The 144,179-nt window shown below is 39.1% G+C and overlaps 2 protein-coding genes across 4 annotated transcripts; one reads left to right on the top strand and one right to left on the bottom strand.

The window, feature by feature from the left end:
• Window positions 1-33,297: 33,297 nt before the first annotated feature.
• Window positions 33,298-108,218, top strand: SPHKAP (SPHK1 interactor, AKAP domain containing). 2 transcript variants are annotated; one of them, XM_075158232.1, is made up of 12 exons: window positions 33,298-33,481; window positions 52,954-53,056; window positions 59,542-59,652; window positions 84,875-84,934; window positions 88,128-88,262; window positions 91,216-91,471; window positions 91,753-95,497; window positions 98,923-99,102; window positions 101,013-101,099; window positions 103,089-103,141; window positions 103,226-103,410; window positions 106,013-108,218. In XM_075158232.1, exons 2-12 carry the CDS (start codon window positions 52,973-52,975, stop codon window positions 106,154-106,156), a joined length of 5,040 nt encoding a protein of 1,679 aa, XP_075014333.1. In that variant the 5' UTR covers window positions 33,298-33,481; window positions 52,954-52,972; the 3' UTR covers window positions 106,157-108,218. The 2 variants fall into 2 exon arrangements, with proteins under 2 accessions (XP_075014333.1, XP_075014334.1); XM_075158233.1 differs by lacking the exon at window positions 101,013-101,099.
• Window positions 108,219-112,463: 4,245 nt separating this feature from the next.
• Window positions 112,464-136,288, bottom strand: DAW1 (dynein assembly factor with WD repeats 1). Of its 2 annotated transcripts, none has more exons than XM_075157630.1 (13): window positions 136,199-136,288; window positions 134,837-134,909; window positions 131,988-132,132; window positions 128,904-128,962; window positions 128,115-128,237; window positions 126,350-126,449; window positions 123,656-123,763; window positions 122,508-122,614; window positions 119,144-119,246; window positions 118,629-118,743; window positions 117,470-117,546; window positions 113,842-114,004; window positions 112,464-113,191 (listed from the first exon to the last, which is right to left on the bottom strand). In XM_075157630.1, exons 1-13 carry the CDS (start codon window positions 136,236-136,238, stop codon window positions 113,157-113,159), a joined length of 1,248 nt encoding a protein of 415 aa, XP_075013731.1. In that variant the 5' UTR covers window positions 136,239-136,288; the 3' UTR covers window positions 112,464-113,156. The 2 variants fall into 2 exon arrangements, with proteins under 2 accessions (XP_075013731.1, XP_075013733.1); XM_075157632.1 differs by having other exon boundaries at window positions 113,080-113,191; window positions 123,656-123,739; window positions 136,199-136,256.
• Window positions 136,289-144,179: the final 7,891 nt, after the last annotated feature.

The following is a 144,179-nucleotide window of genomic DNA, read 5'->3' as shown; positions in this document are numbered from 1 at the left end:
TAACACAGGAAACCCATAAGTTTCTCTCTAAGATTGGCTCTACAACCAGCTTTCTGCATGAATTGGAGTACATTTTTCAAACTGGATGCTTAAAATCAGGTAGGTACATATCTAGAACTAGTATTAGCTGCATATGCTTAACAACTTTAAGAGGGGACTTCAGTACCTAAAAACTGTTTAGTCCTGCCTTCCAAGGATATCCACAGGAAACTGGATACTTTATAAAAATAAAACTGATGAACCACAGTCTAAATTTGAGAGTGTGTTTAGGTTTAAGCATGCGTGTTTGAACCACTTAGCCTTAATTCTTTTTTTCTGCAAGCTTTTTTTGGACTAGTCAAAGTAAAAAAGCATAAATCTTTGTCATGCAAGCTATGATGGATGGTACCCCTTTGAATTCTCTCTTTCTCCATGACAGAGGAAAATTTAGAGACGTATCACTCTGCTGCAGAAATTCATCACAAAAACTCAGATGCCTCCATGGAAAAGGTGGGCTTTCTTAACATTCTTATGAATTAAAAATTGTGCTTAAATAAAAGACATTTTTTAAAATCTCACTCAAACTGCCAGAACAAGTTCTTAGGTTATCCTACAAAGCATGCTGTAGTCCTTCTTGAGCTGGGAATCACAGACAAAATACTGCAGGATATCTAACCTGTCACTGTCTGTCCTAATGCCAAAGATGTAATCACTCTTGTCAGAAATGTTATTGTATCATACAGTAAAAGTTGAGAATATTAAAATAGCAGAGCAGAGATTTGATATTAAAGACATTGCTCATGAAATTACTTGCTGCATATTGACAACATCTGGAAACCCTGTGGGCTTATTCCTTTAAAATAATACACCTGATTCTGACAGAAAGAAATATAAAGAAATTATGTACAGACTAATTTCCAAATAATAGCAGAAACACAAGTCATGCTTAAAAACAAAAATCCGAGGACTATAACCTTTGAGGATTATATTGAACATGCTGATAAATAAAGTGTGAGTAAGTGAAATTCCCCATATGAAAAAATAAATACAGGTATTACAGAAGTCACAGCAAATTCTGCACAGGCAACTCTATAGTGCATTAATAGTTTCATTTAAATCAGCTTGTAGCATCTTGTTTCTTTGAAGCAGTAACAAGAACTGTCTAAATTCTCCTGAAGCCATTAGGCACAGAGAAATACTAAGATGCACCTGTAAGTGCAGTTAAACCAGAAGTCAATATGTAAATTAAATCAACTAAATTAGGAAAAAACATAGAACTTTCAATATGGACAAGGAAGTGATTCTTAATGATGACTCAACACCAGCTATGGGCTAAACATATCACTTCCTTTTTGATGCAGTTCTTGAAAAAAACAGGATAGCATAGCAAGCTGGGAGAACCTTAGCGGGTCACCTCCCTCTGCACTGCATTCTTAGAGTGAAAGATTGGAATAGAAAGATGGAGAGAAGCATCATAAAACACAGGACCTCCTCCTCAAGTCACACAAGCCAGCTTCCATATCAGGAACCTGCATCTGCTTCTAGAGAAGAAGCACTAAACTTATTCTCTTAGCCTCCTCTCACCACACTACCACTCCGAAGAAGAGGGGTACATGTTTGAATTAATGTCTCCAAGCCTGCTTGTCAGATCCTTTAAAACACTGCCTCCATTTAGTGTCAGAGTGCTCTCTATGCACTTAGCGGCCTTTCTGACAAAGAACCAAGTTGACCACATCTGGTCAAAGAATCAAAAATAGATGCCTGACTGCCTGAAGAGTTCTGCACCCAGATTCCTTCCCATCCTGCCAGCATGGCCCATGGCTTCAGCCTGTTGGCAAGAGATTTTTTTTTTCCCAGTCCTCCTTTCCTGCTCTTCTAATAGTACTTCCCCCTGAATATATGAAAACCTTGTTAGACCAATAAAGCATGAAAAGTTGGGCTAATTTTTTTGACCTAAGTTTCTTTTCGGTGCAGCTAATCCCATTTCTCTAGTGCATGCCAAAATCTGATTCTCATATGATAAAACAACAAGATGTGTCTTAATCATGCATCATGCATTGCATAAAGCTAGAGAGGTTTGTATTGAGGCTATTCTTTCCATTATGTTAGAGATCACACATCCCTATCACTGTCGCTATTTCCTCAACCAGAGCTGTCCAACCTCTGATAAAAAGTGTTGTGGGTTTTTTGCTGGACGAACCTTGTATTAGTGACGTATTCCCACATTTTGATCCATCACTAGGGGCTCTGCTGAAGCAGTTCTTTGGTAAAGAACGTGAGTTATCTTCAGTCTATCTGACCTCCACTCCACTTGCTTGTTGAAGATCACCCTGCATACCTAGCAAGTGCATGATCAGAACTGAATACACAAGTGTGACAAACATTGTCTGAGATGCTGCCCCAAAATAAGTTACAAACTGGAAAAAATACATTTAGGTAATTGTGGAATATAATTAGCTTGTTTCATGAAAAGTGTGGGCTGCATCAAAATAAAGAAATTGTGTTTTTATCTAGACAGAGTTTAAAGGATAGAGCAGATGACTGGGAACATTTCAGCTGAGATGTACTCTGAACACAGAGACAGGTCTATAATTTGCAGTAATGAAAAGTCATAAATGTCTCTACTAAAGAGTTATTTCCTGCATAAAGAGTAATAAGGGACTGAGGGGTCTCATAGGTGAATGCAGAAGGAGCAGGTAAGCTATTTTTTCATAAAATAGTTCCAGACCAAACACTGAATAAGAAGTCAGATCTGAAATCCCTAACTGACATTGATACAGATGCTAGCTTGAGGGCACGCTATGGAATGCAACAGATTCAACTACCACAGCAACAGCAACAAAAGTGAATTAAAAAAAAAATTAAAGGCTGCCTATTGAGCTCTTATGAGGCTGTAAAATCATGTAACTTTGTGCTAAACTCTCTCATTAAAAAAAAACAAAACAAAACAAAACAGAACTAATTTGTCTTTAAGATTATTTCCTCTGATAAGACTCCAACACATTTAAGAACAGTATCCTAAGGGAAGAAAATATTTTATAGATCTAAAAAAAAAAAATCAACATTCTACAGCAGCACTTGCCACAAGAACTGAGGCTGGTGGCTGATGGGCCCGAGAGACCTTTTAGAGTATGACCCGTGCCAGGTAACTTCTGCCTCTACATGCAGGACTTTCAGTAAATATATTTGCTGATGAGGGGGCCAATATGAGCAATAAAATCTCCCTTAAGCTTTAAGGGAATGGAGTCCACAATATTTTTGGACTGTGCTCAGATTTTTCAGTTAGCTTTAAGTCATCAGCTCATTATTGCCACCTGACAGGAGATATTTGTGGATCTCTGGGGTCTTCTGGAGTAGAAAAGCAGAACTTTTACCTCATAGCGATATTGGTAATCTGCCTTCCTGGCTCTTGAAATTACCTGAGATAAGTTTTATAGAAGCTGCAGTTGTCGGCAGGTGTTCTTCACTCTGGCCGTAGTTTACAGCTTTAAGTCCTTTAGCCACGTGCCATGACGTTATCCCATTTGTTGACTCTGCAGTCGCATCGACCGCAGAGAAGGCGGTCACAGCTGCTTCCTCGCCAGTACATAACTGCCGGCTATTTGCAAGTTTTACACAACAAAGGGGAAAAGCAAAGAATTAATATTTCCTTAATGAAAGGCATTTTGATGCCCTTTCTCTCATTATGTTCAGCCGTGTTCCTTTAGTTGCCTTAAAATCCCACAGATTTTAAGCCTTTTCTGATAATGTTATGTTACACATTTTTGCTCTCAATTGTTTACAAAAGAAACACGCTTGGCTTTTCCCCTTGTAATTAAGGGAGGGAATCATTTATTTATCTAAATAATGGTTTTCACCCACAAACCAAACGTGTTTGGGACTCAGGGAAAGCGTGTTTCCTCCCAGGTTTCCAGTGAAACTGGGTAGGCAACGCTAGGTTGGATTTTTAAAAGAAATATAATTTTTTAAAAGAAAGCAAGCAGGGACTCACTTCTAGGTAAGAGAAAGACTCCGATATTCTAGAAGTAACTTTATAAATTAGGAGGCTTTATGAGGTGCCACCTCAGGCACCCCCAGCAAGGGGCGGCCTCAGGCCCAAGGTGGCACTTGTGAGGAACCGAGGGGCAGGCCCGGAGCGGGCACCTCACCCGCCGGCGCGGGGGCCAGGTCGCCTCAGAGCCAGGGCCAGGCAGGCTGGGGGCCGGGTGGCCTCACTGAGGGGCTGAGGTGGGCAGGGGCAGTGCCGGGCCGCGGCGGTGGCTGTTGCATCTTTAGCCGTCATTTGCCCAGTACGGGGCTCTGCACAGCCCGTTTGCTGCTGCCGCAGCTCCAAGGGCGCGGAACGGAAACTCTTCTACAACAGATGTAGTTTTGCCCAACGCATTTTGAATATCAGACAAGTGTTGGCCTCAAAACATTCAGTGAAGATTTAATCTGGTAACACATCCATTTCCCACGTCTTTTCTGCATAATTTTTTAATTTCTTTTTTCAATAGATTAATCTTGATTATGAACCTATAAACAAACTCTGTCATGACTGTGCTATATTCTGATGAAGGTGCTTTTTCCCGCCTGGGCCATCACGGGTTATTTTTCTCCTTCAAAGGAGAGCAGAGTCCTTCAGTCCCGCAGGCTGTAGGTACCCGAAGGGGGGACACACACACGCACCTTTTCATATGCGGGGGGGACGGGCTCCAAAGCGAAGGGGAAGCTGCTGGGAACTTAAAGTCTGTCCCAGGGAATTGGGAGTATGGGATCCCTTTTCAGATCTCTGAGGCAAAGCCATGGGACAAAGCAAGGAATATGCAATTTATAGCCCCACCACTGGGAAGGAGACTGAAGGCTTTGCAAATTAACTTGACACACGCTATGTACATGTACTTACAAACATACGCTGTTGCATGTCATGGGTCCTTACTAATGGGGGTAGGACCTTTTGGGAGGAGGGCATGGGGCATGGAGGGAAAGGACATGCAAATATTTAAGCTCTGTTTTATGGCCCTGCTTACATGAAAATAAGTGATTTAAACAAACAAACAAAACAACTTAGATGAGAACTAGATCAGATGCATTTTAAATAATTATTCCTACTAGAAATTGCTGAGAAAATAAACTGACATGAACATACTTCTGCAAAAATTCTAAATAGGACAGTTAGGTTTTTCCTGTTAGGAAGCACACTGTATCTTATGTTCATTTATTTTAGAACATATTTAACATAACACAGATCAGATCTATCACTGACTGCAAACCATGGGTTTCTTCCACTGGATCCAAAAGCTCTTATAGTAATTATAGTAATCTTTAGCACTACAGAACTCCAGCCAGCAGGAGGCTCTGAAACAAATAACTTTAATTAAATCCTTTTCTAAAACACCTTTTATAGTTCATCCATGCCAGGAAAATACTTCACCATAGGACAGCCATCAGACTGCTGTGCAAGTAAGGTGAACACCCTAAGCATGTTTCACACACCTTAATGTTGCGGGGGGGTGGAGGGAAGGGGAGTATTTTAGTTTGCCAGAAGTAGCCCACAACCCAACTCTAAGACATAACCAGGGAAGCAGCAAGGGGAGTTTAGCACTGGGGTTGAGACCAACAGCAGTAGAGATTCTGACTCTCTAGGTGAGATGATCCCAGACGGAGCTTTGCACAGATGACTCATTTGGCCCCATGCTCTTGATCATTCTGAAAAGCACGACACTACAATGACAGTTAAGAGCTGAACACTGCTGGAGTAATTTTGAAGTGTTTGTTAATTCGGGTGCCACAGTAACATTAAAAAGAAATTTCAACATACATGCTAGCACTGTCAGAGTCAGGCAGCTTCAAGAGTCCTCAGCAAAAAAAAAACCTACCTGCGACTTCCATCCTACTCCCTCTACTGCCTCATTGGCTGGGTAGGCCAGCTTGCTATAGCTGAGACTTGCTCTGCTCTCAGGCTCTGGTTATCTTAGCTTAAAAAAAAAAAATCATATTATTCACTGTACTATTTTGTTTTGAAGAGATATGCAGCTGTTTTCAGTCAGGCTATTTATAAGGAACTTACTCTTGGCTATAGCAGATGCTGGTTCTGATTTTGTAAGTTTATACCCCCAAAAAGACTATGAAAACTTCAGTCAGGTCAAGAATTCAGAACAGGGTCACAGAAGAAATACCTAAATATCTAAAAGTACCAAGGTAATTTATGACCAAGCACCAAGATCAGGTAATGGTTACTGGGGTACAAGCAACTGGGATATGAAATCTATCCATTGCAACATTTCCTCTGGAAATGTTCCATAAAGCTGGAGAAGACTGGAGCTCTGCCTGACAGGATTTCGATCTCTGTAAAACCAACCTAAATAGCAAAATATATGCTGTATATGAGGGTATTCTGAGGAGGAGGCCAGTTATCTAAAGATTAAGCTTTGAATTTGAATTGTAATTTGATAGAATGGAATTCTGCACTTAGAGACGCAAGCCTCAGTTGGAGAGAACACAAGAAAAAAGGACCTTTGTTTGCTAAAATATCTTTGTTTCCTTCACATCTGATCTTGCAATCCTGAATTCATACTTCAGTCATTTAATACAAGCAAGATTGTTCTATTTCTATGAAAGGTAAACAACATATACAGCTGAACTGCTAAAAACTTGAGGTCTTAAAACACTACCAGTAATTCAGGAGTGTAGAGCAAGCCTGGAAGCACGATATTGATGGAATTGTTTAATAAACACTTCTGTGCAATGTCAAGACAGCGTAGCTTATTCTTTATTCTGCTTCAAGTTTTGTGCTATTTGGTTTGTTTCTGAAAGGCTCAGCTTCTGACATGAGGCATTAATTGAGAACCTTAGCTTTCATTAAAAACAAGAAACACTAATATTCACGACAGAGAAAAAGGAAACGTCAAAGACAAAAACATCTAGAGCTGAATATAAGAAGAAAAACACTTTTTTTCTTTTTTTTTTTAATCTCCTGGTTGTTTACACAATCTTGTATACTTAGGTGGGTTTTTTTAATCCTTGAAGTAGCTAATACTGAAATTTGTTCTTGGCAATTTTATTGCAGATCCTTTCCAACAGAAATAGTATGAATACAACTCAATTCACTTGTCAGTGTGGATGACCATATCTCAAAAATTGGAGAGATCCCTCCCTCTTCAAGAGTTTTGTTATTTTGCACTGCTCTTCATGTTACAAACACAGCAGACTCCAACAGTTACCCGAAGGAAGGTTCATAGAGTAGTTTTACTCGCCAAAAACAACAGCTTGCCACTAAAAACAAACAAAACAAGACTCTACACACAGTCACATATTGGTTATTTTTATCTTGTTGGTCATGAGAATGTTAGCAAACAAATCTTACTTTCTTTCAACAAATAGTTTGATATACAGTCATATCTACAGAGAAATCTGTGTCCTTAAAGCCCCCTCAAAAAGATGGAACATAACTATATTCACTTTCTAATGCCAAAATTCTTGATTATAAGCAAATCAGTAAATAGCAGTAAACAAATATTTCCTAATAAGCATCTATTTATAATTTATTCTAAGGTCTTGTTTGTAGTACTGTACCATACAATGTTCTCAAGCAATGCTCAGACCTATGCAGCAAACTCATAGAGATTCACATCAGTAGAGACAATTTCAACAGGAAAAAACAGGGCAACCTGGGAATAGGTGAAACAGGGGTTATTCATGCAGCTGAAAAACTTTGGGAAAGCCCATGAGCTAAATTGTAACAGAGGGATGTAAATGAAAATAATCAGAGCAAGCAATGCTGCCTACAGGTAACATTATAGCGTCTAACATTATAATGTATAACTGTTATAATGGAAGTATCGGGCAATTTTAGAACTTTGTCATATTTCAAGAAATGGAGCTGAAGATTTCCCACATGATCAGTCCCATACTGGCAATTTTTAGTGGGGCTTTTTTTGGGACATTGTATCAGAATTACTTCAGACATTTGTAAAAATTAGCATTGGTAGAAACTTCTCTTTTGCCCCTATTAAAAAAATTCATTACACAACTATTTTTTTAAGCAGCTTGCTATGTCCAAGTGTTTCTTGTCATCAGGAACTTATTTTTCACCATTTCTATGAAAAAATACTACTTAGCCTTTCCCATGCAATTCACAAATGCTTAGTCTCCTGGCACCGAGCAGCTCCAGCCTAGACTGGAGGCAATAGGCACAGAAACACAAGCAGAAATGCTCTCTCACTCCTGGGTTTCAATGCTTCTGCTCCTCTCACCCAGGCAATTTGGCCAGGAAAGCAGACTGGCAGGTGGGACAAGAGCCAGGATGAGAGGGTGGAAGGAAGCACGGACTGAAACAAGGAAGCTGCAGGTGGAAGACTAAAAGCACAAAGTAACTTTAATTTTTTTGTTTCTATTGTCTTTGAATGTTAAGTTTGTAACCTTACTGTCCTCCTACATAGCTTTTGTGTTATGAAGTCAAATGTTTTACCAGATTTCTTTTCTTGGTCTATATTTATCTGTGCATTGTCTGACTTAAAGGACAAGACAACCATTTAAATAATCATTACTTCATTTGTCATTATGAACATGTGCGAAACTCCACATACGTAGGAATCTGCATCTGCAGCATTCTCGGTTAAAAAAAAAAAAAAATCAGGTTTGTGTCCATACTTAATACAACTTTTCACTATAGACTAACAACATATAAAAAAGTCTAGTTCAAGAGGAAAACTATGTATTCCTAGTACTCCTTTTTAGATGTAAACATCTTTTATGGCATAGCTGTGATGTTAACAAACGTGCAATGGCTTCCTGTTATTTGGGACAACAGATCACATGGGCATATGAGGAATGAAGAATGAAATGGTACTGCTGCACTGAAATCCTTTTTAGACTTTGGCATCACTAACCCATTGGAAATGCACATGAACCCCAAATATCTATTTGACTACCATGACTGACATTCATGATGTTGAAGCAGCAGATTGTTAATCTCGGCTATAACTAGATTTAGCCTACAATATAAACCCATTTTTCCTTCTGCTCACAGGACTAGCTTTAAAGTGGTCTGTGCCAACACAAGTAACTATAATGTAAATATCACAGAAAATTGGTTTTGGCACAGCTCCTTGACTCATTTCTCCCAACACCAGTGAACTCTGCAGAGCCACTCTTCACTACACCTCGCTCACTGCAACTTCTTTTTGGGTGCCACATCATATACCTTGATCCTCTCCATCTTCATGCATTTGGAAGAAAAACTCAGTGCATCAAAAACAGTGAGTCAATGCAATTATATAAATGACTAACAGCACTATATATACACACTTGATACATCATCCCATCCCCTCATCCCCCAAAAAGATGAGAAACCAAAAAGCCCATACACACATGCTTTGTTCTTGACCGGGATTTACTATCTTTTGCCTCATTCACCCTTCTCTTTGGGTTTGATATTGGCATAAATAAAAGGATAATGACCCTAGATATGAAAATCCTGTACCTTCTTGCTGTTACACAAATAATATTCCAACAAATCCTCTGTATACTCAAATTTTCTTTCTGACATCTCTATTTACACTAGCAGCAGTACCTCTTGCTTTCTCTGAGACACATCATCATCCCAGGCACCAGGCCATCTTCAAGCACTTAAGGGAACTGCTACTAAGGACTTGCCTGGTACTGTTGCACATCACCTACTGCTTCTATGAAGCAGTCCTTTTTCATCAACCCTTAGCACTCCCATTTTCAAAATCAGAGAGTCATGGTTCTTTTACAAGTTTATACTTGAATTTCTGCAGCTTGTATAGGCACCGTGATCTAATAAATGACTGTTCAAATTCATAGGCAGTAGTCTGGGAAGTCAGTGGAGTAAAATTAGGAGAAAAACTTGCAGTTATTTAATCACGTGTGTCCCAGCTCTGTACAAACACATGCATTCCAAACAGCGGTTGTTCTGACTTCAATGAAGTTGGCTTTGACACAGCTAATTAGCACCAAAACATGCCTAATCAGGGCCCCTGCTGCATCACCAGTGAAGGTCTGATCGACAGAGCAATTAAAATGCTTGTAGCCATCTTATGCTAAAACTAGTATGTGAACACAATAGCTGCTGCATGCTTTGTGCCGCAATTATGTTACAATTAGGACAGCAACTACACATCTGTCAAGTATTAGGTATTTTTCACATAGACCCTCTGCAGGAAGGTCACTGGATAAAATCCTTTGGGAAACGCCTGTTCAGTCTAATCACAGGGTAAAGCAAGCTATGTAAGTGTAACTGAACTGTGAAGTCACTGTGCTCATCGCTCATGCCCATCACTGAGAGGTGCGAACAGGCAGTGTGCCTGCCTGAAGCAATGCCACACTCCTGCAAGAACCGTCTCCACAGCTTTGGTCTTTTCAGTCCTATGGACACTGCAGGCAGCTGACCATTCTAGGGCATCTCTCCTGAATGGAATGTTAATACATTTAAAAAGCTGATTAGTTGAACTGACCCATCTTTTTGTCAGCTCTTTAGTCTGGCTTCAGAAATCCCATAATAGGATTTACTCTTCTGCAGCAGTTTGCATAGGAGCCCTGTAAATTCAGTCCAGAGGGCTTTTACTATAGGAAAATAAGCTGGTATATCAATTCACTGCAGTACATTTCAAATACAGCAAAAGCACAAAGAGTATCCAGGTTCAGCATTGATTTGCATGAGGTCATATGGATATGATTATTATTCCTATAAAAAGCACATGTGTTGTAGCAAATTCAAACTGCATTACAGGAACATGATGAAAGAGGGAGAGCATAGGAACTCTCTCACCAGCTTCCTCACCCACTGAACAAAAAAGACAGCAGCCAAGAAGTTAGACAAAGTAAGCAGGAGGCCTATATTTGGCAGCTCATCTTTACGTGCAGCTCCATTTCAGAGCAGCAAAGTGCCTCTGGTAGCAAATTTCAATCCACAACCTTCATTCAGCTACACAGAAATTTGCTAGACTCTGCACATGGCTGAAATTTTTTATTTTCTATTTCAACCATTCTTGAGGTTTTTCCTAAGATGAAATGTGTAATAGCTATTAAAAAACAAAACAACAAAGTACAGACACACCCCCCAAGACAATCCTGGTGACCTTTCTTTTGCCAGTCTTCAGTGCTCCCAGGCTTTAGAACAGGAACCTGAAATTTAAAAGAATAGCATGTTTGTGCATATGCTTTATGCTGTTCCTGATTTGCACAAATACTAAACCTTTGAAAAATATCATGTAAATGAGCACTGAAACCTGTTGGACAGGGTAAAGGGGCAAGGGGGGCAGTGGGAAATATTGTGGGCAGTTCTGGTCTCCTCTCAAAAAGCAGGGCTAGACAAAATTCACAGAGAGGAAACAAGGTTGTTTAAAAGATAGGGAATGCCTGCCATAAATGTCCAAGGTACTGAAATCTGGAAAAGCAAGCAAGAGACATATAAGATAAATCTTGAAAATTATTAATGGCACACAAATAGTACGGTGAGATGGCCCATTCACCATCTCTTTCAGTGCAAGAACCAAGTGGCCTCAAATGAGGCTAGCCAGAACCAAACTCAAAACTAACAAAAAGGGTTGTTTTTTCATACAAAAGTAGTAGAGCTGTGGATGTCCGCCTTGAAAATTTATATGACAGTGAAAATTTATATGAATTAAAGAGAAACTGGACAAATTCATGGAAGAGATATCAGTCAGCAGTTACTGACTACATAGACACCATATTACCACAGGATGTTTCTGTATTAAAGATACTTGGAGCTGGGGAAAGGCCTATAGGATGCTGGTCATGTTTGTCCTGTTCTCATGCTCTATGCTAGACATTTGCTTTTGAATTCTGCTGGAGCAGGGCCTTGGGCTATAGTTTTTATTATTAAAATAAAATGATGAAAAACTTAAAAAAAAAATCTCTTTATACAGTTATTTCCGTGCTGTTATCTCTCAAGCCATTGTAAGCCATAAAGAACAAGCAATATATCTTTTTCTGAAATCCCAGAGATTTAAAGAAGGCCCAAAGTAGACAAGTGCCAGAAAACATCTAGTGGAGTCCTGGTTTGTATCATCTTATATTTTTTATTCTTCCCAAAGGCTGGTCTGTCCTGACTTTGCTCCTTGCATACATACCCTAGTCCCAAGAACAATAAGGAGGAAAGGAGAAGCGTGGCATGGAGTTTGTCAGCTCCTCATCCAGAGGGGTCACATTATATCAAGGGGGAAAGTCACTCTGCCTAACTTTCAACTGTTAAGTAAAGGAGGCAACTTTCCCAACAAAACAAGGAGAAAGAGGCTTCAGTAGGCTCTCCCAGGCAGTGATTCAGGGTTCAACACCTACTCAAAAATCCTCTGAAGGTGGACTCCTAGGCAGACTAGGAGACAAGCTGGCAAACACAGAAATCCAAGCAAAATAGCTAAATTTAGGCAGATAAATACCCCTTCTTGTGCAGATTGGAAATAAAGACTGAGCCCAAAGAGAGAACTATCAAATAAATTGCTAGTGATTGCTTTTAGACTACCCAGGAATGACAGCATTTTATCTGTCATCATATCTAATAAAGAGAAAATGCAATTGAGTCACTCAGTAGGCAATTTGATTTGATTTTTCATTTCTCTTTGATGCTTATAATTCCATCTTGTGTTAGCAGAGAGGGCTGGGCTGTGACAGTGATAATAGATAGTCCAGTAGTGCATATTTTTCCCTACAGTATCATGAAAGTGGCAAGTCGTGATAACCCCTAGCAGCAACAAGGACTAAAGATGAGCCTTTCACATTGAGGCTTTTGCAGCATTACTGACATCGTTAGGCTGCTACTCTGTAGAAATCAGATGGCATTTTTCAGCATAATAGAGCAACCTTCCTTCAGCAAAATGCTGGTGTTAGCGGAACTACTCTGCGGCTCTGGAAAGCCCAGAGGGGCTCATTTACACAGGGGTTAATGGATTGGATTTTGCACTTGTGTGGTCAAAATCCAAGCCTCCATGCAGATATTCTCCCAGTTTTACTATCATTCATCAACCTTTGCCTTCTGTCCTCCTGACCAAATACAAATTGCATGGATTAGCTGTACGAACTATTTCAGCTAACAGTTACCTAACTTTTACAACCGTAAAATCACTCGTCTCACAATCCAGGAAAATACTTCACACAATTCCACTCAATTCCTCTTCTAAAAGTCCTTGAATTAGTGTAGGTTCATAATTATCCAAGTATCCACTTAATTGTTTTCAGATCAGTCCTTTTATTATGATTTTTTTCAGTCTCTCTCAATTAGGCTCAATTTAAATGTTTCCAGCTGAAACATCCTAAGATAAATAAATACTCCTGTGACTACTGTGACAACAGACAGTTCAAAGCACAGCATAAATGTAGCAGAATTTACTTGTTTGGGAACACAAAAGTAAGATAGTACCTTGAACCTGGTAGTTAGATAAATGAAGTTATGCCTGTCTGTCTCCCGCTGTTTTAATTCAGTGAGTACTCTGTGCTTCTGAATTGTGGTACAAAGGCATCTTAAGCTGCTATAATGCTGAAGTGCATTGCCTATCCAATGCTCTAAAGCACAGGAATAGATTACCTGCATGGAAATGTCTAACAGTGAAAATTTTTAAGAATACGTTGGACAAACTGCTTCTGACAGTTGCTAAGTATAGCTGACATTACTTTCAGACAAGAGTATTATCTTTCATGGTTTTTCCCAGACCTATTTTGTAGAATTTCATGGCATAACAACATTTAAACCACAGTACAAATTTATAAAACAGCAGCAGTTTGGATACTTTGGGATTTGGTGTAACTATATGGCCTTCTGAAGTTCCTTCCAGCCTGAATTATCCCCTGATTCTCTGTATAGCTACATAGATTGCTATATATCAAGCTGTTCCCCTCTGTACACCACTGTGATTTCAGAGGTCAAAGCATCAAATATGGAGAACTATAGAGGAGACTGGTAATATACATGCCTACATATAAACATGGTTCTTCTACTGTACATTTCATACCCTTAATCTTGGTGTGTATACACATACCCCATCTGTTTCTCTCTGTATTGTGGTCTGCTTGTACTCCCCCTCTATTTCTCTCATCTGTTCTCTTTTCCTCTAGAAAGCAACACATTCTAAGAATTTCAGTGGATTCCTCTATGTGTTTAGAATTTGTCTAAAATGTTTCATCATTCTGAAAGATCTTCACATCTAACTGAGCTGTATTTACAGACGAACATTCAGAACAATGAAAAAAATATTTGTTTGAATTTTAATTGCAATAAAAGTAACAACTTGGCTGCTACAGCAATAACCTTTTATGTAACTAACTTTGTGAGGCAGTAAATACCTTTCCCTGTATATAATAGATTATGAGTATGTAATACACTGAGTTGGCTCTAAGATCTCAACACAGAAATAAAGAAAAAAAAATCCGAAGTTATCACCTTAGAAAAAAATGCAACGTTCTTGAGTTCAATCTTCAGTGTAACCATCTTCATAATCTGGCTAGTATAAATGAGCTTTTGATAAATGGTGTCATTTACATGTACTTATAGCATGTTATAAACCCACACAATAATTTTATTTCTTTCTCTAAAATCTGCTTCTTAGCAAGTGTTTTCTGACAAGAAAAACAGCTTCATAACTCCATAAGAATGTGAACATTTGGAGATTGCTCCTGGTGACAGACAAAATTTAGCTATGCCCAAAGCACCATTAAAACTGTAAAGCTAGTCCATTTTTTTTCCTAAAATTGAAGGACTACATAGCTGATATCCCAAAAACAAATTAAAGTGAATTTTATTCTTCCCTCATTATTATTATTTCTGGTTTTTTACTCCTTAGGTTAAGAAGGATTTGGAAATGCTGAGAACGGAATTGAGATGTGAAAACCATGCAAAACACTGTACTTCATAAAAACAGAGCTCAGTCAAGCCCAAGAGGTTCATGTGACCTGTCCTTGTTTGTACAAGCCGGGGAGGAGAGGAGGAGTTCCCTCTAAATCACATGGCATCAGTAGCCTTTGTATTCCAATCACAAATCATAGAATCATAGAATCATTAAGGTTGGAAAAGACCTCTAAGATCTTCAAGTCCAACCATCAACCCAACACCACCATGCCCACTAAACCATGTCCCTAAGCACCTCATCTACACGTCTTTTAAATACTTCCAGGGACGGTGACTCAACCACTTCCCTGGGCAGCCTGGTCCAAGGCCTGACCACTCTTTCAGTAAAGAAATTTTTCCTAATATCCAATCTAAACCTCCCCTGGTGCAACTTGAGGCCATTTCCTCTCATCCTGTCGCTTGTTACTTGGGAGAAGAGACCAACACCCACCTCACTACAACCTCCTTTCAGGTAGTTGTAGAGCGCGATGAGGTCTCCCCTGAGCCTCCTCCAGACTAAACAGTCCCAGTTCCCTCAGCCAAGTCTGAACAGTACAAACCTTAGTTCAGTCTTATGTTTATTTCCTGCTGTTTTCCTTTAAAACAACCAGAAATTATGGAGTTAAAAGAGAGCTTGCTTTTAGATTTGTTAAATAAAAAAAAAATTAAAAAACAAACAAAAAAGCACCACCACCACCCCCCCAAAAAATACCCCAAACCACCACCACCCCCAAAAAAACCCCACACCCCAAACATACAAACCAAACTGACAAGCCACAATTCCAGTATTGCACACGTAGCTGAGCCCTCTCGTGATCCCACTGGCATGTGACATGTATATCAACAGTACTTTTTTGTTCAGCAGAAGCAGGATCTGTGTAGTTGTGTGGTGTTACTACATTTGAATTATTAAAAACTGAAACCAAAGTTACTGAATAAAGACTTTTTAATGCAAAAGCTCTGCTATGCCATTTTCCTGTATATTATGGTTTTAAAGAAATATGCCAAAACAATTATTTTGTGAGTCCACCTACAAGAATGAATAAAAGCCAATCGATAAAGACGTTAAAGACTTTTAATGTGATTGTCTTGACAAGCTTTAAATGACTTTATTAAGGCAGAAGAGCACAGTTTTTCAGAGTTATTTCATAAAAGGAAATGAATTCTCAGTTTAAAGTCATGGCCACATTTGAAAGGAAAAAGAACTGAATTTCTAGGTGAAAACAGCAAAAAGAATTTTTGAGAACCAACTGAATTAGAAACACAAACCATGAAACAGCTAGTTCCACTGCTTTAATAAGCGACTTAGAGCTTTGCGTCCATTCCTGGATAATTCCACATGTAGAGGTATACTAATCTTTCAGAAAAACTTTCCTGACACCAGGATAACTATACTGACCAGGCTTGCAGACACCCTTCCCAAATGCTAATCACTGGGAAAGTCAATCTCACCTGACAAGACCGAGAATTATGACCATATCACTTAAAGGCTACTGAGTCTTTAAAAGCATTTGTACAACACGTTGAAAGAATAAAAAATAGGGTTGTTCCTAAAGAAACCATAATTAAGTATAAATGTTCATATTCCATCATGAGGAACATGATTTAAAAACTATATATGATAGGACCATTCCTGATGAAACACTGATTAAAGCCATCAACTTACATCTAGAATATAAGGGGGACTTTTTTTTCTCCTGTGGTTGTCCTTTTGATGAAAAAAAAACAAACATGCTTTGACCAGTATCTCACCCTTTAACATCATATTAAAGGCAAAGATCAAGCCCTTGCATGCATAAATATGTAGTGAGAGCCCCTCATCACAAAGATTTCCAAACTTTTGATACGTAACATCTGACACAGAAGAATTTAGGCAACACACAAAACATTTAATGTTCCACTGAGAAACAAGATCAATAAACAACAACTAAACTGAAAATATTTGTTCCAACAAGCATGATAAAGTCATTGCATAAATGTTGAATCTGAAGATAATTATCCTGAGGTCTACTCCAAATATTTTATAGTATGTATATATAAAACTCAACCAAAAAGATATCTATTCAGTGTGGCATAAAATAAGAAAGTAAATCATTCAGAGAAGCAAGACACGATATAATTACCATTAGCTTAGCCTTTCCCTAAGGTTTAAGAACCTGTAATTGAAAGCCATGGGAAAAAACCATCAAAGTAGGTCTAATTTTATCAAGCTTTAATTAAATTACTGAACTACTAACTCAGTTTAACAAAGCTGGTTTTGTATGGCTCTATTGTTATTCCATTTTGACTTTTATTTTTGTAATAAAAGTGAAATGCAAGACCTACATTCAGGAAATTATTTAAACATACCTTAGTTGTAACAATGGGCTACTCTTAATGAGATGTGTACATGCTTTACAATATCTTGCTGAAGGCTGATTGAGTAGATGCTTAAAAAAATAAAAATTTTTTAAAAAGAAAAAAAAGGCACTAAATCTGAAACTTGAAGCACAAATACCAATCTGAGCCTACTCCCACTTGGACAATCACACAAAGGGCTCCATTGCTGCTGGGCTAGAAGTTTGAGCTGCTTGGTGAATATTCAGGTTGTCTGAATTGCATCCAGAAATATGCTGAGCTATTAACATGGCAGATGTCAGAGATCTGCATGAGTGAAACCTCTAGTGTATTTGGCAGGAAATTTTAAGTTTAAAATTGGCTATAGATTTGTCGCGAATGAGTGGTTTAGAGGCCACGACAAGATTTTAGGAATCTGAAACCAGGTGGTGCACTCCGATTTGAACAGAAGCTGAAGAAACTGCCACTGACTTCTGTGAGAGGAGGAGAGGACCTTCAATCTGAGAGATCGGGGATCAGAACAGGCTCAGTCTTTCAGGCTGCATTCAGATCACTAATCATGCTGCATTTATTGTAGTCGTGTCTAGGCTTCTTGCATTTCCCTCTCTAATCAGTAATCTATATTGAACTGAAATTTGGGTGCCTGGAAAGGTGCAGTGAAATAGTCCACTCATTTCTGAAGTATAAATGTTTTGGCAAGCCAAAAAGCTGCAAAAGTCAAGTAGAAGCTCTGTCCTATTGCATATTCCAGCTCTCTGACAGGAGTTATGAATGGCACTAAAAATTAAAAGAAAGAAACAGGCATTTATTAGTGCTCTGTCCCTACTCAGCCACCCCTAGCAACAGATGCATCTGGAAAGACTGTACAGATGCCTCTGAGAGCTGGAAGTTGTGATGTTAGTGCAAAATTTTCAGACAACACCATCACAACTTAAAACTCAAAAATTATACATGATAATTAATGTCAGGAGCTATACAAGAAACTTTGACTTTGGCCAAAATATCCCCAGCAGTTGGCGTAGTCGCTGAGCACACAAAATCCAAAATTAGTGTTAGCACGTCTGTGTACACACACTCAAACCCAGAACATAGCTGCTATAGGAATGGGTTTAAAGTGCAATGAGGAATCGATGCAAAAGGAGTCTGCTATCTGTTCTCTTTTCTGAGGACATTTCAAGAGCACTCAGGGAGAAAGATGTAGACTGGATTTATTACATTGGTAACATCTGCCTCCTCCAAAAAAAAAACCTAAACTCCTTTCTAGAGCAAATACAGAGTGCAAAAGGATTTGCTGGCATGCAAGTGTAGCAGAGCTCATAAGGAATAAATTTGAAATTTGGAAAGAGTTACATTTCTCATGCAGGCACTGTGCTCTTGTACAGATACAGAGCATGTACACACACACAGAGCACTTTTATGGCACAGGAGATGCAACCAGAGGAGAGAAGAGGTGCAACTTATGAAAGAGGAAAAAAAACGTTAATCCTGCAGAGGACTGAAATTAGTCTGCTGTGCCTATGAAATGGCTTGCATAGAATAAAGCGTTTTCCAGATTCCAAACCAATTGGCAATTCCAATTCCGAAGGTTATAATTAAAGACCAGCTTCACGCTGCAAAAAGTAGTGGAGCTGCACAGTATTTTTCATGCTTTTAGATGATCAGAAGAGCAAATATGACAGAATGGCAAAGAAAAATCTGTGGAGAAAAAGAAAGATAAGACAGTTTTTAGGACTACTGAATTATCAATTACTGACTGACAGTTGAACTCCTAAAAATCCCACTGGTGCAGTATGACAGTCACTCAGGACAGTGTGGATAATGCTGACTGCTTTTGAAAAATGTGAAAAATTGAAAATGTAATACAGGAAATATAGGAAGTCATCAGGCATGTCGGTAAAAGCGAAAGCTACATGTGATAAATACTCAATGCAAAGTTAGCGTGGTAGAATTCTGTGGTTTTGTATAGGATCTTCACACAACTCTTCCGGCCATTAAAACTAGAATAACCTGGACTTTTGCAGTGGTTTTTAAATTTTAAGTTGTTGTCATTTTCAAATGAATTATGCAGTAACTTGTTGCAAACTTCAGTAAGTAGCAACACTGCAACATTTTAAGTTTAAACTAATTTTTAAGGAATAACAAAACTTCGTCCTGATTTTCATAAACTTGAAATGAGATGTGCATGACAGATATTTTTACAAATTCATTTATTATAATTTGTGGTCTTGATATCTGTTAATTCTGCAAAATACTTTTCCCTAGATACAATATTTTCATTTCAAAAACAAATACCTGCTAATTAATGTCTTTTTTTTTTTTTAAGCAAGCTAAACTCTAATCCTTCCTATTCCAAAATAAAAAAAAAATAACTAGCCATTGCTTATCTACTTGAAAATAAATACAGCTCATCTTTGGAACATTGAAAGGTTAGTGACAGGAACCATGAAATCTAATCCTTACAAGAAGTCTTTATCAGTATAATAAAATGTTCCCATTTTTGTCAGATCTTTGCCATATTGTTATGCACTTTCACCATCAGAGTATCAACATGCAAGAATAAACTTCTTAACAAACAATCTTCATATTACCTATAGCTCTTTAAACAGAGCCAGTTTCCATTTTTTCAGACTGAAAGCTTATTCTTACCTTAACACACGTCTTCATTGTCACTGAATTACTGTGGCCTAATTAAAGTTTAATGACATGGCTAACTCTGGTGATGAGTCTTTAGAGACTATCATTTATTGACAGACCCATCTAAGTTTCAAAGACAGCAGAAGTGCTAAAAGTATATAAAAGCAGTAGCTGTACAGTGCAAATTAGAAACACTGCCTTCTCTAAAGACATGCGGTGCAGCGAGCACAGTCTGAGATGTTATTCACACACTGCTCAGGAGGCTGCTGGCCACAGAGAGCTAAAAAAAAACCAACCACCACCAAAAAACCAAACAAACCCCTCCCCCCAAAACAAAACAAAAAAAACCCAGACAACAACAAAAACCCACCACCTAATGAAGTTAGATTAAAAGTTACACAGAACCTGATTATCAATAGCTAGAATTTCTTGAGAGGACTTCTAAGAGCTTTGTCTTTCAGAGCTCCATTTCATCAATTTGAATAGCTTCTTTCTCACATAACCAATTTCAGTTGTACTACAGAAATCTCCAGAGGGCAATAAAAAACCTCACTATTTACAATGGCTTTCTCCAGTTATTGGCCTTATATTATTTGCTCAAACTAGAGCAAACTAGTGACAAACTAGCTTCTCCAGAACTCTGACAGATCCCCTTCTACGGCAACTGAAAACACTAACCGGGATCTGCTAATGCAGACTCACCAAATTTTTGCATCTGCATCAGAGAGGATGACAATGGTATTAGCATTACTGTATTCTTAGAACACTAGAAAAGAAAGTGGATTCTTGAATATACATGTAAATTAGAGTCATCTAAATTAATAGCTTATAAATATGAGTTAAACCTCAGAAATTCATTTTCTATTGGAGGTCTTTGATATTAAACATTATGTTTATTTTCAAAGAATTATTCATTCTGTGCTGAAGATGAAAATTCATTCTGGACAACATCCAAAAAGCATTAGCTCTTGCAAAACAAAATTTCATACAAAGCATATTTTCTCACTGCTAAGCAACAGTCATTTTGCCAATTCTGTGATAGTTTCTTCATGATTAGGGCCAAAGATGCTGTTACCTGGTCATAGCACTTTAGAAATGCATTGGTGAGCAGAATCTAACCCAATGTATTCAGATAGTTTTAGAGAAGCTTCCAAGATGCAATAATTACTTATGTGGACAACCAATAAGCAGCTACTAGGAGTCAGTGAAAAATTGGTAACAATATCTTCAGCAATGAGAAAGACTTCACCCATAAGCCAAAGGATGAATTCCTCCGCACTCCGTGCGGTTTCTCAGCATGTGCACTGTAGGAAAAACTGGGGTTTCCAGCAGGCAGCAGCCCAGAGGAAGCTCAGTACTGCAGTTCTTGTTGGACTGCCTGACATCCAGAAATATTAGACAAGTGGTGAATTCACCCAGACAAAAATCAGCAGCCTGGGGAAAGTCCAAGGCAAAATCAATGCACATACATCTAGAAGCGAGACCGAAAGCCCTCACAATTCTCTGAGGGAACTAGCCGCCCATTAGACTACCTTCATGTTCACCTCCTGCCCTGATCTATTTATGCACTTTTCATGCTTCTCTGACAAAGGACTCGGAAGAAGCTGTTCAATCAGCTACGTACCTAGCGGATGAAGCTCGTCAAACGAGTATAATCCTTAAATATATTATAGCCTGCTAATTAGAATGTAAACCAAAAATGAAAGACCTGGGTCTAATGTCCTTCAGAAGGTTCATAACCATATAAGCAATCTGTCAGGGGGATGCTCTAGTCATCCCAGACAGCCTGAGATGGCAAAAAACCTGTTCCCTGCTGAAGCTATGCTGTTCTATGGAAAAGATTTTGAGAATCAATGGGGTACAAAAATACCAGAAAGGGAGCAAAACGCACCTGGGAAAGTACAACCTTGACTCCATTCCATACTCCCAAGCTAATTATGCATTTTATTCAAAGAATGTCTTTATTTACATGTTGTCTCTTTGAGCCTACAATCATGAGTCTATGAGGCCAAGTAACAAACTTGCAATTCAATTTCATTTCGATTTTCAAGATATAAATAGTTGAGTGCTACAAAAATATACACACAAAACCACCTCAAAGCCAAAACAACCTGTAAATGCTTAGAGCTTTGCAGAGTTGTTTTCTGTATCAAATCATATACCTTGCAGATGACATTTTACTATGCCACAAAAAGGTGAACTATAGTTTACAGCAGAAAATGCTACATTTACTCCCATCTCATGATTTTCACATCAGAATGTCATAATCTTACATTTTAAAATAGTATCAGCATTATATTTGTATGATTTAATAGTTTAGTTTCATTAAATGAAAATTTAATGACATTACTTATCTAGACCAATTTTTAATACAACACCTACATGGTAAGGGCCTGATCCTTCCTTCATGTTAGTTTGCCATATATCAACTCAATGTCAAAGCCAAACTCATCATTTACAGCAGCGTGAGAGGATAATATTAAAGGAGAGGTCATTAAAGAGCGATTCCTTCTCTTATTATGCTAATACAGTTGGGTTTGGGTTTGTTTTTTCAAACAAAATCCATTACCAATTTTCTCACTTTTCATATAGAAAATGGGACTGGAAAGAAACTAAAGTCATCCAGTCCATTTTGTAACATCAGTGTAATGCCAACCCCATTCCTGACTGATGGCTTCCCAGCCACTCCCAGGATAGAAAAGTCACAGATCTCACAATAATTTATTCCAGTGATTGACTGTCCTTAGACTTCCAGTCCTTTGCCTAAACCAAATTTCTTAAGATTCTGAGAATCCCTAAGTACTGTCATCTGCCAGGACAGCAGACCTTGATAATGCCTTAATGTAACCACAAATAAAGAAAATTCAGGGGGAAAACAAAAGAAAACAAACAAACAAACAAACAGACCTGAAAAAAAAAACCAAACCATCACCAGACTAGGAGTCATTAAATATGTACTGCAGATTTACTCATTTCTGGGAATGCCTAGCCATGCCAGAAATCTTCTAATTTTGTCCTGTTGTGCATTTTATTCTTTTGTCCCCCACAAATTCACAACGTACATGATCAAGACTTCTGTCAAACAATTACAACTAGCATTCTAAAAGCACTCTGAATTTATTGCAGTCCAAAACTTTCTGCAGACAAAAATCATGATTTACCATGTCCCTTTGTATCCCTCTCTTCCTCTTTACTAAAAAAGCAGGGCAGGAGGTGGGGGGAAGGAATAAGGTGTTCCAAAATTTCTCATTAAAAGACAAACTTTTTTATTTCACCCATTCTTCCTCCAATCATAAGCAGTTCATCCAAGTCAAGTGAAGTTGTGTTGAGCATCCACATGAATCACTCACTTATTTCTCAAATATACCATTCCCTAGCTGAGTCTTCAATTATATTTTTAAATGAAGCATCTCTCTGGCTCCACCTAATTCTGCGTTTAGCAATTAGAAGTCAGATACATAGCAGAAGTACATGTGCTTTGCTTCGTTTTTATTACTGTTTCCTCTATCAAAATGTAAGTAACTTAAACACTGAAGTGCAAATTCACTAACAGAACTCAAAAAGCATATTTTCAAAAGCAGAGATTTGTGAAATGAAATGCCTGCCTTCACACGCAGTTATGAGTTCCTAATTTTGATTTTTCCTCATAAAACAGAAAATTATTTCAGGACCTCATCAAGCTCTAAACAGTCCCCCCTTCTCCCCAAATCTAGATAAACTCTTTCTGTGCCCTTCAGAGCTATAAATGAAATTGCCTTTGCCTGCTTGAAACCTTCCCAAAGTGTGCCTTATTGTTAAAGTCATACACCTGTCTTATTCCTAGGTTGCCCTACAAGCAAATTTTCATTCAAAAGTGTTTAAGCTCTTGCAAGTTTAGGCTCTGATGCAATCCTGGTTCTCATGGATATCTCAAAAAGTTATCCTATAACTGGCAATTTTACAAGCTTCCTGAGAAAATGCAGAGGATTACTGGTGCAAGGACTGTGTTATTTAAATTTCCTCAGAAAATAAAGTAGGTCTGAACTTTAATTAAATTAAAGGGGCTGTGCAGCTGCAGAGAGGCTTTCATACCTGTGGCTCAATGTACCTGTTACAGTGGAAATACACATTTCAGTTTAACAACTGGTATTTATGATTCTGGAAATACCATTTGCTGCTATGGTGATGCAAATTGATTTCATAGTAATTTTGAAACAAACTTTTAACTCCATAGGATTTTGTACATGACTGTAGGCATCTATTTACAATCTCCTCTCCTGCAGCTATTTAAACAACCATACATGGTAATTTAGCAGCAGAAAGTATCAAAAACAAGAAAGGTCTGTGTTTTCACATTTATTTAAGTCCTTCTGGCTTGCATGAAGGTTGCTAGCTTTTTGTTATTCTCTTGAGAGTTCAGCCAGAGCTGTCCAAAATGACATTGAAGGACAGTGTACAGTCAAGATTTTTTTTTTTTTTTTACGGGTAGTAGCTGCTCTGCTCCTTTCATACACCTGCATTTCATTGTCAGTATATCCTGTCATTTATTCAAACAGATTGCATGAGCAATTTCTCACATTGCATCTCATGAATGTATAATCTATCCAGAAAATTAACACACAGCAGTTGGTGTATGCTTACATGAAAAATCTACCAAAAAAGTAAACCATTTGCCTTTACATTTTAATTGTATGTTCTCACCACCTATGCAATTTTAATGCCTCAATAGCCATCTTAGAAAGCACAGAACACTATAGCTACAGAGAACCCTATCAAATCAGACTTTCAGCATTATTATTTGCATTGGACTTTGAATTTCCTTTTTCAGCCTCTTCCAATTTTTCTTGTTTTCTGCTTGCCTGTCCACATGAGGAAAAATGGATAGTTCTTATTCATTGTTGCTATGAGGCCTTTTTAGTATGTCTTTTTACTTGACCTCCTCTTCCAGGGACACAAGAAATATAATTCCTATTTAAAAACTAATAGCTCCCAGAACCTGAAAATTTCACCCAAGAGAACAGGCAAAAATATGAAGCCTGAGGGAAATACTATGTTGGAGGATCGCAGATAGAAGCAAGATAAAACTTCCAAAAATAGTTTAGTAATGAAAAATTCCAGTGATTTTCAGGAAGACTCAAAATTCCAGCTCCCATTTTCGATAATTATTCAGAAGAATTTAAAAATTCTATATATATTCTAAAAACAAAGCTGACCCATATAGAGACAGTCTTTTAAGTAAGTACCAGCTCGTTGAATGACCCCTGGAGTTGTAGGAAGAGACAGGAGCGAGCACATAGCAGTTGTACAATATATTCTCACAGCTCATGTGACATTATGTTTAGAGGCTCAGAGAACAGGGGGAAACCAAAGGCATTTTTTTATCTTTATCCAAAAACCCAGGACAGCATAGATGAACTCAAAGAGCGTATTTGTGAATGTGTCTCCTTCTGTCTACTCTATGTGCATCATCACCTTTAGATGCCTAAAAGATTTCAGTTAATGCTACAGATGATGGCTCATTGCCTACCAGCTGGTTATTATCATCAGCTTCTAGCCCAATTCTGAATAAAAGTGAGTGCATTAATTTTGACCTAAGAGGAAGTAAATGGCTCAGTTTGAGTTTATTGCAAACACCAGCATCTTTCCCTGTGGAATAATACAGTTCAGATCAGCAGAAACACTCAAGTTATAGGAGCTCTCTAGTTTACTGGAATGAGACTGACATAAAACCATTCAGAATTTCAAAAATCTGGGAACAACTTAATATTCTTGATTTATCTTCCAGAATTTAAATACAATCTCCTATCCCCTTTCTCTTCCCCCATCTTTTCTGGGAATGCAGGTAGGCTGAAAACAGAGTGTAGGTGTGGGAGCTAGAGAGAGACAGACAGAGTAGGTTTAATATTTAACCTTGTATATTAACTCAAAAATTTTGAGGTTATGTTAGAAAAAAGTCTCTTTGTAGTTACAGATATGGATATAGATGAAAAATAAATACACCTACCACCCATGTTCTGTGGTAATGATCTGCATTTATTAAATGGGGAGCAGTGTCATGCAGTCTGGAGCTAAGTGACAAACGACACTGATTGTTCTCTTTTGACTACATCCAACAGCTATCTTTGTCAGACCATCTTCTTCTCCAGCTTCTGGCCATTGCCAACAAGAACCTTGTGAGCTAGATCTGTTCTAATATAAATTAAAATAAGTCATGCTACTTATTTGTTGCAACACATTACCACACCTCTTCAACACTGGTTTGTTAACTGAGGGTGCTTTAGTCACAGCCCAAATGCCCATCTCAACAGAAAAAGGACTTTGATTGACAGAACGAGATTTTGTAATTAGATCACCAAAATTATAAAAATAATTTAAAAAAAAAAACGTATCAGACAAGCAGCTCTTTGTCCAAAACATATTAATATATTAAAACTAACTACCTAATCTTCAATGCAAACAGTTTAACCAGTGTAACTCTACAAGCAAAATGCCTGATATTTTGGGTAAAAGATATGTGTGTGTCTATGGTGTCAGAACTCAACCAATGTATTGAACAACTACATAAGAAGAATTATGCAACCTCATCCATAACCTGATAGCACATGAGGTAATAAATTATGCATGATAATCAACTGCACAGTAATACAGTGAACTTTCCGTAAACAAACATCTAGTAGACAAACATAAACCATGTTAGATGATTTCTATGTCATAAAACTTTTCAAAATAACTACATAAAACCCATGTAGCACTTCTTTTGCATTCATTGGGAAAGGGAGTTACTTTAGTTGTAAACGAACAGCTACACATCCATCAAGACAGTAATCTGTGTGCACGCACCAACTGCCCAGCAAACATGGACAAGGAGGATAAACAGAGATGCACCAAAAATATTGTTTGATTAACACTAGTGCCCAAAGGCCTCTATTACAATTAGGACCTGTTTGTCCTAACTGGATGAAATTTTTTATTATGTAAAAGAGATGGTCCCTGTATCAGGGATTTGACAATATCCTATTCATTCTGGAAATACTATGCCTCTGTCCAGAAAACGCTAAGATAGAGAGCTTTTTTGATCCTGCTTCTGTGAACATGCACCACATGCTAAGTTTTCCACCACCATATTTCTAATTAGGAGACTTTTGTAAAAAGCAGCTCATAGGACAAGTGAAGAGAAGTGAAGAGCAAAACACTCTTTTCCCCAGTTCCCTACAACATTGATCTATTCCTGAAAATACCATCCAGTTACAGAACCAGTATAGACTGGATAGATTTCCTAGGACAAACCGAGTCATGCATAAGCACAGTTTTCAAGGACAATTTTTTACTGCAAGTGAACACAGCTTCAAAGGCACAGAAGCACAGGATCACACAAAGCACAGAATTGCCTGGGTTGAAAGGGACCTCTTGAGATCACTTAGACCAGCCCCCCTGCTCAGCAGCATCAGCTAGAGCAGGTTGTCCAGGACCACGTCCAGAGGGGTTTTGAATATCTCCAAGAATGGCTAGAGTCAAATCAAAGTCTTACTGTAAGTTTGGCTCCCTCTGCCTTTTCAGGAATGATTGACATATTTTCTCATGTGACAGTTAGCTCTGTTTGGTACTATTGTTTCAGCTTCTGTCAGCTCAAACTAAAAACTCTGCAGCAGTTTACTCTATTCTGCCTACCTCCCCAACAGAAGGGCTGATTAATTATTTTTATGTAGCCCCTTGGGTTTTTATAAAAGTCTAAACCAGCAAAATCTTAAGGCAAACAACTGGAATAGTCTATATCCTTAAAATACAAGAATATTGTATTCTCTGGCCGTGACTTTCTGTTATACGTATGGGAACAGTGTCCTAGGCTGACATATAAAAGACAGACTGAGCTAACTAAAATGCCACAGTATTCTCTTCCTGTTGCCAATTCATATCTAAAAGCTGAGGGAAAAATACGCTCCTGGTACAGCTCTGAAATAAGTCAATGTGTGACAGTAATCAGTTCTCTTCTGTCTAGTCGGGTTCCAGGAAAAAGAAGAGGGGTTTTAGGCTATGTGCCAACCTTGTGAAGGAATAAGAACAAAGGCACAAAGTAGTACTTGGCTATTTCCCTCAGAAATAAAGACTACAGGCTTTCAGCAAAGAGGAGAGCCGGCGACCTGGAACGAGGAAGTCTCTGGTAGATTGTGAAGAAATCAAGTCATAATGGCTGGCTCAAAGAGGGGCTCTGAAATGGTGAGACGCAGCAATAGAAAAGCCCATGTCCGTACAAGACCGATTTTTGCAGGGTGATGGAGCCAGACAATACAGAGTGACTAATGCAAGAAAGAGAGAAGGAATCACATTACAAGATAAGAATCATTTCACATCAACTATAAGGATGTGATAAAAATCAAAGCAGGATTTGTACATGTGTAATCTCAGTGCTATCTGCTAGAGTAAGGGACAGATGAGTGGCAGTGTCTATGATGGAAAAACAATGGTTCAGAGCCATATCACGCCAGGGAACAAAGACCAGATGTAAAGGTGAGACTGAGCAACAAATATCCCCAGCTCTAGCGAGGGAAAAACCTTTCCTCCTCTCTTTTTCTGTCACAGAGCTCTTCCTCCTGACAACTCACAAGAGCAGACAATCTGAAGTTAGAGAGTGGAAAACCCGTTATGAACTTCTAGACTACAAACATCACTGACAGAAAATGGTCATTTCCTTTCTCTGAACTGTCCCAGGTCTCTCTGTCCTTTTTCTTCACAACAGAAAGCAAAGCATCTCAACAATACTGAAGAAGCTGTTCTGAAACCCAGAAACAGGAAAACCGTATCTATAAAGGATTTAGAGCAGAATAGTTGAGAGGGCAAAAGTAAAGGGAGTAAAAGTAAAAGAAAAGATACAGAGAGAAAAACATTGCACGCTGCTAGGGAAAAGGAGGGTAACAGAAGAGTTAAGGATGGGAGATGGTGTGAGACACTCGAATAGAACATCTGTAGGCAAGTAATGTCTGAGCCTCTTCTCCAAAATCTATGAAGATGATAATAAAGTATAATATCACAGGGATAAGTTAACATTAACCACCTTACCCTTGGCGGTTACAAGATTTAAGTAACTACCGCATATAAAACCATGAAACTAAACAAGGGATACACAGAATGAAGAGAGGCCGAGATGCTCAGGATGTGTTCAAGGGAAGGCATCGGAGAGGTTAGATGAGAAATTTGAGCGTATTAATGACTGAAATAAACAGCCATGTTACATGACTGGTAGTGTCTGTGCGTACTATTTCTATATGCGTCAACAGAGCCAGGCACAGCCCCGTCATCAGCTGTACTCTTTAATTGTTAGGTTTTCTGTTCAGAAAAAAAGATAGTCTGGATGAGGTCACACTTGCTTTAAAAACGAAGGGGGTTTAGACGTGAGCCATGCCCCACCCCGTGCCCATGGGACCAGCAAACAGGCCTTGACCAGCCTTAATTACTAGCCTAAATGCAACTTAAGAGACACTTAAGTAGAGTCACTAATCTAAGATAACAGCAAATATGCAGGGCAAAAGAAATGCTTAAATGTTGACAGAAAAGGGATAAGATAATGACAGTGAAGGAGGAGCAGACAAGCTACTGAATGAGGAAGAATGTGTGAAAGATTAGAAGCTCGGTGGCAACAGCATCCAATTTATCAGAGTGCACCGCAACAAGGCAGAGAAAATAGAACACTTAAAATACAAAACTGGAGATCTGACGTGAAGTCACGTACAAACGACTTAGAGAAGATAGGTGAAATTAAAGTAACTGATCAAATGGAAGCTGATGGAAAGTATTATTACATGAGTAGGGCAATGGTGTCTTTTAGAGAAGAGCTGATGAGAAACAGAGTTGACAAGGTCGAGGGACACAACAGACCTGGGACTCTGAGTGCCCCCAAAACATGGAACATGCGTGGTGAGAACTGAGGAGGAGGAAAGGGCATTACAGCCCGTTTCCAGGAATGAAGGCGTTGTCGTGAATGAGTGGTTTAGAGGCCACTTAAAGAATCACCTTCAAAGGTATTAGCAAAAAGTGATTTTAATAGAGATTTATAAAAGTGCGGCTTAACAGAGTTCGATGGCAAGGTTCACTCTATTACTTACTACACGGAAAAAGTATACAAAGTAAAATTGTGTTATAATTGAGATAGAATTATTTGTACAGAAACTGAGGATGAAAAGGGTAAGGGAGACCCTCCCATTGAGTCACGAGGTTCAGAGTAGATCCGGCTGGATCTAATCCTAGTCCCAGATTTGGACAACAGTTTACGTCTAATACGAAAAGGATAAGGAGGCCCTCCCATTGAGTCGCAAGGTTCGGAAAAGACCCAGCTGGATCCACTCCTAGTCCCAGACTTGCTCAACGGTTTATATCTAATGGGAGAAATATAAGGAATAGGGAAACTCTCCTGTTGAGTCACAAGGTTCAGAGTAGACACGGCTGGATCCACTCCCAGTCTCAGACTTGGTCAATGGTTTATGTCTGAGGGTTTATGTGTTTAGCAGCAGTCTAAGGTTCATTCACAGTTTTAAGGTGGATCACAAGATTTTAGCAGCACTTAATCATTTACTAACTTACTTTGTAAATGTTAAATCAGTTGAGTCTACTACAGTCGCAACAGTGACTTAATTACAGATTATGCTTACTATTAGTTCACACAGATACAGAAATATACATAAATGTACAAAAGGTATACCTGTTAAAAATTCCCCTCGAGTTCAGTGAAGAAGTATTCACGTCAAATGTCTTGGCATTTCTCAATGGGTGAGGGTTGAGCCTCGAGGACTGAAGGGTTTCAGCCCAGGTCCTGTCGTCAGGTTTCGGTGACGGTCCTCCAAATATCACAGACTAGAGAGATCACGAGCTCTGAGAGGCATCCCACTCAGAGGGAGATGAGGGGCACAGCCCGCTGCGGTCCAAGAGAGCTCAAAGGATCTCACTTAGGACCGCTGTTTATAGGTTCGCAAGGTGATTGACTTTAGTCATCCATAAATTTCCATCCTGGCCACAGTCCCAGGCGGTAGTTACTAGAAAATTCTCAAGGTTTCAGTGTTGTTCCACTTGAGCTACGACTCAGATAAGATGACACCTGTGCCAGGCAGTAGGAGTACGTTCCCAGCCTCAGCTACGCAGGGTTTCTGATACAGTCAAGGAGCGCTCAACCGCCAGACTCTGTACACCAATGCCAGGGTTTCACAGGAATTTCTGAGATCAACAAGCATCCCAGGGGAGAGGGGAGAGGAATGCACCACCACAGGGGTGCAAGAGCATTGGAAGAGTACGAGGAAAGTATGGCACAGTGCTGAGGGAGTCACGTTGGAGGGGTTGACATTCAAGTATTAAACAGAACAGGTAACGTTTCATGCAGACAACCAGTTTCAACACTAACCTGGGCTTGCATTTAAGCAGGTAAAGTCTCTGGTTTGTCTGGCTCTGGATTTCAGGACTTTCCACTCACTCAGAGCCTGGAAAGATTCCTCAGGTCTCTATGCTGTTAGATGCGCTGGCTTTAGGCCAGCATAGTTCAAGTGCTCCCCTAAGAGGCTGCTGTGTGTCTTAGTTTTCTCAGCTTCTCCACTTTCCATTTAAAACTCAACACTTCCCATTGCTTTGATTCCCATTTACCCTTAACCACCACAATGTAGCTATCAGCCTTGCCATCTCTCATTTGTCACTTCACATGTTGACAGATTGCTGCTACAACAACAGGGATAATCCATATCCTTAGCATAAAGTCTTAAGAGGTATCTAAAAATTAACATGAAAATTTCTCCTCTTGGTTATGCAAAAGTCACCAAGAACAAACCCTTCAGGTAGCCTTTCTTAACAAAGAAAAACGTTGGTTCAGTAGTTAAATGATACCATGCCTCTGGCTGCAAAGTTGGTTTAAGAAATTTGTGCACTGTAAATTGGAACAGAGAACAAAACCTGATTTAATATATAAAGTAATTCCCTCCACATGCCCCAGGCCCTTCCAAAACTCACTAAACTTCATGATTTCATAATGTTGTGCCAACTAAAGGGAATAGCAGGGTATAGAAAAGACACAGGCATGACACATTTAAAGAGAGAAACACTGAATCTTTATTGCAGAAGAAAAAGATGGTTGTCAAAGCGTGGATTTAGTTGCCCTTGCCACCTGCCCTTCCTCTTTGTCTTTGAATTCACTCAGAAAATCCCTGAACACAGCAATGACTAAAGAGCAGGGCTCACTATAGATCAGTGAAGCTTCCAGCAGTATTTGTGGATATATATAAGTTCTTGCCATGGTTTTACTGGTGAATTCCTCTGTTGAGCACAGTGTTTGCTACGTAACTAACAGAAGTAAAATACTTGTCACTTGACTGGACAGAGCAGACCTTGGGCTCTGACCTAGATCATAAATGTATTGAAAAGAAATCTCAGCGAAAGGGGGATCTTGCCAGCAACTACAAGGTGATGACAGTTGACTCCAGCCTTGCAAATTTCACACCTGAGCCAAAGGACTCCTACTGAACCCGGGAGGCTCTGCATACACTCTAGCTCAGGGTTCACAAATAACTTATGTTCGCAACATGCATCACCTGTGGCTCAAATGCTTTTAATCGCACCTCTCCATGACTAGAGACCAATTCTAATAATTTGTACTGCACAGATTCTCAGGGTGCACAAACATGACAAAGCCAAGCCACAAGACATTTACTATTTTCTTGAAAAGAAAAAAAAAAAGACACACACACACAAAAAAAAGATTGCTGCAAGTAACCATATAAAATACTCCAAGGGAGCTCAAAACAAGATTTAAGATGTAGTTAACTAAGCAGGCTCCTTTTCTAAATTCTCGAGTCTCGCATCCAAGATAGAAAGAAAGAAACCCTCGTCGTGTAAACCACATGGTTTACAGGGCTGGGGCTCTAAGAACATCGTGACATTCATAACGGGGAGTCAGCAACGACCGCCTGTTTCTTCCTGGAGTCACCCAACACCTCGTTGTCACGTCCCAGTTCCCACACCACAAACAGAGCACAACACCAGCAACTTCTTCAGGCGTCCTGAACTGGGTGCAGCCCTCTACATCGCTTCAGCGAAGCGGAGATAACCCCGATCCGCTGCCTCCTGCCTGCCTGCCTCCCGCCGCGCTCCGGCGGGCACCCACCGCCAGGCAGCGGTTTGCAGGTGTGAAGAGTCCCGGGGACGGCGCTGCCGTGGGTGACCGCCGCTCCCCGGGCAGCCCGTGCCCGAGGTGCCGCTTTCGGAGCCGCCGCAGCCCGCACCGCCCCGGGAGGGGGGGACGCCGACCGCTGCCCCGGGGAGCGCAACCCCCGACCCGCCGCCACCGCGGGGACGGCGGCCGGGGCGGGTAGGGGAGGAGTGAGGCAGAGGGCAGGGCCGGGAGGCGCCGCGCCGCAGCGCCCCGGGGCCGCGCTCTTGCTGCCCCGACACCGCCGGAGCGGAGGGTCCCGCCGCCGCCGCCGCGCCCGCCATGGCCGGCCGCCCCCCGCCGGCCGCCGCCGAGCCCGGCCGCCCCCCGCCCGCCGCTCCCAGGTAGGGCCCGCGCCCCCGCCCCTCCCCGCGCGCCGCCGCCTGCGCGCGTGGGGCTGCGCCGCGTCGCGAGGGGCTGCCGCCGCCTGTGGCGAGTAACGGCTCCGGGTGCCGCCTGCCCGGCGAGTAACGGCTGCCGCCGGTCCCTGCCCGCTGAGGAGCGGCGCTGGGCGCCCGCGGGTGCCCGCTGCCTGCCCGGTGAGTAACGGCTCTGGACGGCCGCCGGTCCCCTCCCGGTGAGGAGCCGCGCTGGGCGCCCGCCGCCCCGGTGCCGAGGACCCCCGCCTGGGCTTACCACGGCACGGGAGTCGGGAGCCCGCAGGGAAGGGGTCCCCCCCGGCCTGAGGGCGGTCACGGCGGAGCGGGGACACCGCGGCGGGGCGGTCGCGGAGGCGCCGCGCTTCGCTTCTGCGGTACCCGAGGGGGAGCGCGGGGAAGGCGGGTGGCGGCCGGCCGCCGGGGCTTGGGAGCGGAGGAGCAGCCGAAACGGGCACCGCAAATTTGTGTTCAGCTGCAGAGGGGCTGGGGACGTGCTGCTACCTGCCGGAAGGTGGGCAACCGCCATGGCTTTACTCCTAGACGCAAAGCAGAAATTAAAGGGCTTTTCTTAAAATAGAAAACAAAAATAGATTTTGTGATCTAATTTTGCTGTAACAGCTGGTTTTCATACCGTAGCGTCTTAAGAGAGTCGGCAAGTTAATTAGTGCTTAATAAAATACCTTTAGGATATTGTGCTTAAATCACTTTGACGCACGTACGCTACCTAGTAAATCAGATTCTTTCACAGTGAAAGAAAAACCTAAACATCACTGTACTTTTATTATCCCAGCTCCACCAAACATGTATTTATAGCACTTATGAACAAAAGATTAGAGCAAAACTTCCTTCAAGACAGAAATCGATGCACAGACAGGAGTAGCCTACCAGAGATGCAAGATGTGGTTAAGCATAATTTTCAACAATCACGAGTAAATTGCATTTTGATGATAGCAGGCAGACAAAAGTATTATAGAAATTGTACCATTTAAGTATGATACATACAATCAGAGATAAAAAACATATGTTGCAATTTTTTACAAGTCGTTTTGTTTCAGTTGCTTCCAGCGTAGTGCCCCAATGAGATGCGTGGTAAAAACCATAGAAATAAAGTTCTGAGAAAACACAGCCTTAAAAGGAAGGTGGTGAAAGGAGATATACTGCCTGAATACTCAAGAGGAACTGGTTGGGGGAGGGAGGGACGACGACACTTAAGTGGGTGATAATTACTTGCAGGAGAAATTGCTTTTATTTACTTGAAGGAAACAAAAAGCTTTAAAGCAAGCCCTCAAGGAGAGTTGACTGAATAGTGTTTCATATCAATAAACATTTACTGACCAAAGCTTAATAATGATACTTTGATCTGAATTGCCTGATCTAGAAGTAGCCCTTCCCTTTTTTTTTTTGTTACTCATGGCTACTAATTTTATATGCAGCTTTTACACACTGAATACCAAGTTGATTGTACAAACTTCAGTATTTTATGGGAAGCCACAATCTGAAAGTGAGAAGGACTCAGAGTTTAAGGCCAGAGAGACTTTTAGGTAGTCTGAGCTGACATCCTATATTTCACACTCTCCAAGAAAAATTGGGTAGAATGCAATCTTGCCCCCAGTAACCTGGGTCAGGATAAAACAGATATTCCAAAGAGAGAGTCTTAAAGATATTAAGAATTAGACAACCTGCTGCTTTCCTTGCTTATGGTCTTCCTTTCATTGTTACACATTTACCTCCTTATAGGCATACAACCACCTTCCAACTCCACACAATTGTTGCTAGGCTTTTCATCACTCTATAAAACTGAGGAAACCAGTCCTACTCCACTCCGGAGCTCTGCCATCTGGTCATCTCTTCACCTCAGCTAGGCCTATTACCCAGAAAACATTGGCTATTTCTGTAGCAAGGCCAAGGCTTATCTTGCTCCTGTGAGCAACATACCTCTTTCTTCTTCCTGAAGAGTGATTTTCTTCCTGCAGCGTAAGCCAGTCAGACTTTCTTGCACCAAGAACTACAGTTCTCTTTTTCATCTCTTTTATCTCCTGCAGCGGGTATGTTGACAGCTGCTTGTTATTTGTTAATCAAGGTAACCCTTTCTTTGCTGAACAACTATGTAAGCTTCATGCTTTCTGTCTGTGAATAAGGATCAGAGGACTAGGAAACAAGGTGACCAGAACAACGAGTATTCAGGCCATTCCTGTCTTCACCAGGAAACTTTGGGAAAAAAGCACACCTGGGAAGCCGTGGGACAGATAACTTGTTGTCATACACCTTCAGCTCATCATGCCCACCATACAATATTTAGGCAACTTTAATTGGGAACTAGTTACAGCAGCTGTTGAGAAATACAAACAATGCAAGTTAGCGTTTAGGAGCTAGCTTTACAGACCTTACCAAAGAAAGTTTTCACTGTCGAGCTGTTATAAATCAAATAGTATTTTGCATCTTCCCTACAGGATCACTTCAGGCATTGGCCTGTTTCTATGTGTGGCTGTTCACACCTGATCTTACTCACCTACACGCAACCTCCTAAACCAAGGCCACAGCTCTGCCCATCTTGCTGACTCTCTTATCACACACTATCACTACCCAAGTTCAGCATAAACTCAGGGTGCATGTTTATTCCTCCTCAATACCTTCCCTTGCTTTGGCTTCCATATCTGAAGGCAAAAACATAAGCTCTGGGTCTGGATGCCTGCAGCCACTGTGGAGCACAGCAGAGCAGGCTACTGGCCTTTGGGCATCCACTGATAGATTAACTTTCTGGCAGTAGCTTCTTGCAGTGAACGCTTACCCTGGGGATCAGATGAGCAGCTGCAGAGAACTGCACAGAACTGGTGGCTGTCACTTTTTCTTCAAGCAGCTAAAAGACATTTTTGGTGCATATCGCAGTTGGGAAGCTGGACCTGTGGTCTGTAATGATTTATTGGTTTTTTTGTGGTGGAGAAACAAAACCACATTAAGACCTTAAACATACCAGCTTGCACTTTGCCTCTTCAGGTGAGAGGCAGGAAGAAAAAATACTTGAATTTTTTACATATGAGCCAGGAACTTCTGTGCTTTTGTCCCCTGTGTAAGCCAGTGACTATTTGGGATGCTGTTGCACAGCTGCCTAAGGAGATAAAACCACCTCTTTCGGTAAAACTGCAGTTTCTCTGTTCAAGCTTACGAAACTAAACCTATACACATATGCAATTTTTGGCCAACCCTGTATATCTGAAAGTAGTCTTAGCTGACAAAGAAGAGTCTTCAGACACGTATTTTGGACTGGCACATGCTTTCAACACACTGTTTGTGTGAATACTGGAAAGAAAAGGAGGGATAATAATTGTTCTTCAATTCAGAATTAGATGCAGTACTGGGGCTTAGAAGCAACATTAGACTGAACAGTAATTCAAAAGAATTAAAATGCATATCCACCCAACAGAGATGAGAAATGGCAGGTTTTATATTTTAAACAGTGAAAAGGCAAGCCCAAAGAATGTCTGACTATTTCTGAGAAACTTACTCTCCATGTAGTACGAAAAGTTTTGTATCACCAAACGAAATGAAATATCTTTGCTACATCTCAGTAATACCTGGCATGGCAGAAAACTTAGGCGCATAGAGCACAGAGATTGGCTAAGAAAAGCCTTTCTGGTTTTATAAGGTCCTGTGGGAAACGGAGCATTTTTTACATTTGATGAATATGCTAGGGCTGACCACGGGTACAAAGAGGTAAGGTAAGGTATTCAAAGCTAAGAAGAGATCCAAAAGCTCAGCTGTATCAGACCTTTCTTACAGACAGTAGGCATGTGGCACGCACCCTTTGCCATTGGTAACTTACACAGGAACACTAATGTCACATTCTTCAGCTGACAGCTGCTTTTCTGGTCCAGCAAAGCAGCCCAGATCTCGTATAACAGAGGAAACAGATTTGGTGGCTTTGTACTAAGATGCTTTTAGGAGTGAGTGAAATAAAACTTTGATCCTTCAAGGAGACAAAATTGCAGGCAAAGACCCAAATTATGAAGTTCAACAGTCATGGGACTAAGCTAGAGGTAGCAGTTTCTTTGAAGAAATGATTAAAAAAAATTAAAAATAAAAAAAATAGAACTCCAAAAAAAAAAGACCCCAAAAGCAGAACAGCAGCCCATAAACCAACAGGAATCAGTACAAAGAATTTATTTTGAACAATTGTCAGTGATGAGTGGAATGAAATAAGCAAACTACTCAGGGGGTGATGGGTGGTATTTGGTGAGACTGACCACATAGCTTACAGGTCTGTTCTCCGTATTTTTCCACCTCTGTGAGTAAAAGAGAAACAAATGTATTACAAATCATATTTAAATACAAGAGGGCAAATGAAGAAATCCCCTGAACAAGAATGTAATGTCAGAACTTTCATTATCAAGACAATTGCATGCATTAGAACAGTAGCTGCTGTCACATATGAGGATGAAATTTGTTTTTCTGCACTTGTGCAGAACCAGTACTGCAGCCCAACCAGAGGAATCAGTTTAATACTTGCTGGGTATGCTTTTCATTTGCAAATTAGCAGATGACTTTACCAGATATTTTTAATGGAGCGGCCAGAAAATTTATCTAATGCGATGTGATCATTTTGGATATTCACTACCTTCTTACAATGTCAGTTTGATTGTCAGTGGTGGGAATTCTTGAAATGGCATGCTGCATCCTGTTTTCATGAGGAATTACTTTAAACAGTTCATTAACCTGACTAACCTATGTTGTCAAACATAGGCAACAATTCTCAGAGATGTTTTCCTTCAGTGAGATCAGCGGAGAAAAAATTCAGCTAAAACCAGAAAGAACTTAAATTGTCAAAGGTCATAAGTCTCTGGATGAGGAATCTGATCCCTTGAGGAGTGGGGCTGTGGGTGAGAGGAGGAGGGAGACCCACAGAAGTAGTAAAGAAATGAACTATATAATTTCCATGCTTTGTTTCACTAACCCAGTATGCACTACAGTGACAAAAACCTATTGCTTATTTCCAGACTTGCATCTCCACTTCTTCCTTTATTAACATCTTATCTGTTTTGCATTCTTTAATCCAGGTTACCCTAGCCTCCCACATGAATTTCACACTTCTTTTCCTGAAAACATCCATTCATCTCCTCTTTCGGTTCCTGCTTTACTCCCGTACATCACTTCTCTCCTTTCTGACTGCAGAGCCTGTAATAGCATCAGTCACTCTGTTCACAGTTCTGCCTGTATGTACCAACCCTTCTTCATCATTCAATCCTCTCCTCCTTCAAACGTCCTTCCCCCAGGATTGACTTGAGAAACCCTAACAAGTATCAGTGACAGTTTGATATGTCCATAATTTGTTGCTATGCTGTTCATTTTGTATATGATTTAGGCTATGACCTCCTTCAGTAATCATTGAAAGAACACTTATTAGGTTAGCAGGGTTTTGCCATCTCCTTCCTCAGCCCAAAGTTAATTACTTTACTCTTTCTGTTACATGTAGTTTGTTAGGCTACACCCTGAGTAGGAGGGAGGGAGGCACAGTTAGGTTGTTGGGAGCCTTTATCTGCACTGTGGATAAGGAACCTTAGCACCTAAACCTGCTTCAGGTCACTCCCTCATGCAGCTGTCATTCCCTAGCGACTTGGGTCTACGAACATTGTAAATTAGAGCACCCTCTAAAGAACAGTATTTTAAGCCATAACTGGCACTTGAACAGCCAGAAGTCAGAACAGTAAGTCCCGTATTCAGACAGCAGAGTGTTTTGTGTGCTAGAGGTGCTGAGGAGCAGGGACAGGCTTCTAGGAGAGGCTGGGAGAGCTCACTCCAGTGAGGATACCAACCTGGGAACACAGGGATCCTGGCAGTGGTCCCTCCAGGCACACTGCTCTATATTACATTCGTTCAAGCTCGGCTGGAATGCTGCTGGAATACTGCCCCTCAGAGACAGTACTTAGTTATTTAACAATGGGGAAACAGCTTCAACATGAAGGACCAGGAACCCAGGCACTAATAGCCAAGTAGTTTGGCGCATTCACCCACAAGTGGGAAAGGCAGTTTTAGTTTCCTCTCACAAGAAGAAAAATGAATTAAACTTCTACATCAAAACAATAGCTTTAATTACCAGCAGCAGCTCCCCCTCTCCCTGCATGTTGTGCAGGCTCCTGGCCGGTGCTGGCGGTGCTCCCTGGGCAGGAGCAGGAAGGGAAAGCCTGCCTAGCTGGGGTAGGGACAATGCACTTGGAAACACATCTATCAGGAGCTCAGTGTCAGAAACTTGTGGGGATTGTTTCCCAATTTTTTAACCGCCTCTTTGCTTATCCATGGATTACATAGTGCTTCAGACTGCATGTACAATACACCTTCCCTTCCTCACTGAAAACAGAGGGGGAAAAATTATGCTGGATATTTCTGTTTTTCTTTTAATAGCAAGTACAGATCTAGTATGTGCAGATTAATACTATGATTGCTAGGATTTATTTGGTGCCCAGTATGAATTTTAAACCTTCTTTTTTAGTCTTGTCAACCTTGGATTATTTTCATTAATCTCTTTAGTTTCCCTCGTTAATTTTCTTCACTTCAAGACTTGCCTGATTATTATTAAATATCTGGCTGCCGCCAATGCCCATGACACATAACAGGTAGTCAGTGTTTTTTTTATCAAAGCTATGTTTTCTCTTGGTTGTGGCATCACAATTTATTATGTATCTAATTATTCTTGACTGTTACATAGGAAAGTTTCCTTTCTAAATCTTGATTAAATTTAATTTATAGCTGAAAGAAAAAGGACTTTTTAAAAAATTCTAACACAGAACCTGATGCAGCAGTGCACATTTCCCAGCTACTGAAATTCAAAACTGGTCAACACGTCCTGTATAACCCTAAGTGGTCACTTTTAAGACTGGGACCTACCCTCTACGCTCTATTCTGAGCTGACTCCATGTACTTGCAATAACCAGCTTCCAAGTATTACAGGAGCTTTTTGTTTTCTGGGAAAGTTTTGATTTATTATATCAGTTGCTGAAAAACTGGAATTCATTGAACTAAGACATCTTTGTGTTAAACAGAAAGATGCACAGAGTTTAGGATACCTAGACTTGCATAATAGTTTAACTCCGATGATTGCCTTTCCCAAAGATGCACCAGATACCCATGTGGTGGGATATTGTATAGAATTAGTTACTTAGTGGCAACTATGTAACCGGTTAGATTTGCAGGGTTTTTTCTTGCATGGAGGTTAATTTTCTTGTTGGAGTGGCAGCACAGGGTGTATGGGCTAGGTAAGTCCAGAAAGCTTGAGCGTAACCGTTCAGACAGAACTGTCGTAAAAGTGAGCGTTCAGCAGGCCAAGGGGGGCTGCAGTGCTTCTCTGTGCAGAATCTTAAGTTACTTGGGTACTGCAGTTTCACGTCAGTGAAGGCTCAGTTTACTGAGGATGTCCCATAGGACTGGACTTGTATTTTCTTTCAGCAATGTATTTTCTTTCAGCAATGAAAAACTTAGGTAGGCCTCATGTAGTCCTTGTGAGATTGCATAGTTATCAGAATTTCATATACCAGGCACAGCACATCTCCACCAGCGGCGGAGCTGTTCATTACGTGCAGTGGCTCCTCAGAATATTAAAGGGAGAAAGAAAAAGTGTCTCTTAGTTTTCAGAACTGTGTTTAAATTAGGTCTGAATCCTTTTCTGCCAAGATTCATTTATAACTGTCTATGCTATTTCAATTTGAAAAGGGAAGAGATCAAATCAGCAGGGTAACAGTTCAACAACATGCTTATAGAATGTTCCTCTTCTATGTTGTCAAGGCAATGTCTTCCTTCTCAGTGAAAAATGTGTATTACCATCGTAGACATCCAATAAAAATGAACAGCTCATTTATTTTTAAAAGGAAAAGATTTGCATGCTGATATTGAAGTTAAAAGTCCATCATCCTCACACAAATTCTGGAATAAGACCCTCCCCTCAACTGGATAAAAATAATTGTTTCTTGAAGATGTAAAAAAATACAGAAGTAATAGCACGGCTATTAAGGAGCTTAGTTAGATGGTCACATTGTACCTGCCAATAAATTCAATCCTAAGCATAATGCATGCCATAAGTTCAGTGAAATCCAATGGTCACATTATTCACGTTCTTAAAAGTAAATAGCATATACGAACTGTATCAGTGGTTTGCATGATGTAATTTAAATATTAGTATAGTTACCAAATACAAAGTTTTGATACTTTTAAAAGTACAGCCATATTTCTAAGATTATGGAAATCAATACCATACATTATGGAATGGCACATCTGAGTATAAGAGAGAGTTGTCTTTGGGTACTACCATAAGTAGCAGATTTTTACTCCATACAAGTAAAATTAATTCATAGGTAAGCACATATTTGCTGAGTGCAACAGATGATATTCTGATTCAGAAGGCATGGCTTTTAAGGTGTCACATATTAGAAAAATAATTGAGTCACTACTGAAAAAATAGAGACGGACCATAAACAAATAATACAGATACAAATAATAATCCAAATCCATTAATTAAAAACAAAAAAAAAAAGAGGCCATAGGACCAAGTTTACTTTGGCATGGATTGCTTTTGGATACACAGAACTAGATCTCTCTATTATACTGCATCTTTCTCCAGCTGAAGTTGTTATAGTGATCCCCCACTAATAAAACAATAGTAATTTTGCAAAACCTGGATTTAAGTGCATACCTCTTTTTTTGTTCTTTTGAATCGAAAGAACTTAGACTTTGCACTGCTGATCAGAGTAAAACTTAAACATACCCAAAGGCACGAAACAAGAGGCAACCTCTGCTCTTAATGAAGTTAATAGGAAGAGCATGGCTGCTGCTGGGCTCTGCTGAAGCAGGGTAACATCCCTGCCCTAGAGACAGTGAGCACCTTCAGCTTCCTTTGTACTGTGAGTTATGGTAATTCGGCACTTTTAGATGCATTACAAAATACAAAAATTTCATGCTGCCATATTATATTTATTTTTTAAAAGGAAGCCTGGACAAGCTCATGATTGTGATACAGGTGGTTGATTTAGATAACCTTTTTATTCATCATGTACGATCCAACTACATGATCAGCTTCACTGAAGTTATTGTAGGATCATTCCTAGACTGTGGTGCATCTGAACTAACATCTAATAGAAACACTTCTATCTGCCAGGACCAAACATGAAAAAGAGCAAGTGCCATCAAAGAGCAATTTAATCTCTCTCAGATTCTCTGCAACCAAATCTCCTCTTGATTTCTGAGTGGATAACTGAAAATCCATGTCTACACATGGTCTATATTTTTGCATTAGCTGTAAATGCAAGAATACTAATTTAGCAAATACTCATGTAATCACACTGCAGGTAATGATAAGGGTATCTGAGAGCTTAACCTGAGCTCAGTCGGTGGTGCAGATAGTCCTGCTGGACCTTGTGCATCCCAGCGAGAACAAGTCAAGCATTTCAAGCCCAGTTATCACAACAGTTTCATAGTTACTCTGAAGTTCATTGCAAAGCAGTGACTGAAGAACTCTGCAGTTTATCTACATCATGCCACCAAGGAAAAAAATCAGATTAATTAAATTAATATCTCATTGATCTGATTCACCTTTAGACTCTCAAAGATAATGTCTTATGTTCCTTATATATAGTTAGAAAGGTAGTAGATTTTAGGGGGTGGAAAGAAGGATTCATCTTGCCAAAAAACCCTCAATCATAATTTCTTGGACTGAAATCTCGTGCTTTCCTTATGCTGGTATAAGCTAGGAAAAAATCGAGAATGTTGCCTTTATAGCTACCACTCAATCCCGTTAATCACATTACAGTCCATGGAAAAAGCTTCATAAATTCAAACAAGCTACACCAAAGACAATGTTTGTGGTATCTTGATAGAATTATACGAAAGCATGTTTTATTGTATTAGAAGCCAAGATAATTAGAGGCAGCTTCATTTTGTTCACATCTCTGGCAATGTTATTACGCTTTTTAAAAAACCCATACTTTTAAACAAGTGGGTTTTGAGGCCTTGTTTTCTATAAGTTATCACAGATTGCTATTTATTGACATATTAACTTAGCATCAAAATTGTTAAGATTTGTGTTCCTTTGGGATATTAGTAGCAAATCAGAATTGTTCAGGAATATTTCAGGCATGTAAATTATGTTAAAATAAGATTTGTTGTGAATAAGTAATGACAGAAAGTATTCTTTGGCATTAAAATAACTTCAGATTGTACCCTGGCATTTTAGCTAGATAATTTATGAATATAACTGCAGGTGGTCATAGAAACAATACTGGATTAAAGAGAATAGGAAATTTCTGTGAATATTTTAGATGAAGACACTTATTTTTAGACTATTGTTTTACTTTTCTGGTATCATTAGTTAAGGTAAAAACACATTGGTTTCTGAACACTATTATATTCCTAAGCAATGTTTTAAAAGATTTAGCAGGAATCTAAACCAATTTGGCTTTCTTTCAGACAAAAAGTGCTGGAAACCAGAATGGAGTTGAAGAAATAATATATTTACTAGATAGGTGCTTTTGAAAGCACTTTAGATACTGTTAAAGTGAAATATTTACCATAATCAAATTGACCAACATCACAACTACATAGAGTAGCTTTGATCAATTGTTCTTTGAATATATAGATGTGTTGGTGAAGCTCCCTGTCCAAGGAAATGCATGACAATAGACTATGAATTGCCTTCATTTTTACAGCTGTAGAAATGATTTTACAATTGGGTACTGTTATTTCTGAGAACTGAGGAAGAAGGGTAGACTCACCATGGAAGAATATCTACCAAAGCTTCTGGCTTTGCTCACAGCAGCAAAGTCTTGGTTCTCTTGGGGGTGGGCAGAAGGGAGGAATTCAAGCAGGTAGGTTCAAAACATCTACTTAGATCTTCTGTTCTGCCAAACAGAAGATCAAAACATCTTTGGTGGCTTGCCAAAATATCTGCAAGCCACCATTATGTGGAGGATGAGGGTAATCTGATCATTCCTCTTAACACGCTGCCCTCCTCATGAATTAGAACAACCACTCAGGCTAGCATGGTTATTTGGTGCTAGGAGGGATCATTCTGCAATAGCACTGTCCCTGTGTTATAAAAGGCTTGGCATAACACCAGTTCAGCTAGTTGTATACCACACATAGCATCACCTCACCCTATTCTTTCTCCCTCTACCCTGATTGACTTGTATCTCGGAAATGCCACAAAAAAAGAAAAAACAGGAAAAGAAAAAAGAGGTTGTCATGCTTTACTGATTAGTTCTGTGGCTTACTGGTGGCTGGGAAGTCTTCAGGCATTTGGAATAAATATTTTATTATAATTTCCTTTAGTATTCAGAAACATTATCTTCTGTGATATGGAAAACTACATCTACAACTACACTATGCTGAAGTCAATTTTAGGATCTCATTATTTGTAATAAAGAACACTGTACAGCATGATATTATGGCCTCTCGGCTGGTCATACACATACTTTTTTTTCCAAGACCGCAAGCTGTTCCATAATTCAGATTCTGTGTTGAAAAATTTGGTTTTCCAGTATCACCAGTCCCTTTTCACTAACAGCGTTGCCCTTTACCTTTTTTAAAGTAGCAGAAAGTGATTCTGTGACAGTAGGAAATTCCCAAGCTTCTCCCTTAAATATCTGGGGACAAGTCAGCCCTTTGTTAATCTCAGATTTCCAAAGCCAGATTTATTATTTCTGAGGAGAGCTGGTACAAAGAATGTCAGAAAGTCTGCCGAACATTAGAAACACACCGTTCAAAACATGAAAGTGATGTTCACCTTCCTATCACACACATAATCCTGAGTACCTACCACATTTCAACTACACTTTTACAGTCTATTTGATTTGTAATCAATCTAAAAAGGAAAACACTGGAACAGCTAGCAAGTTTTGATTAGCTACATGCATTTTCTATTCAAATAAAATCATGACATACGCATTTACTTTTAAGTTACGAACATCTTTGTCACATTTCTCTTCCTTTCAGAAATACTTAGTTTCTGTCTTGAATTTCATTAATGAAAAGCTTTGTAGAGTAGATTTGAGATCTTTAAAAGGTTACCTTTAAGAAAAGTTGTCAGACAGTGAAATACTTGATTGCATGTGCTGCGCTTTGAGGCCTGTTTTGTCAGTGTTTGACTCTTGGTGCTCTCATGCTCAAAATCAAGAATGCAATGCATGGGTCGATGGCAAAAGCTGGTTGAGAAGCTTGGCTGTGAAGTTTCGCTATATAATATAAACAAGATGCCAAAAAATTCTTAGCAAACTAGTTAAGCCAAGATTAACATCCTCCACATGAAATCACTGGTTTCTTACTATGTCATGTTCCACTGGTTCTCCTGAAATGCCCACCTGACTGTTTGTGCATAGCAAAAGGATGAGAGGAGCAGTCAGAGAACACAAGTTGTTCATTAGATACAAGAAACATTTAAAACAGACTCTTAAAATTACCCACTGGTTTATGGCATGAAAGACTAATTTGCAACATCTTTGACTTCATCTTGAAAAATGCTGAGAATTTCCATTTCTAGCTGAAATCTGTGGGAGCTGCTTGTGCATTTGTTTTGTATTTATTTTGGACCAAATTTCACCAGATTCCAGCTGTGTCACAATGTTTTTTCCATTATCTTTAAAAGAAGCAAGATCAGATAACATCACACACTTGGAATATTACACTGTGCTGCACTAACAACATAATCTATATTAAGAAGAGGCATTGCCATCAAACGTGCAGTAATAATATGAGTTACTTAATAAATACACAGTCATGAACATTCTTGTTTGAGAGGAAAAACAAGTGTTTCCTCTTTGTCCTCTTTTCTACAGCACAAGGACAAGTGCTATTGAACAGTACACCTACATACACTCAGTGAATAAGGAATTTTTTGTGGGACATCTTTTTAAGAGTATTTCTGATTTTATATTGCTTCTTGCTGACTTAGTAGGCTTAAATAGTAGCAAGCCTATTGCTTTGCTGTAGAGGAAATGAAACTGCCTTATTCTGTTGTTTCTGTAATACCTGTGCCTAGATATAGTGTATAATCTGTATCTCTCTAAAATCATCTTCCTGATCAGCACTGCCCACTTAAGTTATGTACATACAGACTAATTAGTTTGAAGAATCCTTCCTTTAACAAGATTTCTTATCTTTCCTGCAGTCAAACCCTCCACAATGCCCTAGTTTCCCACCTAGCTGGCACTCCAGAGCTGAGTATAGACACCTTGCTTTTAGGGCAGAAAAGCAGTCTTGGCTATCTTCCAGTCCATCTCCACAAGGTGCAGTCCTTTAGCCCTCCCTGAATTTAAGGGTTTGTTCCTTAATCTTTCCCAGGTTCAGTCATTCTTCCTCATCAGAACTTGTCTGGTCCCTAGTTGTTGATCCAGGGCTTCTTTTTATACCTTCTAAAAATCCTGCAAATCAGGAACTCTTCAAAAATGATTGTTACCGATACTGAATCCTAGATGTCATGCTAGGCATTTTGTTTCCTTGCCTTATGCACCCTACCAGGAAGAGATCTCATGGTTCCTCCTGTGCTTTTTCTGTAGTCTCTTCTGACCAAGGTCTAAGCCTGTCCTTTCTAGAGGGTTTCCTTAGTAAGTAGCCATTCAACCAGCCTAACAAAGGTCCACCTGGAATTGTCTTAAAGTCACGTCAAATCCGAGGCAAGGTGGGAAAAAGGCAGGATGCCTATCTGCTGTATGCAAAAGCCCAGTTTATATTGGGTTGGCTCTCTGTCAGTAAACTACTGAAATATAGTTAACCATCAAAAAAAACCCAACCCAATCATCTGTCATTCAGCTCCTGATTGCCAACTCTTTAATTTGATTGTCAACTCTTTCATAACTACTGAATGTAGAGAAGTTAGTCAGACTTGTACATAAAACCTTGGTTTTTTTCCTTTAAGAATTCAGTCAGCAAATAAAGGAAGGAAGGACTATTTCTAAGTAAATCATATAAAATTTAGTTAATTTGGTTTACATTTATTCTTCAGTAAAACTTGTCTGTTCTTTTATAATATTTTGAAAACATGATTTGAAAGAAGGCTGATCATTGCTAACGCTTGTAGAGGCTTCTAGATTTGTTCGCTTTTTTACTTTGGAGTGGAATAAAGGGCATTCAGGGCTCTGAGAACATGGAAGGAAAAGTCTTTTTTATTGTGTGGTTACCACAGTATGGGTTGTCTTTCCTCTGCTCCGGTTTTTCACTAGCGTGTAGCTAAAAACCTGGCCTTTTTGCAGCTGTGTCACTGACAAAAATGAAATGTCAATCAAGAGTACCCAAGAGACATTATGAAATGAGCAATCTGAATGTAAGGCACTTAAACTTCTACTATTTTTAGTGCACTGACCTGTGAAACTAGCAACCCAATCCTGTACCTGTTAGACTGCATAGACATTCAGGTCTGATAATGACGGGAAGTATTCAGTATTTTCAGTTGCCAGTGAAGTCAATAGCAGCCAAGGGAGACTGAAACAAGTCCATGAATACCTTACAAGATCAGACCCTGATATTGCCAGTGATTATATTCTGCACATAGGTTCCAAATCCATAACAAAATCAGAAAGACATTTGCTTGAGGTATTTATAAAGCGTCTGTTTGACTAACCATCTGTGCTCTGATTGAAGTATACACATGGTCCAGACTGAATAAAAACCAATTCTATGGACTAAAATAGTAACTTTGACACTGTTACATCTAAAGATTTACTGCTAATTACTTCGTTGACCTGTTTACATGTAACGGTAAATTTTAAAATTGTAAAATCTGAAAGGTAGCATGAGGAAAGAGTGTGACTAGGCTGTCCACGTCAAAAAGGCTTTGAAGTTAAGGGATGCTGTTTGAATGCTGCATGCCTTTCAAAACTGCTGCTTGCTTAGGATCTGGATTAAACTAGCTGCCTTCCTCAGTTTCTGAGTAGCTTTCGGGTGAGGGTAAAGGTAAGAATATGTTGAAGTATTTTGCCATGCTTTTGCTTGTCTCATATTTCTATTTCAAAATGAGATTCATTCCTTTTTTTGTTGTTCATGGTATTCAGCACAAATATTAGCAAAACATTAGAAATATAACTATATGACTATAGCTGGGAGTTAATCGCACTGAGAAACCTCACTGTGTTCATTCAGTTCGCTTCCTTCATCAAGATTATCTTTTTCATGGATCAGTATATTTTGTATGTTCAAAATGCTGAGATTAGGAATCATAATGAAAAGCTGAAAGCACTAGGCTATAATAGGATTGATTCAAAAAATATATAAAATGGTCACTTATTATTTATTGAAATTGCTCCTTAGGAACGATTATTGAACAGCAAGTTATTGGAAGCTGGTTATGCTTGTTCAAGATGGTAGGAAATTGAAGCTTCTGATATTGTTTCACAAGATTAATTTTCTTTAGTGATAACCTGGGGAATTCTTTAAATTACCTCTTCTTAGTTGATGTAGCACCATCTGCCACATCTGCAGAGATAATTATTTTTAGGAGCAGCTGTGATTTTTTTATTAAATCTTGAGTCATCGAGGTCAGTATTTTTGAATTATTCAATGTAGAAAAACAGAAGCAATTGTTTTGCATTTTGGTCACTAATAAAAGATGTATTGTTATTACAGTTAGTGCCATAAACCTCATTGCTATTTACTACAGCCCTCTAATTTCCAAGAAATTTGTTTGCATTCTTCGTGAGAGCATTTAGCTTTGTAGGAAAAAAGTATCAGTCATAATTCATGAATCAGTAAGACAGCACCTGGTGTCAAATAAGTGACTCTTGGAGACTCTTCTGTTAATGGAAATATTAAAGTGAAAATGGCATACTTCTTAACAGTGGGTCATAGATCCAGCTTCAGTTTCAAAAGCTGAATTGTAAATAGGATCTCTCACACCAAAGGAAAAATCCCCAGATGAGCCATCCTGTAACAGAGATTCCTTGTTATGCCTGTGGCCTTCCATGGTAGCTCTAAATCAGATGAGCACATCTAAGTCAGATGAGCATTCTCTGTCACATAATAAATAAGGGGAGCCAAGCAAAGGTGAGAATTAGGACCTGAAACCTTCAACAGCTTGCTTTATCTTGTAGCAAAAAGGCTCCGATCTGTGCCAGATGTCTTGAAAGACTAGTGCTTTGTGTAAACTCTTAATGTGAAGTAATGAGTACAGTATGTGAATGCAGGGCTATCATTTGATGATGAGATGGCTACATCTCTGCAGAAGTTTCTTTCAGCTTCCTGCTGTTGAGGAACTAATGAGAGCAGGCAGCTTCTCAAAGACAGAATAGTTTTTCCCTGGGAAGTTAATGAAAAGTAGGCTTAGCTTACTGGCTTTGCTACAGAGCAAAGGTGGCAGAGCTGTATGGCCTGAGGAGGGTCTCTTAAGAAATCACATACGTGTTGAAAATTAAAGCTTAGAAAGGGTGCCCACAGGATAAAGAAAGAGAAGAGGAAACTTTGATCTGAGAGATGAGATAATTGAAAAAGAGATGTTGAAAAGCCAAACCAGCGTTCCATGTTAAAAGAAAAACACATAAATCTGAAGGTATCTAGACAGAACCTCATACACTGCACCTCCTTGAGTTATGGAAAACTCAGGTTTGTGACATTGGATGCCCAACCTGAAGAAGCTCCGCTAGGTGCTCATTTTTCCATTAGTTAGTAGGTACTGCTACATATCTACTTTGTGTGATCCCTAGAGGTGTTCATGCAGCCGACCGTCAATGGTAGCCAAAGCGTGGGGGTATGTGTTTCTCTGTACTTCTTTTAGAAATTGCATACCCATAAACTCACTGAGGAAAAGACTGTGGAATCTAAAACTGTTTCCGAATAGAGCTCTCATAATTTAGCATTTCTTTGTTAAAATTATTCCGCTTTTCAGTGACTGTGAACCCTGACTGCAAACAGTGGGAGCCTGGACTTCACATCACTAGCACAACGCTAGAGTTGAACTGCAGTGCAGCAGGGAATAAGGGTTCTGGTCTACAGTTACAGCACAGAAAACTTGGACCCTGAGATAAAAAAGCAGCTCTGAAAGTGTTACAGATACTCGTAAATGTGTTGTCCCTTGACCTGTGAAACACTGTTGTTGATTTTACCTGTGCTCAGAGTATTCAGTTGGACATGAAATACAGCTCTGAGGACCGGGATAGCTGACGAGAGAATTTAGGTTTATCAGATCTCAGTAACACCAGAGGTGATTGTTGTTGCCTGTCTGAACTTCAGTCTGAGATAGAGCCTTTTCTCATTCAAAACATTTAATGCCATTCTACATTTATTTCACTCATTGTGTACTTTTAACAAGCTTTTCTATATTTACAAATGAAAAGTGGGTTTATTTTGGAAAGAACACAGATTTTAAAGGATTAAGAAGATTTTACAGATCTTTTTGCTTTCCACATGACTAGGAAGACAGATTTACTTTTGTATGGAACATGTAATGTGCTACCCCTTCCTGGAGTATCATCCAGAGATAGCACAAATTTGTTAATACTCCAGAACATGACTCCTCAACTATATTTTCCAGCTATGTTTTAGCGTACTATTCTATTTGTACTGTTTAGTTAAGGTCCAAAAAGGCCTTCAGTTAGCGGCCACACTATCATCTTTGTTGCTTTTAGACTCGGCAACACTTTATGCACTATAGGTTCAGTTCCCTGCACACAGTGTAACTGAGAGCAAATAGTCATTATCAGCATATCAACTCCCTGTAGGGCAAAGCAGTGGCAAAGCCACTCAGTCTTCCTCTCAGTGAAGAGCAGGAGAAAACAATGGGCCTTGTATTTCAACCTGCAGGTCAGACTTGATTTGTAATTTACTATTAGATTGCAGAAGCAATGCATCTCATAAAAAGAGGCAGTGTACAGCTTCTGCTGGGAGTACTGAGCTGTACCTAGTACAGAGGTTGCATCTAGATGTGGACTTATCAAGGAGGGTACTTAACTTATACAATATTTGACCCTCTGAATATGAGGTTCTTATTTTTAATGAAGATATAAAACCAGAATGACTTCATATGTTTAATTCTCATTCTGTTAAAGAACTCGGTATAAGGCCTATAAAATGCTATTTTGCTTTGTCAAATGCCAGAGAAATTACTGCCCAGAAATATTACTGTTTATCTAAATAATCTGAGCTATGGAGCAGAACTTTGTACACAGACAAAAGTCTCCCTTCTAGATACAAATGATGCTGGTGTCTTAGAAAGTATTAAGTGCTATCACACTTCTCAAGTGAAGTCAGTTACCTACTGGTCTCACTTGCGCATCTGTATTCAATCCTCCCATGCAATTCATGAAGCTTCCCAGCAGTTAACAATTAATAAGTGCTAAGTTAGGTTTATATTTTTCATTCACTCTCCTAATTCTAGCACGTATAGGTACTTTTTTTTAATAATTATGGAATAGCACCACACACATCAGCAAAATTCTTATTGAGAAAGTTACTTGTCAATGGGAGTGGATATATTCATAACTGGTCCTAAGCAGTATCAAGTGAATTATACATTCATGAATCTTTGACAGAAAGGTAGCCTTATTGATGTTTGATGGTGGATTTGGGCAAAAAGTGGAAGTGACCTCCTCTTAACATATTGGCTTAAGCTCCTGTGAAGGTGACTTATGAAAATGCATTCTAGTTTTTAATTGAGCGTATCAGGAAATTGCACATGGTCTGTTATCCTATTGGAACTGATGGAAGATTATTAGTTAAGCCATGGTAACCTTGTCGCTTGTTGTAGTCTATCACCACGTGTTCCACATCTTTTCATAGATGACTTGCAATAAATTAAAAGCACTCTAGGGACCCAATTTGGGAAGCAGAACTTGATCAAGTAGGACACTCTTTCCCTAGTACGTTTCTGGAGAAATAGCCCTTTCGCACTGTATGGTCTTTAATTGCGATCACTTCATGTCCAGAGAGAGAAGCTTCACTAAGCTTGCGACAATTTGATTATTACATGGAGGGAGATCTTACAAGACCAGCCTGAACTATACCAAAGGAAAAGTGTGAGGGGTAGTACCAGCTGTGCATGCAAATAACTTGGCTGGGGGAGCTTGTTTTTATGGTTTTGTATTTCCCATCTGCACAGTCCCAAAGTAAATATAGTTCCGTTGTGTACAACTAATTCACAAAACAGAGTATGGCATGACTTACCTTTGCTCTAAACCTACAATATATCAAGCTATTCCATTTAGATTATGGAATTCAACCATTCTTGTTGTGTTTTTACATTTTAATCACCACCCCTTTACTTCTATCCAGGCAGGTAAAAATGCAGTAAACGTTTCTTTTGTCTACCAAGCTGAATTAATGCAGCAAGTATTTCATTTGCCACTCCAAGCTGCCTGCTTATGAAAACAAGCTAGTAGCACTTTTTACGGTGTCATTCAAGACAGGTGGATATGATTATAGGCAGCTGTATGCTATCCTCTAGTCTTCAAAAGACATTGGTCTGCTATTTTATATCCAAAGTAGGAGAGTCTTCCAAAAAGGGAAAATTGTGGTAATAAATAGACTAGTAATGTCAGCAAGGAGAGTATAGACAGTTTCTTGTAATCTAAGTTAAGTTACATCTCTTTACTGAACTGTATTTTGGTATCATTTGAGTCATCTATGTAGCTGAGTCTCTGGAAAGGTTTTTGGGGGTTTGTTTCTTTTTTGTTCTTCAGCACCTTTGAATCTCCACTGATGCATGAAGTCCCAGAGCACCAAGGCAGCAGCACAGACAGTTCGGCAAGCAGTTTGGGAAGCTCTGTCACAGCATGTAAGAAGGTAACTTCTAAGTTTATGTTATATTCAAAGGCAGATATATCCCAGGTTATAGCTTTGCTTTTTAGCTTTTGTCTTTATTGGAGAATACAAAATTTAACTGATATCTAAAAAAGAAAAGGATTGATACAGAAAAATAAATTCTGGGTGCTGTTATAGTATGTTGCAATTTTGTCTGCCTGGTCTATACTTGTCTGGTCCCAAAATATATTATACATATATGGGAGATAAACTCCCCCTGAACATTTCTATTTTTCCTCATTATCTGAGAATATGAAATAAAAGCAGTGCATAGTGTGAATATCTTCAGGACTGCTCTTTAATAGGTGGCAGGTTTCTGGGACCCAGCCTTGAAGGTCGAGAGCTTTTCTTCTCTCAGGTCAACACAGTGTTCATTAAACAGCTTTTCTGCCTTCCCTAGTATCTGCCTGGAAGGGTTTCAGCAACACAGGAGGCAGTATACATTTGACCGTTGCTGGTTTTGTTGCCTCAAAATGGGTTTATAAGTAGTTATTTAATTCAGAGGATGGGGGGGTAGGGAGAAAGCAATGCCGGTGTGTGTATGTATGTCATTAGGACGAGTCAGATATGACTGGCATTATTTTATGCATGTAGGTAATTTCAGTACAACTGAGAATACATAGGTGGAGACCATGGACGCTTCCTTTTATTCCTCCTCCCCAGGACCAGATTATGGCAGTACAGTCTGAGGGAAGGGGGCACTACCAAAGACCTATTGAGGAGGGCAGGCCATCTTTCATCTCTCACTTTGCAATAACCCTCAGAACTCTACTGTCTCCCACAAGCATAATTCTAGAGCTGATAAGAAAGCATTTCTTCTAACACAGAAATGTCATAAAACTTCACAGTTCATTCAGTTTTCCCATAATTCTTACTTTTTTTTTCTTTTCCTTCCACTAGTAATAATAATACTTTCCTTTTGTTTTTTTTTTCCCAAAATAACAATATATATTTATATATGTAAGCAGAGAGAGAGAAAGATAAAACATGTAGAAGATAAAGATTTATTTTCCTCATCCTGAAAACCACACTGTGGGTGTGGGGGGTGAGTATTGCCTGTCTACAGAAATTTTGCTAAATATAAAATCGTTGATATAAGAAAGAACTCAATAGACTGATGTGTATGCTGGGACTGTGCTTCTCCAGCTCACCCCAACATGGCTAAAAGACAAAGTGTCAATATTTCATTTGATCAAAGGGTTTGTTTATTTGCAAAAGATACCTGATTTTTAAAAATACTGCTGACTGTGATTGGAATCTTCATATAGGCAGAAATAGGTAGTAAATCGTTGTCTCAGAATCTCAGAATTGTCTGTTTTATGTAAGACTGAGGGACAGTGGCACAGCACTGAGAAGTGCCACCACTGTGTTTACAAATGCTCCTAGCCTGGTCACCTTCAGAAGTACCACTCTCTTTTAAAGGCTAGCCTTTGCCACATGATTTAGAGCTGCTTCACCTGTCTGATCCCTTACATTTGAACTTCTCATTGTAACACGAGTCGATTTTATGATTGTCGGCACACTAAAAGAAGTGATTCACTTCTGCCAACACTTCTGACAAACAGCAGGATATTTTGGGCTTCTTTATAGCATTGTCACAGAATGTGTTACCATTCTTTTTTTGTGTGGAAAAGGATAAAGAATTATCAAAAATAGGCCATTACCTTCTCTTTTAGCCTCTGTTAGTTGATTTTTAAGTTGGATGTGGTGGTGGAGTGAAACACTATGAGTTCCTCCTGCAAGGGAACAGTTTAAACAGTTGACTTGCAGGTTTGAGTAATTGTAGTTGGCATGAATGGCTCCTGTCAGGAACCATATGAGATATGACCTGTTACTACACAGACCAATCTGAACAAATGCAGAAGATGTGCCCCTTGGTATTTCATCTTATTTTGTATGTCCCACTTTCATATCTTTTTTGATGAGTAGTAATTAACCAAAGCAATTAAGATGATCAGCCACGAAGACGCAGATGTTTCATTTGTGGTGCAGAGCCTTTTTAATGTTGTCTCGGTTATAGATATTTACTGTATTTTAATGTCTTATGATCTAAATCAGGGAGCAGGAAGCTGTTACACTAAACTCATATGCAATATTTTCCTCTGGGAAAGAGTGACTTTTCTAATCCACACTTTGCTAGAGGCTGATTTAGTTCATTGATTCACAGCACACTGAGTAATGCTGATGGCTGAGTCTCTAGATGAGAGTGGAAAACTTTTTTTTTAGAACCATGAATTACTGCTGATTTCACATTTAGTGCATGATGCAAATTCATCCTGAATTATTTTCTGAGTGTGATGATCCTGCTCTGAACCAGATATACAGCAGTATAGTGTGTGCAGCTGTTACACATAAGTATGGTCAATGAATCAAGTTCTGCTTTCAATTGTACCATTGCAAATCAGAAGCAACCTCGCCAAATTCAGCAGAATTGCTGACAATGTATGTCAGTGGGATTGGCCCAGAACTTGTCTCAATTAGATAAGAATGAAAAGAAGTACAAGTTAGGAGGAGGAAATTTTGGCAAGTCATACTGTTTGCCTTAAAAGTGCAGGCTATATAAAAGAAGGATGCTGACTGACAGCTGAGGTAGTACAGATCTAGGTTTCTTATCCTTTGGTACCGACCAGCTCAGTATATTTTGAAAATATGCTTAAATGCAAAAATGGCAATCAGAACGTACTGGTAGAGTTACACCTCTGAGGAATACCAGTTCTCACATTGCATTTGATTGATTAATTAGCCCTGTCAATTTAGGCCAGCTCCTTCAAGCTTATACAATTTTGATCATCACAGTCATACATTATTTTACTGTAAGGACTTCAGTATATTCCTTTAAAAGCATGAATATCCTGGCAAGTTTTAATACATATGCAAACTCCCACTTTAAATAAACACACGCACCTAGTTAATAGGGAGAATTGCCTTACAATAGCGAGATGCTGTAAGAAGTATTACATTCACTCTTACTGTATGTTTCTTTTTGACCGTGATAACATTGCTGTCTGTTGCCAAAGAAATATGCCCCAAAGTTCACATGGCTTCTATGGCATTTTGCATAGCAGGTGTCTGCAACCCTACTGTGATCAGCATTGCGGGGTGGCCCGGATTATCCTTCCTCCAAAGAAACACTAATGGGAAGGTTCTGAGCAATAACATGTCTGTAATGGTCCTAATGCAGAAACTTGCATTTCATAAGGTAGAGTTTAAACTCATCCAAAGTTTTCTCCTCATTCCTGCCACCGCTTACTAAATATCACCTTCCGTCTCCTGAACACCATTCAGATATGTGTAAAACCAGACCACATGCAAGGAGGCCTCTCCCACATGTTCCTGCAAGCCTCCCTTTCCCACAGCACTGTCTTTTCTGAGTAATTTCTGGAGACTTTCCAGATGACTTTGGGCCAACCTGTATTCCTTAGATTGCTGACCTCTGCCAGCTTCTGCTGTGTGGACTCAGGTATATCTGGTTTTGTTTTTCTCACCTGTCTTCTTCAAATCCAAATTGCTGCAAATTATATTCTCCAACCCCCAGTAGTAAAAATATTATGCCTATTGCACCCTTCTTCACATTTCTGGCTGCATTCTCAAGTGCATGTGCAGAACTACTTATGCACACATGAAAGCAGAATCTGGCCCAGGTAAAACATCATCTCGCTAATGTTGTTCATCTCCTTGAGGTTACTTAAAAATCACATGCTGTCCAAAACTTCCGTGTAATAATTTCTACCCTTGACTTCAAAGTCTATTATGGAAAGCTGCATACAAAAATTAAATGTACCATAAAGCCTCGCAACTTCTAAACCACCCTGGGGTGACCCAAGCTTGGCAACTATAACCTGACTGAAACATTTGTTCAGGAGAATTATTTCTTCTGTTGGTGCTTTACCAGTATTTGCTTCCTGATAAAAACATCCTTTGAAAGAAAGAAAGAGCTACCAAAGGTCATTTAACATCCCACAGGAGGAAAACTAGGTGAAGTTTGGACTGCCCAGCTCATTTCATGGTTTATCCTTTACAGTATACATCTGCTGTGACCTGGCTGTTCTGAAACGTTGGGTGTGCACACCAAGTCCTTATGAGACAAAGAGTAGTATCACAGATTTCTGAAGCTTGTTTCTGCATGATAATTTCTGCCTATTCCAGTTTCTCAGAAACTGTCTGAGATTTGGGAAAGAAAGATCTAAAGTGATTAAGGCTGAAAACAAATTCACTGTGATTTTTAAGGAAATGAAACAAGACTGCTTGTTACAGCAAAAGCTATTTGAGCTAAAGAGAACTGTTTCCTATGTATGCAAAATTATGTCTTAACAGGTAATTAGAACTTCAACCCTTGAGGATGAGGAGATCTAGAATCAGATGAAATCTGAAATCATATATATATATGTAGAGATATGTGTGTGTGTGCATGTATGTATATGTTCAATTCTTTATGTCTTCATAAAAGCCTCAGACGATGGTACTTTTTGGAAAAGAGGAAAAAAAATGCTTGATTCTAGATTTTACCAACCAATTTATAATGGTTCAGTATTTCCACATTTGAAAACATTTCTTGAAAAAAAAAAAAAAAAGAACAGTTTATAATGCTAACAGGAAATTGTTTCTTTGGGATATGAAATATGTTAATTTCCCCATTTAGTCTCAGAGTTAGTTATGGTGGCAGGAATCTTTTTGAACTGAGACAGGACATTATAAAATTTATTGAGTGCAGAGTTATTCAACTGGTAAATAAGATTAGCTAGCTGCCCCGAAGAAGAGCTTGATGTTGATGTGAAGCATTCATGAGCCTTTGTCATTCTTAGAACAAAGTTCTTTGGGCACAGTGCTTTTTCTGAGTATTTTGTGAACCCCAAATTTATATTCAGAAGCTCTTTGGAAGAAATCCCATAGCAGGTCTGGAGTACTGAGAAACAACCACCACAAAGGTGCAAAGCCTTTGTGGAGGGCACTGAAGAAGGGCGCTGAAGCAGGGCAAACTTATGGACTGTGGTGTTCCCTGTTACCTCCTCATCCATCTTCTGCTGACTTTTATCCAGAAATCAATATAAAATACAGGGAGTGCAGTATTAACTATCTAACTGGCTTTCTGCCAGAAAGATAAAAATTAGAGTGGGTGTTAGTCTGTGGGTGGTAATGAGCTTACTTCTGGATCGCCCCTGAGTATTAGAAAATTGTGTCAACCGGCCAGAATAGCTTTCCACAGTCATTCATCTTCCCTGAGAAATGAAGAGGCCTCAAAAGTTCTTCTCACTTCTCTTCCTAAGGAAGGGATCTAAGCTTACAGATTAAGTGTTCCTGAAGTAGGACAAAGGTGTGTCAATGCAAAATATGCAGTAAGGTAAAGGAAAGTACTGTGGATAGATTTTTTTTCCAGCTAGAGCAACAAATTTATATTTTAAAATATCATTATTAAAATAAAAGGCTAAAGAGCTAGAGTACAGCTTATTTCCACGTAATGCAAGAATTGCAAGAAGTACAAGTAAAATATACATCCATTTCACAAACATACTTCTTAACATTGCAGCCTGGGGAAGAGGATAAGCCATATAAAATGTTCTATAAGTAGCATCATTGTTGTAGCTATTCTTTTCCTGCTGTTACCTAGTTGTTTAGGGACATGGTGTAGTGGGTATAGTGGTGTTGGGTTGACAGTTGGACTCGATGATCTTAGACGTCTTTTCCAAACTTAATGATTCTATGATTCTATGTTTTAAAAATACTAAGGGTCCCTCCTTTTCATGGAAGAATATTAGTACAGAGGCAGCAAGTCAGAAATTCAGTTCAATCAAAGCATCAGACTTGCAACACTGGCTTTGCCTCTTTATAGTCTACAGATATCTTAGCCCCATTTTGTTTTTGTTTGAGCAAAGCTTGTGGCATAAGCTGTAAGACTGAGTCAACACAGAGAGATTAAAACACAAAGTTTTGGTCCCAGGGTACTGACTATGCTCAGTACTGATTACAGCAGGTCTTAAGTACTTTAGCTTCCCAGAAAGCAGAAAAATGTGTTTAAGAAGAAAGAGTTTGTAGCCTAGGCAGTCCCAGAAATGAGACTGCTGGCAGAATGAATAGTACTGATCTATTGTGGAGAGAGATACAGTAAATCATAAAGGCTGCAAGTTTGTGCACTCTGGTAGAATTAAATAATTAGTTTTCCCAACATCTATGTTTATCACTTTAACACAGAACAAAACTCCTAGCAATATTTTCCAATAAAAATGCTGGATTTTCAAGTAACTCCAAGGACTTTCAGTTCTGAAAGAAAATAGGCTAATACTTTAGGGGATATATAAATCACTTGATTGAAGGTGGAAAGGTCCAAAAGGAACAGGTGTCCCAGTCTTGCCCCCAAAGATTTTGTGGGCAAGATTTCCGTTGAGTTACAACAATGGAGTTCAAGCCCCCAATGCACAGTAGGACTGAGTAAATTTTTTAATTATTTTAACTATTTTTAACTATTTTAACAGATTCTCTGCAGTAACAGTCTGCTAGAATCAACAGACTACTGGCTGCAGAATCAGAGGACACCATGCCAAATTGGCTTTCTGGAAGACAAGTCAGAAAGCAACTGTGCCTCAGTAAGTACTCACTGTAATCTCCTCTGGTGAAAAGTCCATTGAGAGTTATTTGGGTAGGGTGTGGGGCTGACACTATACATGTTAAATTAAAAAAAGCCAATGACTAACTGACATTGAAATCTATCTATAGTTTCTGTAATTTCCAGCTTTCTGTTAAAAGCAAACATACAAAGCAAAAATGCATACAGCTTTCTATACAGAGCACATTAATAAACATTACTGCAGAGGTTTCCCCACATTTGGTCTTCAGACTTTGTGGCCCTCCATATTTTTTTATGTTCACAATCTGCCACTGACAAGAGAGAAAAATAAGCCAAAGAGAAAATTATTCCAAACCGTAACTCGTTAAGTGGCAGGTTGGAAAGAGCAGATGTTTAAAAGGCTGCTCAATGTTCTTGAAGGCATAGAGATACAATTAAAGAGAAAATTCTTTCCATATTAGATGAGGAGAAGCTGCTAAAGAACTCAAACAGAATTATTTTACATTTGAAATGAAATTTAAATCTCACTATTGAGGGTTATAATGCAATTAAGAACAGCTTTTGGTTAAGAGTGTACATGAAGAAGTACGTGTTATGTTGCTTTACACACTATCTACATGAAACTGGATGGAAGTACATTGCTATGATTGTAATAGTTTTGCATTTGATGAATGACTTAGGAGATCAGATCCTTACTCAGAATCCCATTTGATTGCTACCCCCTGGCCCCAGTGAGCCAACAAGGGCTTTAGAAAAGTGCAGTTTTATCTCAGGTGAAAGGTTTCCAGCACTGCTTGTGCTGCACGCAGCCTAAAGGCTATCATGGAGTCTGCTGGGGTTCCCTCAAGGACATGGACATTTTAGCTCCAGCTGATGAACCCAAACGCCTGCTGTCAAGAAACTGAATCTCCATCCCATGGTGGCGATGACTGGAGGCTTTGTGTCTCGCCTGGGGGTGATGCAGCATCCTTGAGAACAGCAGGAGTGATACAACAGTGTAATTGCAGCAGTTAAAAGTTAGGAATATGGTCAAAGGTTATAGGGCTCAGTTCACTGTCATGCTGTCCACAGAACCATCAGTTTCCACAAGACAGAGTGAGCAAAATACACAACCTAGTCAGAGTGTGCTAGTAAGCAACCATACAAGGTATAAGGTAAGAAACTAAACAGACTCCTTTGTCTATTTTGGATGATGCTGGCTGAAACAAGGAAGGGGATATTAAGGAGTAATGTTTAGTGGTACTAATTTCCTAGACTCCCAAAACTAGACAGACCGCAGTTTCCTGTTCTTTGAGCATTCTGCATGTATTCCCCTAAGCAAAAGGGTCACAGTATTAGGAAGTACAAATATTGTTCAATTGCAGCTGAAATGCTGTCACTTGAACAGTATCCTGAATACATTCTTAACCAGAACGGGGTCATCAGGCAGGTAATCAGTGGTATCCTTGTTGTTTGATAGAGGAAAGGGTTGCTTTTAACCACAGTCACTTGGTTTTACTATTTAGTATTTTATATCCTAAAAAAAAGGCTTATTTTCTCAGAAGAAATTATTACTCCAAATAATAATATAAAAATGAATTATGACTTGCTTTTTGATATGTTGAGCTTTGACTTTATTCTTCATGTTTCTTTGAATCTTATAAGAAATTATATCTATCTCTGATAGGATGGAGCTACCAAGAAAAGACAACTTGTTAAAGCAAGACTATACTCAGATTTGATTTAAAAATACCCAGTATAGCTGCTCGATACACATTTTTCCTCTTGAAAGCACAGATCAGGTTTTATCTAGCTCTGGTCAGTCCCCTTGTAGGGAAAATAAGCGTCACTCTTACCATACTGCAGATGTGAAAGAAGAGGCAGAAGTACTGAAATTACTTTTCATTACAAACCCAAAAGGAGATTCTGAGATAAGGGGTTTCCACAAGTCACAGACCCAAATTTCACCTGTGCTGAATGCCCACAATTTTCCCTGGCAGAATCATGCAAGGTGATAATTTTATTTTAATCCCCTCTTTGTCAAAGAAAAGACAAACAAGACAAAGCTCTTTCCTAAGAAAACAGCTTGTGTTACTATGGTGTGATGGTGTAGTTCTGCTTGTAGGCAGAGGGTGGGCAAAGGTGCTCCGTGAAGCTTCCAGGGTACAGAACTGCCCCACAGTTCCTAATGCCATCCTAAACTACAAGACCCTGACTGACTGCTTTCTTACATGGGAAGAACATTGGGATATGCTTTGAAACAAGGTCTGCCAAGTCATCTTCTCTCATTGCCTCCTCCTTGTGTAGTGTGCGTATAGGACAGTCAGCTTTCCCTGTATGGCTTTCTGTACACAGTGCCAACTCTACACATACACAAAGTTTTGCAATTTTCAAAGCAAAATTTTAGTTCCTAGTTGATTCTGCAATTTACAGTTATCACTACAGAAGAAAAAAGATATATTGAAAGAATTTTGTATTAATGAGATTGAAGTGGAATGTACAATAATATATTGAGTGAAATTAAAATATCATATATAGAGAACATTAATTTAGAAGCTAAGAAGTTAAATATTATTTTGGAACATCGATGTTCACATCAAGAGAAAAGGAATTTGGTAGCTTGGAAGCTTAGTTCTTGATCTGTCCCTGGAAGTTATGCTTTTGAGTTACTGTTAAATAGTTACTCATAAACTGTTATGAGCAGAACTGAAGTTTTGTTCACATTCCTGGTTATTCTGAGTGGTAGTACAATACAGAATTTTAATTTGGGTGCCTAAAAAGTTGCACAACTAATGTGAATACAAGCAGTAAACTAGAAAACTTTGGCATTAATCATCAAACCTCATATGTGGATCAGAGTGTAAGCACATACAATTTTTTTTCAGAATTGCTCTCCCCACCTTAGATATGTGGGTGGTTCATTTGGCTGTGCACAGTACATGAGCAAACCAGGGAACAGGGAATACTTAACCACTGTGCAAGGATTAAGCAGTATCATACCCAGAACCTGCAAAGCATTTCATTCTGAGTCCTTTCCAGTGACTGACACCAAACGAGCAGCCGCAGGAATGCGGGAGGAAGAAGGAGATGAGCATGGAATAGTTTTCCCAGCTTCTCAATTAGCAGGCAAACCAGACTGCCCTTAGCAGATAATATGTTCTGTCTTTTCTTTCATGTGGAAGATTTTATAAATTGCTGTTGCCAATGGTGCCAGAGATGTTTTAATCAAACTGCCTCTGAAAGTTGTCATTAGATTTGCAGAAGGAAAAAAGAAATCTCAAACATACTATATCATTAACGGTTGCTTTTCCCAAAGATAGCTGGTAACACATTTAGCTATAGTGTTCAGTTTTCATTTGGAAGAGTTCATGTTTAGTTACAAGGGGTCTAATCTTACTATAGCTATAAATGCAACACCACCGTATGAACATAGCTTTCATAAATGTTATATTCATTATGTCCCATTACAGATTAGCACAGTTAGTACAAATAAAAATAGACTCATGGCTGTCCTACATATGCTCACCAAGCATACTAACATTGATTTATTAAAACACTAAACATTTAACTCAGTTATAGCAGACTACTTTTCAAAGAGAGAATTTTTTTAAGCAGAACAGGCATTTTAGTACATGTAATAGTCCATTCATTTCCAAACTGGTTAATGAAAATGTAGCCATTATGATATGAAAATAATAAATTGTGTTAGTATTTCATATTTGCTTAAGTTGGAAATCTTCTCCTGAGCTCTGAAAATTGTTATTTCAAATTCTGGTACCCCAGCATAATAGAAGAAATGCTAGCGTGTCCATATTTAATCCAACATTTCTGGTCATCTGCAAGGATAAACAATGGAAATCATAGGGAGAAATAATAGCGAGATGTGGTGTCTGTTCTCCATTTTTACGCCAACTTAGCAGTATGTTGGTGAGTTGTCTATGAAAAGAAGTTTTATATATATAATGAGTGAGTATGATGTGAACAGAGTTTGAAAGATTGTCTTGTCCTAACTTTCCTTTTCTACTTTCTGTACATACTGTTTTTGTCCAATTCTCCGTGTTTGCATTTAGGAAATCAGATTAGATACACTGGGATTGAGTCCAGGGGGACAGGGCTAACTGTCTTAAGTTATTAGGGCTTTCTAGGGAGACTTCCCGCAGAGGTTAGTCAGGAAGGGGCAGCTGAAAGAGATTTCTGTGTGCTTGAAGTGAAGGCACAGTGGGAGAGTGTGAAGGTAAATCCTAGGTAGTAGCGCTGTTTGTTTTCATTTCTGTATTGGAATAAAACATCCTACCAGCTCTCTTTAAAACATCCCTGGATTGAAGTGTGCTACCCTCTTTATTTCAGATGACCCTATCTGATTTTGCCGTGCTGTCTGCTTAAAAATGTTAAACTCCCTCAAAGAACTTCTTCTTCTACGCCGAGGTTATGAGTGTTTTTTTCCTCTTTAGCAAATATTTGAGTAATTGCTAAACATTAAATTAAACTTAGTTCAATTCACAACAATACTGTTTAGCAGCAGTTTATTGCTGCAGATTAGAACACGTAGTTTCATGCTAATGTCATGATTAGATAGTATAAATTTTAAAGGTAGTTTAATTATGGAAGTCTTGTTTTGTTTGTTTCCACTGAATGAGAACTTAATCAAAATCCACCTAATAGAATAAAATATATGGATTCATGAGACATAATCATTCATAAGCTGCACATAGTGACTTATAAATGTAATTAAAATGTCTGTAATGTGACATTCTTATTACCCCACAGAGAGACCTCATAAAATAAATATAGTTTCACATAAATATATATACCTTTGTCCACTCCATTATTGCCATCTGTCTTTCTCTGGACCTACATCAAATGTTCCCTGCTTTGGATATGCTTTTAAGCAAACCTTATTTGAAAAGAAAAAACTGATAGATACTTTGTCCCTTCTTTCCCTCCAAAGATCCAGATTATTTAACTACCAGTGCTGAACATTTGTGGTTGGCTTATGTTAGTACAAGTTAAGAAATTTAAATTCTTCCTTAATTAGATGATTTATAGTTTCTTCTAGCATTGGACACTTGAAGACGAAGCACGAAGTCTTAAACTTGCACAGAAAAGTCATTTATGATTCTTCTTAGCAGTTCCTAAGATTTGACATTTTTCTTTTTAGTGCCTGTGCAATAAGCATCAGCATGATTAAGGTGGTATTGCCACACTAGTAAAGATGTATCTTAATTGTCTTTTAGGAATTTTTAATGAAAAGAGTTATTTAGAAAGAAGTAGGATACAAAACAAAAAAAAAGATGGTATTATAGTCCTGCAGGACATTTGGCATTCATTTACCTCAAGATGCACAAATCATAGAAGTGAATTTTCCAGAAATTCTCTGGACTTTCACACTCCAGACCAGCAACAGATAGAAAAGCCACTAGAAATGATATTTACACTGAAAAAAGATTTTCTCTCAAAATGGACCCAGACTCCAATGATCTCCCCACAAAATGCAACGTCATGCCCTCTCCCTCTTCACGTGACCATCTTGCCCAACGCAGAGGCTGGGAAGCAGGCCTTCCCGCTCCGCACAGCCTAGCAAGGAATTGCACTTGAGAACCGCTGATCTGGGAGAATACACCCTTCCCGTCCCCAGCAGTGTGCCTCCGTGTGAAGGGTAATGGGATTTCCAGACTTTGGCAGAAATGCTGCAAACTTTTTGTCAAGTATCCTGGAGAAGCAGAAACACAAACTTTACACCATTAAATGGCAGTGATAGATATGAAAGGTGGAAAATCCCTGCATTTCAGTTAAAGCAAAGCAATTAAAACCAGTGCTCATTTCTTACTTTTGCATAACAAGATACCACTTTTTAAAGAATCAGGATGTGTCAAGGGCTCTAAAGCTCATTTTAAAATCATTTTATGTCTCAGTATAGCCGAAAAAAAATCTGGCTTTTTAGGCAGATGGGTGAGAGAACAGTTTCAATAAAGGGTTTAAAGATTTGAAACATTCTTGAAGTAGTCCAGCAACTTTTTCACTTGCAAGTACTCCTACTCAGTAACAACATAAATGCTCACACCAGAATACTCCATACACGAATGCACATAATGTAGGCTATATACATAGACATATGCAATTTTATATTGGTTAGATCCAGCCCAAGGGAGCAGCAGGAACACATGGCCAAAATAGAGGGAAAGGGGAAGGACAGCAGCCCAAACTTCGGTCAAATTCAGTCTTGTTAAAGTACCCTCTCATTTAATTGTTGGCTGCTTTTGTCTGAGCCCTTGTCATTTGCACTTTTTCTCCGAGTGGTCCTGTGCCATTTGCACTTTTTCTCTAAGTGGTCTGATGAGTGCCGGTGGCAGCACAAAGGAGAGTGGAGGACAACATGACTAGGGAAGTGGAGATAGTGGAGACAGTAACCAGCAACTGGGTGGGCTTGTGCCACATGGAAGAACTCTAATCCGTCTGCAGCACAGGAGGAGGAAGAATTGCAGCTTGGGGTTGTTAGCTGGTTAATTGAGTAGAGGAGGACAGACCCAGCCTAGGAGACAGACATTAGCGTCTCAAGGAAAGGAAGCAACGCTTATATTAGTGAAGGGTGGCAAGGCTGTTGCCTTGGTAAGAAATAAAACAGGTTGTTAAGAAAGCAAACAGGTGATGTAATTATGGATCACGTTGTCCGTGATCTCTCTGTTTACTGAGATAATGAATAATGTCATTTTGCCATTATAGCAACTGCATTTTCAGAACTGGCTGCTTACCTTGCTGCTGCTGCATAGCTCCGCTGTGCGAAGCAGATACCTCAGCACTGTCCATTTCTTTGCAGTTCAGGCATCAAGCTTTGAAACAGATTCAGGAGGAGGTTAAGGATGCCACTACGCACTAATTTGAGCTGGTCGAATCAGGGCTTCTGTAGTCTCACCTCCTCCTCCAGTCCCTACTTCATCTTTTTTACTGCCCTGGCATTTGTACAAACATGCAGTAAGTTGGTTCAGAGAGAAAAGTAACATGAAATTAAGAAATTAGTTTTTCTGGCCAATTCTTCCTTGAATCATCTCACCGTATTGTCAGACAAATGCCAGTGCTCACTCAAGTGATGGAGCAAAAACATCCAGGAAACAGCTCCCACAAATTCATTCAAACTGAATGATAACAGATGTAGAAAGGGAAAATCCTTGGCAAGGTGTATTTTGAGGGAAAAAAAAGAGAGCATCTTTCAGTTGAATTAAAGTAGATTATGAGTGGGTTTCATTCATTTCTTCACCCAAGTCTTTTTAAAGATTTGACACCACTTATCTTTAGATATTTAGGTACAAATATACAGATTTATATTTTACATCAGTCTTTGATACTAGAGTTGCTTCCAGGTAACTTGCTAACAATAGTGCGGACACTGGGTCAGGGTGTTGAGATCTAAGCACTGGCACATTTTGTATCTTAACCAGGGCCCCTATCTCCAGTATGTTCTCCAGAGACTCCAAAGCATGAAAGCATGCCCTTACTGAAGGGTGGAAATCTAGTCTTACAGGAGTTCAGAAAGTAGGATGTTTCTTCCCAGGATTGGTAGTAGTCAACAAGACTCTTTATACAGCCAAGTATGGACGTGCAATCTTGAATCCCAAAGGAGGGGTTTTTTTGTTTGTTGTGGTTTTGTAAATCAAAACCATATGTGTGTTCCTGAATAGTGACCCTATATAGCTGAAACAACTGGTTTGTTTTATTGTGTTTGAATGAAGATTTACATTTCCTAGTAAACATAAGCAAAGCCCTATTTGTCTGCATAAAATAGACAGACCTGCATACTGAGGTGTTTGCCCTCCCGCATGAGGTTGCATGCACACTCTCAGCAGTATGTCATACAGACAGGGGATTACAAGAGTGTTTATTTTACCTTTCACTCAGTAATTACTCAACCATCTTCAAGAACAGCATTGTCTCTTTCAGAAATCAAAATCCATCCGTTGCTTTCCAGATCTAAGCCATAATTACTAGAGGTATTTTTAGTTTTAAGTCCCATCTTCCTATTCAGGCTGACGGTACCTTAATTATATCCTGACAAGGAGCAGGAATCAACAGCTGCAGGCTAAATTGTGGCATTGAGTCTTAGTCCTTTCTCAGGCATGCGTGGGTGTTCATGCTGCTGTGGTAAGGAATTGTACCTTCCAGAGAGCCCCTCTCTCGCTTGCACAGAGAAATAAGAAACCCTCCTCTTCACCAGTTACTCTCTGCTTTACGGAGCCCAGTGCAGGCAGGCTGAGCACTAGTTTAAAAGACCACTGAAAGGATTACTTGTATAATCTGTAAAATATGTTTCTCTTTTTGCTCTTGTACATACTTGGCTCTGAAAAATATATCTTCACATATGAGCTAATGTTAAGGCAGAAATTAAATATGCCCTTAAAGGCTTGTCTTTCCACATTTTCAGTACCACACGTGTATTTTATGCAGCAGCCAAAAGCTGCCTCATGAATTTTGGGGCAGGGAAGATTAACAATAGGTTTTCTTCTCTTTCCTTGTAACTTCAGACTCGGACACTCTTTAATTTTCTGTCTAGATCTGCCGTCTTCTTTCCTGTCCCCCTGTGATGCTCCCATACAGCAGTGTTTTCTTACCTGTATTTAAGAGAACCGGATGCTTAGCCTTACTCTGACAAAGCTATAAATAAACACCGGGAGGATGGCAGGGATATGCCATTTCACACTGGTACATTCTCAGTGCCTCCATGGGCTGCTTTATCAAGAAACGGGATTCTTGCGCTACCTCCAGAGTGGACATCTGTAACTGCTTGCTGCTATTATAACCAGAGTCTCCCTCTAACATGAATTGCAGTGTGAGGCTTATAGAAATTTGTTAAACGTTAAGTATACAAGGCACCGGAGAAAACAGATGGTGCATGTGGCATAAATATTTATTGACATATTTTCTTTAAGTCATAAGTGACAATTAATTACATCAAACCCAAAGGAATAAGCCTTAATGGGAAGAAAATATTCACAGCTGGTTTTGAAGCAACGGATTATGAAGAGATGACTCGGGATGATTCATTAATGCAGTCCAGCCATTAAAATAAGGATAGTCTCTAAAATATCAAGACCCATAAATCCACCAAGTCATTTGAGATGTGCACCTTCTGAAGAGTAATTAGGACTAAATTTCAGGTACGTTACTGCTAACAATGTTGGAGGGAGAGCAGTATAACACACCCTTCTGACAACACACAATGTGTACCTAAAAAAGAAGTGTGGCTGGGCTGAGGAGACACAGGAAAGTCACATCAGGACCTTACTTAGGTGAACCTGAGTGACTCACAGAAGATAGTATGTACTGGGTTGTCCGCTTTTGGAAATGATCCATTAGGGCTTGCAAGGAGAGCGGTTCAAAACCTCATCTGCATGTTAGATAGCAGTTGTGCAGCTCGTGGGAGAGATTTTTACATAGAATCTGAAAGGAGTAATGTGATTTTTGTGGCCATCCTAATGAAAATACAGGGCAAGAAGGGGAAAAAGACTTTCTCCACTCACAGCTAGAGAGGGAAATTGCCACTCTCTAATCATGCAAAGGACTGTACAACAGAAGGAAGGGCCAGACTTGGCTTCAGGTTGATGTTTCCCCAACCTGCCCTGCATCCTGTTGACATTCTGGGCGGAGAAACTGTCAGTAGAGTGCCACGGTCCTACTTTGACAAGGATGGATTTTTGATGGTTTGCAGTAGCCTGTTCTCACATTGGTGAGATAAGGAAGGTACCACTGTATAACCGAGGGATATACCTGTCATGAAGCCTTTTGAGTTATTTAGTTTACAGTGCAGAAGGTGTGCCTGAGCTTCTTCATACCCTCGGGTTATCACTTGTAAATTCTCCCACCTGTGTAATACTGCTGCCTCACACTTCCATTTGTGTACATCTTTTTGCAAGCAGCTACGTGGCATATCTACTATTCCAAACGAATATTTTTATTTCTACATTTCACAGCTGATTCCTCTGCCAGAATCATTTTGGCAAGCATGGAAATTAATGCGAGACAAGCATTGCATCCAAATGCTAATGGATAATTAGCTCTGCCTTCCAGAAGATGCTTTTTTATTCTGAGTCACTCTCAGGCTATTCCAAAGAGCTCATATAAGACATATTCCAACTCAAGATCCTCTTTAACCATTTAAATATAAAGGATCAAATTCTACCGCGTGTGGAGGAGAGAGCTACATCTCTTATACCATTCCCAGTCTCCTATCTACCAAAAAGTTGAGCTATGCATATTAGTTATAACTGTTAATGACTCCAAAAAGAAGTGATAAGAGCCAAGGGCAGGGAAAATAAATCACTCAAATTTAGTCAGCGGGGGAAAGGAAATTGTAACATAAAAGCAACAACTGGTAATTTTCAGTTACCTTATTTCTTATGAAATATCTCAGATCTCTACAAAAAGGAGATGTCAATCCTTATAACACATCCTTCTTCAGTAGGCATTTATCTCTACACTCAGGGAAGGGAAAAACTTGGGAATTAGCTGATTACCTTCTTCCATCCCATGACAGCACACCAATTCAATAGCAAGGCAGGAAACAAAATCCTGCCTGCTTCCCAAAGCTACTCGGAGGTGGAGCAATAGGAGCTAAATAATAGTAATGACAAAAAAAAAAAAAAAAGGAAGGTGAGAGAACACTCCATAGAATATTACCTGACACTCAGCAAATTTCAGCTAGCAGTTTGTGAACAGCTGGGATCTCTCTCACTCCCAGAAACCATAGGAAAGTGTCTTTTACTTTACATGCTTTATAATGTATGTGTCACAAGCCTCACTGCTCTGCATGAAGGCATTTTAAAGCAGCACAGTATAAAACCAGAAGGAAGCTGAATGAAGATCAGACGTTAGGCATTATGAAACTGTATGCACAAGAAAGCCACACGCGCACACTCCTACTTCAGATAATCCTCATTTCCTCTTCATTAGGGTGTGTGTGACTGCGCAGTTATATCTTTAAATAGCTGAGAAATTTGTGAGTGGGCCTTAGCGAGTGCAAAGACCGTCTGCCCCCAGGCAGCTTGTCTAATTGCCTCTGTTCCAGTTCAGTCTGCTGCTGGCTGCAGCAGTAAAGCTTCTGTTAAGTAAAATGAGCAGTTGTTTATTACACAGATAAACACACTTGCCCGATGACAGTGTGAGAACTTGAAGAACATACGAGGGTTGGAAGTTCTTCTGTGTAGCTTTGTGCTCTTAGCATTCACAGCATGAAATCTAACTTCCACTGTAAGTTGCACCTAACTGCAGTCGAGTGTTTTGCCATCGGTGTTTTCTTCTCCAGAACTCAGGACCTTGTATAGACAAGGTGTATGTTCATGTGCCCTTTGAACTGAAAGATCCACTACAGGTGTCCATATAACATCTATTTTACCATCATAGTGTTAGCATAAGGCTTTTCTTTTTTTCCTAGCTACACTGAGAAAAATTTACCAGGGTAGGCAAAAGCAGTGATAGAGGTTTCTGTTTTGTAGAGGTATTTACCTTCTCAAAGTATCAGCATAAGTTAGAGAACAATCAGGAACCTCACCACATAGTGTTACTGAAATTACCTGAAACACCACTCTGGTAGTATTGCAGGAAACTGGCTCAGGCTGAGGTTTCTAGCTCCTTTTCCAAAAAGATCCAATCCAATCCTCAACTGGATGCCAGGATTTCTCATCTCTTTGCTCTTCTGCAAAGAAACTGGGAGCGACAAAAGCCCTGACTTCAATCATCACTGTAGGAGCTTCCAGACCCCTTTCTGTAATACGAGCCCAACTTAGGGATGATGCCACAGACAGCGTGTCAGGGAGCCTCACAGTCCCGTTTGCACCACTGATCTGGACCTTCAAGTTTAAGAAGGCGTGAAGAAAGCAGATGTTGTCCTGGTAGAAGCTTGTCTAGGGGAAGAAGAAAGTTCAGACCAGGAAATCTTTTTGATTTCCAGCTTCGTAATTTCAGATATGAGAAATTGAAAGCTAGGAGATTCTTGCTTTATTTAAGGGGTTTGTTCTAAATCCCTCAAAAGTGCTATTCAGATATTTTTGCTACAGCCACATATACAAATAAGTATGTGGAATGAACAGCTCATTTTTTTAAGCTGCAGAGCTTAAAGCTAATAATCCAACTGACTCATGGACAGAAAGATCTCTATTTCTGTCTGCTGCTATTTAACTTTGTAGAAAAACATCCATTTCAGCAGCTGTGTGGTCTGGCTCTGGGAATACAGAGCTTGTGAGAATGGGTGAGTGCGCAGAAGTAGAGGTACTTCTGCCTGACATGCAGGGATTAGGGATGGTTTTGATAATTCTGATGCGGTGGCCACCTCCTCCAGATTCCAGCAGATGATGTTTAACTGAGATATTCCATGCTCTTTTTAACTGATGGTATGCAAATGTGAGTAGAGTCATATTTTTCTAAGTAATTTTTCTAAGCATTTGGGAAGAATCACTATCAAATCCACCAAAGCGAGATTTCCCAGTTTAAATCACTTTATGTGTTATGAACAATTTAAAGAATTTCCCAGCTTGCTTCTTAAGCAGTGTATTTGGGCAAGATAAGTCCTTCCAGATCCACACCTCCCTCCTGCCCCCTTTTTTTCCCCCTGAAAGGTGCTTAAATAACTCTGTGAGAGGAAATTATTTATCTTTACTATTTCATAATGGATTCTAGAAATCAAGAGATCAGACTCCAACTGGGGCAAGACCCAAATCTGTCAAAAACTACATGTAATTAGGCAAAACATTGTCCCAAAGCAGCTGTGGATTTGTGTGCATAAAAATAGTTTGACAAACTAGTTGAATTAGATTTAAATTTGTTTGATTAAATATTTTTTTAAGAATAAAGAGAATACCTAGGATTACAGCCTCAATAAAGAAGTATAATTATGGTTTCTGGTTGCCTGTTTACCAACAGAAATAATTTCAAGCTCAATTGAAAGCAATGAAAGAGCAAGTTCAAGCTGAAGGGAGAGCAAATAAAGGAGAAGTGGGGGGAAAAGGAAATTTCAAAGTTCAGTTAAGGCTTTCTTTCTAATTATGCAGTGGCATTTAGGGTTTTGAGAGCATATATTTAAGATGTCAAATTAACTGACTTGAAGAATCTTTTTGATGTGACTGAACAACACATTCTGCAAGCATGGTAGGCATGGTGATTCATGATTTCATTTTCAAAAAATTTGTGGGATCCGAGATGGTGGTATCGTAGAAGACACTTTTTTTATGGATGCTAACACAAAGCAGTCCTCTAAAAATAGGCAGAGAGAAAGAGCAGGCAGCACCAAAGTAAACCCTACTTATGCAAAAGCAGACGGACCTACAGGCCCACTCCTTTCAGGGACACGTTTGGCAACAGAGCCTCCCCCGATGGCTCCGAGAGGCCTAAATAGAAAGACAGAGGAGTCTGGTGTCTTGACGGAGCCATGTCAAACAACTTCCCACAGCAACAGACTCCATCAGCAGAAGTTGATCATTGGGCTTCAGCTTTTTTCAAGCCAAATTTTAAGCCCTGATGGTCTGTGGGAGGCCGGTGAGAAGAACAAAGAAGGCTGGAGGGTGGGTAGCTTTGATAAGGAGACAGACTGTGTTGCCACCAGTGCTGAAGGAGAAACTGGTGGTTCTGCTCCACCAGTGTTCTTCTTGTGACACCTTTGCAGTTTGCAGGATCTGGTGTCTGATGTGCTTGACATGCCACACAAAGCTACCATTCTGCGTGCTAGAGATTAGATCTTCATTTCCAATCAAGACATGGTGGTCAAGGTCTCCATGTGACAGCCTATAGTCACTTTCGAACTTGCTGGATGATATCTATCTAATTGGACAATAGGCCAGAGGTCCCAGAGGTAAAAGTTCCTACAGGTTTCATGAATATAGATGAAACTGGGAGATTGTAAGTGCACCAGCTGAGTGTGAACTCAAACCTTGCTTATAGAACAGAGAAACAAGACAAAGCCACACCTTCATAAACACTCTACTGAAGGGAGAGTGGCAGTCAGAGCTTACACCTCAAGATGCTGAAAAGTTAACCTTGAAATGTTAATCCATAGGTAAGCAGGCTTTTCTAATCCCAGCACTCACATAGCCAATCAGAAAATCAGCTGTTTTCCAGACCACTTCATAAGCACAAGAACGTGTAATATTTCTTCTTTTTCAAGTAATCTTGCTGCTTCAGAGCTCTCCCTATTTATAACCTGTCTAACAGCTGGGGCACAGCTGCCCTGGAATTTGTAAAGCACGCATGAGAAGACAGATGCTATGCAAGTCTCCCTCAGCAGAAAAAGAGGTCAGTCTCTAAAGGTTTAGTTTAAAATGACTGAAGCTGTTGGCAACCATATGTTATCTTTATTATAGAACTTTAGTCAGACATGATGAAAAGAGAGATCGGTGAGCCACAGCAGGAGCAAAGCCCACAGTGAAAGACTGAGGTGGTGAAGTTGGGCAATTAGCCTTCTGTTTGAAGCATACTGTTACGAAGGGGCACACAAAGCAGAGGGCATCACTGCCGTTCTGGGCTAATCCTCGACTCTGACAAGCCTGGCACTGACATTTCTGGTTTTTTGGTTTCATGTTACTGTTTTCCTCGTAGTTTGTGTCTTATCTTCATTGGCCTTTGTGTAACTGAACTAATGTAGGTTAGTAGATTTAAGGCTGTATTTAGAGACTATGAATTGCTGAATTTAGAGGCTATGCCATATGTTGTGAACTCAATGTTTAGAACAGGGTATATGTTATCTTCTGAATTGCAGTGGAAACCACTAGCTAGTTGCTAAGAGTTTGTTTTATAAGGAAAAAGTCTCTAAAGAACAAACTAGTTCAGTCACAGAGTAAGTGGATTTTTTTATTTGTACTTTAACTTAATCTAGAGATTTCTACAGGGTGACTCTGTTAGACATTGACAATAAAGTGCATGGAGCTAACACTGTCACCAAACCGTATCCATTATAAAGCTGTAATTTCTGTTGTTTGTAACATTGGTCAGCTGTAGCTGGATCTTTTGTGTGCTGAATGCAAATACTATTAAGGGAAGGATGAAGCAGTCCTTTTCAGAGAGGAGAAAATATGATGGTCTTGGTTTAAAAAATTAATCTTATGACCCAGGAAGCAAGAAGAAGCACTGGGGCCAGGATGGGCTTGGTGGGGAGAGGAAAAGTTTAGGGCATTATCCTGATCAGTTAGATTTACGAACCTGATTTTTATTCTTAATGTGTATATTGATGCATGTTTATCATACAGCTGAGCTCAGTCAAAACCCATCATCAGGCCTGCATGTTTCCTTTATTAGTTCCCACCCCATTTTCTCAAAAGCAGAGAGAACTTCGAATGGTGTGCTTTTACTACAGAAAGATCTCACTAACCAGTGGAAGAAAAGGGGCCTGTTTTTAATCTAGAGACAATAGTTTCTGATCCACTGGATCCAGTCCTGAAATCCTTTCCACAGAAGGCTTTGAGTACAGACTTATCAGGAGACATGTTTCAGGAGGTGTGACAGCCGTGGAGCTGCTGATTTTGTCTGCTGCTCTGCAAAGTACCACCTCCCCATTCCTTCTTCCCCCACCGTGGTCCAGAAGGAAGGCACCTAAGCCCAGGGGACAGCAATACATAGCAGACCTGCCCCACTGCATGAAAGACAGCATGAAAATTAGAAACAATGTCTACGCTACGATGCACACTGACATAATACTACAAAAGGGGGAAAAAACCTACACTGGGTATCATAATGAAGTGATAAGCATTACTGAGTAATAGAGGCAAGTAAGAAAGAACAGGCTCACTCAGTTTAAAAAAAACAAATACACTTTTCCAGATGTTGCTGCTTTAGTTTCTGTATCTAGTTGTATAACACACAATTTACTCTTTCTATCCAGCTGATAGATACACTTATGCTTTGGTAATACCTGCTCATTCATACACCCCAGAGACCTAGAGCAGGTGGAACTTGAGTCCGATCATTCTCTCATAGTCCCTGCTATGGAATATTTTCACTTGACATCTTTGTTTAGCAAAATCGTTTGCATTTTTAAATTAGGCTTAGCTGCATTTACTTCCTCATCTTTCTCAAGTACTGAAAATGCCTGTAGAGCACCATAGAACTGTTTAACATGCACAGATAAGCAGAATGGATTTAAGTACTTATAAATTTTTAATCTCCTTTTTTTGCTTCTACATGACATATAAATGTCGTCAGGAAAAATAATTAATTTTTTAGTTTAGAGCAACACCGTACCAAATGAGACTATCTAGGTGTGTTAAAAAAATAGTAGGCAAATACTCAATTGTCCCAGAAATCTGAACATTCATTTAGTAATGCACCATCAATGTGCTCTTCTCCATATATCCGACATTGTAATAATCCCCTGCTTCAGTTGCTTATAAGATTAAAGAATGCATCTGTTTGGCTTTGTAGACTACAGGCAGTTACATTTCTTGGCTTACCGAGCCTGGCCTGGGCAGAGACTGCCAAGACAATTGGAATTTAGGGCTGCAGGGAGTCAGTCTTTCACCTCGGTTTCATTGTTAAATAGCTCGTTTTTCCAAACCATTAAATACTTTATATCCTTTGGTGTAGTTTTTTAGCAGAGTCTGGCCTATAGTTAACCACAACAGTTAAAACTTCATGGCATTTTGACAACCGAAAATTTCAACATTTTCTATGAAATCTTTTCCCTAGAAGCGTCTAAAATTTGGAAGTACTGTTTTATAAAGTTTTATCTTTTTCTTTCTGGAGCAGCCTGGTCACTGACATATTGTTCCAGACTGTGCTGATATTTGGGTAGCATCGGCCTGCCCTGCTGAGCAGGAGGTCAAAGGATGAAGGAAAAGGGGAAGGAGCAGGACTGGCTTCTGTGCCTTCCCACAAACTGGTCTCAGGTTCATGCTTATTATTTTGCTGAGGAACAAATCCTCCTTGAAAATAACATCCCCTGCAACGGTCTGATGGAACCATAATTTTTCCATACCAACAATCTTCAAATACAGGAAATGGAATAAGACAAGATAAACGTGAACAAAGCTAAATGATGGTATCAGTTATGGTTTATTGGTTTATATTTATCATTGTTTTATTCAGACTGGCCTTGAAATCAGATTTCTCAACTTTGTTAACTGTCACAGTTATATTATCTAGTCTTCTGAGATTCTACTTGGCATTTAAATGGGACAGAAAGAAAGAAAATAAATAAGCATAAGACCTAGCAAAAAAGTAATTTAAGACGACTAATGCAGGCACATGTAGTTTTACAGAAATGTACATTAACTTTGTGGTCTTGCACAAGCAGTAATACTTTCTATTCATTCTGCAGCAAGAACTACTTTTGACCTCAGTCTGTAAATTAAAATGGTGACAGAGAAATATAAACTTTTTAATGGTAATGAGAGAGAAGCAAAGGGTAGAAATATTAGTCTGAATATTGCTTTTGGCCTTGATAGATGCAAAGTCATTTCTGTGAAGTAAGTTTTACACCCAACATGTGCATATTCATTGGGGCAGTCACTGAGTCGTTGATAACAAGATTCCCATCGAACGCAATGAATTTGCCCAAGACCTCAAATTTCTGAAGCTGCAATGTAGGAGACTTCTACTCTCCAGAGCCTGAGTCACAGTGAAAACCTGATAGCAGCTTTTCAGCACATGAATCAGAATTATATTTTACAAATCGTACTGAGAGGTGCAGACATATTTGCCTCAGGTGTCAGTTATGAACGTTTTCTTTTAGTAAGTAATTGTGGTGAAATGACCAAAGCCACAAACTTCCCAAAAAATTCACAAAAGCAGCCTCCTTTCACAAAAGTCCTACAAAACCTGGATGCTAAAAAAATTCCTAGGATCTCCAAAATTATGAGGTAGTTTGTTTAATTATTAGCTAAAGGGTAATCTCATGTGACATTGTAGAACATTTATTTAGAAATCATCATTTTACAGCCATTTTGTTTGTCTTTCTAAAAAAGGAAAAAAAGGTACTTGAAACTCTACTGGGATTACAAGACTCAAGAAGCTGCAAGTTGAAAGAACCGAGAGGTCAATAATTAGGGGTCCTTACAGACAGGCTATATATCTCTCTCTCTTTTTATCTCTCTCTCTCAAGAAGTCCAAGACTTTTTATTTAGCCTTCACATTAGCATAAATAATTCAAGTGAAAATAAATGCAAGGTTCTTTTTTGGGAGCTTTGCGGATCAGCATTTTGATAACCATCAAAACAAATAATCTTGTCATACAGACAGGAAAAACAGATGGCTGCATTGCTAGAATCTGCTGGAAAAGGCATTTTATGCCATCCTAATATAAGTCAAAAATGTGACTGTTGCTGGTCATTTTCAAAGAGACAAAAATTTCTGGACAAAATATGGCACGTTGCCACTCCTTTGGTATTTCCCATGGGTTACAGTTTGCTTTGTCTCGGATGCATGGAATAAACCAATATTTTTTCCTAGGGCTTTCGCTGACTTCAGCTCCTGAGGGAGCACGACATGCGGCTGTACGTTCTATGAAACAGACACTTACCATTCCAGTGAGCGATGCCCTGGAGTAGCTATATTTGGTTATTGTGCTGTGGGGAAATTACGGTGATCTAAACTGTTTTTCTAAAGCCAGGAGACTCTGACTTTGGCCTAATAAAAGTTTGGAACAACTGTATTGTTTTTCTACTTTTGCACAGATGAAATTAGGATGAGAATAGGGCTCAGAATTCCAAAACTGCCATCCCATCACAGTTATAGCTGAGAGCAGAAATGAATGAGGTCAGACACTCCATTAAATCCTTAAAAACAACTGTCATAGCAATCATAGTTGCTGTAAAATTTCACAACCTTCTTCACAAACTGTAACTTCACAGTTCCATGTTTAAAAAAGGGATAAAGAGTTCAGTAGCATAATAGCATATAAGAAACAATAGACATCCTGAGAACAAACAATACCTGCCCAAAATATAGAGGGGAAACAACGTGGAAATAAAACGCCAAGCCTTTAATTTCTCAAAAGACAATGCTAAATAATCAGAACATGACTGCATCAATGTAAGGGGCATGTTACTCACATTGGGCACAAGGAGCAAGGGAAGATACAAATAAGCACAGTCAGATACGTATTAATTTAAAAGTCACCTTGTGAGAGTTTCATAGCTGCATCACCCAGACCAGGACAGAGAGGAGACAGCCGACTGCCCCGACATACAGCGCCTTCCTCTCCCGCCACCGGACTCCTGTCAGCAACGGATGCTAACGTTTAGAGTGAACACAATAACTACTGAACGGCATCGGGGAAAGCTCGAAGTGCAAGGAACAGCACAGTCTGACCTTGCCTTTCCTGCTGCGGAGATACAGTTGCTGCTTCAGTTCTTTGCCCTTGAGGACTGCATTCTCATCAGCGCTTCGGCTGGTTTTATATACAAAACTACTGTCAGTCTTGGGCTCAGCAGTCCTAGGCCACATGGTTGTATCCCGCACGTCCTCAGGCTTAGGCATTTAAACTGTGTTTTTCCTTTGCACCCAGGAACTGTCTGCTCAGAATTCTTTTCTCCTACGATATCTCCTGGGGCTAATTATCTTTTTCACTTCTGTTTGTAGGAAATTAAGCGTGAGTTTTATGGGCAGGTTGCAGTGCAGTCCCAAACCAGTTATTTCCTCTAACTCTCTCCTGGGCTGTCTGAATTGGCGCCTTGCATGTCTAAGTAGACTTGGTGTTGTGACAGAAGACAGGAGAGAGGATGGAGGAAGCAGAGCAGCACAACCTGGGACGTAAAGAGCCTGTAAACTCAGTCTCCAGGCAGCGTTTACATACTGACATAGCAACCAGGGCAGCACAGAACACGGTGAGTTCTGCACAATTCCCCTCCAAATCCAAATACATACACAGAAGTTTAGCCTATGCTGAGATGTATGGCACCAAACCCAGCCTGCTAGTCACACCTATGCCAGAGCTGGTGGGGATCAGCTCTATGGATACCCTGGTAGAGTGACAGGGATGAAGGGGTTTGTGCCACCTGCATGTTGTCCTACCACCATTTTGGCATTTTGATACTGTCTTTAACTGTCTGGTCGTAATCCACTGACTGACACAGATTAGAAATGAGGAGTGTCCTTTACGTTACAAAGTCATAAACTCAAATGTTAGAAAATGGCAGACACACAGTTCTCTGCTTCTTCGTAATTCTGCACCTTTTTGCAGGCTTCCTGTTCGTTGAATCAGACAGAGATCCTGCGTTGCATAAATGTGGGCATACGAGGTAGAATTAAATTTGCACAAGCCATCTGTATATAGATCTAATTTTCAAGTCTTGCCTCTTCAGTTTAAACTCCTTTCTTTTAAAATAGATATTGAAATTTATTTGGGAGGATGGTATATAATGTATATGTATTTGGATTTTATGGAGGGCAAAAAATAAACACCTCCTGCAGCACTTCAAACAAGTGTTGATCACAGTCCTTTACAGTGCAGACCACAAGACTACGGCTCTCACTTCACTTGCCAGAGTAACTACATCAGTTAGGTGGAAGGGACAGCTATTATCCCGGGGAGAGAGAGGAATGTAGTGGATTTTCCGTTTAACCTCTTCCCTAAGAAGAAGCTGGAAGAACTCGTGCTTCATGGGAGAAAAGGGACCAAGCATCTCAAAGCTGTTTCTCTTCTGAAAAGCTGCTAGCAGCTTCTAGCCGTTACAGCACTGTGCAAGGAGCTACTGCTACTGTGGCAGGATGAGCCCAGCCTTCAAACATCTCTGCTGAGTTAGTATCTTGACATAGAAGGGGATTGGAAAACAAACAGGTTTTCTTCTTAATTAAAAAAATACTAGTTTAATAAAAAAAACCACAAGTTAGGGCTTGTTTTAATCTCACCAAAAGCTATAAGATATTTCATAGGACAAAGAAAAAGCCTTTCCTTACTGTCAGGCATTGATACAGACAATAGAAAGAGGCATTAGCACTTCCTAAAACAAACAGAAAAAGGTAGTTCGGCAATCTCTTATCTGGGGGAAATAGTACAGAACTGAAATAGACTTCACCCTAGAACAGACACTTCGGAAAAATACACAGGTTTTTTTAAATATTGTTGTTAGTGTTATACCTCTGAGACAGTGGTTCTTTCATACCATCAGTGTGCTTTTTTATCTAGGGAATATTAAAATGCTAGTAATACCAACCTTGGTTAATACAAGCTAAAATGAAAGCAATAAGGAAAATATAGACAATAGTATATTTCTTTGCTTGTCATTCAGCTGTTTGCCAGCATCAGTACTCTGAAAAAAAATGAAATTGCTTTACTTTTCCAAAGTTCGAGAACAGTGTTACGCTTTTAGCGATTCCCTGAGGCCATCTGTCAATGAGTAAAATACATTGTGTGTACAGTACATTATATCCTTAAGTGCTTTATAAACAAATTGTTTCTTAACATGTAGTTCTTTTAAGAAGTAATAGCCTTAATTTGCAGACAGTGGATGCTGAGGTGTCTGCATAGTTTCTACACCAACTCAAGAGTAGATTTCAGGACTTGAAATTGTTGATCTGGAGAATCTACTCCGTACACCTCTTACCAGCCACAGAAATTATCATGCAAAGTAGGGAAGAAAAAAAAGAAAAAAAAAAGTTTCTCTCTTTCCTTTTATATGATGCTGGAAAGTAAAGGCTTCTTCAAGATCAAAGCTCAGCAAGTTAGTAATGATAATCTGCCTGGTACCGTCCTAGCAGAAATGCTTGGAGAGTTTTATGAAGAGGAGGTTTGGGGGTCAGACCCCAATTCATGTAATTCAAGTACAAGAATTTGCATAGTAAAAGGGTTGGTATTTACAGTGTGATTGTGTATTAAATGGTTTCTGAATACGTAGCATACTGCTTTCTGCCAGTATTGAGACTCTAGATTTGAGTGCAGTGGTACATGTTCACCAAAAGAAAAGTACTGTTCTCACTTGAGCAAACAGGATTGCTACACTGGAAACACTATAGAACCAAAAGTAGATATTATTATCTAACAGGGAAGCTGTGGGTGACTATCTCACTATGTAAAGCCAGAATTTGGGTGGTGGATTTTTTCCCTTTTTGTATTATGTAACACCATTTAATTTTTGTTGTTTTCTCCCCCCAAAATAAATATTTCCGAAGCCAGAAAAAAAGGCAATATCTTGATGTTTCTGTGTGGTTTCCAGACAGTAGCTCAGTATGAGTGGAGAGCAGACGCATTTTGGAAGTGAAAAGATGTTTGTGGGAAGACAAGGATGTGAGGTGTAAAGGAGAAGTGTACAGGAAAGGACTGATGCTTAAAGGTACTATGATTAGGACAAGGTTAGGTTCTAGTTAAACTAAGCTAAAATAATTAGCCTGCATCTGATCCAAAGGAAAAAAGACAGAATTAAATTGAGGTTAACAAATGCTGACCTGACCTTGGCTCTTTCTTCATAATCTATGCAATATTTCTCTCCTACAGATTATGAATTATTCTGTAGTGTTGTTTTGCCTTGTTTTGATAGAGGTGTCTCTGCGAATTACTAGAAGTTCATCAAGCAATGCAAGCTAGTGAGAGCTTAAATTTTGTGTTATGTAAGCTGAAAACCGTGAGAGATTTTTCAGAGGGATCTTTTTCTCTTTGAGCACCTCTAGTGAAGTATCTCCTCATAGTGAAAAATATCCTCACAGTGAACTTCCTAGAAAGTAGCAGTAGTGCAGAGCCTGCCAGGATGGAGCTGCAGGGTTAATTTATGATTACAGTAGCCACTAGTCCCACCTCCTGCTCAAAGTAGGGCTAATCTCAAAGCAAACAGCAAAACGGAAAAAGTAAATGAGTTCTTCAGTGTCTTTCACCAGTGCAAAACTATTTTTGTGTAAAAATTGTCTATAATTAAAACTGCAAAATCCACAGAACAGGAAAATGCTGAGAGACTGCATTGGCAGTGTAATAAATCAATGTCAATGGAATTTGACAAGTGTATTTGGAAACTGGATTCAGTACTGCCGCAGGTTTTATAATAGAAGTTCATTGGGTTCTAAAAAAAAAAAAAATAGATGAAAGAAAGAGAATATGACTTTAAATAATAAGTATTCCTGCTTATACTGTTATTTCTTCTACTGATGCATTAGTGAGTTATATGCCATCCACGCCACATGAAATAGAGATGATGATTTTTTGGCTGCTCGGAAAGGGCGTACCTTTAGGATGGTGGTCGGTGTCACTGGTAGGAGTGCCAGTCTATAACACAGCAAAGACATATACCATTGTACCGACATGTAGGTAGCAAATTACAAAACAAGGTTTACCTGAGAGTCAAGTGTTTGGCTGACACGCGCAGACACGACTGCTCCTACGCAGCTTTTTCACAAAGCTTTCACACTGAATCCAGTACAAAACTAGACTTTACCACCCTGGCATGGGGGCTTGGAAACAAAGCTCCTAAGTAACAGCCCTACCTTCAGTACGGTAGTGAACATGCTTGAGAGAACTAGAAACCGGACCCATACCTTCCAGCACTTCTACCCTGGTTGCTGAATTAATGGTCGCCTAAGCAAGGACACCTCCGTGCACCTGCAGGCTCCTAACCACCTATCACTGCAGGCATTGGGCAAGTACACGTGCAAAACAAGAGCGTAATTTTCTAATGCTTTGTGATAACTACCTATTGCTCATATGCAAAATGTCTACATGTAAAATCCCAGGGGAAAATAAGACAAATATTTGTCTGTATAATTAACTGTAACATGTTTAGGACATTACATAACTACCACATTATATTGCTAGAGAGTATTTTTAATATTTTATAGCTTAGAAATTTTTATAGCTAATTCTTAAAAGTTAGCCAGCCATAAAATGCAGATGACAGTGGCATATCCTCAGTTATTGACATTATCAGGCAGAGAAATATTTTTCCTAAAATTGTAAAAATGTTAGTAAATATATTTTTAAGTTCATACAGAGATGCCATTAAACTATTTAAAAGGGCAAAAAGCTTTCTCTTTCAGTGGGGTTTTTTTGGTTTACAATGAGAGGTCTGACTGTATCTTTCCATCTGCTGTGCTGGCTGTTACTGCAGATGGTCATAACCTGTACATATGGTATGTGCATATATAAACTGAAATCAGTATTGTCTTAGGGTAAAAGCAGGCACACAATAGGAGCTCGGATGCCTAACATAAGAATATTGGTGAAGGGGATAATTTAGAGCATTTTATTTTTCTAGGGGAAATTTACATAGAATTAGGGAAAGAAGCATTTACTGTTTGCTGGGGAAAAAAAAAAAAGACATTACTCAGCTCTTAGAAGGTAAATTCTGGATCTGCAATTTATTTGGAATCAGGTGTTGGCTTCAGCTCAGCCCTGAATCTGTGCCAGGTTTTGGTTTAAATCAAGACAACACCAAACTCTCATAAACTTCTACAGATATATCCACAGTGCTCAGAAGTAGGACAGTCAGCCTAGCTTTGGAGTTCCTGCTTCTAACTTGGAAATAAAGCTGGAGGAGGGATTTTCTTATTTCTGAAAATTAGAAAATGGCCTTCCAGTCACATAAAAAAATAAGAGTCTTCAGAAATGAAATGGTCTTTAGATCTGAAGTTTCTGTTTAAGTCAATCTCACTACCATTAAATAGTTGCTGAAAGTCATAATGATCAAAGAAGGGGCAAAAGATCTTGTCGTTAAAAGTAGTACTTTCCAGTGAATCACATGTAAACTTACTAGATAGTAAGCTGTTCTGCCACCTGTTGTAGTGCCCAATTAGCACTGCTGAAAACTTCTGCTTGCATATTTGCTCATGAATCAAGGTTAAAAAGATTATTTCCATAAAGTCTTAAACTTCTACTTAGGAAGTTTGGAAAGTTAGGAAAAATACTACAATATTTATGTGATGTGGAGAAAACTCTAAAAGTAACTCACAATTTGTACATATATCAATACTTGCACCTATGAAACATTTAGCAACAAGTGCCGGAAAAGAAGAAATCATTGGAAAAGCAAGACACAAAGAGTTTATCTGATATACGATCAAACGCATTTTTAGCATTTCCTCTATCTTTTCTAATATCCTCTGTGTTACAGTTTATTGGCAACATTTGCCCATTCATCAGACAAACTAATTGTCAGAGCAGATAAAGTCATGACTCTTACTTTTGTTCCTTTTTTCTCCTTTCTTAATACCTACTCTGCTATTCCCTTTGCTAACCTTTCAACCTTTCTTGTATTAAGAAAAGGCTTCACATAATTCAGCTACAAGGCTAGAAAAGGAACATATATTGACTTTAAAAGGGTTGCTGCCATTCTAGTATGATTTTATAAGCTACTGTTTCTTTTTCTCTCTTATTACAGGTTTGTTTTGTGAATTTAGATGCAAATAGAGATGATTGCAGCGATGAGCAAGTGAAACAGGTAACAGTTTAGGTCTTAATAACGTGCACAGTGGGTCTAGTCAGGTACACCAGGACTCTCCAATACAAACCCAGATCAAAATTCGATGGACAAATCAAAGCCAGCCCTAGATTTTTAACCCTTATAGAGAGCAATGCATCAGGAATCTAAAATTATCTCACACCAGGCCATATTTTATAGCTTTTCTTACTCCCATCCCAGAAATACCTAATGGATTGTTGCAGCCTGTGAATTCACAGCAGTTATCATGTGAGCGGACTTCTTGCTCAGCCTTGGTTTTATCAGAGAAGCGAACATGGATATGTCATACACCCAACTTTTTAATTTGACATAATACTACATAAAAATAATTTCTGATGTCTCTCTTTCCTACTGCCAAAAAGCCTTTGAGAATCTTCTACTCATTTAGGTCTTGTTCAGCTGACCAGTCTTACTCAGTCAAACTCCAGATAGTTTGATTATGTGGTGTGTTTTACCTGTTTAACTGAACGTTTGGAGGGTAGAAAAAAGGGATAAAAAAAAAAAAAGCTTGGTTATTTTACAAACACACTGAGACAAACTACATCGTGATATGCTATTTAAAATACATACCATTCTAAAAAACCCCCAAATCTGAGGAAGTCCCATTTTAAAGATATGGCCTGGTGTCAGTTTTGAGTTTACATCTTCCTTTATCAGTTCATTTTCATCATCCTGGCTTGGTGCCTGTGATCGACAGAGCAATATGGCAGCAATATGTGGTAAGTGAACAAAGGTAGGATCTCCTGACAATATCCAGGGAGTTCCTCAGTAAGGCATTATATTAGTTTGCTGAAAACACCTTTAGCTCATGGAAGGACAACCAATGCTGGGATCTTGTTGCCTCCTGCAAGTCATTCATTAGCAGGAACTGTTTTTCTATGCTGTTTTCTGCATCCTGGATCTGTGAAAATTCAAATGTCAAAAATAAATACGGCTTCTTGCAGCAAAATGATTTTTCTGTTGAATCAGCAGGTTAGCTGTGCAGAACAGCTTGAGAGGTTTAACTTTACTGAATCCACAGAAGCACTGGTTGTTTTCTAATAAGCAATGGTTTTGTTGTTGTTTACAGTGTTTATTAAGGAACAAAAGCTATAGCAAACCATAAGGGAAATACCAAAAGTTTCTCCCTCAATCTTAGAACTAGATATCAGTAAAAGCCAGCTCAAACTAGCTTTATGCAGCTACCCTTTACAATGCCTGGAGATTAGATTACTCCCTCACAAGCACAAATCAACTTTGAAAGCAGCTGCATGGTTGTTACCTCTCAGCCTTACAGCAGCGGCGCATTCGCCGTCTGTGCACTTCGCCTAGCCCTAAGCTCTGCCTCCGCGGCAGAGCCCGGTCGGCTCCCCGCGGTGCTGCACCCCGACACGGCCACAGCTGGCACTCCCGCCTGGCCCGGGGGGGACTGGTAACGGAGAGACCGCAACGTTTGGCCGCGTTTTAGAAAGGCAGTTGCTGGTGCAGAGTCAACACATTTATTAGCCGTGACTGGGACATGATACTTTTCTTTTAGTTTTCAGTGTGGGGAGTAAGAATTCACTGCTAGCCCAGGTACTGCGTATTCTTCTCTAAGAGGAAACTCGCTCATGACAATTTTTGTGTATAATATGCAGTTTGTGTAAATTAGCTTTGAGGGGGGTGGATTTTTGTACAACACACTGATGAGGTGAAAGCATTTCATAGAAGAATTTTAAAGATGTTAGCATAGCTGCTGTTCATATGAAATATATAACTATTTACTAATAGGTACTGTTAGGATTTTGCATTACCCTTTGAACCTTGGGATGGATTACACTGGGGTTTTTTGGTGTAAAATAATCATCTTTCCAGATTTTTCCTTTTTTATTCTGAACAAAAGGTAAGGAACTGAAGTAAAAGATATACAAAATGCCATGATTTCCTACCTAAGAAATCTGATAAAATGTGGCAATTTAGGCAGTAGAAAAACAGAGATATGTAGAGAAATGTGTGTGGTAACAGAAAGGTTATAATTTGAAAAAAGAAAAGGATGAGAACTTTTTTGTACTATACTGAAATGTCAAACTGAATTGAAGCACTGAATTTAGTTATGTCAAATATAAATACTTAGCCTCATCTGAAGATCAGTCTACAGAAAAGTTAATTGTTCCCCAAAATTGAATTGGATTTGCTAAGCCAGAAAGTTTTATTATATCAAATTCAGTACTAATAACAGTACTGCAAGCTTATTATGTTGAAGATGAAAAGAAAAAAGTGAAGTATCATTGAATTGCATAGTAACTAAAGCGTACGGCTGGGTGCCCGAGATCTGCATTCCCTTAATGGCTCTGCCATTTGATGGACTGTGTTAGTGCATAAAATGCAGGTGGTATTTACTCCCCCTGTAGGGAGTCATCTTTGATTCCCTGTTCATAAAGCAAGCACACCGAGATCCTTGGCAGAAAATTGCAAGCACTCTTAGAGTTGTCCTGTTGGTCACAGATGAGCACAGATCTCTCCTGCACTCCTAGCAGTACCGCAATACAAATCTCCTGTGTTACATAGCATCATTGATGTTGTGCTATTACCACTTTTGGCTCTAGCAAATACATAATGGGTAGAAAATGATTGTATCATTCCACATGAAAGGTCACAAAGGCGTCCAGTGGAACACTAAAGAAATACATATTTCATCTGTGTATTAAATACTTCCGTTATTCCAGGTTTAGTATTGCATCAATTTGATCAGCGATTTCCAGCTAACTCTCCCTTTGTTTTCTTGTCATATGCCTGGAGGAAAACTGGAAGATTTGCCCTGTTCTCATTACCATACTTACTGAATCTTTTCTAGTTTAGACAATAACAGACAGTGTTCTCAGTCTGTTAGGAACTTACTCGTAATAGGAAGGCCAAGCATTTAGATGCACAAATACAATCAAGCTGTTTAGCACATGACAATGTAACGGATGACAGATTGTCCTGCTGGACAGTTGTGCAGAAGTTTATACTCTCACTGTTTTCTTGCCTGGTGGCTCAAAAGAAAGAATGTGCGTTTTAATGCTGCCAGTTCTATTTTTAATCGACTCAAAGTAGTAAGTTCAAGTACACTTTCTAAAGGGATGCCTATAAGTGGTATTTCATTTTGATTTTTATGAATATAACTGTGCAACTCAGACTTCATTACCTGAGAGCAAAATCTTTCATACTGCAGAGGCTGATCAGCGTCTCTCCAAATCTCCCCAAACTCATCAGTTCGATGAACGTACAGCCACCAAAGGAAAATGAAATAGTCCTGCTGAGTGGATTAGCATCAGGAAACCTTCAGGCCGATTATGACGTTCCCCAGGTAGGAATCAAACTCATCTTTAAGATCACATCACACCTGTGAAGGATGGAATTTGGAAAATGGAAAGCAAAGACCTTGCACCAGTTTAAGAGATAAGTGGGAGTTTGCAACCATAAAAAAAAAAATCCATCTAACAAAAGTCTGTTAGGTGTGTGTGGCGGGGCAGGGGGTGTGACGCAAAGATAGGAGAGAGATCCCACTATTCCCTCTAGATCCTGTGGATGTCTGGGTTGCAGCTGATAACGCTTTGAGCCATATTAGCGGTTGATCCTTCAGGGAAGGCAGGCCTTGGTGGCAGAGATGATTCATAAGCCCAGATTTCAAGAGTAGGAGGAGTCAGAAGGGCAGCACAGAGCGGGAAAGGAAAGATGTAACACTTTCTGTGCATAAAGTGAAGTCTTGCTACTTCCCACTTTTGTTCCCAATCCATCTTCTCCCACGCATGCACCTCGGAAAAGAGCTGACGATAGGACTTGGAGATCCCAGAGGCTACTGTAAGCCTGAATGTGACAATGAAAAATACCAAGCTACATTAACCATATCAGAGCTGATACCTCATTTAGCTTCTGTCATCTTAAAAAGCAATTAATGCATTAATTAAAACTTACATTTAAATGAGCTAAAGGCAAAGTTCTCATGCTAATTCCTTCACTCCCATTATTGTCAATGAAATGTCCCCTATCTGTGATCTGGAGGCCAAGAATTCCTCTTACTGGCACCACATAGAGAAAGGAAGCAAACAATAACATTTGCTTAAAGGCATTTTAACACACAAGTTCCAGAAGCTTAACTCCTTGTTGTAATAAAAAGCTTTTTCTTCCTTTCCATTTTGATCATACTTTATGCCTGCTCATGTCTTTGTAAAGAAAGAGAATGAAAAATACTTCAGTACTTTTCAGCCTGATTCTGATCTCATTTGGCCAAGCATGAATTGGGAACTTCATTAAAACTGCAGAGTTATCCTGGAGTACAAAACTGTCTCAGCAAACTTAAAACATGAACAGGTATCTCCAGTTTTATCTGCTGCAGAAAAAAGAAGCAGAAAACTTTTTTTCACAGCAATTAACTTGTGTACAGAAGTCTTCATGAAGCAGGCCCTGGAACAGCTGTATTGCAAAGATCATTGAATTTTATGTTAGAGCAATAAGCTGGTCTTTAAAGAGAGAAATTGCCTGGTTATTGAGCTTTCTTGCCACTTGTGACTAATGGCTGAATATAGAAAGATTTAAAAAAAATAAGAGCACAAGCCTGTGGTGGGAGCAATGGAACTCCAAAGCCCCTTCCCTGGAACGGGGAAGCCGCTGCAATACACACAGGAGTGTTTCAAGGACCGAACAAGATGACTCAAGTACCCAAGTCATCCCCATCTCCGAAAGACTGCGGCCATTGAGACTGGCAGAGAGAGAGTGGAGGCAAGAGACAAATGAGAACTAACCTAAATTTCTGTCTTGTAAGATGAGTAAAGCTTTGCATTGAGACTGGGTGAGATTTGTTGGCCAGATGAGCACATGCTGTGTTTGTCCTTACATTTGTTTGGCTTTCCAGAGAATTTCATTTGTAAGGAGACTTGCATAGCTTTCATACAAGGATTTTTATTCTGCTCCCCTCAGCCCTTTTCACAAGTACAGCCCTGCAAACTGTGGACTGGAGAAACAGCAGGGGAATGTTTGATCTAAGGCTGCATCTATTTTAACAACATTTTTCACAATATGGTGTATGCTCAAGTCTGATTCAGCAACAATTTCTCAGCAGCTAAATCAAAAAAAAAAAATCTATCTTTTCTGTTCTACTTTTAACACACTAATTTATCCGATTTTCTGTTCGGATACATTTTTTAGGTGGAAAGGAAGAGCAGGCTAATAAAACATGCTATTCCAACATAATACTCCTCCCACTCCCTTTATTACTAGGTATTTGCTTTGCATTCACACTCAAAGACAAAAGATCTGGGGTGGGGTTACATTACGCTAGATACTGTGCAAATGCACAGGGGGTCCAGGGCATCTTTTGCACAGCTTAAAACCCGCTGCCTCGATCCAGAATTGGTTCCACTCAAGCTGGCTCCTTCCTGGGGGCCTGGAGTTAAAGCACAAGATCACAAGCTGCAAAAGCTTGGCTTTGCTTCAGAGTACATCCGTACCACAAACGTAGTCCCATGCAGAGATATCAGCTTAGCACTGTGGTTGTACAAATATCCAACAGTTTTAATATCAATAAAATGAGGATAACAAGAGTTCCTTTCTCTCAGTTTCTGTCCAACTTTCAACTTAATTGTACAGCTTCTCTGGGTAAGACAGTTTTATATAAAGGCTCAACACAGTGCGCAGTGGAGCCCCATTTCCAGTGGGAGATTACACGGGTCTGAAATAATGGGGCTTTGGGCAAATAAGGAATGAGAGGAAGAAGAGCAAAGAAACAAAATAAAACACTATTTTAAAACAGTCTCTAGGAACATCTAAAGGTGACCTGCTCTTAGCAATCTCACCAGCCAGTATTTACAGGGCTGCCTTCAAACAAGCGTTGCAACAGAAATTACCCTGAAAGGGAATTCATGCCCACTAACAATTCCCTCAAGAGACAAGTAATACCGGGTGGTGTGAGGCCATTAATAACAGTATGTCAGATGGCTAACGCTAACATGGCTAAAAGCAAGTAAGTCTCTGTCATTAAAACAAGTTGATTGAAAACAAACGACTTGGTAATTTCAACAAAATAAAGATGCCCCTGTGATACAGCTGGGTTCTCTACTAAAACACTTGTATAACAAAAGCTGTCAGCCCAAGCGGTCTTATTTTGGCATATATGTAACTGCACACTGTGTTACAAACATCTAAATGACAAATTGTATTGCATCTTTGCAACAGAACGGTCCTGAGATATTTATAGAGAGGGAAGCTTAAAATAAGTTTTTTTTTTTAATTAAATAACTATTTGAGATTCTTTTCTCCTCTAGTGTCCTTGGCTGGCAGATGTCTGCTTGGTTCAGTGTGCGAGGGGGGACAGGAAAAACAGCGCAAGCTGCATCATTTTTGAAATAAACAAGTTTCTGATTGGACTTGAGCTCGTTCAGGAGAGACAGCTGCAGATAGAAGCTCGTGTCTTAAAGCCCGAGGATGACACAAACTGCTCAGTGTCCTCAATAGAAGAAGATTTCCTTACCGCGTCTGAGCACCTCGAGGATGACACTGAGGCTGATGAATATAAAACTGGTAAAAGCAGTGGGACTGAGCATAATTCTGCTATTGTTCATAATGCAAAACAGCCATGGCAATGCTCACAGAAATTGCAATTGATGTTAATTCATGCATATATTTATTTGTATTTTAGAAAATGGACAGCCATGCATATTTTTAAATTGTTGTTCAAAGACAAGGATACATGGTTTTGCAGTATTACAGACCAGAAACGCGTTTCACAGTTGTGCAGCTGTTTTCTTTTTAAAGTTACAGGGTACTCTGCAAAAACTAATTTCTTATTTTTCTTTTAATAGGTCATGAAAAATTAAGTGTTTCAGAAGCATCTTCAGATGTCAAAAAAAATAAAGGAAAGGGATTTGAAAATCTCCACTACAGAAAAGCCAGGTTGCCATTCATTCTTGAAGGGAACTGCATTAGTAAAGATAATGCTGCTACTAGAGTCTCTGAAGCTGTGAATGTTGTGGCTGAAGATGGCATCTTACCACCTGAAGATAAGTCAGACCAGGAAATACTGTGGCAGAAGGAATTAGCTGGAAGAGCTACTTCGTCCTTTAGTACTACTAATTTGACTAGTGAGGTTGAAAATTCCTGCTCAGCGCACATGCTAGAAGATGTATCTTTAACCGAAATGGCTAAAGAGGAGCTGGGGCCTCTGTACGACCCAACAGCGAAACACAACAGTAAGACAGACGGAGAGCATTGTGCAGGTATCAGGAAAACTGATCCTCCCTCGCAAAATGAGCAGGCGACTACAGGTCAGTATGCCACAAATTTAGCAGAATCTGTTCTGCAAGATGCATTCATTAGACTGTCACAGTCTCAACCCACTTTCAGTGAGGAGGCTGCAGTCAGCATCTCTGTAGGAAGCTCCTGTAAGTCAGAAGACGTATCTGCTTCCCGACCATGGAATGAACTTCCAAAGATCGTCATAGTGCAAAGTCCAGACAGTTCTGAGAATATATCTGACTGGCCAGGGTCTGCCTTCCCCAACCTGTGCCACTGGACTGAATCAGAAAGTTCTGCTGAAGTTTCGGATTACTTTGAGGAAGAACATTCAAATGGAGATGGCCAGAGCGCACTGGAAGTGGCTCTGGCTTGTGCAGCCACTGTTATTGGAACCATTTCCAGTCCACAGGCTGCAGAAAAATTCAGACGGGATCAAGAAGCCACAGATCCTAAAAGTGGAGCAGTTGATAACGAGGAGCTACACACAGCCTCTTCACAGCTACTTGATGACTGTGCTGGCACGGAATATTCATTTCCATCTGCGCTGTGTGGCATGACTCAAGTAGCAAGTGCTGTAGCCGTCTGTGGTCTGGGGGAAATGAAGGAAGAGAAGTATCCTGCAACTTCGAGTGGACTTCTGTCTGCTGCTCAGACTTCTGCAGCCATTACTCTTCATTGTAGCATAGCTATAGGAAGCAGCATGGAGACGCTAAATGATAGCATTGCAGAGGCACTTCTCAAAGAGGCATCAATAATTTTGACAAAACCCAACACGTACAAAAATGTAGGGCATTTTATGGAATCCATAAATGGAAAAATTATTGAAACAGCAGGAAGACCACGGATTCCACGCACTGATGAAGTAATCAGGGATGAACTTGCGCAAAACTTATCCAATATTATTCTACGACATTCTATTGAAGAGGTTAGGAAGAAGAGACAGCTACACCCCCGTTCAGAAAATGACTCAATTACACAAGACATTTTCATGGAGACTGCAAACGAGTTGCTTTTTAACGTAATATATTTCACTTGCAAGAAGATGAACGACATAAGACAAGTTGAAGAGTGTTCTCCTCTCTTTTCTGAAGGCACAAAAGCAGGGAAAGTAACAAGAGCGGAAGGATGGTCAACACAGGTAACAGCACGTGAAACTTCACACAGTCCCCTTCATCACCCTGCTGCTAAGCGATTTGGTACATCCTACAGCACTAGTGCTAGCAAAGACCTTGGAAATGTCACAAACACTAGGAAAAGTAATATGAAAGATGTAAATAGCAAGGAAAGTGCCACGCTGAATTCAGAACCAACAAGTAGAGCGACAGGGCATAACGCACTTGTTGCAAAAACATCTCCCAAGAAAAGATACCTGAAAAGAACCACACGAGACTGTTACAAATCCCCAAATCAGAGTAACAATCATCACAAGAAGAAAGACTACAGATCATTTTCAGACAGAGAAAATACCTTTGCAAACAGTGAATGCAGGCACAGTGCTCAAGAACAGCTGTCTTCCAGTGCCACCATGAATGCAGAAAACCAGGCCAAGCATAAGTGTGATGCTGTGCTAAATCATGATGTTCAGGTTAGCTTGTCCTTCTTAGGAAATCATGTCCTGCTTCCTTCTCAGCCTGGGCTACAGGTGAAACATTCAAGGGACAAATATTGTATAACAGATTTTGCAGAAGAATTGGCAGAAACAGTTGTCTCTATGGCAACAGAAATAGCTGCCATTTGTCTTGAAAATTCAAATGGAAAGCAACCCTGGTTCTGTGCCTGGAAGAGAGGCAATGAATATCTGGTGACCCAGAGTTTATCATGCAGAACCATGAAAAGGAAAAAGGAAACCCATGCTAATGGTTCAGTTGTTCGGAAGCACAGGGCGCCTAGACTTAGTGAGATCAAAAGAAAAACAGATGAGCATCCTGAGCTAAAGGAAAGATTGATGAATCGGGTAGTAGATGAATCTATAAACCTTGAGGACACACCAGATTCAGTCAATATCTTTGCAAATGAAGTGGCTGCCAAGATCATGAACCTCACCGAACTCTCCATGGTTGATAGCATCTGGCAAGGTCCAAACCATCCCAGGAACAGGCTGCATTGTGAAAAATGGAGCCGAGCCAAGGCCTCAAGCTGTGAGAGCATTCCGGAGGAGGACTCGGATTCCAAAGCCTCTTTCAATACCCTAGGCCTAATGAACACCTTTGGTCAGCCTGTGAGCCAGACAAGTTCTGTCTCAAAGCAGTCTAGTTGTGAAAGCATTACAGATGAATTTTCAAGATTTATGGTGAACCAGATGGAAAATGAAGGAAGAGGGTTTGATTTGTTGCTGGATTACTATGCAGGAAAAAATGCAAGCAACATCTTAACTTCTGCTTTGCAACAGGTAGCCAAGAAAAATTGTCATCTTAACGTAAGACCAAGTTGCCCATCCAAACAGTCCAGCACAGAAAGCATAACAGAAGAATTTTATAGGTATATGCTAAGAGAACTAGAAAAAGAAAATAAAGATAATGTATCTTCCCCTCGGAATTCAAAGGACTGGGGTGGCAGTTTGCTACCACCCTCTCTACGATCACCTTTTTGCTTTAGGCAATCATCAGTGCCTGACAGCAGATCATCAGGCTCTAGGCTAACAGTTAATGTCCCAGTTAAGGCAAATTCATTAGATGGATTTGCCCACCATCACCAAGATTCCTTAAGTGTACAGCCAGTCAGTACCGCAGCTTCTTCAGGTCTTTGCAAGTCTGACTCATGCCTGTACCAAAGATGCAAGACTGACCAGATAACAGATATGTTGATTCACGAGACATGGGCAAGTTCTATTGAATCTCTAATGCGCAAGAACAAAATCATAGCAGATGAGGCTGAGGCTGCAGAGGCAGACCAGTTTCACAGTGATTCCCCACCACATGTGGAACAATATGCAAACAGACTGGCTGCAAATATTGTTGAAAGTGGTAAAAATTTAATTGTTGTCCAGCAGGATTCCTTTGATTATACAAGCCGAGAACACGTGCTGGAAAGCAAGCGTCCTCAAAGTGCAACGCAGATTCAATCAAAACCCAAAAGGGATGGAGTAAATTTGGATGAGAAAAAAGAGCATATGAAGAGCCCTGGATGCCTCCCTGCAGGTCAGCACAGGGAAGTGCCTTTAATTCAGATAGAAACCGATCAACGAGATGAGCCAGGTAAAGACTCGGAGTCCTTAACTTCATGTGGCCCTTCTGGAAAGGAGCATCAAAGCACAGAAAAGCCTCCAGAAGCTTTTGATGGGAAACACACGGTTTCCAGTTCCCTACTAAATAGGTAAGTGACCAAACAGCAAATCAGCACATTGCTTTGGTGTTTGTTTTAATTTCCCAGTAAAAATTGTTTTGATAAAGGAAGATGATAAGAAGAGAAGCACATTTAAAGAAATAAACAGGTTAAGTTCTGACTATAGGTTTCTAATGGCATAAAATCACCCAGTCATATATCGCAGTGCCGATTTCTGGAGCAAACTTACATCGAATATGACAATACTATGGTTCTGAGATTCAAATCTAATACTGCACAGACAAGTAAGTTTTCCCTCTACAGATATTTAAGTCTTCCATGGTCAAGACAGGAAAGATGGACAAAGTTCGAACTTTCATTTAGCGCTGACTTATATCTCAATTAAAAAAAAAAAAATCAGTGTTAGTGTAAAACAGAAGGTAGCAGAATTTGACCTGTAGTTCATATAACTAATGCTTTGTGTACCTGGAAACAAGACCAGACTTCCGAGAGCTTGAAGTTCAGCTTTATGTTTACAGTTTTGAGCTACAAGTAATAAAAATTCTTTAGTGGAGGAAATAAAATAGTAATTAAAAGCACCCCTTACCTCCTTTGGTTTAAGACTTCTCTGGTAGAATTTAGATAGAGAAAAGAATAAAATTTCCTTTTATTTTAATTTCATCTCATGGAGTTTATAACACAGCTTACCACCCCCTCCTTACAGCTGTATTCCTTTTGTTGAAAAATCTGCAACTTGCTTTGGTTAAGGCAAAGTGTAAGCCCAGTATGAGGGTGCAGTGCAAATGTAGAGGGTTGCCGTGGATGCTATGACATTAAGAGCAAGACTCTCTCTCAAGGCATTGCCTATTTTTAACTATACTTCTTCATCGTATCTGTTACTTTAATGGTATCTAAACTGCCAATCACTTGGAGCACTGCAGCATCCGTTATCTCAGAGTGCAGGTGCTAGTGTTAGAAACCATTTTGTAGCTCATTTTGTTCTAGGCAGTGCTTTGTTTTGGCTTTTGACAAAACTCTGCGTGAAGTGAGAAGCACGTACTTTCCTGTGATTGGTAGCCATTAGGTGGATAATAATCAGTCGCTATTCTTTCATACTCACTCTTCCCCATAACCTTCCTGAACGCAACTTGCTTTTAATAAGATACATTTAGAAATCTAATTTTTTGGAATCTTGACCGTTTGAAAATTGAAGTTATTTTTGCACAGTTTATGAGCTCTTTAATAACAACTTTTCCTCTGCCTTTGATGCAGAGCTCCCAAAGTGGCTGTGGGAAGTTTAAAGCAATAGGATTGGTAGGGCAGAATCAGTAGCCAGAGGCTACACCCACATGAGGATTTTGGTTCAGGGATGCAGCACAGTTCTGAATCAACTGTCTCCATTTTCCTGCATCGGCTCCGTTTGCAGCATGCAATGCAGATTTCTTTTAAAGGAATCTCAAATAGAAGCTGCACAAGTGTGTACGAGAGGTGCCCGTACCCGTACTGGGAGAGCAAAGCTTCCAGTGGTTCTTCACATGGATTTGAACTACTTGTGGCATGGCTGTCTAGACCAAGTCTAGGCTGAAGTAAAATCCTGAAGATATACATAATGTAAATATAAAAGCATCAGCACCAATTGCTTTGATCCACTCCTACTGCATGAAATTACTTGCTAGTGTAGATACAGGCACATAGGACTCCAGGTAAAATACCAAGCAGACATACAGTTAATTAGGAAGAAAAAAAAAAAGGCAAAAAAAAAAAGCCGTGCAGGCCTGGGAAAGAGGTCTTCACAAGGAAAAGGAGTTATTTCTTGTATGTAGGCAGTGCAAGAGACCCAGTCCTGTCACAGATACACAGAAACCGTTCCAACCAACTGTTCAGAAGTAGGGAACTGTCAGTTCAAAGCATCGCTAGTCTGAGATGTAATCACATAATGAATCAAACAAAACTCAAAATGCCAAGTAACAACACCCACAAAAATCTCTTGTGTTTTGGACCAAGTATTAGGTGCTGCTTGCCCTGTATTAAAAATCTGAATAACACCACTACCCTGCAACCTCACTGCTCAGGCCTTCATGTTACTACAGATGACAAGTTCTGTACCTGAGGGGTCAGGGACGACGGGCATCGTTATTTGACAGATGTTGACTGCCTGGGGGAGCAGAGGCCCTCACGCAGACAAGTCCCCTTCTCCCTGTGCAGGAGGCTGCCTCTCTCTCTCTAGCATCCCGCACTAATGCGGCAACTTCTCAGTTGTCCTGAGAGCGAGAGCATGGCAAAAGGAGATATCCACAATGATATTGTTTCAGTATATTCTTAATCAAGTCAATTACTTGGGAGCAATAGAATTTTGGGGGTGATCTCTTGCTCTAACTGAAGACATAACTCAACCATAACTATAGATAAAAGTCTGAAGGCGAGAACTTCTCTAGAGGGATCCTGCAGGGGTTGCCAGTACACAATTACATTGTTTTAATCACAAAGTTGCAAATGCAGACCATCCAGTAAATATAACAAAACTACAGTTTTGCTTTAATTGTTATTTTGGTGCTGCAGTGATATAATTAATTCTTTCTTAGCATCCAAAAAGAGGGGGGTTTGGATTATTATATACTTTTTTCCCTGCATATCAAAAGTCCCATGGTAAGTCTCACAAAGTCCAGTTAGGCTCTGAAAAGTTACCGTAAATATAGTTCTTTTTTTTTTGTGTGTGTGTGCATTTGTGGGATTGCATGTAAATATGTGTGTGTGTGACATATGTCAAGTGTGCAGAATTATAAAGCATTTTTCCCTTAACCCTGTATTTTCTAAACTCAGTCTAGGCTCCATATTCAGTCTGGTTTCTGACTACCTGCTGCACACCTACCTAGAAAAAGAATACCTTGTCCTTCCCCAACGAGCAAAGATCCTAAGAAACACAGAAGGCTAAAAGTCATCAGTGATTCAAAACCCACAATGCTTTCCTACTTTTACTTCTAGACCTCTCTTGGATCTACAGTGCTAACAGAGTAGAAAGCCCTGGCAAGAAACTTATTCACCCGTTAGTACAACAGGGATTTAGTGCCAATATATATTTCCAAGAAATGCTGTCATTCTGCACTAACATATACCACGTATTTCAACCACTGATTGACTGAAGTGCATTAGGCAAAAGGCCTATGCAGAGAGCAGTTCTTTTTGTGCATGTAAAATATTTTTGTACAAGTTAAACAATTTCTATGCATATTTCAGTATAAGGCTTACTTTGTTTTGTGTTTGTTTATAGCAGTCATAAGAAGATCCTTTTTTAAGAGCATCTCAGACCATATGTTCAACTGGACTTCGTGTATAAATTATAAGCTTGTCCAATCTCTTGCATCTGTATAATTTTGCAGCTTTGTTGACTTTAATGAGCAGCATTGCCTGAAGATTTGTGGCACCAGTTTGTTTGCCTATATTACGATATCATTGTGCCTTCCTTATCACCCTACCAGCAACAGTCCTCAGAGCAGACCAGATGATGAAATCACAGCAGCAACAAAAACGGCTGAAGAATTTCCAAACCATCTCAGCAGCAGTGAAGAAAGCACTGGCAGCTGGTCCCAGCTAGCTAACGATGAGGACAATCCTGATGACACAAGCAGCTACTTACAACTCAGCGAGCGATCCCTGAGGTACCCATATTGTCTGTTCTCAGGATACAATATGGTCTAATCAACCAAGCCAATAATTTGACTACCATGCATCAGGAATGAGGGTCAACAGCTCGAGATTTATTCAGAATACTGTAAAGAAAGCCTAATTACAGAGTTCATCTCTTTATTTTTAAAAAAAGGAAAAAAAAATTAGCCACATTCTCGTTCTCAGCCAGATCTTTTTATTATTGATGAGCAGCTAGATTCAGACAAAGAAAAAACTTCCTGGCCCCACTGAAATGCCTCAGTCCTACAGTGAAAGGGCCATCAGACAAGCTAATTGCTATGGTCTTGCCTTTGATTTATTTGCTACTATTTGCATAATGTTTATTTTGGCATCTCCTTAGCTGAGATTGATAGGACTGCTATTCCTACCGGGTATCTGTGCTCTAAGAGCAGAGATAGAGCCCTGATCTGCTTACACTGGCACAGAGGAGCAGATCAACAGAGGATGACGAAGTGCCCCCTGAGTAGCCATAAATTCCAGAGCTCCCATGTGCAAAAGCAACGTGCTGCTTTTTGTTCCTATTCAAGTCAGGACATATGTTTAAAGATGTTATCTAGTCCTTAGAGTTTGTATAAGGTGATGTTAGTTTGACTTCAGCCCTTTCACCAATTCAAATTGAGCAGGGTTTTTTCTTCACGTGCTCTTAGATTAGGTTTTAAAATGTTGTCAAGTAATTACATCTTTCTCTTGGGTATTAAGATGGTGAGGAGGGAAGACAGTATGGTAATGAAGCAGGGAAGAGAAAGAGGCTCTGTCAGAGAGCACTGTTGGCTAGTTGAAAAAATACTGAACGAAACTTGTCTGTCAGTGTGGGTGAACATTCATTCCATTATTATAGTATCAACCTTTAACAAAGTCCTTGGTCTGAGAGACCTAATGTATTGGGCCTTTTGGCTCTGCATTGGAACAGAAATTGCTACAGGAAGTCTGAATGCATGGCGTGTTGACTCTGACTCAGAAAAACCCGATGGGGAAAGGAACTGTCTAGTCAATCCTTCTAACGTAAGGAAAAATACTATTAGTTGCTTTTCCAGTAAAAATTAAGTGGTTCAAGTTGACTCGCCACACAGAACTTGCTTGTGCTAATTGACTTGCAGCCAGCAAATTCACAGCCTGTTCATCAGACTATTACAATATCTACATAAACATTCGCTGTCAAATTTATAATGATGTTATAAAGTGAACTAGTACTATTTTTTCCAAATACTCTCAGATGTAATACTTCATTCTTGTGAAGAAGCCAAAGAGAATACTTCTACGTATTACTGCTCCCAGTGAGCACTGGCTTTAATTAAAATCTTAGTCTTTCAGAGTAGTCAGAAACATCAGGGGCCGTCACTGTACCTGTGGGTTCCCTCGGATCCCTGATAGGATTTGGGTATGATGTAAAACACTGAAACTGCTGCTGGTTACAGGCACAGAGTCACCCAGCAGGTAAGTAGCATGGTGGGCAACCAAATGCCTTGCTGTAACTCACAACGTTCAGAGGTATTTGAAACTCTGCAGGTTTTTTCCAGGACATCTCTGTACCTGATAACCCTTCTTTTCAAGGACTCATGCAGACTGTTGTTTTGTTTGAGGCCAAATGTTCATTGCGTAAGCCATTCACAAGAAGATAGTCCACTTTTTTTTTTCCTCCAGTTTACATCGTCACTTGATACATGCTCCATCTAGAACTATTTTAATAAAAGCCTCATTATTTTGAGCACGTTAATGTGCTTCATTCTGGGAACCACTTGCTAAGCACAACTGATTTTGTGGAACTCTGCATAACAGGGGGCAAGCTCCTCACTTTGCTTTGTACATAAATAAATTTTAAAAAGATGTATGGAGACATGTTCAGTGCAGCTTGGCACTAATATTTAAACTTTTGCTTTGTCAGCAATGGCAACAGCAGTACAACTAGCAGTCTTGGCATTATGGACCTGGAAATTTATCAGGAGAACATGCCATCTTCTCCTATGATTAAGTAAGTAGTCACTGAAGTGAGACTTGATGTTTAGTCTAATTTTAACTGCAAATCATTTACGCCATCTAAAACGTGCCAAGCCCTGCTTTGCACCTGCTGCTGAGCCTGCCCTTAGTTTCAGAAAAAAGCACATGGAGTTGTCTGTGCAGAGTGTCAGCCCTAGACAGTGAAAGATTACAGGAAAGCCTGCCCAAGTGGATCTCTCAAGAGAATATGGATCCACCAACCGCTCTGCCTAAAAGACAGTTTTCTGCGGTATCAGTTTCCCATTGTGTGAACTTTCTGCTCTGAATAACTTCAAATATTACCAAAACTTTACTGAAATAGCAAGTAAGCTCAAGCAAATAAGGGTCAATTAAAGTCAAAGGAAAAAAATATGCTAGCATTCTTTCCAAGAGTAATAATAATTTGGCCAAAAGTACATCTTACCTATCATTTCTGGGCATGTTTCTACTGAGCATGCAATAAAATTTTCAAGAGATATGCAAGTACCTGCCTAATGATTCTAGTACCCTGAAACCTGGTATAACCTGCCAGCTGGTGAATGTCACGATGCAGTCAGGGCATGGCCACTGCAGAAGTGTAAGGACTGTACATCACGTATTGAACATGGGAACTTTGTGAAGTCACCGACATCAGAAAATCTTCACAGCTCGTTACCAGACTATACTACAACTGTCCTGCTTTCAAGAGACTCTTTTTTTTTTTTTGTAAGAAATCTGGGCATTCATATTTCTGTAGTTACATGCATTCTCTCTCAGCTGCCAATTCGGAGACTAACCTTGTTAAAACATTCCCATCTTCACAGTAGGCAGTGATACCTCCTACACACATTCCTAAAGATGACCCCTCTCCCCTGAGGACCAAAGGGATAAATTTCTGACTCCCCTTGTTAGCTTTCAGGGGCTATTCTCAGGTAGGTGTGAGAAGTTTGTACTTCCACAAATCAAAGTCAAGGCACAGAATACATCTGCTGTTCAAACACAAAACTGGAAAAAAAAATGATGCGAAGGCAGTTATTAGGCACCTATGATTCTAAGTCGTGACAAACCATGCGATGCATGCTGCCATTTTATTCTTTCCTCTCACATCTTGCAGTAACCACTGTGTAAGTATGTATAATCTTGATTCTTTGAAGCCTTGGGGGAGATTCTGAAATCCTGTGAATGAGGGTGGCAAGAGAAATGCTAGAAACAAAATCTTGCACTTGCAGTGTTCCCCCTGAGTGAGGACAGAATGGGACAGTCTGGAAATGTGTACTGGAAGTGCTGTCCCTCCAGGAGCGATGAAACAAGTGCAATAGCTGTGACATCAATAGTGAATTTGCAGTCTCCTGCCACATGTCCACGAGCATGCATATTGTGTTCAGAAATGGAAGCTGAAGCAGTGACCACATGCCAGGAGTTTGTTTCCTGCAGTTTAACAAGGAAGAGATGGTACATAAGAAATGAAGATCTGTGGAAATTTTTGCAAGGTGTAAACAGAATTTGTTTACCCAAACAGCTAATATATTTAAAACCAGCAGTAGTTGAAGTCATTCATAGTTATGATTGTATTTAACTACGAAAGATTAAACTAGAAAACAAGACTGGAAAAGATCCAGCCAGGGAATATAGCACTGCAAAATGCAGACATTGGAAGTTCAGTATTTCCCCCCAGGTTATGAGACTTGCTGTGTCTTACCGTAATGTCATTTGCTTGTCATTATGTAAACCGTAAAGATACACAGATCCTGGTGAAATGCAATACCCAGAGCAACCAGTACAAATACTTCATCCTATTACGGGAATAATGCAATTCCCATAGCTTTTCCTGATTTACAGATTAAATAATTTAAATACATACCGCATTTTATTATTTCATCCTATGTAACTTTTTTCTTGCAGTTTTCTAGGTCTTACATTGAGGGAGAAGTTTATCCATCATGAAGCAATGTTGTAGACTGTTCCTAAATATCACTAATAAGCTTTGTTGTTGTTTGTTTCTAAGTGAATTAGTAGAAGAAAAGGTTTTCCTTAAAGAACAGACAGAAAATACAGAGGGTAAGTTGAACCATATCAATTAAAGCATACAATTTGTAGTTAACACAAGTAATTGCACAGTAACTGTTGGGATTATTTTTCCAGAAAGTACTTCTGGGCTTTCAGTGGGAACAGCCAATTGTCAAAAGGACCTACTGGTGATAAACTTTGATCTGGAACCAGAGTGCCCCGATGTGGAGCTGCGAGCCACCCTGCAGTGGATAGCCGCTTCTGAACTTGGAATTCCAACCATCTATTTTAAGAAATCTCAGGAAAACAGAATTGAAAAGGTAGTATTTACAGAATTGGGCATACTATTAATTCACTTTAATCACAGTACCAGTTATGATTTATTGAAGTTACTGAGCTTAAAAGCTGATGCAAAAACATCTTCATTACAGCAAGATGGCAATGCTACTGTTTGTTACAGAAAGGGAGGAGAGGATTAAACGTGTCAATTTAAGATATGTGAAAGAAGACATGGCACAAAATATAGTATCACCATGAGACCTTCTCCAAAGTCTCTATAACATACTTTGATGAATCTGTTCACTTTTTCATATCAATGATGCATTAAGTATGAATGCCTAAGGCAGAATTAACAGAAAGACTCCTTTATGTGGCTGCATTTGAAGGGTTGTAGGTGGCTTACATGGAGTTTAAACATGTAGCTTAAAAAGTAAAAATAAAAATCACTCGAGTGTAGACATCACACGTACAAAGTTCTGCTACTCGGTGACAGTAAGAACTGACTGTGACACGACACGTAAGTTGTACTTAAGATTTTCATCTTTGAAATTCCTCAGTCCTCATGCAGGTCCTGCCTTGCCTGCAACACTGATAAGGGCAGCCTCGAGCAGGTCTGAACTTGTGCATGGCTGTTCATAAACTGCTACAGCTGGGGATACAGCAGGGCACCACAGGGGCCTGACAGTTCCTCCTATATTTATACGACATCTACCGTGGCCAAATGCACCGGCTTTATAGTCACTTCGTGCTGGCAGAAAAAGATTGCTGCTCACGAGGGAACGGGCTCGCTGCTCGAATGTACGGAAGAGACTAACTGCAAAATGAAGATAACCTGTGTTAGCTCAGGTTCAGTGCCTCACATACCGAGACTACAAGGCTTCTCCACCGGAGCTGATGGAAAGTTCAGAGGATAAGCAGGATGCCCTATCTGTGTAGGCATATCCTTACATTGTTACTACCCTGAGAGACAGTTTTAGCCCAGGCAGTGACCAACCAGTGTTTCCGGTGAAGCCATATTTGCAATCACAATTCTGTTACTTGGAAAATTAGACTGACTGGTTGAAATATTTTGCATCATTGTATGGAAATTATGAAGCACCTCCCCTGGCTTAGCAATAAAAAAGTGCTATGTGTGCCAGCACTCTTTTGATCTGCTCAGGCAGCTTAGCCTCTGCCAACCACCTTTTGAAAGCAGAAGTCTATTTCCAGAGAGAGGCAGGCAGACACAGGCTACCAGAACCGAGAAACCTCCGAGGTATTAGTCCGAGCCAGAGGACCAAGAGCAACGCTGGAGTCCAAAATGGCCACAGGAAGTGCAGACTGTTTCTATTCCTGAATGATCAGTTAGTGCTCCGTTGTAGACACCGCCAAATGCCACCTACAACATTTCAGGAATAACCAAACCAGCCCCTTTTCCAAGATCAGCAAGAACAGCTCAAACCTTAAGGCTTGCAAAAAGTGTCACAGTATTCAAATCAATTAATGAAAAAAGTGTTACAAATCAGTATTTTGGTCTTTTAAAATAATGTCTATGGGAAGATCATTTTGAGTAGCAGAGATATTGTTTGATTTTCTTGAGTACATGCATTTGGGAATCATAAACATAATTTAAAATGCATTCAGCAGCAACAGTCCAAATTGCATCTAATTAAAGAAGCAGCTGTCAGCTTTACCCATGTGCTTTGGCAAACAGTTAATTCAATTGCAAAAATACACTAGAGAATAATGAAGCATATCCTGCCTACAACAGTGCTCTTGGAAATCGCGTGCCTATTAAATATCATTAAAATACATATTAAAAGTTTAGGCTTCAGTATGTAAATAGCAAACAGCTACACTAACTAGACACACACAATATTTTCTTGTGTGGTTTAAAACAGGAAACATAGAAGGAGCAAGCTAATTAGATATTGATTGTGAAATTCAAAGAAATGAAAAGCTTTGATTTTCATTTATGTGCTTCAGAAAAAAATGGGACCAGATGTATGACACTGAAGCCCATTAGTAAGTACAAGTGGACAACATTCAGGATTTTTTACAGTTGCTTAAGAACATATATTTAACCTCTGGTTTATCTAGAAGTTTAAAAAAAAAAAAATCAAATATAGATCCTCTCTGTGATTCAACCACAATTGTTGAATTGTTGCAAATGTCTTCATGTGACAGTTTACCCAGAATTCCCTCTCACTAGTATTATGTGAATATTTAAAATACTGTGGGATATATATGTGGAAATACAGAAAATTAAATATAAATTAAAATATAGCTAATGGTAATGAAGAGGCATTTTTTTTTCTTTAAAATGGATAATCACACTTCCATTATTTTGATAGCGAGTTGTCAATAACAAGGAAAGTTCTGATCATTTGTCAAGCTCACTTTCACTGTTCTTACTTCCATTGCAATAAATAAGAAATAATTGAATTTAGAAAATGTCATGAGAGCTGACCAGTCTTTGGGGAACTATGGAACTTCAGAAATGAAGTTTTATAAATAGAAAGAACCCTTATGTTGCTGTGCGGTGAATTGAGCAGTGCATTTACAAAGGATGGTCTTACAGCAGTTTGTGTGTATTCATTTACCAAAACCTTAGCAAAATGTCAACCAAATCCTAAACGTGTTTTGTTTTGTTTTTTTATTTAGTTTTTAGATGTTGTGCAATTAGTTCAACGGAAGTCCTGGAAAGTGGGCGATATCTTTCACGCCGTGGTGCAGTACTGCAAGCTCAGTGAGGAAGGCAGAGAGATGACACCAAGCCTGTTTGATTGGCTTCTCGAATTGGGTTAAGAAAGTTCACCTGTTCAGCATTTTTGTTTTATTCCAGTGGTTTATGTAATGCTCTGATTTCCAAACATCACTGAATAAAATGAGCAAAGATACACAAACTCTACAGAAACAGCACACGTCCGTTCCACAACTGAACAAGGAGCAAAATGAAACTAAGGTGCATTGTATCTTTCTGTATCATGAGGGACTCTTGACATATTGTGCTATAGGATGTACTGTTCTAGGAAGGGATGGATTTTTAGCCTTCTGAATTAATGGACTACACAGTAAAGTCTTAATTAAGTATCTAATATGTTCCATTTGCATCAATTTGATTAAATCAATCAGCTAAAATGGGATAGTACACTTACATTCAGTTTTAAAACACCAATATTTGTACAGTTTAACTATTAGAACCAGAGTGTGTTCCAGGATGCCTAGAGACACCCATGTCCCTAGATAACTTTTTTTTTTCCCTTAAATCCCCATACTCTGCTAAGGGGTGAAAATTTTTGAACACTTAAGAACCTTTGCAGTTAGACAACACAATAAAAAACTGCTGAAAACAAATTTTAGTTTCTTTCCATGTGATTATTTCTCTTCCATAGCTGTTCCCCATTCCAGTCTTCTTCTCAAGGAAATGAAGTGTAGACTCTCAGTAATTACCCTTAAAAAACTCTTTCCTTTTCACTTGGAGGCAGTGCAGTTCAGCATAGCTACACCTGGTATGTCCCTGACCACAGCCCTGCGAGTCAGGGCAGCAGGTTTCTAAGCCCCGTCCCACCACAGACCTGCCGCGTGACCTTGGGCGAGTCATTTCACCTCTGTGCCTCAGTGTCCCTACCTGGTAAGAGGGAGTAATGATAGTACATTTGTTACCTAAAGTGCTTCTATTTAAAGCACTATGTAACATGCTACATATCAGTTAAAAGCGGTGAAAAAAATACTGTTTTAATTTTAGTTTAATCAAATTGTTAATAAGGTGAAGAAACGCATATCTGAAGAGAGTACCATCTCATCATTAAAGTCTTAATGTTAATTTTTGTAACTTACAAGAAAGCAAAATGATTATTAAAATGTCAGCATACTTGTTCATTTTGGATATAAGTGTTTGGACTATATGTTATAGTTCACATTACTATAACATTTATATTACTGTTTGATAAGATATACTATGGTATCGTCTTGTTGAGATGATCTGTTAGTATCATGCACTTAATGATACATTCTCTTGACTCTGCCAAAGAGATTGGTTTTGAATTTATAGGTAAATATAACTTATCACATCACAGCTCTTCTGCGATTCATTTCTTTGAAAATATTTATTTTTCATCTCTCCCTTCCCAAATAGCGTAATAGAAAACCTGCCTGCATTTCCCAATAAAATATTTAAGAGATGTTTTATTTTCCATATAACAGTATATGCTTCTGTAATATTTCTTGAAAAAAAAAAACCTATCCTTTTGCACTAAGTATTTTTGAAAATTTTGAAGTAGTTTTAAATAATTTATGAAAAAGAGCCATATTCTCAATTTTATCTTTAAAACCATTCCTAAACTTGCATGATTGCATCACTCATTTGTTACGAAATACAAATTGTTAGTGAATCAAAATCTAACATGGAACATTAAACAACATGAGTAATTCTATATCTACTCTGCAGTAAACACAAACCAGTGAAGGCCGCTTTACTGTCAAGATAAAGGTCGATGTATTGCATTCCCTGAGCGTAACTGCAGTCACTGAGCCTGCTCCCTAAGAATTGCTGAACATCCGTAACTCCCACCAACATGAGTGGCAACTCTGAATGCTCAGCGTTTCTGAAGCTGAAAGTTAATGAAAAGTACCAAGTATTATAGACTTAAAGTGCTTTGTTTGAGTTAATAAATGGGAAAGTGTATTTATTTTTAAACCAAATACAGTTAGTTGTCAGTATACAATTTTTTGCTGTAATAGAATAAATGTTTACTTATCCTACAAAGCACAAATATCATGACAGAGTTGTAACAGTGTGATGCATTTTCTCTGTACAGTAGTTCTTAATGTTGCAATTTATTCAGAAATAAATTTGTGTTATAATGTGTGTCCTCTTTGCCTTCCTAAAAAGTTCATGAATATGCTATGGTTTTTTTGACCTATTAAAGAATATTTGCCTGCCATCCCTGTAGCTTCTCAAAGCTCTGCTTCTGAATGAAAAAACTGACCCATGGCCCTAACCAAAACAAGTCAGAGCAAGCTCCGGGTCTTACCTCAGTACCAAAGCTACGGCTTTACTCAGGTTCCACAATTCATTTGAGTGATACAAGGCTAATCATAACATTCTCAGTATCACAGTAAAATAAAGAGAAATCACATGTTCATTGCCGAGAATTAACCCCAGAATAACTCCCAACATACCAAATCTCTATTAGTGCTCGTCCTAGCTGCTTTCAGTACCTGCAAATGTGGGCAGGGGGGTGGGGAGACAGAAGGTTAGGAGTTTCTTCTGCTTGTTTAAGTTTGCACAGATATTTACTGCCCTACTGCCTAGGTGTAAAAGTATTTCTACTGCTAAGCAGAAAAGGAAACCAACACTTAGTAAACCAGAACAGGACTTGTCCACCGTTAAAAAAAGGCTGAAAAAAATTAAAGTCAACTTTAATTACATATAAATGAGAACTTCACACTACATACAATTTTAGGTAAAAATCTCAGAGTAAATTGTGTGCAGAGTTCAGCCTCTCTGTATACATGAGCATGATGCAGGTTGTTAACATCATGAGGGTGTGGAGAGGGTGGCTGCTCACTACCTTTCCCAATACAAAAGCTAGGACTCAACAAATGAAACTCACATGAGCCAGATTCAAAGTAAACAAAGAGGTGACACTTTATCAAATGAGAGGATGCAAAACTTCTACATAGGTTCAAGTGGGAGCTGGATAAGTACTTGAAAGACATGCACCATGATTTACTAAATAAGACAAACCCTATGAGCCTCAGGAGATGCCCTGGCCATCAGAGGCCACCCATGGGAGCAGCAGACATTTGCCTCAGCACCTGCTGCAGTGCTGGTCCCAGCCAGGGCTGACCCGCTCACCTCCTTACTCTGCAAGAAGGCTTCAGGGAAAGGTGCCTTCCACCCTCGTGTTAAGCCCACCACCCACCTAATGACGAGTGGAATTTGACCTGTAGATACATTAGTTCAAGCACAGGAGAATTACCTATTGAGAAGTTAAGTGTTTAAAACCTTCATTTTTAGTTTGGTTTTGTTGAAGGTGCTTTTAATCTTGGGATTATTAGAAGCTGAAAAACTATAATCTTCCTCTCTGTTGTCATAACACTGAAGATTTTCACAGTGTCTTCAAGTAAATTAACCATTTTATCGTGGTCTATCGATAAAAATGGTCACCTGTTTACAGTTATCCTATTAAATTCAGCAGGTAACTTTTCTGGAGAGGCTGGTTTTACTGTTTCTCTTGTTCAGTTTCCTGCAGAGCTGCATGACAGATGAGCATAGGAACATCATCATGAATCCTGCACTCTGACTTCCAAAATGTCAGGGAAAAAAACCCCACCACTCCATTGAAATAAAGAGCCCACATGAGCTACCTGATAAATAAAACAAATTCCAGCTGAGAAGGAAAGCACATCCATACTAGCCAATTTAAGAATTGTAATTCAAGCCAGAGCCATTCCTAAGCCTTCGCTAAGTATAAGCAAACTCATAATGCCACTACTTCAATTTTTCAAACCCACTCTAAAGCCAGCCATCACGAGGAATAGGCCCTCAGAAAGCAACTTGCAGCTGTACAGCATTTAGTAGGACAGACAGTTAAATTAGACAGCTGGACTATCAAACTGATTAAAACAATTTGCAGTGAAGACAGGTCTGGCTGATGGATACTGTGCCCTCCTCCCAGCTTCAGCTGAATATTAGACAGTAAAGTGCAGCAAACTGGAAAATATAACCAAGCAGGATACATTTCATACCCTCTCGCTAACTACCCAGGAAATGCAAGTGATCACACAGAAGGAGCTGAAAAAGAAATTCTCACAGAATGCCACTTCTAAAACATGAGTAGGTATGAGTATTGTTATCCTCACCTATTCAGAAAAGAATTTGAATTTCAAGAGATACAAAAAGCATACATCAAAAGTCCAAGTACACATTGTATGCTTACATGGAAATCCTCATCCTTGTCTCGTAAAATATATGTTCTGTCCTGGGGAAGTTACATGACACAAGCTAAGGGCTTCTTTCCCAGAAAAACAAACTTGTATATTCACAGAGGTACACACTGGAAGGATTCAGAGGTCTAAAGGACAGAAACAATACAGCAAATCTGATTTCCACTATGACAGTCCTTACTAAAGCACACGTCAGGAGTCTCCTGAGGTAATCCTTTCCAATAAGGTCACAGTGAATGAAGTTTGCCAGCATTTCAGGATAATGTTGAAAGACACATCCCACTCCAACCACTCAGTGATTACAGTGGCAGCTTGGAGAATATAAGGTATGTAGAAGCCAAATGCTTTCATAAGATTAAAAAGGCACCAGGCAATAGAGTTAGAGCACACACATGTTATTTTGCTTGCAGGGACTGAAGTGGAATTTGAGAAAGGGATCAAGCTGCTACCAGAGACACAGAATGGTTTCAGGATGATACATCTATACAATGCACTCCTAACATATACCTCTGTCATTTATTAAATCTACATATGGGTAAACTAAGGTGCAGAGAGCCTAACATCAAAGCATTCATGTGATGGTACCTAGAGTACTACTGGAGTTCTTCTGAGGTGCCAAGTCAGCGCTTTTCAGCAGTGCTGTGAATCACACCAGATGTGAAAGTATTTCACATTTGAGCAGGAAACCTGAATAACTTAGCCTGGAAAGCAACTCCACTCACCCCGTGAATCTAGGGAGAGTCAGAAATGGAGCCCAGATGGCCTCCCAGTCCAATACTTAGTCTATGAAACCTCAGCTCACTCACAATTTCGCATAAAAATAGGACAAGAGCTTGAAGCCAAACACTACTACAGATGTTTGATTCACTGAATCACTAGCATAGTATAAGAGAAAAGTCATAAAGGAAAAGGCAACAGAAAATAACCCAACCTGAAAGATTAAGCAAAAAAAAAAAAAAACACCTACTTCCTAATCGCAGTCCAAAGAATTTTTTTAGTGTGTGATAGTTACACAGCAAGTCAAATTTCAGTTTTTAACTATGTAGCAGTATTTGTACACATTTCATTACACTTATTTTCCTCCATTTTTGTCAGCCAGAAATCCCCCATGTCACATCTATAAGTACAGGTGCAAACTGATTTAGGGACACAGGGCAATTCCAAAGTAACACAGAACTGCATTGCCCTTCCTGCCCCTTTCAATTCCAGATTACTGAGATAGTCTTTTGATATCATAAGTCTTTGCACAAGACAACAGGCAACACCACAAGCATTACTGTAACATTAATATCAGCCACTTTGCCTACTGCTAAAGGTTTAATTTTAAATGATCTGCAGCACACTGCTTAGTTCTCCCACAACACGACACTACTTGAAACAACCAGGATATTTGCCAAGTGGTGTCAGGCACTTTTCTTTCTTCCTTTACACATAAGGATGGCAAGCACTCAGAGACAGTCAGAACACATCACCATTAGTAACTTCCTATTAAATTTAACAACATTTAGAAGTCAAGTCCATAACCACCCAGAGATATACACTATAAACGAAATACCTTCAAGTTCATTCGTTCTCTGCTGCACACTTCCTTTCTTCCTTTTGTCTCCCAGTCACCACACATACTTTGTTCAAACCTACCCACTTTGCCCCCTCATCCTTCTTCCAAGGCTGCTGGAAGAGACCAGTCGGCTCTGTTCCTTTGCTACTCCCCTGTAAAGAGCAACTGCAGTTTCAGGTGCTCTGCTAGGAGGTGGGGGGAGCTCTGCACAGGTGAAGCCTGTTGGCGATTGCTGGCAAGAGATAAACCTGGGTTAGAGTTCATTGTACAAATAACTTGCAGGAGATCCTCATCCATTTCTCAGTTTATGTCATGATCCTTGGCTCCAAATCTTTGCTCTGTAGAGTTTCTTTATGCTGGCTATAGTCTTTGGGCCAGGATTCAGAGTTGGAGTCACCACCCACGTTATTTTTTTTACCTCAGATGAAAACAGAAGAATGAGGACTGAGCAGAAAGGAATAGAATGAATGGAAAGATGTGGGCAAGTGTGAAAGGGGGGGCGAGCGGGAGTTTGACTACAGCATGCATGCAATAGTTAATAGCAATGCAGTTCACAAATGGTTGCTGGTTTTCCCCAGAAATATCAAGTGGGACATTGTATTACAAGTAGTAAAACTGGCATTTTAACTTAATACTTTATTACACAACAAAAAAAAATTAATACAAAAGTACTCAGAGCAAGTGCATAACAACACCCCTTTCACACTTAAGATTATCATAATGCTATCTTTTATTAAAAGGGTTACAAGAAAAAAAATGACACACAAAGAAATGGGGCCATCCTACCGGATTCATTCACACTAATCATGATTTCTCTCAAGTGGCTGAGATAACAGAGCCAGACTCTTCTTGGCAATATCCAGTGAAGAGCCAACACGCACAAATTGAAATGCAAAAAACCATTCCGTTTAAAAATAAGAAAAAAAAAAATTTTTTTCTACTGTGAGAGTGATCAAACACCCAGCAGGTTGTGGAGTCTCCATCCTTGAAGATATTCAAAACCGGCTGGACATTGTCTTGGGCAACCTGCTTCGTTGACACTGCTTTGAGCAGGGGTGTTGTACTAGACAATCTCCAGAAGTCCCTCCCAGCTTCTTCTATTTTGTAATTTTATGATAGCATATCTACCAGACATCAGTAACGTCAAACCTACCCAAATCTAGGTAACTTCTCTACTTCAGCAAAGCTGAAGCTGAACAAAGAGAGTGAAAGAGAACAGATCTGAAAGATTGAGTTTATTGACTGTGAATCTCATGAAGTAGGCATATACCAAACTGGATCTTTCCTTGTCTTCAGTCAGTGCCATATTCTACAGGTGTTATCCTTGCTCCCTAGTAATAAAAACACATTGTGAGGCAATCATTTAGCTGTATTGCACAACTTACCTATTTTTGTTAACACCTACATCAACAATCTACTTGGAATGCCGACGATCCAGACAAGTGTTTATCTGTCCATGGCTAGGAAGAGACAGCAGGACCTACAGCAATATTTTTAGCTGAGATCATCCTGCATCCTGTATTTTTGTAGTTCATTCAAAAGATCGAAGCAATCACAAATACTCTGTTCACGTTTCCCATTCTCTTGATTTTTCATCTGAAGTGAATGAAACCTGAACAGAATGCAGTGCCAAGTACACAAAAGGTGTTCTCCCATATAAAAAGCTTTGCATTTTGCTCATCTGGACTTCCCTCACTGCAATACATTGTGAGAAAATGCCTTAGTCACTGGTCTGGGGCTAGTACATCCCATAGGACAGATGGTAGGGTATGCCCATGCCTTTATACAAATTTGTTCATGGCCGTATTCACTTAAGCGTCAGTTCCAAAGTGAGTTTCTAGCATTTTTTGATTATATTTTAAGTCACTGCTGGTACCTGCATTTGGGATATGGCCCCAGGGCACTAATTTTTTTTACCTTAACAAGATTTAAAATGTCTCTCAAAACAAAGAAAAAACAAATATTGGAATGTATTAGTTACCTGTAATGATTGTATCGCCTTTGTAATTGAAAGCGCAGGAGAATATCTCATCAGTGTGACCCTCTAATATCTGAAAGCAGTGTCCAGTAGCAGCATCCCAGAGTCGAGCTGTTTTATCAGAGCTGGCTGTTAGTATACGATTGCCTTTAGGGTTGAAACATATCTTTAAAAAAATATAGAAAAGAGTTATATTACCTAGCAAGTCAATATGCCTAGAAAAAGAAGCATATCTAGTGGTTAAAAAGGGAAAACAGAAACCAGCAACTCTTGCATTCATTTTTTCAGCTAAAATGCAGGATGGTATTCCACTAGAGTCACCCTGGCAAACTTCGGTGGCTGAAAACTTTGTGTATTTACAAAGGTCTATATACAATGACCTTACTATAGGATCAAGACTTCAGAACATTATCCCCCAAAATCACAATTGCTCTACATCTGTAACAACTTTATTTAAATGTTGTCATCATTCCAATGTAAAATTTATACATACTTTGTAGAGTTATACATTAAATAACATACGTCTCTATAATATCAAAACTTCCACTTGAAGGCAACTCATTTTTAGTATGTCTTCATATTTGTTAAACATTCATTGCCAAGATTGCGTGCATTTCCAGATAATCAGATACATTTTTATAGCACTAACTGGACAATATCAGGTGTATTATTTAATGCAAAATTGCTTAATTACTGAGAGCAAAACACCTGTTTCCCAGAAATCACATTTCCAAGTAATAAACTTCCCAAGTGATCACAGCTACACAAAACACCTGCAGAAATAGATTGACTTTTCAACATGCTCCCGGATGAGCAGATTCTCACTTCCAGCAAAGAAATCATGCCAGCACTAAGGACCCTGATGGAAGCTGTCCCTAACCCACCCACATATCAGCATGTATTCAGACTGCATTCATCAGTGCATCTACACTGAGTGTGGAATATTGCACTGAGTATATTAAGTAAGGAAAACCTAGCCCTTCTGAATTTAATATTCTCTCAGAGGAGTGATTATAATACCTAAATCAATACAATGAAAGCACATGAATTTTGTTCGTTAAGAACCATCATAGTTTCAAAATAATAATATTTCTATTACAAAATACATGAAACAAAAGCAGCACAGACTTAGCGTACTAGCCTGGAAGCTAGTGAAAACTATCCATTTGAAATAATAATGAAAAGTTGCAAGCATTAAGTAACAAAGTTTGAAAAATACATCCAATTTTGGAAGTAACAAAATGTATTTGGAACTGAGCATTCAAAATTGAGCCAGACAAGGCTTCCAGCAAAGTACATGAGCACACTCCTCATGATCAAGTGATTTTTGAAACAAGCCTTATACTTCCAAGTCCCTTCTGCAGTTTTGAAAATAACACTCTCCATGTATTTTGCCACAGAAATATGTTTTTTCTGTCCTGTTCCCCCAGAGAGTTGGGGTGAATGGAGTTAAATCCAGCTGGTGGCCGGTCACGAGCGGTGTTCCCCAGGGCTCAGTTCTGGGGCTGGTCCTGTTCAATACCTTTATCAATGATCTGGATGAGGGGATCGAGTGCTCCCTCAGTAAGTTTGCAGACAACACCAAGTTGGGCGGGAGTGTTGATCTGCTGGAGGGTAGGAAGGCTCTGCAGAGGGACCTGGACAGGCTGAATCGATGGGCCGAGGCCAATTGTATGAGGTTCAACAAGGCCAAGTGCCGGGTCCTGCACTTGGGCCACAACAACCCCAGGCAACGCTACAGGCCTGGGGAAGAGTGGCTGGAAAGCTGCCCAGAGGAAAAGGACCTGGGGGTGCTGATTGACAGCCGGCTGAACATGAGCCGGCAGTGTGCCCAGGTGGCCAAGAAGGCCAACGGCATCCTGGCCTGTATCAGAAATAGTGTGGCCAGCAGGAGCAGGGAGGTGATCGTGCCCCTGTACTCGGCACTGGTGAGGCCGCACCTCGAATCCTGTGTTCAGTTTTGGGCCCCTCACTACAAGAAGGACATGGAGGTGCTGGAGCGTGTCCAGAGAAGGGCAACGAAGCTGGTGAAGGGTCTGGAGCACAAGTCTTCTGAGGAGCGGCTGAGGCAACTCGGACTGTTTAGTCTGGAGAAGAGGAGGCTGAGGGGAGACCTCATCGTGCTCTACAACTACCTGAAAGGAGGTTGTAGCGAGGTGAGTGTTGGTCTCTTCTCCCAAATAACTACCGATAGGACGAGAGGAAATGGCCTCAAGTTGCACCAAGGGAGGTTTAGATTGAACATTAGGAGAAATTTCTTTACTGCAAGAGTGGTCAGGCCTTGGACCAGGCTGCCCAGGGAAGTGGTTGAGTCACCATCCCTGGAGGTATTTAGAAGATGTGTAGGTGAGGCACTTAGGGACATGGTGTAGTGGGCACGGTGGTGTTGGGTTGACGGTTGGACTCGATGATCTTGGAGGTCTTTTCCAACCTTAATGATTCTATGATTCTAAGCAAGGAAAAAGGGTGAGGCAATAGCCTTAAGATGTCATCAAGAGATTAAAAAACTTGTGCTTATTCTGTCAGAGAATCTGGGGACTCCAAGTACAATTTAGGACAGGTCAGACAGAAGCTCTATTAACTATGATCATAATGAGAGAACATTCAGACAGCATCTCCCTCTCTGCTCCCCTGTTCTCTGCCAAGTGATTGTGGAGACCCAACCTATATACTTTTTCAGAAAAAGGAAAGAGGTGAGGAAAAACAATCATTTCAATGTTAACTAAGCCAGGTATCCATCCCTCCCAGGGATGGATTTCTTAAGTAGCTTGCTAACTGCCACAATTCTAAGGAATTAAATAGTAAATAAGATGACAATATGGAGAGATGGCTTTTGTTGGAGCCTATAGGAGTGGCACACACAGTATTATCTTAGCTCAGAAGTGAGGAGCTGGAAACAATCATTGACTAATAGCTTTTAGTTGAAACAAATGTTCTTTTAGTAAAGATAACTTCTTAGCCAGACCTCTCAATCTTAAATATTAATAATTTTACCACCACATTCATAGAATCATAGAATAGTTTGGGTTGGAAGGGACCTTTAAAGGTCATCTAGTCCAACCCCCCTGCCACGGGCAGGGACATCTTCAACTAGATCAGGTTGCTCAGAGCCCTGTCCAACCTGACCTTGAATGTTTCCAGGGATGGGGCATCTACCACCTCTCTGGGCAACCTGTGCCAGTGTTTCACCACCCTCATTATAAATTGGTGAGACTCCAGGTGGGGTCTCACCAGAGCAGAGTAGAGGGGCAGAATCACCTCCCTCGACCTGCTGGCCACGCTTCCTTTGATGCAGCCCAGGATATGGTTGGCCTTCTGGGCTGCGAGCGCACATTGCTGGCTCATGACCAGCTTTTCATCCACCAGTACCCCCAAGTCCTTCTTGCTCTCAATCCCTTCATCCCCCAGCCTATATTGATACCCAGGGTTGCCCCAACTCAGGTGCAGGACCTTGCCTTGTTGAACCTCAAGAGGTTCACACGGGCCCACTTCTCGAGCTTGTCCAGGTCCCTCTGGATGGCATCCCATCCCTCAGGCATTGTTTAACAGTATTCTTGTGTCATGGAATAACTGGTGGATTGGATGTCACATGTAATTAAACAAGAAAAGGTGCAAACCACAAACAACTTACCTTTGAAATTTCACCTCCATGCCCTTCTAGCTTTGCAATGCACTTTTTTGTTTCTGCATTATAGACTCTCGCCGATCCTGTTGTAGTAGATTAAGAGCCATTTGTGATTTTTATGCTTAAGCATGCATTTCAATAAGAACATTTTAATATATGGTCGAAGGGCCTCATCCTTAGGTTTGATTTCAAAAGAAATAGAAGACAATCTTAACACAGTTTCCTCCAAGGATAAAGTGTGTCAAAAAGGATCTGTAATCCAGTTGGAAAAGGTTGACTTCTTAATAGTTTCTGCTGGAAAACTTCTAAAATGTGAATACAAATGTCCACATAGAACATGGACCACTGAAGTCTCTAATTTCAGAATGCATGTGCAATATATTCAGAAAGCTTTCATTATATTTCAGATATTCATTCTATCTAATAAACTATTCATTATATTTTATAAGCTATTGATTACATTTCAGGAAACTTTTTACATTGTCTTATGTCTTAATTTAGCAACTACAGCAAATCAGATACAAATAGTGCCCCCCATCCAGTCTGGTATCGTGTTTCTGAAAGTGCAAATCAGGTACTTAAGTACGTAAAAATAATATAGTATTGTCATTATGCGCTATAATGTAACACTGTGCAGGTGAATACAAAAAACTATTTACTGCAATTCCTAAAAAAAAAAATAAGCATGCAAAACTGCTGCATACCAATAACAAAACAAAATTGCTTCTTTCAGTATCTCTTTATTGTGTAGTCTCTAGCAGTGTGTTTGGAAAGCCTAGCAGCAAATCCACCATTAAAATTCCAACTACCTTGTGCATTTAAGCCTAAATTTGAGCCACCCAAACCAAACTTCACTCAAAAGCTACTTCCCTAAACATTTAAAATGCATTTCCAGCCATAAGTGAATTATTTCCCTACAAGTTTGAAGTTAAAGGGGAAAGACATATTGAGTTGATTAAAGTGTGAAAAATAAGAAAATTTTCACTGGGGAAAACTTCTTAAGTTTAATGCCAAACTTTCTATAATGCAACAAACATTGCTTGATCTATAGTTTCGAGTCATGATACTCCACTTTCATCAAGCTCCTTTCAAAGCAAAACAGAAGGAAAAAGTTGGTTTATGCTACTATTGCAATTGTTATAGCAGTCCCAGTCACTTCACTTACCATCAGCGGAGGCAGTTGCAATACGCTGGCCAGCATAATCAAAGCAGACATCCAATATTTCATCACTGTGACCTGTTAAAGTTGCTATATGTGTCCCAGTCAGAGCATTCCACAGCTGCATAAATAAATAAGGGTAATTTTTTTGCTTATTTTGACTAAGTTATTTGATAGATATCTAGCTGATCCATAAAGCAACATGTATATGCCCGTTCTGATATCTGACTGAAGGCACTAACATGAAACCTGGATATAAATCAATAAAGAGTCACTGGTTAGTCAGTTTAATGAAGTCCTATATATTTTTTATTTCAATGTATTGATTAAACGAGCTTTAAAATATATATATTGTTATTTAACTGGACTTCACTGAAATGAATAAGCTTATAGGTTTTACATTTAGTTGTAAATTCTTTAACGAATTACATGTACTAGTTTAAAATAATGCTCCTCCATTTACAAAAGATATATTTTTATATATCAAGTAGCTGTATTCAGTACATACTCAACTTTCTTACCATGCATGTTTTGTCCATTGATCCCGTGACAATGAGAGAACAGTCCCAGTTGAACTGTGCACTGCTAATCTCTCCTCGGTGACCTATTAAAGTATGCAATATCCTACAAAAAAGAAAATTTACATTTTTAGTGTGTATTTTGATATACACATATAAATTTAAGCAAGTTTATAAAATGGTATAGTTAAGGTCTCAAGTCTTCACCATTTTATCCATTAAAGCAATTAAATGGAGTGGTACAGCTTATTTAGGATTCTAGTACTACATCAATTCAATTTTTTATTGTTGAAACGAAGAGGCAGTAAGGAATAAAATGGAAAAGTTCTCTCTTCTCTTTCAAAAATATTTTAGTGAATGTATTTCCAGTGAAATGTGATGACTTTCCAGTGCCAGAGACAGATTCCTTGTATTCATCTATATACAAAGCACATACAGCAAGTTTTTCCACCTTACGCTCCCATTATCCTACTTCAACCAACTGTAAACAGTACATCTTTAAAACTCCATATAATCTAAACCTTTTATAAAACCCACTGAAGATCAAATGGAACTTATTCAGGTACTTAACGTTAGCATGTTCCCAAGTAACAGGCAAATGACAGCCAAACTGAAATATGATTTCTAATCCTCATTAATCCTAAACTTCTTGCTGCACAAAGACTGACAATATTAGTTCCATTAAATTCTGCAGCTTCAGTTCCATTAAATTCTTCAGAGAGGGTACAATTAGCCGTTATTTCTTCCTATGAATTAATGGCCTATAAAGCAATGAACCCTAAAAAAGATTAATTGATATATATATTAAAGAATTAGTAAATTAGGTTATTATCACAATGCTAATATCACTATATCATTAATAGAAAACTGCTTTAACTAATGGATAAACTAATGACTAGAAAAACAACTAAATGAGTTTAAGTAACTGAAATGTTTTTATTCATTACATAAGATATAAGGGTAGCTAAATTAATATATATGCTAAATGAACAGCAAAGCAAATCTCCTGAGCAATTGAATTTTCTATTTGTTTATGATAACAAAAACTTGATTATACTCATGTCATTTTACAGAATTACTCCTTTTACTTTCTAACAATGTAAGGCCTGCACTGTTGTAATTGTGTAGACCTTTTTACAGTAAAACCAAAAATCAACAAGCAGAAGACAACAGTGGAAAACTTCTTAATTTTGTGAATATCTTATTTGGCCATCAAGACTGCTATTATTGTAATATCTAGTACCCAAAATACATAATAATGAAAGAAGTTTTAATTTAAAATTTAAAAGCTTTAATTTCCAAATTTCGAAAAGGCAGTCCAGGCTTCAAGCTTCAATGTAAATATCTGATCAATAAGCAGAATAAATAGCAGCATGTGGAGCATCTCACAGGAATCACGATCTGTCATATATGCAATTAGAAAGAACCCAGAAAACAGGCTTGTGAAATGCCATAAAAATTTTCCATTTAAATTATTTTTTAAAAAGTCCAAAAAAATCAGCTTCAGTCATGATAATACTTCTTTAGCCTTCAGTTTCCAGTGAAATTTAATATATGGATGCTCTAATATTTGCACCATAATTGCAAATAAGAAGAAACTGTCTCTCTCAAAGCATGCTGGTGTTGAGCACTCCTGACCCCAGTTACAGGCTGTTGATTTGTCAAATGAGGCTCTGAAGACACCTTCACCTGAACTATAGCTGACTGTATCTGCCATTGAGAAATTATTGATGAAATACAGACCTGTATTGCAAAAGCATGTTCCCCCCCCCCCCGCTTTTTATTTTTTTTAATTTTAACATTTTATGAAGAAAATCTTGAACCTTCTTAAGACTTTTTGTCCCTACATCAACTTCCCTCACGACAATTCTGGATACTTACCCAGAATAAAGCTGAGGAACACAGGCACTCACCAGAGGCAGCCAGCAAAATTAAAAGAAATTTCAAGTTCAAACTCAAATTTGGAAAGCAATGTTTCTCATGTATTTCTTATGGTGAAAGATGGGCACACACAATCTCACCTACAAGATTTTTGCAAGTTTACCTGAACCTGTATACAGAATAGTATGATTTGCTCACAGTCTTTCTGAGTGCAACTTTTCATTATTACTAAATGTATACATGTCCAACTGCCATCTAAAAGGCTGAATGCTGGCCCTGGCACAATTATATTGCCCACTAGCTAATTACCAGAGCTGCCAGTGTTTAAATGAGAATTTTCTCCTTCATACTCCACTTCCTGGTATTGACCCTGATGTGAAGTCCACATTCATTTCTTAGAAAAAATTAATGTAACATGAAAATCCTAAGACTTTGACTTTATCGCAGGCTCAGACAAGAAGCTGGAAGAAGCAGCTGTTTTCAAAGAAAAATATTTGCAAGAACACCAGGCTGAATGAAGTTGAATCCAAAGGTCCGATGTGCTGAATGAGTGCCTCCTAAGTATTTACATGCCAAACATTAAACTGCTGGATCAAGCTTACAGGATCAAGCCTTAAATGATGTACTATGTGTACATCACATGCACAGATTTTAAAACACATGATTACTCTCATTTTTAAGCTATACATATTGTTTATTACCCCAGGGTATCACTATAGACACACTTTCCTTTTATATATAAATTTCAGAGATATTACCCTTGCTCTCACAAAAAGAAAAAAGACATGACCTCTGAAAACATAATAAAATAATTTATGAAGATAACGATTCTGTCAGTAATCAGGGAAATAATTTTATTATTCTACTTATACTGAGTTTCCAGTTGAAAACACAAGTGGATTTGTCAGGCTAATACAACAAGGTCATATCTAGCTACTACATTATTATCTGTTGGCATCATAATGAAGACATTTTGTTCTCTGCAGTCAGAGGGGCCAAATTTTCTCCTCTTTATAATTTTATACTGACATAAAGGACTGTGAGAAGGAAAACAGACCCTCTGTGGTTTATAAAGACAATGTGACCAGACTAATTTTCTATGACATAACATATGCTTTCTTTCTACTTAAACAGTCTGTTCCACTAGAAATTCTAGACACCTTCCAAACCATGAGTTTCTATGCTGATAAAATATTTTCCTGTTTGAGGATTCATCAGCCACAAACACAGGATCTGTCTATTCTGTCTGCCTCGTCGGTGCTAGTAAGATGGAAATTTAGAACAAAAAACATATACAAAAGCATTTCATGAGCAGCATTCCTTTTCAGAAGAACAAAGGGAACAGGAGTAACAAATTATAAGGTGAAAGAACGCATACTCTAAATGAAGCAAAAATACGTCGTCTGTAATTTGTAGCTCAACACCGTCTCTTTCATTTGTCATTAAAACATGCAATGTAAAATTATATTTATTAGTACTTTAGTACCTGCCAGTGTCAACATCCCACACTGCTACTGTATGGTCAAAGGAGCCAGTGATAATCCTATCTCCAGTGGTGCTGAAGGACAACACAATAATTTCTGCTGAGTGCCCCTGAGAGGATTTTGAAAAAGAGTATGAGAAAGCAAGTTATGACTTTCCATTAATGTAGTTCAATATGTAGCTTTTTTTTTAGCAGCATAATCCTTTTATAACCCTTCAATATATTATTTACTGTTTTGTCCAGCATACCACAATTTTGACAGAAAGATCTACTGGACTGTGGAATAGTCAATATCCCAACAACTGCAAAAAATCAGGCACATCACTTAAGCAGTGAGCAATTGTCCAATGATGTCACCAGTGCATATTTTCCATATTTGATTTAAACAGAATCATATGTGTTCACCAATACATACTGAAATCAGATGATTCATTTACAGTAAACTACAGTACAGCTTCTCATCAGTGTTGGTGGAGAGGTTTAGAAAAATAAATGTAAGCATACTTGTAAGCTAAAGGTCCATACCTTCCACTGCTCTTTGCTCTGCTCAGGGCTCTGAGGAAGGAGCAAATGCCTCCCCCACTCTATAGGCCACATACACCAAAGGAAGCTTATGCACTACCTGTTATTTAGGATTTGTGCGAGAGAAATGCATTGAAACACCATAGGACAATCTGACCCTGTGGAATCCCAGCAAGGCACATAGAGCAAAAAGACATCACAATCTAGAGATAATTGGATGGCTTTACTCTGCTGATGTTTACAGGAAGAAGATCCATAGAGATGTAGTGTCTGACATTAATGTTCTCAGAGTTACTTTATGTTAATGCAGAGGAGGTCATAATATACAGTATAGCAATATGTTTTAATGAGCGATGGAAGGCATTCTGATCTATAGCAGTAATGTCACTGAAACGAGAAAATCTGTCTTTTGATAAACAGGACTTCTTATAAAACACCATAGTTTTATCATACCCTTCAAGTTTTCTTAATCTGTTTTGTAACTGCAGTCACTGTGGGACCCACCTGGTAACAGAAAAACTGCGAGTTCGAGTTTTGAAACTGTTGTAATGGTTATACTGATATTTATCTCAGTTAGAAAACTAAGAAAGCAAGGAACACCTTTAAAAACATAAGGAAGGCAAACATACACTTAAAGTGACTATTTCTTCTCCTTTCTCTATATCCCACAATTTGGCGGTGGTATCCATGCTTCCAGTTGCAACCAATGTGCTCTGAAGATTAAATGATAAACACACCTGTAGCAAGAAATGTTGGATGGAAAAAGTGGGAGAGTATTCATATACAGTTCCTCAAAAACAATGGCTCGGGATTAATATTTTTAAACAAGACAGAAGTCTGACTTAATATTTTATGGCATACAGAAAAATCGCAGAGTTCTTCCAACAGTTCACTAGAAGAGCAACAAATCCTTATCAGATAGCTCTGGATGACTACTCAAATCAAATGGACTAATTGGCTGCTTTGCAATGGCAATGCATTAAAAAGATTTACTGGAAGATTTCCTGCATTATTTTCTGAGCCTGGATTAAAATTCACTATTTAGGTGCTTCATTTTGTGTCACAGGGAGAAATTATTTAGTTCACAAAGTTTTAATCAAAATAAAGACTGAAGCAGTTTGTTAATTTATTAAGAGCGCATAACTGGCAGAGAACTATATATTCAATACCGGTATCTGTCATACAACAGATAAACTTATGCAATCTTAATAAAAAGTTATGAATTTATAAACCTCCTCCTATAACTCCACGATGTTTTAATCACACACGCACTTTCACACTCTTGCATGCACGCTCATCCCTTCTCACAAGATGAGTGGGTTACAAGCGCACCCCCCTTTCGTAGGAGTATATGTTCCCCTACTTGCACACACCTCCCCTAGGAGGCATGAGTGCTCTAGCTTTAGTTGAACCCACACCACTTCCTACATTCTGCTGATCCACACACCAGAGGGAAGGCATCCAAATTCACACACGCACATCTTACGGGGAGGACAAGGGGGCCTCTTTTCTTGATTCTCGTACTGACAATCCACTAGCCGGATGCAGACTCTTCGTGGTGTCTCCAAGAGGAAGGCTATGCTCTCTGGTCTAGGCAGAGATTGTAATGCCCAGGGTGACTTCTGGAAGCACCAGGGCAGGGTTTGACAACTGCTGCTTCCAGACTAATGTCTCCCCCACCCTGTTATAAATTGTCTTGATTCTTTTATACTTCTTTCAGGGCTTTGCTACTTCTTTATTTCAAAATTCTCTTTGAGATTCTCCAGTTACTGTTCAATCTGACTGGCAGGATTCCCTAACACTGTTATTCGGTAGGCTTCCTCTTTAACTTGATCAGTTTGGGGCAAATATCCTCCAGACAGTACCCACAAACACACTCTGTACGCTCACACTCTTATCTTAACAGGTGTCATTATCTAGGCCATTTGCCAAGGGCATCCCCACAACATAATACTTATTTATGAAAAAGCAAGAACAAAAGCTCAACAACATCCTTAATTCATTTTTCACATTAAAAAATCATGTAGTCATCTTCCCATTCTCTGTAATTATTCAATGTGATTGTTCTGCTAATAAAGAATAGGAGGTACCATGTAAAAAGGAAAACTGTAGCTCATGTCACTGGTGCATTTTCACTATGTCCATTTCTTGTTTTTTCTTGTTTTTATACTGAATAACTATGGACATGCCCTTCCAGCAATGTTTCATATGCAATAATGGCCTTTCAGAAACAGATCTCATTCAGAGAAACATATCATTTTCTGCTGGCTATTATCTTCTACTAATTGCTTGCTAACACAACTTGTAACATTTTTGGCCTAATCTAACTCCTACAGAAGTCAGAAGAAATTGAGAGGCCTTTAAATATTTAGCTAACTGATTTGTGGAAGCAAAATCACTGCAGCCTGTCTCAATAAGCAACATGTTCTCCATGGTAAGGGATAACTGTTTCAAACTATCCAGAGAATCAAAAACCCACTGAAACCAACCTCACCTTTCACCAAGGTAAACCACCATTTTCTCACACTAGTTATAGGCCTCGCAATCTACAAATTAAATTCCAATTGTTTCCAGAAACAATTTCCAGAAATGCTTTATTGAATAATGATTGTATAGCTATTTTCATTAAAAAATATATTCTGCATTGAAATTAAGAGTTTCAGTGGATTTGCCCTGATCTTTTAAATTAGAATGCTGTGCATCAAGATATTTGCTATTGCTAATAGGGCTCCTAGTGCATTGGAAAGGAAACCAACCATTTTTAAGCTTAAACACTTTTCATTTCATATATCTTTGACATTTCAGCATCCCACATATTCCCAGTTAAAACACTTAAAATTTCAGAAATTCATTCTTCTACGGCTCCAGTTGGTCCTGTACATGAAGTACAGATCTCAGTGTGAAAGACAGCAATACAAGCAATGATGTTGTTGTGTATTTAGTTCTGCAAACATGAGAGGCAAAGCAAGATATCTAGAAAAAAATGGGATATACAAAAAAATCAAGGAATAAATATGTGTAATAAATTGAAAATTCCAATCGTTATGGTATTTTTTAAAAATGTTTTAACATTTAGCAAACAAGGGAAATTGGAACAAACTAAAAATAAAAATATCTTTTCAAACTGTACACAGTGTTTTAGTCTATTTCTGAGAACTGTCAGACTATCTTTTCTTGCAGTATAGAAATGTTCACAATGTCTGAATGTGATGCAGCAGAATAGCGGCCCCTTCCAATGTCAGCTCACAGGGACTTGGAACCCACAGCCATCAATGATGGTGTGTGGAAGCATAAAGGAATAACAAACGTCCATCAGTACTCACTATTTCTGCACTATGTCCTCTGAAAGTATGATAACATTTTCCTGTTTCCGTACTCCACAGTTTGCAGGTTTTATCAAAAGATCCAGTGGCAATCTTGTCCCTAAATGGAAAAAATCTTGTCATTTTTATTTAGAAAAAAACTTCTGACTTCAAAGACAGTAGAACTCACAGAAACAATACCCAGTTGTTGAAGCTTGCACGCATTTTGGTGCATTCAGCCACACTACAACATTTCACAAACAGAAGTTACATTAAGGGAAAAAATTAGCAGACATAATTAGTTTCTAAAACGGCCACTGTGTCTATCTATTAGCACAGAAGTGTTCATAACTGATGACTGACCTACATTAGGGATGAGGTTATCTGCTGTACTTCCAGATGTATTTAAAAGTTATGTCATTTCATCAGATAGCATCTGTTTGTTTATCAACAGTTATAAACTCTTTTTATAAGTAGTTTCCCAAATTTCAGAAGTCGAACTCCACTCCCACTGAAGTAGTGGAAGCGTTGTGACCAGCTGCAGTTGGAGCAAGACTGAACTGAAGTGAGGTACCCAGAAAATGTAGCAAGGGACACTGTATTGGAACCTAAAGATTAGCAGAAAAAAAAAAGTTCCTTTTTTACTGAACTTTTCATTTAAAAGTAGCTCAAGGTTCTCATCAGATTTTCGGTCACTATATATTGCTTTTCCACTTTTATGTTACAGTTTAGTTATTGATCTTTGCACAGATTTTTGTCATACATTAGTTTCTTCAAAGTATGTGAACGAGTTTCATTAATTGCTTTTTTAAAGTAAAGAAGAGTATCAGAATAAAAGACATAGATTTAGCGGTTTCTAGGTTGGATAAAGTCTTTTCATTTAGAAGGAAATGATCATGCTCCAAACAGCGTAAGAACAAGTCTGTAATGTTTATTTCCTGATGTTAACTGTGTATTGCTTAACTGATAGATAGGACATCTGACAGTGAAAGAAGTAATGTGATTCAATATAAAAATAGGAATTAATTTCTCTTATTCTGCAGAGAAGCAAAATGATTTATACTTACACACGACAGCTTTCTCAGGAAGAAAATGACAATGAAATTTCAGTAGCTAACATGTAATTCCCTTCACCTAACAGGTGGCAATTCTAACCTAGGGCAAACAGTTATTGCAGAAAACAAAACATGCACAGATTCATGTTTGACATTCACACAGTGGCACCCTGTGGATTTTATAAAAATTACTCAACAGCTCTGACACTTCTAAATCATGTCCTAAATAATAATGCATATGTAATACCAAATGGAGAAATCCACTTTTGTTATGACAGAAATGTTCTTTCTCCTTAACTGAAGCAACACAAGCTGTCATAAGTACTTTTATCTCACATCATATACAATTACATGGAAGCAGTAAAGAACAATTAACATTCAGAACACAATCTGATCATGTAGATATTATTGAAATAAATCGGTTTTTCAATATATTAAACTGACTTATATGTATTTTTCAAGACACTGAATATCTAATGGAATTTATACTTTGACTTTCTAAATTTAATTTTAAAAAATTACAGCAAAAAACATGCTTGAATGTATCTCTTATACAAATAATATACAGTGTCATCCCATGGTGATTAGCTATAGTTGAACTTTACAAATTCAGGATTTGAACTCTTTCAATTTGAGATAGTCTATTTTATGTTAAAATTTAAGTAACAGTGCTGCATTTGCAAAATAACATGATAAGCAATTATGATGTATCTCAGAGAAAATATATTTACCCATAGGGATTATTGAAAGCTATTGCATAAACAACATTTCTGTGTCCCTCCAGTGTACGTAGCTCTTCTCCTGACGCAGTATCCCACACTTTGCAAGTTCTGTCATAGCTTCCAGTGATAAAGCTAAAACAAAGAGAGATTAATTTCTGAATACAGTAAATATCTTACTGGTCCTGGTGCATAGTCAAATGAGTTATTTCCACAGATTTCAGTTAGCACTGTCTCAGACCCTAAATCTCTTTCTTTCAAAAATATAGATTAATGACCATAGAGGTTCCTTTTCTTTTTTTTTTTTTGTAAATATTACTCATTAAAAAAAACTTGTTTCTAATCTTTAATGTATTTCAACTAAAAAGCAAGCTGCTGCTTTCCAGACATGAAGGAAAAAATGATTAGGCATATGTCCACAGTGAAATCCATTAACATGAAATTCCACTACAGTGAAAGTCCCAAATGAATTTATGTCAAAGACTCATTTAGCTTTTAATAATATTCACTTTATTGCCATGAAGGTGCTTCTTTCTGAAATATGGTAATTGTCAACAAACTATCACCTTGGAAGAAAAAAATTACATAAATTGAATCTCACCCGCTACTTTTTTGCATCTCCCATTGGTTCTCCCACAGAGGCCTGAAATCAAGTCTCCACCATGTTTGAAGCTGCTTATAAGCAGCACAGCTGAATTCTTTTTGCAGCAAGATAAAAGCACTGAAATTCCCTTACAATTTAATTTACAAATACAAAACTTCGATTAGAGATTATGTATTTTGAATTTGAAAACAACTTACCGGGAACCAGATTTGTTAAATGCTACATTAGTCAGTGGCAATATATGTGCTCTAAGTACCTGAAATAGAGGCGGGGAGGGAGAAGAAAACAACATCTGATGCAATTAAAAAAACAAAAACAAAACAAACAAACAAAAATTGCTCCAAATATTCAACAGGTTAATATTTTCTCCTCCTCCTGTCAGATTAGCAGTTACAGCTGTAATACTTTAATCCTTAAGTAAAAAATCTCCCATGTCTCTGCAGGTTATCACTGCAGATATTATATAGTATTGATTTCAAATTTATATTTTACTTGAATGAACTGTCTTTTCCTCCATGTTTGCTTTTTCTCCACCTTCTCTGAGACCAGTAAGTAACCCTAGACCAGAGCTGAAAGTGCAAAAACAAATGAGTGAGGACACTATGCCTGGTGAGATCACTGATGCAAGAAATCCCAACTAATATTAAGCCTTATGTAGTGAATCAAGAGATCCAGCTGAATTGAGTATTTTGAGTCTTTTAGGTTATGGGATGCTTTTTCAGATAGTATATGATTTTGTTTTAAAAAACAGGAAGAACAGAAATAAGCTACATCTATGTCCTATGAGGTCATGACAAAAAAGACATGCAGAACCATAACAAAGATACTTATCAAGACAGATATTCAAAGAGGAAATTTAAATTTCATGTCTGCCTGTATTGTCTAGGTTATGGAGGTCACTGTTTTTCTAACATTGCTTTAATCAGATAGTATATATGTTTCATGTAAATTATCTCAAACCCATAATAATACATATTAAGGTTTATTAAACATAGGTGAAAATGGTTTCAGATACTGCCAATGAAAGTCAGTGTGCCACAATTCTTTGAAAATGACCAAAAAAAATACAGTCTGGTTTGTGTTTGAATAAAGTAGCTACTGTATAACAGGGTTTGCGTTTGAACAACTTTTACCTATTACAAGCTGGCTTCTGCTCGAGTCTAAAGCATAATAAAATCATAACGTGGGAAATCACAGCAATTGCTGACAGTGAAGTAAAGGGATGTTAAAAATACAACAGTGGTCCACTAGGTTGTCTCTTTAGTGTAAGAATGAAGAAGAAATGATTTATGAACAATGCCATTTAATCCCTGACATATTACCAGAGCTTCAACTTTCTGTTCTTGTCTCTAACTTTCTCAGCTGCCTGTCTCCAAAAGGAAAATGAAAGGACCTCAGAGATCTTGTACTCAGAAGAGTAGGGACTGATCAAAATGGAAGAGAAATAACAACGGTCAAGTGAAGGACTGAGAGAGAGAGAGAGAAACAGAAAAGGTATTTTATGTTAGAGAAACAGCAATTTCTGTTCTCTAGAAAAAGTAAGACAAGTTGTACTTTCAGCTGCAGCAGTAGGAATGGGCAACCAAGATGTGGAAATGACAAAAATATTTTGCTTTTTTAAAAACAGCCACAGTATACAAATATCTGCATATGAGAATGGATAATTATGTAAATTTATGGAAATTTGATCCATGACATTTTTAGGGCTCCATGCAGGCAGCTCTGAACAGCAAACATATTTAACAATTGTGGAAAAAAAGGGAGGAAAATGTTTCTCTGCAGGGTGCCTAACACAACACCATCACCACAATTACTGGAAATAACAAAAAGATGGGTTTATACTCTCATTTAAGACTATGCTCCAGTGCAACAGGAAAAAATATTCATTTCCAAACAATGCAAACATATGGAACATTGTTTGGAAAAAAAAAATTCTCACCCCCACCCACTTCTTTTATTTTATTAGTAGTTCAGAAGCACCTGATACTCATGTTTTGTTTACAAGCATTAAATGGAACTGAAATATAAAAAAAAGTTCTTTTCACACACTTCTAACTACTCTTGAGTGAAGGAAATAAGCCAGCACTGATTGGATCTGCCTGCTTCTAGTATTTCCAAATAGAGATCAAACATGGCACTGTACCCAACGAAGAACAAATACGTTATTTACACTGAAATTGGGACAAGCATTTGATGATTTGTCAGCCTCTGTGATGAATAAACAATTCAAAAATCTTTTAAAAAGCAAGGCATTATCTCATTTGAGAGTATACCTTAAAACAGAACAGAAACGTTTTAAATTTAAGATGCCTTATTACATAGCTCTGTTTTCAAGGTTAAATACACAGATCCTTGCAGAATTCACAGAGATATGTATTGTTGGCCAAAAGAACCCAAGGTATATCTAGCAACATGTAAGGGTTTTTTTAGCCAAACAAGCCAACACAAAACTACTCCCTTTTCTCTCTAAATTTAAGGTAACAATCAATAACATAGCACTGACCACCAATTTTTGACAGCTACACATTGCCATCTGCTGACAGAATAAAGATACAACACTTAATTATTTCAGATTGCAACATGCAATTTCTGGAAGCAATTTTATTTTTATTTCCACAATTAAATACAATTAAACCTATTCTCTTCTGGTGGACTGAATCCTGGATTTGAAGCCGTGAAAGATCTCTCTAATAATTGTTCTTAAAAATCTTACTCGTTTAAAATAAATTTACAAGGTGCTGTCTGTAAGCTGAAGATCAAACTATTGATTTTCAAACATAACAGTAATGACAGAAAGTAATGACAATCAATAATACTGTATGTAGCAGAATACCTAAAATAAACACAATTTTCACAAAATGAAGAACAAGTAGACAAGGGTATGAAAATATTTTGGGCCTTTCCTAGCAGCAAATTTACTTGGGGTCTATTTACAAGTTTTGTTTAAACATGGCTATGGGTGTCGCTGTTCCACAGAGTCTTATTTGACAAATAAGAGAATTATTTCTCTCCATCCAAAACACACCCTTGTACATAAGCCTGTGTAAACACTGTCTAGGAAGAGTTATACCTCCCAGCCTTTTGGGGGAATTCCTGGCAGACATAATCAGGCCAGACTCAGTCGCTTTAAACAGTGCAGAGGTGATTGAAAAGAGCCAAGAAATTGGTCATAAAATCCAAATTTTGCTTTCAGGCACAACATGCAGCAGTGGAAATATACTCGCAACATTACAACTGAAACACCTCAAAATCCCCCAAATTATTTTACAGATGCCTCTGACCTTAAAAAGATAGAACTTGTGATCCTCTTTTTCCCCTAGCTTCTCTTGCAATCTCCGTACTAAATGAATGACATGTTCCTTGCAGGAAGCTGTGATGAGAGGTTCTCCTTTTCGAATTTCTTCTACTAAGGCTATGGCATCTGTGCTAATTATGAGAAAAAAAAAAACAAAACAAAACAAAACTAAACTAAACTAAAAAAAAACCCACTAGATTTCATCCTCTGGCAATAATTATGATTATAAAAGCAAGCATATTATGTATTTGCAGGGAAACTGAAGTAAGCAATTCAATGATATGCACTTACCTCATTCTTTAACAGCTGAAAGAAATATGGATAAATCTTTCTTGGTTTTTGTACCTCCTTCTCTCTCTTACTAAAGTTGTTCAGTAAGATTTAAGTTATAAAATTTTAGCTTGGCAAGAACTTTACCTTTTCAAAGAGTTTCCACAGAGGGTCAGACATGAGAGACATGTATCCAAAACTGACAGTTTTGGAATAAATATCTAAATTAAAGTGGAATTTCATAAATTCCCAATGAATTGCCCACGAAGTAGCAACAAGATAAATTATATATGGAAAGTATTAAAACTATCTCTGTCTGTGGCTTCACAAATCTATGCTTGTTCCTATAACTCTTAGTTATGATAATAACTTCTATAACGTGGTCCACAATCTGATTCCTGGCCATCCATGAGAAACTGAGGGCTAACAATACCTGGCAGTCAAAGAACCAACATACACTTAAAACTGGTCCTAGCAAGAAAACCTAGCATTTCTGTTAGTATGTAAATTATTGCAGTCTAAAGGGGATTTTCTGTGTCAGCCCTCTAAATGGGAGCCACTAACATCCCCATAAATCAGTGTCCTCTCAGTGTTTATACTCCCATTAAGTAATACCAGACAACTTACTTCTTCCATAAAGTGACTCGCTATGTTTTATCCAGAGTACTGAGCTGGATGTTTCCAGGTAGACAAAAATAAACAATTTATAAGTTTGGATTTTTCATCTTGCATGTGCAGCCTACAACGTCTACTAACTTTGGCCCACCTGTAAGGACTCTTCCATATCAATATTGATATTAAGACAATCATATTGCTTCATGCTCTTCTGCCTAATAAACTCCATGGATCTTGGCAGCTTTACTTAATGGTAGCTTTTTTTCCTTCTTTCTGAAGCCCTTCCTACTAGAGCTGGCTGAGTAGAGCATGTAGGCTGACTACTATGACCAAAACCATATTAAGGCTCTCAGCTTTCTTTTCATTTTTTTCTTTTGGGTGCCTAGAGGAAGACATTAGCTGGAGGAAAGCAGAAGAAATAGTTTGAGAGCTGCATAAATCCTGATAATCTTTCCATGGTGTTTGATGCCAGCCAAAAAGTCCTGTGAAAAAATCCACTAGATATAACATACAAATTCGTGAAGTGTTCCATACTTTTTACGTGTACAAATAACTGACGAGAGGAAATGAAGTAGAGGGAGCCAAACTTTTCTCAGTACTGCCCGCCAAGAGGACAAGCATCAAGGAGCACAAATTAAAAAAAAAAAAAAAAAAAGGAGAGAAATTCAATCTGAACACAAAAATACACTTTTTTGCTGTGAGGGTGGTCAAACACCAGAACACCACGTTTCACAGAGAGGTTGTGGAGTCTCCATCTGGGAGATACTCAGAACCCAGCTACACATGGTCCTAGCCAACCTGCTCTAGCTGACCCCGCTTTAGGTGATGTCAAGATGTCCCTTCCAATCTAAACAATTCTCTGATTCTGTGACATACCGTTATATTCTGTCACTGAATGCACAAAATAGCCAGTCAAATAAATTCTCAAGCACTGGTGCATAAATTACATATAGCAGTATTAAAGCTAATTCAGCATAGTAACTTGTCAAGTCAACATTCTCATTACAAGAAATTCATCCTACTCCTCACAAGGGAGACATAAAAGAGTTTCAGACTGGTGCCTTCCAACTGGCTGAAAACCAGAGCCAGATGTGATTGAGAATTGTCCTCCACATAGCAAGTCTCACTTGCTTCCTCATGAATTGACCTCTGCCTTCTATCTTACCTAAAGATATCCTATCAAACTTAAATTTAAACTTGACTTTGAAATACATTGTATTTTTTTTTCATCAGTTAGGCCAATCCCTGATTTTTAGATATACCAAGCTCCTGCAATTTCTTTCATCATCTGTAGGAGACTAGAAAATCAGATTATGCACTCCTACTTATTCTTTCAAAGGACCCAACTGCAATTATGTTTGCAACAAAAGAAACCAGAAAACTGCAATAGAAGCGGAAACTTAGTTATGGGAGGGAATGACTGACTTGCCTATCTTACACCGCCTTACCTATGGTTGTTAGGAGAATTAATTAATTAACAGGAGAGATCTGAACTGATGTCTAGTTGTTATTTGCAGTGATTTCAACAGAGGTCATTTAAACCAATGTAACTTGGGGCTGAGTGAGATTCACTTTTTGAAAACATTCTGAAGACCAGAAATACTATTACAGGACCTAAGACCTTGTGTCATTCATCACATTACAACGTTAACCGCTGTATATTTCTGCTGGCTTTGTACAGGCATCTTGATAATCATAACTCTATAAGCAAAAAGAGGCTTCACCTCTGAACAGAAAAGCATGACGGTAATAATCAGCTAGAATGCAAGATTCTGTATTTAAAATAGTAGGAGAATGATTTGACTATGTTATTTTCTTTTCTCTGTGTGTGTTTTAGCGGACAAAGACATAGCTGACCACAATTATGTTTAAAACAGTCAAATAGAGTTGTATCTGAGCATGCTATAAAACAGCAGAGTGTGCTGTTATCTGAAATAATATCATACTTACTCAGGTCCAAGATTAAGCAGATCTATAGATTTAGTCTTTATCTCACCACCTTGTACATATTCCAGAATAATTCCTTTAAAAAAAAAAAGTGATAAAAAGGTCTTAATTAGATGTCAGGGATTTTATAACATGCATTGTAGACTGCAATGTTTCCACTTTCATTGCTTCACTGACTTCAGCAGACCTACTTCCAGTTCTTGAAACTACAAGGAGGTTGGTTGTTCTTGCTGAGAGTTAGCAGGGTGATGAACAGCTCTGATGTGTTTATATGATGAAAGATATTAAACATTATTATTATTTATAAGCCGTTTTTCTATTATGGAAATGAACAAGCTCGTTTTTCCCCAACAACTTTTTGCATGATTTCATCAGCTCTATTTTCAAAGAAGCTGTCCTGAAGATACTTGCTGTAGTTTGGTGTTCCAAGAAGCCCGGAGAACACATTTTACAAAACCTGTTATATTTATTTCAGTGTTTGCAAAGGCCTGTGTGCAGTAATGTGTAGAAAATCATAACACACTTTCCATTTCTAGGTATGCTCTGGCACCTCTGCACCTTCTACTGAGCTGAAGTATTAAAATGTTTAACCGCTTCCTGTTTTGAAACAGTTGTTAAAGACTTCTACTGCTCCTTGGTTTTCTGTGGGAAAGGATAACTTAGATGAATTTTTATGTCATTTTGCATTTTACCAAGTCTGGAAGAAAAATATTTAATTTGAAAGAAAGATCTGTTACTACAATACACTTCCTGAGCTGGCCAGCTCCATCTTGTTTCACTTGTGAAAATCCATTCAGTCTCCTGATTGAGTGCATAGTAAATGATGAAAACGGCTTAGCAGAATAGCTTTTCAAAGCATGGTTCTGCTCAGGAAAGTCACAAAACAAAGAAAGGAAAAATAAGAAATGTGGCAACTTTTTGCTAAACAGGCCTTTTGATAACACATACACATTTTTTGGTGCCAACTACTGCCACTTTTGACTTTTTAAGCTCCTTACTGCGACACGAATAAGACTGCCTTGATTTCGCAATTGTAAGTCATTAATTACAGCCCGACCGGCGATGCGCTGCTTCCAGCCGGAAGCCTCTCAACCGACCGCAGCGCCAAAAGACCCGCACGTGAAGTCAATCCCGCTGCAGGTGCGCGATCCACCCGCCTACTCCTGCCCGAGCCCACGACAGAGGTGAGGAAAACCTCCACCACAGGAGACCCACACACACCCCGCGCCTCCCTGACAGAGGCGCCCGCCGCGCGCCCAACGGCAGCCCCCGCGCGCGGCCCCAGCCCCGCCGTGCCGGCACAGCCCCTGGCAGGGCAGGGGCAGGGGCTCCCCGCACCCCGCCCCGCTCCGCTCCGCTCCGCACCCGGCGGGTAGTAGCGCAGCAGCAGCCGCCTCAGCCTCATCTTCCGCCGCCGGCCCCGGGCTTCGGCCCGCTACCATAGCAACGCCCAAACAGCGCCTGCGCGCATGCGCCCCCCTCGGGCGGGAAGGACAGCTGGGCGCCGCGGGTCGCTGGGGAGGCGGCCGGCGTGCCCTTAGGCCGAGGCCGCTGTGTCAGACGTGGCGGTGCCTCCTCAGGCCCCTCGGCCCGGCTTTTGTCAATCACACAGCTGGAGCGGCAGGGAGGCCCGGTGTGGAGAGCTGACTGCAGGCCCAGGTGGCTGCGCAACCGAGGCCTCCCGTGAGGGAGCACGTCGCCGTGAGCTTATATGGCAGCATGGCACTATTTTATTTCCGACTCTCAATTCTTTTCTATGAATTCATAATGTTCGGGGCTTTTTGCTGTTACTTCATTTCAGTAGAACGATCCATTATAACTGCAAGATGTTACCAGAGTAGTAATAGCCAGCTAGAAGCCCATCACCATGCAAACTTAGGTTTGCCTTCTCCCAGATGCATAGATTTATAAGTATCCCTGCTGAATTTTATCTACCTTTTATTGTCCTTTCACTGCAAGGGCTTCTAATTTATGCCATAGAAAGGAAAGTATCAGATCTTCAAAGGCTAGAGTGCACTAAAAAATGATAAAATTCGGAGTACTAAAGAGCCACAAGTAACAGCATAACAAATATATGAAAGCTATCTGAAAAACAAATAGTCACTTAATTACTAAGAAAGCAGGCAAAGGTTAAAAAAAAAAAAAGAAAAAACCTAATCAGCTTAATTTTTTTAAAGAGAAACTGAGGACAGATACATGAGTATGAAGATACTGTTTCATCGAAGACAGAAGAAAAAATATATTTGAAAAGAGATAACCAACATGGAATCATTAAAAGATACTGTATTAATAGAACTAAAAATTTGAGTCAAGCATTATGCAGAAATGACAGTAGAGCATCAATAGGGGGAAGCAGTGAACACGTTTTCGTTTAGCCAATCTCCTCATAGCCCACATTGTTGACAGCGGGTCAACAGAAGACAGTCCTGGTCAGTGTTTAACAATACGTGACTTTTCCATAAACACCCATATAGCTCCCTACAGCTTCACTTTGAAGACAGTCCTTTGGTTTTTGAAAGCCAGGAAGTAAAATACAATGGCCAATTCCAGATTTACTTTGGGACATGACTGGGGGACAAAGTGGTCTCTGGGTTTTTCATTCCCATTTGTTTGTTGAAATCTTTTGTCTTGTTTATATGTGGAAAGTCTTGAGGCAGATAAGAAATATTTTTATTTAAAACAAATAATCCAAACAGCTTTCCAACTGAATAGACTTACTTGGACCAACCCTATTCAAAAATAACTTTTTGAACAACCCCTAGTCTTGGTGGTCTCCAGTTTCTTAACAGTGTTTTGTATTTATTTAGCATAATATGTATCCACCCAGATTATAATTTCAGAATATGAATATTTTTCTGTTCTTTTAACTTAAGTGATGTGAACAATGAACATGGCATGGACATTGCTTCCTATGTTAACACCTTCTTTATTCTTCGTAAACACACAGTCATGCAGCCTTTCTGGTGCTCTCAGTATTACTTACCACCACACAGAAGTGCTACATTTAATTTTTTTAGTCAAATTTAAAGGCTTGATACTTCTGTACCGCATAAATGAGGAATATCTGCACTTCAACTATAACTTATGTAGTAAGCATTTCTTCAGTTCTATACTTCAGGGTTGTATTTGCATCATTGAATCAATTATTGCGATATTCATGAGCAATCATTTTTTCAAGGTTTTGCATATCATATGCCAACAAGCTTTTTTTTGTTTGCTTTTCATGAGACTCAGAAGGAAAATGCAGCCCCAGTCTAAACAGGGGAGAGGGAAGTGGAAAGGCTGCAGAGCTCCATGACGTCAGTACCCGGCGGTTCAGCACATTCTCTCCTCACTTTCTTGCTGTAAATCTCCATCTGAACGTGCACGCCTCACAGCTTGTCATCACCTGCGATTAAGAGGCAATAATGACACTGGGAGATGATAAGTCAAATCAGGCCTCAGCTCTCACCTCCTTTCCTTGCTCCTGTGAGCAGAAGATTCAGGAGCAGTGGGGTCATGACAGAAGTCAATCCCTCTTAGCTCTGTTCCTGCTATCCAGACTGTCCCAAAGAGGCACTGGCATAATGGCCTTGTTTGCTCTGTTCCTGTATAGTAACTAGAAAAAATTGCTGACCACCTGAGCGGGGGACAAAGAGCTAACACTATGCTGAGGTGAAGTTTCTCCCAGAGTGCCACCCGGGACAGGCCTGTCTGCAAAATAAATATATAGTAACTAACAGTATGTCTTTCTGACAAAATAGAACCAGAGTTGTAGCACAGGTAGGATTACCTAAGGAGACTTTAGGCAGCAAAGGTAAAAACTGCAGTGAGGGAGTAAAGGGAAGGACTTAAACACAGCTAATTACTTGAGGACTAATCAAGCAGGGACTCTGATGATACAGCAGACTGAGCTGAGGTCCATACTACTAAACCTTGACTGTTGAGCAGAAATGCAACTCTTTTTCAAGTTCAGGGGCAACTAGTGTATACTTTTAGAAGGAAAATTTTTAGACTGCTGGGGCAAAATTTTTGCACTGGTATTTTTTAGCATCCAAAGAGTGCACACAGCCTCTAAACCATGAAAGGCCAGCTTCAAAGAATCTGCATACACACCGTAGCAAGTTCAAAAATATCTACACTGGAAAGAAAAATTAAATGCTGAGACATTCGTCCAGGATCTGCAGCAATTTATATCTCTGGGTGAGATAATCAGCTTTTATTTACAGAGATCAAACCTATTGTTGTTATCAGCCTGGAAAGATAACTTATACATCAGTTTCTCCCTATGCATTTTTGCTTATGTCAGTAGTTTGCAGGAGTGGCAGAAAGCTAAGACACTATAAACCTCACTATTGGTCAATATTCAAAAGCCTTTGAAAGGCCACAGCACTTATCTAGAGTGCTGGAGACAACTGTGTTGGACAATATGAAGCAAAATTAATACAGTTACAATGAAGAGCTTCCTTTTGAGAACCCTGGGTTCTTCCTGCCAACACAGGTTCTGAAAATCTCTCTTTTCTTGAGCCAAAGTACCATCCTAAGAAGGATAACAAGAAAGTCTTTCTGACTCAAACACACTGTCGCTTGCAGAGAAGAGTGGGTTTTAGGCTTCCTGATTTAAAGTTGTATCATGACCCACTTGTTCTGAAGTAGGTCAGTCTGTGGTATGCTGAACTAAATCAGAAAGGCCGGCCCAAGAGTAGTCTGAGTTAAGGGAAAGATGTAGAAAGCCACTTCCTATTTCTGTTATGTTAGTAATGGGTGCAGTGAATTTTTACTAAAGGGAGTTTTTGCATGCTGTCCTTTCTCGCGTGCTGTCCTTTCTCATAATTGTCAGGTCTGTCACACACAGAAGGACTGTGCTCTAATATTTCCTTGTTTCTGCTTGGTGAATTGAATGGGTTTAAGTAATTTTTTTCAAGGTTGTTTTATTCTGGCGTAGATAACCTGCTTCCTCTTTCCCGAACAGACACCGCTATACACATACACTTCTCTGTGCATTGTTAGAGCTCCTTCTCACTTCTGCTCTGTTATTTCCAATGCTAATCATGACACCACAGCCATGAAAAATGTTAAAACTATATTACTTGTATAAGGAACATGATCTTCTGGGAGTTTGCTGTTTGCTAGGTAAGAGCTATTCTGGGAGAAAGAGCTGACTGTGTAATAGAACGGACAAAGTGCTCTCTTTTCCAAAGATTGTTTTTCATCTTTCCATGGCTGTTTTCATCAATTTAAAGTTATCATTTTGAATAAAAAAAAAATTACTAGTTGCTATTTGCCTAGAAAGTGTGTCACCTACAAGCTTCTGTTCACATGAATAGATGCATGTGTTGTTTACCTACAGTGAGATAATAACAAGTACCAGAAAGGAACAACAGTTCTCTTCTTTGCTCTTTTCTTCCATCTTCCGTTTCTGACAAACTGCTTACATATCCCATGCAGTCAGGCAAATTCCATACGCTCTTAACTTGTTTCAGTCAAATTTTCACTTAGCTGAAAAAAGTTTTTCCTTGCTGTCCACTTTTTAAGGAAGAGCCTTTCCTCTTACCCTTGACAAGCTGATGGGTAGACCTGACAACAAAAAATTTTCTACATATCTATATGCCTTCACTGGTAGTCCCATTGCATTGTCTCTGTGTTTCTTGTTTTGTAAGTTTCTTTACCATCATTTTGATGTACTTCATATGGATGTGCAAAACAATATATATGTATATCATCCATTCATTGTAATTAGCATTAATACAGCACTACCACTTTCAAATTCATAAAACATTTTTGCCTACTCTTGTACCAATTTGGAGGATGCTACAGAGTGAGCAACTCTTTGAGATTTGCAGTATCTCAGATTTCTTTGAGATTTGCATTGTCTCTGAAAGACATTTTGACCATTTATTCCTAGCCATAACAATATGAAACATTCAAATGCCCACAGAACACATAACCATATTTTTCAACCAGCTCTAGGAAATGTACATTTGAAAAAAGAAATCACTGTATTAAGGCATATAGCTAAAATATTATTATTTTTCAGATATGCATGACAAACTTTTACATGAACGTTTTGATTTGTGTTCCTTAAATACAGCTATATAACAAAGCTTATTAATACGTGAGATGCTGCCACATTTGAGTGAACAATTGAAGTCACCACACTGGCCACTCTACAGCTCTGATTTACCCGCCACATTTAATCTATCATTCTCAAATTCCCATTTGCCTACTTTGTAAGTTTATAGTGTTCTCACTAGCTTTGTACCTGACCAATGATGCTGCAAGGATATTAAACTACTAGTTTAATCTTGACACTGTAATTGACAATTTCACTGCAAATTGGACCACTTACTTGAACCCATCTTCACTGACACAACTCTAATTAGATGGCATGACTGGGCAGTGCACAGCACCTTGCTATCTGCTCCCCCCCAGGAAGGAGTCTGTACCTTCTTACAGATTCGTAATGTTTCTCTGCCCTTGGTACCTGATGATGCTATCTACTGTCACCTCAATATTTGTTATATGAATTCTTGGTACAGAGTTTATCCCCTTGCAAGCCACGTTCCTTCAAGAACAATCTATGTTTTGATTAAATTTTATCATCCAGAAGATATAGGAGGCGTCTAGTACAATTTTGTTGTACTAGACCATCCTACACATAAAATTTTTGCCTACACATAAATGTTTTTCCTTGGCTTATGGGAACATGGCCAGAGGAGAAGTCAGTTACAATTTACATCACAAATGTACCTAAAGTTCGACTCAGAAATAAGAAATGCTTTGTGCTCTGTTTCGTACACTTTGGTACATGCCCTCACTAATCATGGTACCCCAACTGCACTATCTCAATGTTTCTTGTTTCCTAAGTTGCTTTATCCTGTAGCTGTCTATTAAATGGATCCTGTCATTCAGGCTTTCTCACTGGGGAGCCCAAGTGCTGGGCCACACTGTTCCTGTTTCCAGAAGCTGGTTTGTCTCTCTCTCCCTCATTCTTACCATGAGCATGTCTTATCCAGTGAGGTATTGTGAAGAATACCTGTGAAGAGGCTGAGAAACCCCCAACTAACAGAAAAGCGTATCTGATATCTTATTACAACTGTCTATGTCTGTCTTCTCATCCACTGTGGCACAGGAAACAGTTTATGTTAGCCCTTGAGCAAGCTAAATCGTCTCTGAAGCCTGTGGGTCATTACATCCATCTCCAGCAGTAAAGAACTGAAGGAGAAAAAAGCAGATAGAAAGAACATATACATCTTCAGCCTCAGCTAGAACAGCAATTTTTTTCACTGAAAAAGTGGCTCAAGATCATAATTTCTGATAACCTAAAGTAGTGTTCACTGCAAGAAACATGGCAATAACCTTCCCTTTAAATTTCACTACTACAGCTGCTACTCAAAAACAAGAGTCAGATATGAAAACATCATACAACTAGCTTACGTGTGAAAAGCTGTTGAGATGTTCTTCTTCATCTTTTGTTTTCCAAGGCTTTCTCTGTAATTTTGAGGGCTAGAAAAAAGAATCACTGTGAAGCTTAGATTTTTAGGTAAACCAGGATACTCCAGGAGATGGAGTATTGTGAAAACGTAGTACACTGGAATACATTGGATCCAAAGGTCATACAAACAGATTTAACCAAGGGTTAGGTTTGTAATTAATACATGTAGGAATTAATGATATATTTAATGAACCTTAGTAATTGCATGTCACATGTTCATTGGACACCTCTCCAATAATAAGAATATTAACAACCAAATTTAACAGAACCTGAGATACAGACTTTTTATCCACAGAATAGATACCCATACAAAAATAGATACCCATACCCAGAATAGATACCAAATAGATATCCATACCCATTGGACACCTCTCCAATAATAAGAATATTAACAACCAAATTTAACAGAACCTGAGATACAGACTTTTTATCCACAGAATAGATACCCATTACATTTCCCATTACATTGGGAAATGTAACTCCCACTTACATCAGTCACCTCTTCGGAGAGTCGGGTAGCTCTTTCTCCTTGGATTTTCATATCCCTTTGCTGGCACTGTTAGTCTAGGAAAATCTGCCATGTGTAATCCCTCTTTTCCTCACTTTTGTATGTGCAGCTGCATGGCCGTGATGGTAGATAAAATCCCTCTAGTGTAGGACATGCATTATAAGTGTATCCAGCACAATTCCCTATATGGACCCTATATAGAGCATATCTAGTTTTTCAGGGGATCTCAACCCAGACTATATACAAAAAGAATGTAAAAAAACCCCAACTTAATAGAGTTTTCAATTTAAACTTAGGGAGTAGCAAAATTTCAGGAACACAGGAATGTAGATACAGATACTTACAAACAGAATTGTTACTTTATTTTGGGGGTATAACTGAAGTCATATAAGCAAAACTATAGAAATGCTGTTCTAAATTTAGTAATAACAATTAACAGTAGTATTTTAGTCCCTACTTTTCCTGTGACATATTTGCTTTTTAAGCATACCGTATTCTAAATTTCATCTATGCTTTTACATTAAATATGTATTTTGGATTGCATAATATTTGAATAATGCTATAAATTCAAGGAAGATAAAAGACTATTAAACAAGTGCCTGGTTTTATTTAGAGTAGCAGCCACATGAGCAATACACTATGCTTAATATATAATAGTAGCCACAGCACTGTATCTATTGTATATTGTATTTAAATGTTCTAACACCAGCAACTTTTGGTGAGCTTTGACTGGAAGCTATCTGCAATTGGTAATGCAGAAGGAACAAACACAGCAATTTAAAAACCTTTAACAGGGTTAGGATTGCAACACTGGACAGTTAAGACTGACACCTCCCAGAATAGAGCAACCACAAGATCATAGGAACATAGATCATAGTTTTCCATTTATGTACAGTCATGCAACTATAATCACTTAGTAAACTTAGCGTACACAATGCACTGGTTTTAGTCTGAAGACTAAAAACTTCTTTTATGATTCATATTTTGGCAAAGGATGTTGCCTGTAGCCTGGTATTTGGAATAAGACTGCCAGGGTGTAACACAGCTGAGTTCGGCATACAGAAGGCTTGTTACAATTGATCATCTGTATTGTTTTGATGCTCAGCCAGCTGGGTGTATGCCATTAAAATCAAGTGACAGTGTCATAAGCCTAAAGCCCTTCTTGGTTCACGAATTCCCCGATCCACTTCTCAACAAAATTACAGCTGAACAATGCGTTCCAGTTCATCAGGAGTGAAGTTCAGTTACATGTGGGCTCATTGGTATTGGTAATTGAAAATAACTGACTAATTATCAAGACCCCTATGAAAGAGCTAAAAGTGTCGTTGTCACTCAGCACGCCCAGTAATGCTTGGTGTTCAGAT

The sequence above is a fragment of the Calonectris borealis genome, chromosome 9 (genome assembly GCF_964195595.1).
Source record: "Calonectris borealis chromosome 9, bCalBor7.hap1.2, whole genome shotgun sequence".
Classification (NCBI taxonomy): Eukaryota; Metazoa; Chordata; class Aves; order Procellariiformes; family Procellariidae; genus Calonectris; species Calonectris borealis.
The sequence above is the reverse complement of the archived record's forward strand: the minus strand, read 5'-3'. Positions and strand labels throughout refer to the sequence as shown.

Excerpts from the sequence above, each read along its gene's own strand:
- SPHKAP (XM_075158232.1), top strand. The coding sequence starts at position 52,973 with ATGCATGAAGTCCCAGAGCACCAAGGCAGCAGCACAGACAGTTCGGCA. Across the intron at positions 59,653-84,874 it reads CAGAAAGCAACTGTGCCTCA|GTTTGTTTTGTGAATTTAGA; the intron begins GTAAGTACTCAC and ends CTCTTATTACAG. Across the intron at positions 99,103-101,012 it reads CTCAGCGAGCGATCCCTGAG|CAATGGCAACAGCAGTACAA; the intron begins GTACCCATATTG and ends TTGCTTTGTCAG.
- DAW1 (XM_075157630.1), bottom strand. The coding sequence starts at position 136,238 with ATGAGGCTGAGGCGGCTGCTGCTGCGCTACTACCCGCCGG. Across the intron at positions 128,238-128,903 it reads TTTAACAAATCTGGTTCCCG|CTTTATCACTGGAAGCTATG; the intron begins GTAAGTTGTTTT and ends TCTTTGTTTTAG. Across the intron at positions 119,247-122,507 it reads TGGGATGTTGACACTGGCAG|GATATTGCATACTTTAATAG; the intron begins GTACTAAAGTAC and ends TCTTTTTTGTAG.